The sequence below is a fragment of the Triticum urartu genome, chromosome 5, assembly GCF_003073215.2.
Source record: "Triticum urartu cultivar G1812 chromosome 5, Tu2.1, whole genome shotgun sequence".
Classification (NCBI taxonomy): domain Eukaryota; kingdom Viridiplantae; phylum Streptophyta; class Magnoliopsida; order Poales; family Poaceae; genus Triticum; species Triticum urartu.
Window position 1 is genome coordinate 540,860,198 of NC_053026.1, and position 119,834 is coordinate 540,980,031.

General features: G+C 45.7%; 10 protein-coding genes across 19 annotated transcripts; 6 read left to right on the forward strand and 4 right to left on the reverse strand.

The window, feature by feature from the left end:
* The first annotated feature begins 24,901 nt into the window (after positions 1 to 24,901).
* On the forward strand, positions 24,902 to 26,469 carry LOC125510530 (CBL-interacting protein kinase 7-like). Its single transcript, XM_048675744.1, has one exon. The coding sequence runs from the start codon at positions 25,008 to 25,010 to the stop codon at positions 26,301 to 26,303; it is 1,296 nt and encodes a 431-aa protein (XP_048531701.1). The 5' UTR covers positions 24,902 to 25,007; the 3' UTR covers positions 26,304 to 26,469.
* Positions 26,470 to 31,571: 5,102 nt separating this feature from the next.
* LOC125510532 (sec-independent protein translocase protein TATA, chloroplastic) lies at positions 31,572 to 33,562 on the forward strand. Its single transcript, XM_048675746.1, has 2 exons — positions 31,572 to 31,992; positions 33,208 to 33,562. The coding sequence occupies exons 1-2, from the start codon at positions 31,654 to 31,656 to the stop codon at positions 33,352 to 33,354; spliced, it is 486 nt and encodes a 161-aa protein (XP_048531703.1). The 5' UTR covers positions 31,572 to 31,653; the 3' UTR covers positions 33,355 to 33,562.
* A 271-nt stretch (positions 33,563 to 33,833) lies between these two features.
* LOC125510531 (protein OSB1, mitochondrial-like) lies at positions 33,834 to 40,063 on the forward strand. The gene is made up of 5 exons (XM_048675745.1): positions 33,834 to 34,228; positions 34,943 to 35,081; positions 35,189 to 35,261; positions 35,918 to 36,075; positions 39,627 to 40,063. Exons 1-5 carry the CDS (start codon positions 33,879 to 33,881, stop codon positions 39,822 to 39,824), a joined length of 918 nt encoding a protein of 305 aa, XP_048531702.1. The 5' UTR covers positions 33,834 to 33,878; the 3' UTR covers positions 39,825 to 40,063.
* A 2,325-nt stretch (positions 40,064 to 42,388) lies between these two features.
* LOC125505944 (auxin-responsive protein IAA12-like) lies at positions 42,389 to 43,661 on the reverse strand. Its single transcript, XM_048670844.1, has 3 exons — positions 43,303 to 43,661; positions 42,844 to 43,191; positions 42,389 to 42,729 (listed from the first exon to the last, which is right to left on the reverse strand). The coding sequence occupies exons 1-3, from the start codon at positions 43,506 to 43,508 to the stop codon at positions 42,657 to 42,659; spliced, it is 627 nt and encodes a 208-aa protein (XP_048526801.1). The 5' UTR covers positions 43,509 to 43,661; the 3' UTR covers positions 42,389 to 42,656.
* Positions 43,662 to 74,768: 31,107 nt separating this feature from the next.
* Positions 74,769 to 76,787, forward strand: LOC125510535 (auxin-responsive protein IAA30-like). Its single transcript, XM_048675751.1, has 4 exons — positions 74,769 to 75,260; positions 75,939 to 76,250; positions 76,347 to 76,408; positions 76,491 to 76,787. Exons 1-4 carry the CDS (start codon positions 74,938 to 74,940, stop codon positions 76,526 to 76,528), a joined length of 735 nt encoding a protein of 244 aa, XP_048531708.1. The 5' UTR covers positions 74,769 to 74,937; the 3' UTR covers positions 76,529 to 76,787.
* A 1,251-nt stretch (positions 76,788 to 78,038) lies between these two features.
* LOC125510534 (F-box/LRR-repeat protein 17-like) lies at positions 78,039 to 84,989 on the reverse strand. Of its 10 annotated transcripts, none has more exons than XR_007284654.1 (12): positions 84,278 to 84,989; positions 82,687 to 82,788; positions 82,062 to 82,206; positions 81,796 to 81,980; positions 81,404 to 81,508; positions 81,175 to 81,272; positions 80,829 to 81,064; positions 80,681 to 80,747; positions 80,518 to 80,603; positions 79,264 to 79,328; positions 78,479 to 78,555; positions 78,039 to 78,376 (listed from the first exon to the last, which is right to left on the reverse strand). XR_007284654.1 is itself a non-coding variant. In XM_048675750.1 (11 exons), the coding sequence occupies exons 1-10, from the start codon at positions 84,787 to 84,789 to the stop codon at positions 78,526 to 78,528; spliced, it is 1,566 nt and encodes a 521-aa protein (XP_048531707.1). In that variant the 5' UTR covers positions 84,790 to 84,988; the 3' UTR covers positions 78,039 to 78,376; positions 78,479 to 78,525. The 10 variants fall into 10 exon arrangements, 3 of the variants coding, with proteins under 3 accessions (XP_048531707.1, XP_048531704.1, XP_048531705.1); XR_007284652.1 differs by having other exon boundaries at positions 78,479 to 78,577; XR_007284653.1 differs by having other exon boundaries at positions 78,479 to 78,577; positions 79,217 to 79,328.
* Positions 84,990 to 90,615: 5,626 nt separating this feature from the next.
* On the reverse strand, positions 90,616 to 91,071 carry LOC125507339 (elongation factor 1-beta-like). The gene is made up of 2 exons (XM_048671952.1): positions 90,925 to 91,071; positions 90,616 to 90,812 (listed from the first exon to the last, which is right to left on the reverse strand). The coding sequence occupies exons 1-2, from the start codon at positions 91,043 to 91,045 to the stop codon at positions 90,616 to 90,618; spliced, it is 318 nt and encodes a 105-aa protein (XP_048527909.1). The 5' UTR covers positions 91,046 to 91,071.
* Positions 91,072 to 96,720: 5,649 nt separating this feature from the next.
* On the forward strand, positions 96,721 to 101,930 carry LOC125510536 (E3 ubiquitin protein ligase DRIP2-like). Its single transcript, XM_048675752.1, has 7 exons — positions 96,721 to 97,202; positions 98,082 to 98,181; positions 99,186 to 99,513; positions 99,679 to 100,106; positions 100,219 to 100,269; positions 100,536 to 100,608; positions 101,275 to 101,930. The coding sequence occupies exons 1-7, from the start codon at positions 96,818 to 96,820 to the stop codon at positions 101,458 to 101,460; spliced, it is 1,551 nt and encodes a 516-aa protein (XP_048531709.1). The 5' UTR covers positions 96,721 to 96,817; the 3' UTR covers positions 101,461 to 101,930.
* Positions 101,931 to 106,562: 4,632 nt separating this feature from the next.
* LOC125510537 (probable prefoldin subunit 4) lies at positions 106,563 to 109,320 on the forward strand. The gene is made up of 3 exons (XM_048675753.1): positions 106,563 to 106,794; positions 106,947 to 107,057; positions 108,716 to 109,320. The coding sequence occupies exons 1-3, from the start codon at positions 106,786 to 106,788 to the stop codon at positions 108,974 to 108,976; spliced, it is 381 nt and encodes a 126-aa protein (XP_048531710.1). The 5' UTR covers positions 106,563 to 106,785; the 3' UTR covers positions 108,977 to 109,320.
* Positions 109,321 to 114,818: 5,498 nt separating this feature from the next.
* Positions 114,819 to 118,403, reverse strand: LOC125510538 (putative linoleate 9S-lipoxygenase 3). Its single transcript, XM_048675754.1, has 6 exons — positions 118,131 to 118,403; positions 117,512 to 117,810; positions 117,193 to 117,415; positions 116,685 to 117,109; positions 115,902 to 116,581; positions 114,819 to 115,813 (listed from the first exon to the last, which is right to left on the reverse strand). Exons 1-6 carry the CDS (start codon positions 118,324 to 118,326, stop codon positions 115,042 to 115,044), a joined length of 2,595 nt encoding a protein of 864 aa, XP_048531711.1. The 5' UTR covers positions 118,327 to 118,403; the 3' UTR covers positions 114,819 to 115,041.
* Between the last annotated feature and the right edge of the window lie 1,431 nt (positions 118,404 to 119,834).

The following is a 119,834-nucleotide window of genomic DNA, read 5'->3' on the forward strand; positions in this document are numbered from 1 at the left end:
CAAACCCTAACAAAACTAACTCGACTACATGATAAATCTCATCCAACCCATCACTGTCCAGCAAGCCTATGATGGAATTACTCACGCACGGCGGTGAGCATCATGAAATTGGTGATGGAGGATGGTTGATGATGACAATGGCGACGGATTCCCTTCTCCGGAGCCCCGAACGGACTCCAGATCAGCCCTCCTGAGAGAGTTTAGGGCTTGGCGGCGGCTCCGTATCGTAAAACGCGATGAATCCTTCTCTCCCGGTTTTTTCTCCCCGAAAGTGAATATATGGAGTCTAGGTTGAGGTTGGTGGAGCGTCAAGGGGCCCACGATGCAGGGGGCGCGCCCAGGGGGTAGGCGCACCCCCCACCCTCGTGGACAGGTGGGGCATCCCCTGACATGGATCTTCCTTCCAATATTCATTATATATTCCAAAATAATTCTCCGTTGATTTTCAGGTCATTCCGAAAACTTTTATTTCTGCACAAAAATAACACCATGGCAATTCTGCTGAAAACAACGTCAGTCCGGGTTAGTTCCATTCAAATCATGCAAGTTAGAGTCCAAAACAAGGGCAAAAGTGTTTGGAAAAGTAGATACGACGGAGACATATCACCCTGCTGCACCCCTGGCCAGCGTCACCAATGCGCGGGTGGTTGGACGACACGGGGGCATCCTCGTCGTCGCTGTCGAGGACGACCACGCCGCCCTCCTCACATCCCCGGTGCCGAGTAGCGATCTCTTCGACGGCCCGTCGCTGGTGCTCCATCTGCTCGCAGACATAGTCCGCCTTCGCCCAATTGAGGGCGGTCTCGTCGGCGGCGGCCATGGCCTCGTGCTCCTTCTTCATGGGGACCAAACCCGGCTCGGTCTTCGACCGTACGAGGCGGTAGGAAGAAGGGGACGGCTGGCCGCCCTCATTGATGACAAGGGCGCCGCCACGGGCGCAGCGCCCTAGTTGCGTCTCCTGCGGCTCCGGCTTGACGGGGCGAAGCGCTGGCAAGCCGGAGGACAGAGAGCTAGAGCCTAACGACGACGATGTCCCCGTCTCCATTCGCCGCGGTGTCCAGGAGTTGTCGCGATGGCGAGAGAAGGAGGGGGTGCCGGGTACTCCAGGCGCAGTGTGTTGCCGGTCTCGATGTGCTTGAGGACGGCCTCGAGTGTGCGGCCTGGGATGCCCACCATCGGTGCGTCCCCTCAGAGTTGTGGCGGCCACGGGGCTCGAAGCCATTGGTGGAGGCGATCTGCTCCTCATGGCGCCGCTCGAAGTACGCCGCCCACGGCGTGTTGCTGTCGGGGACGTACCTCGTCTAGTTTCTGTTGTGGCTCCGATAGCGAAGACCGAATGCGCGCGATCTCAGCTCACCGGGCCACTCCGGTTAGCGCAGGCGGCATCAGGACGCCACCAGCGCTGAGCCTCTAGGTGCCCGGCACCCGCATGTCCGGGGGCGCCGGGTAGTCCTCCTCGTAGAGGAGGCGTGCCTCATCCTCATGCAGATGGCGGCGACCGAAGCCGTTCGCCGCTGCGTCGTCGCCCGGGAAGCACTCGTCCATTGAGACATCGGCGTGGGAAGAGGGCGAGAGGGAGAGGCGTCGGCGGTGAGAGGTAGAGGGGAAGGGCGTCGGTGTCGAGAACTTGTGCGTTCACCGGCGAGGGAAGACGGCTTTTATAGCCGTAGATGGGCGGTAGGAGAGCTGCCGCCGTGTGCCGCATGGAGGGAGCGGACGGGACACGCGTCGCCGCGCCTTCACTGTGTCGCCCGTGAGGCATCAATGGAAGGCTGACCGGCGCGGCAGCATGGCAGCATTGGCATTGATTCCCGCGGGAAACAGGGCGATGAGGACGACGAAGGCGGTGATTCGATGGCGCAGCGTGCCCGCCATTCTTTCGCGCCAAAACTGATTCCCCGGTGCCCCGGGTGCCCCCAGCGCGCCGGGTTCGGCCTGGGTCCACCGGCGCCAGTTTTGGGCCTAACCGGTGAAAAATGGGCTCCTGGAGACGCGACTGGGCCGTTTTTTTCATCGCCAGCGCTAAAAACGGGCCTTGGGGGGCTGTTGGGGGCGCGGCTGGAGATGCTCTTAGAACTAGAGAGAGAGGGAGGGTGGCAAGACAACGAGAGAAACTTGTGTCTCTAGGGGGGCGCCCCCTTCATGTATATATAGGTGGAGGGAGAGGGGGCTACCAACTTAGGGAGGAATCCTCCCTTAGTGCGCCCCAAGGGGAGAGAGAGTCCCTCACCCATTAGTATTCGACCTCCAAACTTTTCCAACAAGCTAAGGGGGCGCTGTCGGTGTCAAAACCGGCGGATCTCGGATAGGGGGTCCCGAACTGTGCGTCTAAGGCAGATGGTAACAGGAGGCGAGGGACACAATGTTTACCCAGGTTCGGGCCCTCTCGATGGAGGTAATACCCTACTTCCTGCTTGATTGATCTTGATGATATGAGTATTACAAGAGTTGATCTACCACGAGATCGTAGAGGCTAAACCCTAGAAGCTAGCCTATGATTATGATTGTTGTTGTCCTACGGACTAAACCCTTCGGTTTATATAGACACCGGAGGGGGCTAGGATTACGCAGAGTCGGTTACAAGGGAGGAGATCTAAATATCCGAATTTCCAAGCTTGCCTTCCATGCAAAGGAGAGTCCCACCCAGACACGGGACGAAATCTTCAATCTTGTATCTTCATAGTCCAACAGTCCGGCCAAAGGATATAGTCTGGCTGTCCGGGGACCCCCTAATCCAGGACTCCCTCACTAGCCCCTGAACCAGGCTTCAATGACGATGAGTCTGGTGCGCAGATCATCTTCGGCATTGCAAGGCGGGTTCTTCTCCAAATTCCGAATACCTGTCGAGTACTGTTCGGCTTCCCATGAATGTTGCACTTCTTGGCTTCTGCGCCTAATAATGGCTATCCTCCACGTGTCGAGCGAATGGGAGAAGTCGGGGAATTTTTACACTTGCCACCCTAACCATGTGAGTAAATCATCTATTTAAAGAGATGGGGATCCTTAGATCCAGATCACACCATCCTCCCACGGCGAGTATCCATGGGAGCGCGCCCGGAAAAAATCCATCCCATCATGGCCGGCCATCGCAGCTCCTCCTCTCGCTCCCGTAGCCCTAAGTCAAGTGATTGGAAGAAGTGTTCCGTCCCGCACAGCCAATTAGTAGAGTTAGAGACTGATACGTCTCCAACATATCTATAATTTTTGATTGCTCCATGCTATATTATCTACTGTTTTGGGCAATATTGGGCTTTATTATCCACTTTTATATTATTTTTGGGACTAACCTATTAACCGGAGGCCCAGCCCAGATTTGTTGTTTTATGCCTATTTCAGTGTTTCGAAGAAAAGGAATATCAAACGGAGTCGAAACGGAACGAAATCAACTGGAGAAGTTATTTTTGGAAGGAAACCTACCGGATAGACTTGGACCCTACGTCAGAAGATGAAGGAGGAGCTCACGAGGGTAGGGGGCGCGCCCACCCCCCTGGGGCGCGTCCCCTGCCTCATGGGGCCCCCGTGGCTCCTCCGACGTACCTCCTGCACCCATATATACCTACGTAACCTAAAACTTCCAGAACAAAGATTAGATCGGGAGTTCCGCCACCAGAAGCCTCTGTAGCCACCGAAAGCCAATCTAGACCCGTTCCGGCACACTGCCGGAGGGGGGAATCCCTCTCCAGTGGCCATCTTCATCATCCTGGTGCTCTCCATGACGAGGAGGGAGTAGTTCTCCCTCGGGGCTGAGGGTATGTACCAGTAGCTATGTGTTTGATCTCTCTCTCTCTCTCTCGTGTTCTTGAGATGATACGATCTTGATGTATCGCGAGCTTTGCTATTATAGTTGGATCTTATGTTTCTCCTCCCCCTCTTCTCTCTTGTAATGAATTGAGTTTCCCCTTTGAAGTTATCTTATCGGATTGAGTCTTTATAGATTTGAGAACACTTGATGTATGTCTTGTCGTGGATATCTGTGGTGACAATGGGATATCACGTGATTAACTTGATGTATGTTTTGGTGATCAACTTGCGGGTTCCGCCCATGAACCTATGCATAGGGGTTGGCACACGTTTTCGTCGTGATTCTCCGGTAGAACTTTGGGGCACTCTTTGAGGTCCTTTGTGTTGATTGAATAGATGAATCTGAGATTGTGTGATGCATATCGTATAATCATACCCACGGATACTTGAGGTGACATTGGAGTATCTAGGTGACATTAGGGTTTTGGTTGATTTGTGTCTTAAGGTGTTATTCTAGTACGAACTCTAGGGCTGTTTGTGACACTTATAGGAATAGCCCAACGGATTGATTGGAAAGAATAACTTTGAGGTGGTTTCGTACCCTACCATAATCTCTTCGTTTGTTCTCCGCTATTAGTGACTTTGGAGTGACTCTTTGTTGCATGTTGAGGGATAGTTTTATGATCCAATTATGCTAGTATTGTTGAGGGAACTTACACTAGCGAAAGTATGAACCCTAGGCCTTGTTTTAACACATTGCAATACCGTTTACGCTCACTTTTATCACTTGTTACCTTGCTGTTTTTATAATTTCAGATTACAAATACCTTTATCTACTATCCATATACCACTTGTGTCACCATCTCTTCGCCGAACTAGTGCACCTATACAATTTACCATTGTATTGGGTGTGTTGGGGACACAAGAGACTCTTTGTTATTTGGTTGCAGGGTTGCTTGAGAGAGACCATCTTCATCCTACGCCTCCCACGGATTGATAAACCTCAGGTCACCCACTTGAGGGAAATTTGCTACTGTCCTACAAACCTCTGCACTTGGAGGCCCAACAACGTCTACAAGAAGAAGGTTGTGTAGTAGACATCAAGCTCTTTTCTGGCGCCGTTGCCGGGGAGGTAAGTGCTTGAAGGTATATCTTTAGATCTTGCAATCGAGTCTTTTAGTTTCTTGTTTGATCACTAGTTTAGTTTATAAAAGAAAACTACAAAAAAAATGGAATTGAGTTTGTCTCATACACTTCATCTTTTTAATATCTTTCGTGAGTATGATGGAAAGGATAATTGTGCTCAAGTGCTAGAAGAAGAAATCTATAAAATGTCTGGCACTAAATATTTGAATGATGAGCATGATTGCAATGTTTTTAGTATGAATTCCTTGAATATCCATGATGCTAATGATATGCAAAGCCACAAGCTTGGGGAAGCTATGTTTGATGAAGATGATATTTTTTGTCCCCCAAGTTTTGATGAGCAAATTTATTATGATGAAAGCATGCCTACTATCTATGCTGATTATTGTGATGAGATGTATGCTTTAAAGAATAATTATAACCATGAAACTTGTCATCTTGATCTTAATTTTCAATCACATGATAGTTATTTTGTTGAGTTTGCTCCCACTATTATTCATGAGAAGAATTTTGCTTATGTGGAGAGTAGTAATTTTTCTATGCTTGTAGATCATGAAAAGAATGTTTTAGGTGCTGGTTATATTGTTGAATTCATTCATGATGCTACTAAAAATTATTATGAAGGAGGAATATATACTTGTAGGAATTGCAATAATATCAAGTTTCCTCTCTATGTGCTTAAAATTTTGAAGTTATGCTTGTTTTACCATCCTATGCAAGTTGATTATTGTTCCCACAAGTTGTTTGCTCACAAAATACCTATTCATAGGAAGCATGTTAGACTTAAATGTGCTAGTAATATTCTTCATGATGCTCTGTTTATGTTTCAATTCTTATCCTTTATGTGAGCATCCTTGAAATCATCATGCCTAGCTAGCGGCGTTAAACGATAGCGCTTGTTGGGAGGCAACCCAATTTTATTTTAGTTCCTTGCTTTTTGTTCCTGTTTAGTAATAAATAATTCATATAGCCTCTACTTAGATGTGGTTTTATGCTTTTAATTAGTGTTTGTGCCAAGTAGAACCTTTGGGAAGACTTGGGGAAAGTCTTGTTGATCATGCTGTAAAAAACAGAAACTTTAGCGCTCACGAGAACTGATGCCATTTTTATTTGGATAGTGATATTTAGTTAATTATTTTTGCATATGATTAATACATAAATTCCTCAGGTCCAGAAATTTATTTTAGAATTTTATGAGTTCCAGAAGTATATGTTTGATCCAGATTACTACAGACTGTTCTGTTTTTGACAGATTCTGTTTTTCATGTGTTGTTTACTTATTTTGATGAATCTATGGCTAGTAAAATAGTTTATAAACCATAGAGATGTTGGAATACAGTAGGTTTAACACCAATATAAATAAATAATGAGTTCATTACAGTACCTTGAAGTGGAGATTTATTTTCTTATACTAACGGAGCTTACGAGTTTTCTGTTAAGTTTTGTGTTGTGAAGTTTTCAAGCTTTGGGTAAGGATTCGATGGACTATGGAATAAGGAGTGGCAAGATCCTAATCTTGGGGAAGCCCAACGCACCCCAAGGTAATATTCAAGTATAGCCAAGAGCCTAAGCTTGGGGATGCCCCGGAAGGCATCCCCTCTTTCGTCTTCGTTCATCGGTAACTTTACTTGGAGCTATATTTTTATTCACCACATGATATGTGTTTTGCTTGGAGCGTAAATTTATTTTGTTAGGATTTGATTTCTGTTATTTAGAACAATGTTTTGCATATTTTATTTCAATAAAAGTGGCATTGATAGCCTTTACTATGCCTATGTTACAAGTATACATGTTGCTGTTTGAAAACAGAAAGTTTACCGCTGTTGCAATAATTCCCTAGAAAAGTAAGAATGTGATAAAATGTTGAAACCTTTTGAATATTAAGCTCTGATAAATTTACTACAGTGGAATTTTCTTTCATAATTTTTGGAGCTAGGGAAGTATGGATGTTGCAGCATTCTTTACAGACTATCCTGTTTAGGCAGATTGCTGTTATGTTTGCATTGTTTGCATATGTTTGCTTCTTTAATGATTCTATTTGAGGATAGGACTATTAAATATGCAGAGGCATTTAGTATGAAATGTTGAATAATAATTTTAGTGATTTGCTACAGTACAGTATGATAAGGTTTTGGCAATGGTTTATACTAACTTATCTCACGAGCCCTTGTTGAGTTTTGTGTGGATGAAGCTTTTGAGATTTAGGGAGACCGTGATATGAGAGGAATTAAGGAGACACAAAAGCTCAAGCTTGGGGATGTCCAAGGCACCACAAGATAATATTTCGAGAAGTCTCAAGCATCTAAGCTTGGGGATGCCCCGGTTGGCATCCCACCTTTCTTCTTCAACAACTATCGGTTAGTATCGGTTGATCCTAAGTTTTTGCTTCTTCACATGATGTTTGCTATTATTATATGTCATTTTATTTTGCTTTGCTTGCTGTTTGAATAAATTACCAATATCGGAAATTATTAAATGTTAGAGAGTCTTCACATGGTTGCATAATTATTCAACTACTCATTGATCTTCACTTATATCTTTCGGAGTAGTTTGTCATTTGCTCTAGTGCTTCACTTATATCTTTTAGAGCATGGTGGTAGTTTTATTTTGAATAAATAGATGAACTCTCATGCTTCACTTAGATTATTTTGAGAGTCTTAATAGCATGGTAATTTTCTTAAAATCCTAATATGCTAGGTATTCAAGAATAATAAAATTCTCTTATGAGTGTGTTGAATACTAAGAGAAGTTTGATACTTGATGATTGTTTTGAGATATGAGGATGGTAATATTAGAGTCATGCTAGTTGAGTAGTTGTGAATTTGAGAATACTTGTGTTGAAGTTTGTGATTCCCGTAGCATGCACGTATGGTGAACCGTTATGTGATGAAGTCGGAGCATGATTTATTTATTGATTGTCTTCCTTATGAGTGGCGGTCGGGGACGAGCGATGGTCTTTTCCTACCAATCTATCCCCCTAGGAGCATGCGCGTAATACTTTTCTTTGATAACTTGTAGATTTTTGCAATAAGTATATGAGTTCTTTATGACTAATGTTGAGTCCATGGATTATACACACTCTCACCCTTCCATCATTGCTAGCCTCTCTAGTACCACGCAACTTTCGCCGGTACCATAAACCCACCATATACCTTCCTCAAAACAGCCACCATACCTACCTATCATGGCATTTCCATAGCCATTCCGAGATATATTGCCATGCAACTTTCCACGGTTCCGTTATTATGACACGCTTCATCATTGTCATATTGCTTTGCATGATCATGTAGTTGACATCGTATTTGTGGCAAAGCCACCGTTCATAATTCTTCCATAGATGTCACTCATGAGTCATTGCACATCCCGGTACACCGCCGGAGGCATTCATATAGAGTCCTATCTTGTCCTAAGTATCGAGTTGTAATTCTTGAGTTGTAAGAAAAATAAAAGTGTGATGATCATCATTATTAGAGCATTGTCCTAGTGAGGAAAGGATGATGGAGACTATGATTCCCCCACAAGTTGGGATGAGACTCCAGACGAAAAAAAGAGGCCAAAGAAGCCCATATAAAAAAAGAGGCCATAAAAAGGAGAAGGCCCAAATAAAAAAATAAAAAAATAAAAAAAAATGAGAGAAAAAGAGAGAAGGGGCAATGCTACTATCCTTTTACCACACTTGTGCTTCAAAGTAGCACCTTGATCTTCATGATAGAGAGTCTCCTATGTTGTCACTTTCATATACTAGTGGGAATCTTTCATTATAGAACTTGGCTTGTATATTCCAATGATGGGCTTCCTCAAAATGCCCTAGGTCTTCGTGAGCAAGCGATTTGGATGCACACCCACTAGTTTCTTTTGTTGAGCTTTCATACACTTATAGCTCTAGTGCATCCGTTGCATGGCAATCCCTACTCACTCACATTGATATCTATTGATGGGCATCTCCATAGCCCGTTGATACGCCTAGTCGATGTGAGACTATCTTCTCCCTTTTTGTCTTCTCCACAACCACCATTCTATTCCACCTATAGTGCTATATCCATGGCTCACGCTCATGTATTGCGTGAAGATTGAAAAAGTTTGAGAACATCAAAAGTATGAAACAATTTCTTGGCTTGTCATCGGGGTTGTGCATGATTTAAATATTTTGTGTGGTGAAGATAGAGCATAGCCAGACTATATGATTTTGTAGGGATAGCTTTCTTTGGCCATGTTATTTTGAGAAAACATAATTGCTTAGTTAGTATGCTTGAAGTATTATTATTTTTATGTCAATATGAACTTTTGTCTTGAATCTTTTGGATCTGAATATTCATATCACAAGTAAGAAGAATTACATTGAAATTATGCCAACTAGCATTCCACATCAAAAATTATCTTTTTTATCATTTACCTACTCGAGGACGAGCAGGAATTAAGCTTGGGGATGCTTGATACGTCTCCAACGTATCTATAATTTTTGATTGCTCCATGCTATATTATCTACTGTTTTGGGCAATATTGGGCTTTATTATCCACTTTTGTATTATTTTTGGGACTAACCTATTAACCGGAGGCCCAGCCCAGATTTGCTGTTTTATGCCTATTTCAGTGTTTCGAAGAAAAGGAATATCAAACGAAGTCGAAACAGAACGAAATCAACTGGAGAAGTTATTTTTGGAAGGAAACCTACCGGATAGACTTGGACCCTACGTCACAAGATGAAGGAGGAGCTCACGAGGGCAGGGGCGCGCCCACCCCCCTGGGGCGCGCCCACCTGCCTCGTGGGGCCCCCGTGGCTCCTCCGACGTACCTCCTGCACCCATATATACCTACGTAACCTAAAACTTCCAGAACAAAGATTAGATCGGGAGTTCCGCCGCCAGAAGCCTCTGTAGCCACCGAAAGCCAATCTAGACCCGTTCCGGCACCCTGCCGGAGGGGGGAATCCCTCTCCGGTAGCCATCTTCATCATCTCGGTGCTCTCCATGACGAGGAGGGAGTAGTTCTCCCTCGGGGCTGAGGGTATCTACCAGTAGCTATGTGTTTGATCTCTCTCTCGTGTTCTTGAGATGATACGATCTTGATGTATCGCGAGCTTTGCTATTATAGTTGGATCTTATGTTTCTCCTCTCCCTCTTCTCTCTTGTAATGAATTGAGTTTCCCCTTTGAAGTTATCTTATCGGATTGAGTCTTTATAGATTTGAGAACACTTGATGTATGTCTTGCCGTGGATATCTGTGGTGACAATGGGATATCACGTGATTAACTTGATGTATGTTTTGGTGATCAACTTGCGGCTTCCGCCCATGAACCTATGCATAGGGGTTGGCACACGTTTTTGTCGTGATTCTCCGGGAGATCTTTGGGGCACTCTTTGAGGTCCTTTATGTTGATTGAATAGATGAATCTGAGATTGTGTGATGCATATCGTATAATCATACCCACGGATACTTGAGGTGACATTGGAGTATCTAGGTGACATTAGGGTTTTGGTTGATTTGTGTCTTAAGGTGTTATTCTAGTACGAACTCTAGGGCTGTTTGTGACACTTATAGGAATAGCCCAACGGATTGATTGGAAAGAATAACTTTGAGGTGGTTTCGTACCCTACCATAATCTCTTCGTTTGTTCTCCGCTATTAGTGACTTTGGAGTGACTCTTTGTTGCATGTTGAGGGATAGTTTTATGATCCAATTATGTTAGTATTGTTGAGGGAACTTACACTAGCGAAAGTATGAACCCTAGGCCTTGTTTCAACACATTGCAATACCGTTTACGCTCACTTTTATCACTTGTTACCTTGCTGTTTTTATAATGTCTGATTACAAATACCTTTATCTACTATCCATATACCACTTGTGTCACCATCTCTTCGCCGAACTAGTGCACCTATACAATTTACCATTGTATTGGGTGTGTTGGGGACACAAGAGACTCTTTGTTATTTGGTTGCAGGGTTGCTTGAGAGAGACCATCTTCATCCTACGCCTCCCATGGATTGATAAACCTTAGGTCATCCACTTGAGGGGAATTTGCTACTGTCCTACAAACCTCTGCACTTGGAGGCGCAACAACGTCTACAAGAAGAAGGTTGTGTAGTAGACATCAGAGACCCAGGGGTTTCTCCCTTCAACGTATATGGTCCCCGTTCGCGCCGGACTTGCCACTTACAACGGCGGGGAGCAAGCGGAGAGCTTTCCCAACCCATCCATGGGGGAGCGGGTATGCCTTGTCCCTTACTTATTAAGGGGGCTTGGATTTCCAATCCATCCGTTCCTCTGCGGGCTCTTGGAGTTCTACGGCCTCCAGCTGCATAACTTTACTCCCGCCTCCATATTACACATCGCTGGCTACGTCGCCTTTTGCAAGCTGTTTTTGGGATGTGAAGCTCATTTCGAGCTATGGAAGAGGCTATTTTGCCTCGTACCCCGTACACAAGAGGGGTCAATATATCAAGTGGACGGAGCCGAGATATGGCGCATCACCGGGACCGGATACCTGTCAGGTACTCCGAAGAAGACATTCGAAGACTGGCCTTCGGAGTGGTTTTATATGGAGGACGTCCCCCTTCCGGACCCTATTCGGATGGGCCTTCTTGAGTTCAATAACGCCCCTTTGAAGAAACGCCGCAGCTGGCGCCCTCGGAGCCCCCAGGAGGAAGATAACAGAGAGGTCCTTTACCTGATGGGCCGGATAAAAACGCTGGCCAAATCAGGATTGACAATAATCGAGGTTATGTCAATATGTATAATGCGGGGGGTGCATCCACTTCAATATCGGGGACAACCCATGTGGCACTTTAATGGAGAAGACGATGCCACCCACTGCGGTCGTAAGGGATCGGAATCCATCGCTGCTCTAGCGAAAATATTGTCCGATTTATATAAAGGAGAGGAAGAGGAGTTCATCCGCATTAAGCCACGGGGTGGATTCTCCATGTACAGCCCCCCAAACTGGGTGAGCTGCTACTTTCCCCTCCAGATCTTCCCACATTCTTCATCATAAGTATTTACCTTGCTATTTCATAGCAGGAACTGCGAAAAGCCGTGAGGGAGGTCCACAGCCCGTCTCCACAACCAGAGGACCCTGACCGGGCCCTCGACCCCAGACTCGAAGAAGATCCGGACACATTTGTGGAGCTCATCGACATGACATTCTATCAGTTAAGCTGCAACGGTGCCTTGGTGGCCATCATAGCCGATTATCCTGGACTGCTCCCTGCATCGCATGTAAGTAAAATCGGAGTCCCAACTTCCGAGAAGGATCCCTTTTTTCGCACTTCACCTACCGCACACATATGGTGTCTTACAGGGAAGGCCCTCGGGACGCCATGCCGAACCCGCAGTGACTCACCAACAAGGGGCACCAAAGCCGGGTAGGCTTAAAAGGAAGGCGGTCAGGACTGAGACGCCGTCGCAGAGGTATGAAAAAGAACCCTGCTCCGTGGTTGTCGTCTTTTAAAATATAATAACGTCCATGGTTCTTGCCAGGAAAAATGCTCGCCGGACCATATCCGGAGAGCCTGCTGGCCGAGCCTCCACCAGCCGGGCTCCAGAGCCGGACTTAGAGGCAGATGCTAACGTGGGGCCAACACCGGATGTTCCTCCTACAGAGGATGCAGATAGGTTGTCCGCTATGAATTCCTAAGTGGAGAGTGCCATGAATCACAGGCGTCACCGGGCCGTACTCCGCGACGCTTGTTTCTCTCAAGAGGCATTCGATGCCTTGAACTCAGGAGACGCGTACATCCGAGCTGCTCAAAATGGTATTGCCCGAGCCACGGACCAGTATGTAAAGGATATACGGGTAAGAAAATCTAATAATTATGTATATCAGTAGCCCCTGAGACTCGAAACAGTTGGCACAACTGATTTAAGGATCATTGTTTGCATAGGTTCTTATGGAGAAGAATACCCAGTTGTCTCAAGAGCTGGAGGAGTGCAAAGCCCAACTACGGGTCGCAGTTGCCGCAATGAAGGAGTCCGAAAAGGCCCCATCTGGTAACACTTGTTTCTATCTAAAAGAATGACATGTACCAGTTAGTATTCGGCATGCATGCAAATCTAACAATAGATTCTGCAGATGATCCCAGAGTGAATCTGGAGGTCGTGCGAGGGGATGAGCAACATGCTCAACGACAGGTAAAGGCTGGCGAGCGCGTGCTTACGCAGGTTAGGCGGGAGAAAAAGGATCTCCAGGATGCCAATACCCGGCTGGGCGTTGAACTGAAAGATGTTCGGGCCCAGCTTGCTGACTCCGTAAAGGAGAATAAGAGGCTTCAACGTGGCATTTTTAGTAAGTGCTTGAACGAACTTTTATAGAGTTCGGCGAAGAAACCGGCTAACAGAGTTATATATGTAGGTATGCTGACGGGTCGTCCCGCATAGGAGATGCCCGGGTCTGTGGGTGATCTTCTGCCAGAGCTCTCACAATTGCACGAACAAGTTCGACAGGTGATGCAGGGCATAGCCCAAGCCTTGTGGCCATCCGCCTCCCTGCCAGGAGGCATGGGGGAGCTTGTGGAGATGCTCAAGGGAACGCGACGGCGCTTCCGATTATGGAAGGTATCAGCCTGCCGACAAGGTGCAAGGGAAGCCTGGGCCATGGTGAAGACGCGATATACCAAGGCTGACCCGAACCACATGGCCAAGGTCGGACCTGTGGGGTATGATGGGAAAGAGATCCCCATCAGTCTGGTGTATGACCAGGTGAAATTAGCCGCAAAGTATTCCCAACAGGATTGTAGGCTAGACAGCCTATTGGATGGTATAGAAGAAGAATTTAGTCAGTCTAAGTGACTGTGTACTTCAAGTGACATATTATTGTCCCTAGCCGGATTGTAAATCATTTGTCATGGCGGACCTTTTCGTTTCGACCTCCAGACCCGACAGTCCGAAGTGTATCCGAATACCTGCTCAGTTATGTAAAAATCGGGGTACGCGTGGAAACCAGGCGTAGGGATCATAAGTGCTTGAACAGACAAGTACCCAACTAGCTATGTTATATTACATGGATAGTAAGAAACATCTTCCAGGGAGAATAGTTCCATTAAGGGTTCCTTTCCTTGGGTATGCATGCATTAATGTGCATGTCCGAACTGCGAAAAGAGAGCATGATATAAACATTTGGGGGCATGTATTACAATAAATAAAAGTCATCTTTTGTCCACCGGCCGAATATTCCCTTAAGAACACTAGCTTTCGGCTTCACCCAGTCTGAGGTACACATCCGGCTGACCCGGCAGTAACAATCACAGAGGTGCTTCCCTTATGCCCTAGCCGAATTAACGGAAACGTAGGGCATAAACACAAGAGCCAGGCAACCCAGCTTGGCCAAAACTTAAGTCATATCGATGCATATAATGGCGAATAAAAGGTACATGTGGAAAAGTAACACATGTGTGGGGGGCATAGAGCCTGGAACATAGTTATATTAAGCTTTTGTATAAGAAGCCCCCAGGTATCGTGCTCCCGACTAGGGATGATTCCTATGAAGGTCGTGCTGCTTTCCTCAATGCGGCTCTTGTCTATTTCCATTTTGCTAAGAGTTTTCTCGTAGATGAGGTTTAATCCGCTGCCACCGTCCATGAGCACTTTAGTAAGCCGGAAGTCGTCCACAATTGGACTAAGGACCAAAGCGGCTGGTGCGCGGGCTGTTCGGAATTGAGCTTCGTCACTGGCATTGAAGGTTATGGCCGTGTCGTTCCATGGATTTATTGCTGCAACGTGGCAGACTTCGGCAAGGCTGCGGAGTGTTCGCTTGCGCCTATTATTTGAGGCGAAGGTCTCGAAGATTGTCAGTACTGTATTGTTATTTTCCACGGGATGGTGCTCTGTTGTATTGTTGATGAGGATATCATTGCCGCTCTTGGCCACCCGCCGGAGTATCCAACATGCTCTAAGGCTGTGTGTTGGCATGGTATCCGTTGTACTGTGAATTTTGCATGACCCATTGAGCTATCCCTCCAATACAGTTCTACGCCCTGTAGTGCGCTTTTGTTTCTTTATAATTGGATCGGTGACTTACGAGAGTACACCCTTTTAGTTCGGACGGGGGGTTTAGTGAGAGCCGGAGGGTCCCAGAATTTTGTTTGGGTTTTCCAGGCACTTTCCATCACACAGTACTTCCGTACTATGGCCGTCAAGTCAGCAAAGTGTGCTATGTCACGGCGACTTATGGCGTTGAGGATTCCCTTGTCCGTGCAATTTTTGCAAAAGAATGAAATTGCGTCTTCCTCGCGATAGTCCTTGACCTTGCTCATTGCAAGGAGAAATCTGGCCCAATAGTGATGTACTGTCTCTTGGAGCTCTTGTCTAATGTGGGAAAGATCACTTGAGTCTGGGTGGGTGGGCAGATTTAGGTCCGAACCCTGACCCGATCTGAGACCCAGGGGCGGAGGAGTTTTCGAGCTTGGCAGTTCGGACTCCGGGATGTTGCTCAATAGTTCTGGCCCACTGTCTGATTCTAGGTCCAAAGCTTGGGCCATGTCCTCCTGCTCGGAGAGTTCGGGAATCCGGATATAGTTTGTCCTAAAAATAGAGGAAGAATTGCTACATTGCTCCTCCACCACCGCTATCTGATGGGTGACCGGCAGAGAGTTAATCTCCCTTTGGTCGGGTTTAAGCCCGGTCCGATCATAGTCCGTTGAGACTCCCAGGGCGGCGATGCAATCCAAGAGCTCGTTCAAGGAAGAGAGCTCTATTGGATCCATCTACTCGGCGAATCCCAAGCCGACGTGAAGGCTGTTTTTGATGACCCGAGAAGTCATCGTTAGCGCGATGGCCGAACGGGCGGTCATGACGAAGCCGCCTAGTCGGAGAGTTTGGCCTACAGGCAGGGCCCCCCCCGAGGTCATGTTGTCCTAGACAACAAGACGAGCCATCAAGCCTTATCGTGGCGGCACAGTGGAACTCTCAATGAAAGCACCAATGTCGGTGTCAAAACCGGCGGATCTTGGGTAGGGGGTCCCGAACTGTGTGTCTAAGGCGGATGGTAACAGGAGGCGGGGGACACAATGTTTACCCAGGTTCGGGCCCTCTCGATAGAGGTAATACCCTACTTCCTGCTTGATTGATCTTGATGATATGAGTATTACAAGAGTTGATCTACCACGATATCGTAGAGGCTAAACCCTAGAAGCTAGCCTATGGTTATGATTGTTGTTGTCTTACGGACTAAATCCTCCGGTTTATATAGACACCGGAGGGGCTAGGGTTGCACAGAGTCGGTTACAAGGGAGGAGATCTACATATTCGAATTGCCAAGCTTGCCTTCCACGCAAAGGAGAGTCCCACCCAGACACGGGACGAAGTCTTCAATCTTGTATCTTCATAGTCCAACAGTCCGGCCAAAGGATATAGTCCGGCTGTCCGGGGACCCCCTAATCCAGGACTCCCTCAGGCGCCATATCCTTATTGGGCCCAATAGGCCCATTAACTCTCCCCTATGAGGCTAGCATACCAGAGTAGCAACCGCCCCCGATGCAAAGAAGCGTAGATTGGAATGATCCAACATGTAAACACACAAATATAGACGAATGAAGATCGTACTCATCGAAGACAAACGCCGACCGAATCCCGTGGGATTCGCCGGAAACAAATCTCCACATGCCTTCTGATGATGCTAGAAGCACACCGGTGCGGAGGCTAGGCGGGGAGGACCTTGTTCCATCTTCAGGAAGCCGTCGTCGCCTCGCCTTCCTGAGCAGTACACAAACCCTACCAAAACTCAAGAAACGCCTAAAACGGAGTCGTCCCGCCGGCAAAGACCTAGATCCACCACATCTTCATGGCCCTAAAGCCACATGAGATGAGGAAGACCTGCCGTAGGACGCAGTAGAAACCCTAGAGATGGCTAAAAAGACATTTTATTGTCCTAGAGAATTTAATGCTAGTCAGTGATTTATCAAGGGCAAACATGTCCATATAAATATGGTAAGTATGGTAGAATTGACTAGAAATATTGTTGACATATTTGTTGTTCACTCCTTTCGATTTCCATATATTTCACACATGTTGAGGAACAAAAGTCATTATAGAATATACCAAAGGATATGCCTTTTTTTGAAAAACTCCTCCCTATATTGATCAAATAACAAGAGTCTTACAATTGTTCAGTACATAATTAGCCACGCAGGGTGAAACAGAATTACAAAGTATACCATCAGACCTGCTATCAAAACTAAATTTAGCTATCTCATGTGTCATCTTGTTAGCATGCCTATCAATCTTAACAATCTTGAGATCAACAATAAACTTGGAGGTGCTGATCGCTTCCATTTCTAGACCCACATAAGGCGGTCTGTCAACATTTTCTTTCGCTAGGAAAGAAGCAGCAAAGAAGCAGTCAGTTTCCAAGATAATTAGTTTGTGAAGAGTAATACCAATGTACAACCCGGCGAGGCACGCACGAATTTCCGCTTCCTCCGCTCCGGAGCACACTCGAATAAAATCCCAAGAAGGCACCGGGACTGCTCCTAGATGATTCCTAGCGACAACCCCAACGCCAGCAGATCTCAAGCTCTCCACAAAACTAGCATCAACATTTATATTAATATACTCCGGCTCCGGAGCCTTCCAAACAGCATGACCATTTATCTTAATATGCCCATTTTTGAACGTGAAAGATTGTACAGACTATATCTATGTAACACGATATCAGAAATGGAGAATGAGCTTCACATCCTATCATGTTCGCATTAAATAAAATTAATTAGTTCACGCATAAACTTACACAAAATAAATAGAAACATTGGATTTGTTAATTTTACCCACCTTTACACAAAAAATATCAGGTTAAATTTCTCTGACCCCCTTTACTACCGGCGCAGGTGACAGTGGATGCCTCCAAATCCCTGATCTCCCCAGTGTCTTCCCAGACTCTAGGAGCTTGTCATTGTGGAGGGAGTAGTTGCGGGACACGGGAAAAGCAGTGGCGGCCTCCGATCCCGCTCAATGCTTGAGGTAGCAGGTATTGTACGGATCACCGACGTTGTTGTCCTTGTGTCTTCGTCCGTCCACCACTTCTCCCTCCGGATGTGAGTCTAGGGATAGGTTTTCTTCTTGAGTTCATGTTCATCACATGGCTCCTTTGCAAAATTTGATTATTTCATGATTTCTTTTTAAGATCTTTTGTTGGTTGCACCAGTTCTGAAATTTGAGATTTCCGTTCCATGTATGTAACATCTGTAAGTTTTATATGTTGAGATTTCTAGATCATGATTCAAACCTAATAAAAAAACTAAATTTTAGGATCATTTATGCTCTTCAAAGTTTCTTGACATGTATGTTGTACAGTGGGGGTGAAAGTTCTTAATAACCATTATCGAGTGGAACCAAACAACATAAGGAAACAAACTGTTAACTCCAATTCCTTTACAACTTGATTTTCTTTTAGCATTCCTGTTAACATTAGGGGAAACACCCTCAAGCCCACCCCCCCCCCCCCCGCCCCCACCCCACTCTCACCCTGAGAAACCTGAAATACATATGTCCTTCACATATTTATATGTTAAACCTATTGTCCACATCAACGCCATGTTGAAGCAGTTTTCTTGGACGTGGTGATGAAGGTGAAGTATGATGGAAAGGTCTAGGCCTATATGATGAGTAATCCAGTTTGAGCATTGGTCCGGAAAGCGCCCATACGATATATGAAGCTTAAGTGTTTTGTACATGAAAATGCTCTAGCACTGAAGGTTCGCTGTGTTTTTAAGCTTGGCAGGTTGAACGTCGTCCTGATCTGTGTTCCGCTCTATGTGACATATGGGAGGCTCGTGTCTTTGCTTAGAAGATTGTAGAAGATAATTATGTCTCGAGAAGGCAATGACCCGGAATGATAAGAATATATGTGCCCAATGTCACGGTGTAGTGTTGTTGTGATTAATAATTTAGGACAAACATACAACTTTCTCGTATATTTGGCATTGCTTTGTTTTGTTTTTGCCCGCAAAATATATGGTTAAACCACAATCCTAAATTTGCAGTTACTTCATAAAAAAACTCAAACCTATTTTCACAACCCACTCCCATTTTCCCCATAAGAGAGCTTCCAGGTTCAACACCCTCAAGCCCACCGTTACAAGTCTACTAATTTTTAGCAAAGTCACAAAATGGAAAGCTACATCTACAATTAAGTAGCACACTATAAGCATTGCTCGTGAAATGATATTACCGGGTGCATGCCCGTGCTGGAACTCGGTATCCTAAAGTGTTTTGTTGTGTAATGGCGTTAATTCTCTGTGATATGCCTAGTGGGGTTAGATGGACATTAGGTGAACACATGCATATCAGTTGATTAGCTAGTCCTGTGCGTGATCTTTTGGTAGTGTAGTGACTAATGTAATGTGATAAAGATACACGTATGCTACTTTGCTAGCCTTGTTTATGCCTCGGTTCCTCTTTTCCGTAGTGCAATTGCTTGCTCTGCATATTTAATTCTCCCCTTGTAATAGTAAGACAAAGATGTAATATATGTTTTCTCGAAAGAAGGTTGATACGGCAGAAAAGTAGCGGATTTCAGCATATTTTATAAGCACATTGTGTGCGTTGCATCTTTCTAGAGTTTGTACAACTTACAGATCACTACTGTCCTGGAAAGTTCTCCGTGGAAATATTCGTGAAGGCGAAAACTCCTTCAGAGGAACTCTCGGAAGTGTTCTATTGAAATCACACGTTGTTGTCCTCATGCTCCGATATTTTGGGCGGTCGAGCTAGTTTAGCAAACATATAGTATAATAAAGAAGTGCATTATTTTCTCTCAAAAAGAAAAACAAGTACATTATTTTGGTGGCTAGCTGCTGGGAATATTCTAATCTTTTTTCTACGTGGAGCAGTTCAGTATATATGCATAACATAATGCATGAAAAAAAAACCACGTTGCTCCCTGTACTGTTTACAGAAGATCCACAAGGAAAATGTTCTTCTGCTCACGAGATCAAATGCATTCGTGATGAACAGTAAGTAAATAAATCAATCAATCAAAAATTGAAATTTTTGGGCAACAAGTATTGACAAATTGTCTACACATATGTGTAATTTTTTTGTGAAGAAAAACATTGCTAATATTCTGGGCAACAAAAAGCAAAATCAGCGCTCCAAAATGCTTTTAGAAAGTCCTTTTGGAGCATGGCTTTTTTTCTCTTAGCATTTAAGAATTATTTTTTCTACACGGAAATTTGTACCTATGTAGACAATTCGTCAATGCTTGTTGCCAAAGCGCTAGGGTTTCTCGTGCCTCCCGTCGGCGTTGTCATCGCTTTATCTCGTCTTTTATGGTCTTAGGACCATGGAAGCGCGGTGGATCCCGGCACTTACCGACAAGAGGGCTTCGTTTTCAGATGGGTTTTTAAGTTTTGCTAGGGTTTGTGTTATGCTCAGAGAAGCAAGGCGTTGGCGGCTCTCTGAAGATGGAATAAGGTCCTCCCGCCTAGCCCCCTTCCCAGTGGTGTTTCTAGTTTGGATGGCGTGTGCATGGAGATTTGTCTCAGGCGGATCTCGTGGGAATCAGCCGGCGTTTGTCTTCGATGGATCCACGTGGGTCCGATCTTCATCCATGTGTGTCCATGTGTCTACAGGTTGAATCCTTGTAATCTACGCATCTTTTCATCAGCGGCGGTTGATGTCCTGATGCACCGGTCCTATGAGACCTTAGCACGACGACGTTCTAAATGTCTACTACAACGAGGTTTGCCCAGCTCCGATGAGGGAGGGACGATGACGGCGGCGTGCCTTCGGCTTTCTCCAGTGCTTGTAATCGTCGCAAGGTGGTCTACGGATCTGGATGTATTTTTTTACTTATAGTATTCTTTGTACTACCTTGACAGTTGACAGTTGATGAAAATTTTCCTCGCATTAAATTTTGTTTGTTATCAAAAATCAGAAGCATTTGAGCTCGCAAACAAAAAAACTCCATGTCCCCCGCTCTCCTCCTTCAAGAGTCACCGTTTCCAGTTGTACACACACGTGCAGTTCGATCAACCACATGTAAATTTCCCTAGAAAACACATGTGAATTAATCTTTGGACCAATATTATATTGGAAAAAGTGTATTTATGTGTTATTATCCGGAGTATTACGTTTTTCTTTTCCGAAGTAGTAGTAACCTACTGTACCTGACATGGCACTAGAGAGCACACGGTGTGACTGTGACACGCATGGTAGCTACGAAAGAAAGTTAGACGAGTAGCCAGTAGGCATCACCCTGCACGTCAGGCCAAGCCAACGCACAAGGGGGTACTAGCCGCTTCTGCTCGATGGCAATGGCGGCCTCTCCATTCGCTGCACCTGCTTTCGAAACAGACGGTGACACCGATGAAGCTACCAGCTGCCTGCCTGATCAAACAACTAAAGCAATTTCATTCACGCACTGACTTAGTCCATATGCGTGTGCCGGATCTCCCATGTGCCGAATTGCCAGTATGATAAGTGAATGATAGTACGGTATAGTACTCATCTTCTATAGCTCATCTTACTGTCCTAGCCAATCAACATGGCATGTTTGAGCAAAGCAAATGGACGTGGGAACCTAAATTGTGCACGAGGAGAGATGGAAAGCAGCCATACTCCAAACCGTCGTTACCAAGCGACCAAGCAGCACAACCTACCAATTATCTTCGAACTGTCCAGCTTTGGGTTGCTTCAATGTAGGAGTCCTCCTTCTTCTTTCTTCTTCCGCCGATATGTGACATGTAGACAAGTAGTACTATATCACTGATATATGTCTTCTGTCTTCTTCTTTTAGCGAGGTAGTTGGTCACGTGCATATTTTTGAAGTGTATATCATCAGGCGATCAAACCTATGTGTGCGAGCACGGAATTGTCATAGAATGCAGAGAGCCCAATGTCGTCAGGGTCCATCTCAGGCGCACGTGCTCCAGAAACTTCATGGTAGATGCCGCCGCCGACAACTCTCTGGCCGCCATTAGCCATAGCCGCGCCACCCCCGACCCGCCAATACGTATCTTTGCATCACCGTAGTTGCTATCGCTATCACCGACGATCAGCCCCTGAGCCACCATTGTCAAATATGGGCATCGGAAACCCATCACCAGACGTGGCCACCCGTGTCGACCGCCTTAACGCACGCAACACAGAGGCACAACCACCACCTAGAGCACCCCGGGTCGAAGGCCCGACATCCAAACTCCATCAACTACGTATGACATGCCATTCAATGTCGCCATATTGCATGATCGGATGGCTCCCCGCATGAGAAGGCATCCCCATCGCCACCGTCGATCAAGCAAGCTTTGTTCGCTGGCATCCTCTAGTGGCAACGGAGGAATTAAGGAGAGGGGGTGAAGAGACGGTGGCAGCTAGGGTTTTGTTCGAGTCGCCTCCCCATAGCGACCCGTGCGTTGAATTGGTATTTGTTTTCCTAATACCGTTAGGAGCTGATATGTCTATTTGGACATTCTCTTATTGATGATCTATGTAGACTGAGATCAAAATGAATTTCTAGACTTGTAGTCAACTTATATATGTGCAGGATGCCACCTAATTTAGACTTTTACAAGAGAGGAAATTGATTTTTATTCCCCTATTCAATAGGATAAGCCCTAAACGCAATCAGAATGTTTTGCATGTCAATTTATCACCATTCTAAATAATATTTTATATTTTTGTTCTAACCTACTGATGAATAACTACTAAAAGTGCATGGAAGGTTGTATCAGTAGCAGATAGAGCTGGGGAGAATATGAAGCATATATATTTGCTGCTTTGAGGCTCAGAATTCATTACTTTCACATCCATATTGGTTTTTGTTTTAGCAAAACATCCATATTGGTAAGAACTACAATTCTCACTACACTTGAGGGTAACCATGCTCTTTCTTACTAACGTTGATGGTAGCATAGCATTAAGTTAAATATTCTTGTTTGCATTTGTTTGCTTTGCTATTAACAAATGTGTATCCATCCTCTTTTCTTAACAAAAATACCGCAAAATAATCAGTCTCTTTCTTATAGGTTGTTGATGGGTTATTTAATAAGGAGAATGGGGTAGCTACTCATGCCTACATTTCAGTGATGGTGATGACTCTCTAACTCAAAATGATGCTCTCATTTTTTTTATGTTGCTACAATGATGAAATTCAAAATAAACCATTTGAGAGTTTAAATAAAGATGAGACAGAAATAAATGATGATCATATTATGCTTGGTATTATTACCCTCCATTTAACACAACTTTACTAGCTTATGAGATTTCCTTTGTGAGAGTGTAGATAAAGATGAAATAAAAATAAACGATTCATGTAGAACAATTATTACCAACCTAGAGTATGGAAGAATGAAACTAGTCCTGGCCATGGGCCGTCCGGCCCGACGCTGCTCTCGGGTCGGGCCTGGGCCTAGGTTTTGAGCCCGAAGACTAGGTCGGGCCGGGCCTCGGCCCGCTGTTTATGCCATTTACTGAAGAGGCCCGGCGTGTTTTTTGCTGTGATGGGCCGGGCTCGGGACTGAAAACTAGGCCCAACGGTCGGGTCGGGCCGGGCTTGGGCCTGAGTTTTCTACCTCGGGCTTGGTCAGGCCCGGCCCGAAGGATGGCCAGGTCTAAATGAAACCGATCTTAATGAAATACAAGATCCATTTAATGCTGGTGCCCGTAGGGTGAATCCCTATCGCTTGCCACGGAGGACTCTTGTCTGAACCTCTAATTTATCTAGTGAGAAATGTTCTTGTACTCGAAAAACAGCCAAGGACACAAATCAAAATGGTAGAATTTCGTGATATTTTTTTGAGTCAGAGGCACATCATTTTTTGAATTTATCCCGGCCGTGCTTCTCATTTTCCGAATATCATCTTGAGTCCGATGGCAATATTTTTCAACCAAAGAATATCACGAAACCATGGGTTTTGACGGTGGGATTTCCATGCGTCCAAATCGTGCAGTTAATGCCAACTGAATAAATAAGAGTAAAAAGGAAACGCGAAATTCGTATGGTCGGAAACGATGTGCTGCGCCCATCTCAGGTGGCTGGATAGAGCGAGGCCAGAGATGTTCCAATCGTGAAGGTTCCGGCTGCCGCAGGCGACGGGAACACGGCCGCTGTTGACCTCTGGTGTACGCCAGACGGCTCGCCAGTGCACCGCGCTGGAGCGCGACTGGAGCCAGCCGCGCGGCCACACGGCGGTCGATGCCCCCCTGCAGTCCCCTTTCGCGGAAAAAGTTTGCGCCACCTCGATCAGTGGATCTGCTGATATTTCTGCGCCCCTTCCTCCCCGCGTCCACTAGGCGGTAGAGGCAGCAAATACAGCAAAGCCCAGCTTCGCGGTGCGTGCATGGGGATGGATGATTCCCTCCTACGCTCTGGGACCCAGCCCCACCAGCTATAGCAGCTGCTGCCTTTCAGTTGGCCCGCGGCAACAGCAAGGGCCGGGGGTCGACATGCCGATATACGTGCAAAATTAAACGACACCACCACCTCCCCACAAGCCAACAGATCGCCTTTACAGTTAGATCTTTTTTACGGGTTGTCACTACACGGACGGGAACACTCCGTTTCCAAAAGGAAAAAAAAACGAGTTTCAGTTACTTGGTTTTTTCCTCCTAAAGCTGTACTGTACCAATGGTTCGCGCATTTAATTCGAGAGCAGCATGTTTACAAAACCGAAATGGAAACGGTACAAAAACGAAATCTACTACGTACACATGATGAGGTAAAGGACAACTTGGTGGAGATTTTTTTCAAAAGGATTTTTATTACACGTAGATGTAATATCCATGTGAAAGCACAGTGACAGCTCAGCCCTCGCCGTGACCTGTGAAGTTCAGCTTCAGCCGGACCATATCTTGCCGCCAATGGAGAAGATCTAGTTTCATCGTGCTCATTAATTTAATATTACTAAAACGAATATTACGCAATTTCTACGCTCCAATTACCATTTGTTTCTCCAAAGCGAATAGCACAAGAGAAGTGCCAACCATCAGCAGCACTGTTCCTGTGCCACTAATACAAGAGCTTAGAGACAAAAACAGAGAGGCCGATAGGGCATAAACAACGTGCCAAACCCAACCACAGTCGCCCCATATATACCCACGCCCCCTGTAAACCACAGCACCACCGCCCTGCCCTGCCCTGCCCTGCCGACCAGAGCATCCCCGGGCCTCCTCCCGCCTCGGTGCCGCCGCCGCCCATGGCCGTCGCCAAGAGCAAGGCGGGCAAGCACGCCGCCCCGCTGCTCGGCAAGTACGAGCTCGGCCGCCTCCTCGGCCGCGGCACCTTCGCCAAGGTCTACCACGCGCGCTCCCTCGTCGGCGGCGAGGCCGTGGCCATCAAGGTGCTCGACAAGCCCGAGCTGGCCGCCACGGCCGGCATGGACGCGCGCGTGCTCGGCGAGGTCTCCGCCATGCGCCGCCTCCGCCACCCCAACGTGCTGCGCCTCCACGAGGTGCTCGCCACGCGCTCCAAGGTCTACCTCGTCATGGAGCTCGCCCCCGGCGGCGACCTGCTCTCCAGGCTCGCCGCGCTCCCCAAGCGCCGCCTCCCCGAGCACGCCGCGCGCCGGGTCTTCCTCCAGCTCGTCTCCGCGCTCATCTACTGCCACGCGCGCGGCGTCTCCCACCGCGACGTCAAGCCGCAGAACGTCCTCATCGACGCCGACGGCAACCTCAAGGTCTGCGACTTCGGCCTCGCCGCGCTCCCGGAGTCCCACCGCGACGACGGACGCCTGCACACCGCCTGCGGCACGCCCGCCTTCGCCGCGCCCGAGGTGCTCCGCCGCAAGGCCTACGACGGCGTCAAGGCCGACGCATGGTCCTGCGGCGTCATCCTCTACGTCCTCCTCGCCGGCCGCCTGCCGTTCGACGACTCCAACATCGCCGAGATGTGCATGAAGGCGCACCGCCGCGAGTACACGCTCCCGGAGTGGGTGTCCCAGCCGGCGCGTCGCCTCGTGAGCCGCCTGCTCGACCCCAACCCAGCCACCCGCCTCACGGTCGCCGAGCTCTCCAGCCACCCGTGGTTCAAACGGTCGCTCAGCCTCGACTCGCAGCTCGGCAGCCTCCTCGGCGGCGCGCCGGAGCGCGACCTCCTGTTCCAGGCCCCGCCAACACTCAACGCGTTCGACATCATAAGCATGTCGCCGGGGCTCGACCTGTCGGGACTCTTCGGGGAGAACCGGCGGAGCCGGGAGAAGCGGTTCATGACGACGGCGTCGCCGGAGCAGATGGTCGAGCAGCTCGGGCACTCGGGCGCAAAGCTCGGTTACTTCATGGTGGGCAAGAAAGGAGTAGAGCGCCTTCCACTAGGCGGCCTGTCAGGGCTCGTGGCCATGTCCATGGAGATGTCGGAGGTGGCACCACCCCTGATGCTCGTCGAGCTTCGGCTGGAGGCAGGCGACGACGAGGAGGTCCAGGCGTTCGGATGGGACGAGCTTAGGACGGAGCTTGGGGAGGTGGTCATGGCGTGGCATGGATGCGAGGAATTGTGAGGAGGGGTTGGGGGATGTACATGTATGATCTGATGCCAGAAAGAGCTAACTAGGACTTTGTGGCAGATTGAAGGGGGTAGATTTGTTATTAGTTCATTCACTCTGATTTGATGCTTGTGATTAGAAATTTTGTGGGAATGAATCTAGCTGTGTCTTTGTGGTGCTAGCCTGAAGGTCTGAATCTGATGATAATAACCAGGCCTTATAATTGGGTTGATCTTTTGACTATATGAACACAACCATACACTGGTACACTGCATGCACCAAATTAAGGAACAACCTAAATTAACACAATGGCATAATTTTTTGTCCTTGGTTGTTAGTCCATTCAATCAAAGTGATGCTTGCCTTTGCAAGGAGATGCTAGGTTGTTAGTCGAGCCATGATTTGTGATGCTTACTTCAACTTGGAGGCTTGAATCTAATGGTACTATATGGTAGCCTTAGGCCTTAGGCGACATGATTCAGGTTGGAACATTGTCTGAACTCTCTGGAAGGTAGCCTGCTTCTTTTCCATTAAAAACTCCACATGCATAATGCAAACCTGAGGGCTTTCCAAAGACAATTAGTGCTGATAAATTAGTGCCATGACAGCTACTCCAAGGTGTTTCCTGCCAGCACAATAAGGGCCACTAACTCTTCATAAATTTTTGGCGGAGATTATAACAGTCTAATGCACCACGCGGCTGGTATGCTACTGAACGTCTGAACCAGAAGAAAACTGCAGCTCAGCTGCCTGCAACTGTCCCTACGATTATGCATATGTAGGTGCTGCTTACCCATTAATGACTACTGTAATTACTGTCAGGATTTGGAAACTGAAAAGGACCAAGGAACGAATTCCCTGTCTTAACTCGCAACAATATCTCAGCGCGTTCTTGTTTGTTGTGCTGGTCGTTTTCCATGTCAGTTCCTTCATGTCTGTCCTTCAGTGGTGGCCTGATGATTGCCCATATATGGAAGAGTCATCTGCGTCCATCCGTTTGAAGCGCCAATGAATTTGCCTTGCTCAAGAATATGCCGTAATCGCTTTTCACGACGCACAAAGGTTGGCAGGATGATTGGAACTGTCGACGAGTAAGCATCTCGGTAAAAGTAGTGGGGGTAGTGGTCAAACAGAAGCAATCGGTTCCAATCACTGGCTCGTATACGCTATGGAAATGTCTGAATATCAGAACTGGAAATGGACACTAAAGGTTTTTATGCAATACAGATGACTAGTACTGCACCAAGGTTTGCATGATCCTGTTCACAAGTGTAATTGGTGATTCATGTTAAGTGATTAGCACGCACATTCTGTTTCCCAAACTCCTAATTTCTGTTAAGTGATTAGCACGCACATCCTAGTTTCAGGAACTCCTAATTTGTGTCTAGTGATTAGCATCAATGGTAAACCTATTGCCGGTGTCAGTGGGCAGTAGTGAATGAGAAGTCAAAGTAGGTTCAGAAAGCCTAGGAGTTGATCGATGTCGACGAAAGCGAGTGGGTAGTGGGTCAGATAGATACCAGCGGGCGAAAAAGGAGCGACCTTGACATGGGCACCATGGAATTAAGGTACCTGACAGTAGCTTAGGGACAAAACTATAAGTAACTTGCAATGCCAGCTTATCTCCTACAGTAGTCTATTCTCTGAAGCTACTGTAGTCCGCAAGTTCTCCGGTCTAAACTGGTGAAAAGGGAGAACGAGGTATTGCATTTGAGTATGTGTGCTGGCCGGCCGACAAGGCCATTACAAGAAAATGGGGGCAATGGAGCAGCTGCAGCATGAGCAAATGAAGAGGCGCATACTGATGTTGGCGTTTGACTGTCTCTGTCTGTTGCCAATTCTGAATCGACAGACATTGCAAAGAGAAGCCAAAATAATCTTCTGCTCTTTTCATCTTTCTCTTGGTAGGTCTATCGTCATGAGTACCTCCGTCAGCGGAGGGGAAAATGGAGAGGATTGGTGGCGATGATAAGCACGTACGACGGCATATATTCCACAACAGTTTGGCACGTCTGCACGTGATAAATTACTCTCTCCATTGACAAATATAAGATTTTTAGATATTTCAACAAGACTGCATTCGGACCAAACTAAGTGAACAAACACACTAAAACATGCATATATCCATTCGATTCACACAAAATTAGAACATCTTATATTTATGAATAGATGAAGTATATCTTTTAAATGAAGGCTCGAGATGAACCCGACTTTATGTTAATCTAAACTATAAAGCCGACAACCAATCAGGAATTGCAGCGACTAACATCATATCGACATGTTTATAATAAAAAAAATCATATAGACATAAAAAGAACAGCTACGATAGTGTTGAGGAAACAACTACTCATAGTCATAGACAACGAACAAGGAAGCAAAATAGCTACAATGTCAAGGCCTTGTTCTATTGCTCACCCTGCTGACTACACCAGAGCGGAAAGGCGGTATCCTGAAGGGAGGGAGGCCATCAGAGAAAGATCTTACCCTTATTTGCTCCGCCGGCGAGACATTGTCAAAGTGGCATATGTCTACACCACGGAAGAAGGCCTCTGCCCTCTCGACCGGGATCGAAGGGCGTTGCACTGCCGGCAAGGCAGAACCACTCAGCCGAGAGCCCACATGAACACTGGATAGGTTGTTAGGTTTCCAAAACGTCGTGCACGCACCAAGAAAACAAACCGCGGACACCGCCGCCTCCCACAACAGAAGACATAAGCATTAGAATGAGGTCGCAGAGAGCTGAAAAGATAGTTCAACAATGCCACCAGGACTGGTTGGAGCTCTTCAAGACCGTTGGATCATCACCACCATTGAAAATCTCATTTGAAGTTTCAAAAAAGAATCTAAAAATTCACATGAGTTCATATGGATGTATAGTACATGTGTGTAAAATTGGAAGATGAAAAACATAATGCTACACAAAAAGGAGAAAATCATGATTTTGAAATGGTGAACAGTACACACACTATTCACTATAAAAATGCACAAATTTGTCTTTTGTGTAGCTCTCACCATAATGTACACTTTACACACATGTAGAACACATCAATACAAATGCGTGTGATTTTTCAGAATTTTTTGAATCTTAAAAATATGATTTTCAATTTTCTCAAAAAAACAAGTGCCATGGAGCTCGTCCTCCAAAATGCCCTACTCCGCACGAGCAACTTTTTTTTGCGGGCACCTTACTTAAAAAGAAAAAACTGCAAGACGACATAGTCATCACTATCGCAGAAGAACAATTGAAGCATTGGTTTTAGGGCAAAGAACAATTGCACCAATGTTGGGCACTGATCAGAGATAGACATTGAACAGTTCGGCAACGACTAGAATGATTATGCGTAGGCATGATGGGTCGATTATTTTTGCAGCCTATCATTTTATTTTCCACTGTAACGACGCTCTCGAAGCAGAGGTTTATGCTTTAATGCATGGTATGACACTGACCATCCAACACACTGTTCTCCTGGTCATTATTCAGTCGAATTCTTCAGAGGCTTTGAGGACCTTGTCTATGACTGGTGTGGATCGCTCAGCATATAGCATATGGACTGTTTGTCTCGTAGATCAGATTGTTGATGAATGGTAAGGAGTTTATTCCGCAGAAGATACGAAGGGAACAAAACAGAGTGGCAAATCGTCTGACAAACTACAGCCGCACGGAGTATACTACGGCAATGTGGCTTAACCATAGCCCCCCTTGTATTGAGGAACGTGTGTCTCTCGATTGTAACTCTATAAACATTGAATAAAATCATTTTTCCTCGCAAAAAAAAAGATAGACATTGGACTGAAACTCGGAAGATCAGTGATGTTCTTCTTTTTGCAGAAAATCAGTGATGTTGGGGAGCCATTAGTTAATGAGCGCTCCTTCGGGAGCATCGCAACGATAGCGCCATTTGGCGCGCTCTCAGCCATTTGTGACGTGTCGTGCTCTGGGTGCTCCCTCCGAATTTTGTTTTTTTTACGCACGTGTTTTCGGCTATTTAAACGGGTTTTTTTTGACATTTTGTTTTTCCATCGGTTTTCCTTAACTTTTCAATAAAAAAATTCGGGATTTTTTTTGCGTGAAAGAACGCGTCTTTTTTCTTTCGCGAGAGTCACGGTTTTGCTTCCGCGAGAGGCACGGTTTTGCTTTCACGAGAGTCACGGCCGTGCCTCTCGGAAACAAAAAAAACGTGTTTTCTGTTTTTTCCCTTTCGTGAGAGTCACGGTTTTGCTTCAGCGAGAGACACGGTTGTGCTTTCGCGGCCTCTCGGAAACAAAAAAAACGTGTTTTTTGTTTTTTTTCCTTTTGCGAGAGTCACGGTTTTGCTTCCATGAAAGGCACGGATGTGCTTTCGTGAGTCACGGCCGTGCCTCTCGAAAACGAAAAAAATGCATTTTCTGTCTTTTTTTCTTTCGCGAGGGACACGGTTTTGCTTCGCGCGAGAGGCACAAGTGTGCTTTCGCGAAAGTCACGGCCGTGCCTCGTCGAAAATGAAAAAAAATGTGTTTTTTCTTTTTTTTCATTCCGCGAAAGGCACGGTTTTGCTTCCGCGAGAGGCACGGTTGTGATTTCGTGAGAGACACGGATGTGCTTTCGCGAGAGTCACGGCCGTGCCTCTCGGAAACGAAAAAAAACATGTTTTCTGTTTTTTTTTCTTCTTTCGCGAGAGTCACGATTTTGTTTCCGCGAGAGGTATGGATGTGCTTTCGCGAGAGTCACGGCCGTGCCTCCTTGGAAACAGAAAAAATTGTGTTTTCTCTTTTTTTTTTTTCATTCCGCGAGAGGCATGATTGTGATTTCGTGAGAGGCTCGGGTGTGCCTCTTTCGGAAGGGAAAAAACCCGTGCTCCCGGTTCAATATTTTTGTCCGGTTTTTTCACGAATAAAAAGTTTGTCAAAACCTACCAACATGGGATCTAGTTTGGAAGATCTAAACGCGAGGAATCCAACGATGAAAGCGGTTCGAGATTTGGACGCACGGTTTGAGAGATAAAATGTTTTTAATAAACATATTTATGAAAAAAGGAAAAACTTCCAGGTTGCGAAAGTGACACTGCATGTGCGTCACTTGTCGCAACCTAGGGAGTTGGAGTGATCTTTGCAACGAGTACTCTTCAACTAGTGATTTCGATGTTTATTTCTCGCCTTTTTTTTTGAGACAATGTTTATTTCTCGCCTGCTCGCACAAAACAATTATAGCCTCTTGTCAGTGGCCCAATCATATGGGCCGGACCATATAAACGGCCCATGTGCATCGAACAATCGTCGAGGCACGAGACAAGCACGTGCTAACGCAGAAACCACAGAACTCTATCCCATCAGAAAAATCTCCGCGACTCCTCCCATTTCCTATCACTCCGGCGTGCGAGCGGCAGCCATGGTGATTGCTCCAGTCGCGACCTACTCCTCGTCCCTAGCGCCACCGCCGGCGAGGAGTACGGCGTACCGAGCGCGCCTCGCCGCCGCGGGGCTCTCCTCGAGGGCGTCCTCCTTCGCCGCGGGCAGCGGGCTCGCCGTCGCGGCGGCTTCCGTGGCGGTGGCCGCGCGGCCCAGGCGGACGGGCGCGGGGGGCGGCGCGCTCGGGTGCAAGTGCCTGTTCGGGCTCGGCGTTCCGGAGATGGTCGTCATCGCCGGCGTCGCGGCGCTGCTGTTCGGCCCCAAGCAGCTCCCCGAGATCGGCCGCAGCGTCGGCAAGACCGTCAAGAGCTTCCAGCAGGTACGGAATTGGAGCCTAAATTAGTAAAGATAGCGTGTATCAAAATAGGGAAATTTATCTTCCTTATAAAATCCTGGCAGTAGAGTATAACAAAGTCACAAAGAGGGGCAACTTAAAATCAGTATTCGATTTCTAGATGCCCAATTCAGGTAGTCAAATCGCTGAAACATTTGAGCTTTAACACTATGGGTATATGGGACATGCTTTGTGCCTATTGGCTGAAGCAGATGATTTGGGTACTTTTCATGTGCTGCTATCTGATATTCATATACCACTTTATTTATTGTAAACTGTAAATAGGTATTCGTGGTAGCTACCGTGCTATATTACTTTCAAATGTAACCGTGAGTAGGTTTCCTGCTACTGAATGCAGGTGTTCTGTCCTTCCAATCATTTTAACATGAACTGGACTGGCTCTAGCATCTTCATTGGGCATAAGCAGTCAATCAGGGAATATGGGTTGATGTGAGAAACTTATCGATTAAGACGGGATAGTTTGGGAGCGTTTGAAGCTTCAAGCTTGATCACCATGTCCATTTTGATTTTGCCAACAGGCAAGCTTGAGCTTGTCTGCACCGTTTGCAGTTATTAGATTAAGTTATCAAGGAATTCATTCAGTGGATACATATGCATATATGCCTTAGTACTTCCTCTGTTCCTAAATATAAGTCTTTTTAGAGATTTCACTATGGCCTACATACGGAGCAAAATGAGTGAATCTACGCTCTAAAATATGCCTATATACATCCGTATGTAGATTGTGTGGAATCTCTTAAAAGATTTGTATTTAGGAACAGAGGGAGTAGATGATATTGGTCTCTGCTCATGCTGTCGTTTGCTTTACAATGTTGTGTTATGTTATCTAGTCCAAATGTGTGTGGTTGTCCCATACCTTTTAGTTTGTGCAGCCATGCTGAATTGTGCTTGCACTTGCTGATGCATGGGCCAACATGAGTGTGAGTCTCGGATCTGGGGTCGATGTGCTCTAGAGTGCTTTTGATTTGCCCATGAAGCAATGGGGATATGTGACATGTATTGGAGTGAAATAGGGAGTTATGCTAAATACATGGCTAGGCAGAAGGTCTGCACTGCACAAACTTGATTTCCTTGCCTATCAAATCATATAACTATTGCACACTTCTCTGTAGGCAGACCATTCAATTCCAGTTTATGACTTGTTTCCTTACCCGTCTGCCTATCTAAATCCATTCTCAGGCAGCCAAGGAATTTGAAACAGAACTGAAGAAAGAACCCGGGGAAGGCGACGACCAGCCTCCACCTGCAACCCCCACGGCGGTCAGCAGCAGCGACGATGAAGAGAAAAAGGAGCTAGAGGCATCGAGTAGGAAAGAGAGCGCATGAGGACCGGGCCAACGATCGCGAACTAGAAGAGTAAAGTTGTGTATGTAAAAACATCGTGATGTTCTAGCACATTGCTCCCTGTTTTTGTTGTTCTTCAGGCCATGCAGCAATATTATTTGTAACCGGCGAAAATGTGTTCCCTCTGAAATACCATGTTGCTAATGTATGAGGTTGCTTGTGTACATCAATGTATGAAGTTACCTGTGTACGTCTGTTGTTTTTCCTGTCGAAAATTATAGTATTGTACTAGTATATCAGTTTGGAATAGAGCAGTGAAGAATTGTGCCTGACATTGCTAACTCAGTTGGATTTGTAGTAGTGAGGATGTGCCAGGATTTTTTTTTTTTTAGTTGAAGATGTGCCAGGATTATAGTCGAGACACTAGCGGGTGGGCCCGCATTGTCAGCCACTATAGCCGAACGTTTTGGGCCCCAGCAGCAGCGGGACATCTTCCCCCCGGGCAATAAACTCAGGAGGCCACACTCTCGGGAGTGGAAAGGGAAGCAAAATCCGAAATTATCGCCATGGTTCTCCTCGCCGTCGCGTCCTCGCTCAAAACCCTAAACCCTACCTTGAGCCCGAGCCCCAGCCGACGCCGTCTCCTCCTCAGCTCCTCCCATCTCCGCCTGCCGCCGCTGCTCTCGCGGAGCGGCCGCCTCCGCTGCTCGGCCGGCTACGGCGATGCCGCCGCGCCGCAGCAGGCGGCTCCGACGACGCAGCGGCCGGACGAGATCCCGTGGAGCAGGGAGCTCTGCAACTCGGTGCGGCTCATAGGGACGGTGGGCACGGACATCGAGCTGCGCCAGCTCCCCAGCGGCGCCTCCGTCGCGCGGGGGCGCATTGCCGTCTGGAAGTCGGCCACCGAGACCACCTGGTAAGTAATTTCGGCATTCGCTGAGCCTGAGCTGTGCTAGCTCGTGATTACAGCTCGAGTGGATGCCGTTAACGTGTTTGGCCGTGTTTATTAGTGTAACTAGCATGGTAGTTCATGGATGCCGCCAAATGTTCGGCACTATGCAGAGGGGAGCAATTTAGTGCTGATGTAGATATGGAGATGTTACAAATTACTAATAGAACAAACATGCGCTATGTACGGTTCCTTGCCATAGATTGATGCCTCAGTTTAAAGGGACTTTAGTTGGGGCAGGAAAATTTTAAGTATGCTTCTTCCTTGGGGTTATTAGTTAGCTATAAGAGTTACGCACCAAGATTCAGAAATATGTTATCAACTAATGTGCTGTGGACATCTTCTGCAAGAATCATTCACAGATTAAGCATGAAGCTGAGAGCAAGGTCCAGATTAAGCATGAAGTCAAGAGTATGATTAACATGTTAATTAAGCCTGAAACTCCACTTTGCATTATGCAATAATTGTTTCCCTTTGTCTAATGAGTTTGCTAACCCAAAACTGAAGTTTGTTGCATGCCTCAAGCAAAATTAGGAACCGTACCTCTTTGTTGCTATGTAAGTCATGCAGTCATGCTATATCGTCTTCTCGTCACATGTTAAATAATGCATTAGATGATTGTCCATTACATTCTTAATATGAATTAGTATTCATAAGTGTTTAATGGGGCGGTGCTTGTAGGGTAACTCTTGCATTTTGGGACGACTTGGCTGTTATGGCCTCTGAGCATGTAAAACAAGGAGACCGAATATTTGTTTCTGGACGGCTTGTATCAGATACTGTTGAGGAGGGGCCTGAGAAGCGGCAGGTTTACTACAAGGTACATCTCTGCAAATAATTTGTAATTGACTTAACATGTTTTCTTTTCATGCTGTTGTCATCACTGCTCTTTCTCGTGGTTATGAACAGTATCATATATTTTTGCAGGTTGTCGTTCAACAGTTCAACTTCATTGAGTCCTTCCAACCTGTGCGGTTATATTCAGAGTCAAGCCAGGATGGTATGGATTTAACTCGAGCTGGCTTACTTATATCTTCATTTCGTATTGAAAAACTACTGCTTCTCTTCTCACTTGTTTATACTTCTGTCTTATGGTTATTTATTTGTCTGTTTGCGATATTTACTTTCAGTAGACAGCAGTACTGTAATTGTTTGCATTTTGTATTGCTCACATTTCCTTCAAACTGGCTATGTTCAATGTCTAATCATTCTGGGGCTTGGATATTGTTCTGTAGTCTTCAAAGTCATGTGTAATAGGCCCCTCTATTTAAGGTCTGTATTTAAAGTGTTACCCTGTGCACCTTTTAGAAGATAGCAAGTTACATTTGAAAGACCGCAGGTAAGGTTGTGAGAAGTTATCTCATGTAGCCAAATTTATCATGGGTTTTAGTGCCAAAATTTGCAACACAAGATAAGTACTCTTTCTTGCTTGATTGTCAGACATTTGCGCACCAAATTGCATCAAGTTTCATGGATTTTTTCAACTGGGCATTTTTGGTTCAAAACAACATCTTTCCTGTATATATATAGCCCAGTATTAATTCTTAAGAGGCTCTAGTCCAGTGATACACATAACTGGATGCTAGATAGCTGTATATTGATGTAAGAAAATATATTGAAAAATAGTAAAGGTTGACACTTGGTTGTGAATTAAAGGTGGAAAGCATGGAGATTATGTTGGTAATGATTCTACCTCTGGTTCAACTGAGAATAAAAAGGGAGATTACATGAGTTCCTCCTCTCGTTCAACTGAAGCACTGTGGCAAGCATTCTTCGCTAATCCTCTTGACTGGTGGGATAACAGGAAAGATAAGGTGACATCTCCTTTTATTCCTTTTGGGGCATTTAGAATTTTAGATGCATTGACGTATATTGTTTTCTATGTGTTAATGTCTGTCTTTGTATGTAAACCACCTACACATTTTATGAGTGTTTATCCAGTAGCAAATGACTGAGCGCAAAACATGGAGTACACTGTTAAGGCCCTATTTTGATTGAAGGAATTTCATAGGAATTTTGGAGGATTCCAATCCATATGAATTTTTCCAAGCCCTTTGGATCTCATAGGAATGGGTTTACCAAATTACTATGGAATCCATTCCTATACCCTCCCAAAAAGCACCAACACGGGGATGGCAACACAGTGATACGCATACGGGGATGCGGGATACAACATATTCCAAAAACAGCCATTTGGGGATACGGCGAGTATATATAAAATAAAACAAAAAATATGCCATGTAATATAGAGTTAAGACACAAAAATTAATGAGAAATTGAGATAAGATCAGAATACTACCCCATTAAGGCCTCGTTTGATGGAAGAGGTTTGAAGAGGATTACAGGGGAATATCCCCGCAGGGCCCAAAATCCCCAGAAAACCCCATCAGCCCATTTGATTCACAGGGATTAAACTGGCCAAACCACTCCAATCCTCGCCAACCCCTCCTGACCCACGCGGCTCAACAACCATATCGGGGATACGGCGGGTATTTCCTTTTTTTTTAATACTGGAATCATGGGATACTGCGGATACACGTATCCTAGTGTATCTTGGCATGTCGCCGTATCCTGCCTGGGACGGCTAGTTGGCAGTTTCTGCTGTATCAGTGCTTGCTAGATACCCTCCATTCCATAGGAATCTAAACATAAGCTCAAACCTCATTTTATTTTTCCCTTGAGAAGTCCAATGCACTTACACCCTATCTCTCTCCACTCTCCTAAATCCTGTAAAATTCATGTGTTCATTTCCTGTACATCATTCAAAGACGCATAAAATTCATGTGTTTTGAAATCCTGTAGGAGTTCATAGTACATGACATCTCATTCCTACCTTTATTTCCTATTCCTACATTTCTAAATTCCTACGATCCAAAGAAGCCTGCAAACTTTAGTGGCATAGTAACATTCTAACTATACATTGCATGTGATTTGACGTCAATTTTACTATTTTTATTAGGTGTTTATGTTTTTCCAATTCCCATGAAGTGTGAACCGAACACTCAAGTTGACATAATTTCTGTTTACCAGTCCTCTGTTTTGCACATGCATTCCTATCCTATTCCTGTGCTTTTAGAATCCTGCGAACCAAAGGGGCCCTAAACATCTTAAACCACCAAAGAAATGCTGAAATAGTTGAGAGCCAGAGAGGAGTATTGGAGTGTAGCCAACATGGAAAATAAAAACGGCAAGATGCCGAATGTAGCCGAGAAACTTAAAATAAAATAATAACTCTCTTTAATGTTATTTTTTCATTTGTACCAAGAATCAGGGCTTGTCTTTCCCTTTGGACAAGAAGACTGGGCATGGCTTCCGAAATTTGAGAAGAGTGCCCACCCCCCTCTTCAGTGTTCTGCACGCCTTATATATTTTGTGCCAACTTAATTAACATAAGTACTGTGGTAATATTCTGTGCAATCGAATTTTAATGGGTTATGACTTATCACTTGTGTCAGTCATGATTGTAAGGCACAGCCTAACTGTTGCTTCAGTGCTGAGGTGCCCTAGGGTGGTAAGGTGTTGCCTCTGCCTTAGACATCTAGCGTATGGCTGCCTCATTGAAGTGTCTGCCGCCTCCAGGGGTCTCTCCCGCTTCATGTTCCTCGATGTGGCTGCCCCTGGGGCTTGGAAATGACGATCCTGCCACCTCCTGCACTCCGGCGAGTGTCCTGTCGTTGTGTGTGCTTCCAGTCACCTTCCCCTCCTCGATCAAATCTGCTGTTCTTGTGAGGATGAATAGAGGTTGCAGCGAGGGAGAAGGGTCAAGGGTGGGGTTGTGAGGAGAATGGATGAGTGTGAGGGTTATGTGCTTGTATGAGGAGGAAAGGGAGCAAAAGATGTGTGGTGGTTGTGCTGAGGGAGAACGGAGGGACAGCGGAATTAGGCCATAGGAGGAGTATAGTGCTACTACTTGGGCTTTTGGGCCATGGGGAAGTGCATAACTAAAGGGCCATTGTTCAATCTTTCTATTTTTCATTGTAATATACTCCCTCCGTCCCAAAGTAAGTGTCGCTGATTTAGTACAAAAGTTATACTTCAACGACACTTATGTTGGGACGGAGGGAGCGTGTACCCACTGTTCTGTTCCTGTAATATCTAAGGCACCGCCTTGCCACGCCTTGCCTCCTCGCCCTAACTGTTTAGAAGTTAAGGCAGGGCTTAAGGGCCTCACCTTGCCTTACCGCCTTAAAAACTATGGTTCAGTGTTATACGCTCACAGAGAATTGTCAAAGTCATTCATCTTGAATTTGGAAAAAGATCAATAACAAATGGAAGTAAAATGTGATTCATCACCATCCATGTTTTTAAGGTGTCCATAAGGCGACACTTAGACACCGCTTAGGCTGTAAGGTGCCCTGGCAGCGTCCTAGCATTTCTTCCACCTTAGGAGCTTAAGCGGCAAGCGGTGGTTGATCACCTTATGGCTGCTGCCTTAAAAATGTTGGTTGCCATGATATGTATAGTACACCATAGTTTTCAAATGTGTGGTCAAACTGTGATATAGTTTTGTTCGATGTGCTTTAGGGTTCGCCAGTGATATAATTTGCTGGGGAACAAGACCCATAAATCCAGGGGGCATGGGCCAGAGGGGAGGACTGTGAGCTGCCACCATTGCTTTTCGTCTTAGCTATCGCCACTGCTGTTGCACCTCTTCATTGCTGAAGCTATTGCTGTTGGTGCACTGCTGTGGTTGCTGCCACGTCAATAGCTCTGTTCACTGATCGCTGGACATGAGAGAGGGAAAGGATGAGATCCGGTCGTGTACGCTAGCATTGAGCTAGCCAAGCGAGCTATTGGACTGAGAGAGGAGAAAGATTATGATCACTGATGAGATAAACAAAATGATGTGACCCGGTGAATGGGTTGTCTTCCTCCTGTTCTTATCTCCACTCACTTGGATCCCCTCCGTATATTCTCTCTCCTCTACTGGCATTAGGAGTAACAAAGTAGAAATTTCATGTGGATTGTTTTCTTATCCTTTTCTCCCTATTTACATGTAGTTCATAGTTTATTAGTTTCCCCTCTCCATGCTACAAGATATTGTATTGCATTGGACAGCGACTAGTTTTAGTTTGGTCTAATTATATAATTAGAATCTCCAAATAGCTCTGACTTTTCTTTTCCTCATAATAACTTGCAAAAATGATTCATCATGTTAGGTTCAGCCACATCGTGTTAGGTTGTGAAATTCGGTGCCATCTTCCTTTCCTAGCCCCCCACAAGCTTTATCATAGCAGTCGGTTGCATTTTTATTCATGTATATTCATTTGTTTGCAGCAATGATTTGTCCATCATACGTTAAGTATATGCCCCCTCCCCCTAATCCATACAATGATGACTAATGATTTTACGTATGTGTCAGCAGAAGAACCCAAGGTATCCAGACTTCAAGCACAAGAGCACCGGCGAAGCGCTGTGGGTTGAGGGGAGGAACAACCCCAACTGGGTCGTCTCCCAGCTGGCGATCTTGGACTCGAGGATGGGTTCCCTGCAGGACAAGCAGAGGAAACCAGTCTCCTACATGTATGCCGACGACTTCATGACATCTGACGCCAGCGACTAGGCCCTGCTATAGGTGGGAGGAAGCTTCTGATCCCCCAAGCATCCAGCTCCAGTATCCTAAGGTGCGTTAGTTGCGCCAAGTCATCTGCGCGTCTCGGTTTTCGTTGTACATAGGTAGGCTCCGGAGGCTTTATTATTAGTCCATCTGTTCCACGTCGGTGGTAGTGACAAATTTGTGAACATGTCTATGTACGAGAAGCTCTATCATCCGCACATCAGTTGACGCGTTCCATCGGTCGAGTCCCGCTCCCGTCTAATCAGATGACTAACAAGAGTTTGCAGTTTATACGTGGGAGGTTTCTGCACTGTCGAATCTGTCCCCGAATATCGCAACTTGTGTTAGGAATATATATCTCACTGTTGAGGGGCGCACGTCGAACCAGCAGGATACACGTCGATACTCTGATGCTCCTGGCCAGACAACGATGATTTGCACCGAAAAAATATGTCGACCAGACAATGATGATTTGCATCGAAATTTGTGTCGACCTGACGGCTATTTTCCCCCAATAATGCTAAACATACAAAGAGTTACACGCTGACTACGATTTTTTCCATCCACTAACCAATCATAAACTTGCCACCCCTCCCCCCTCCCCTGATTTTCAGAGGGGTGGGCCGCCTTGCCATCTATTGACCAATCAAATTAACTCTCTTTGTAACTCGTTTGTACGTGTAGCATTACTCATTCCCCTCTCTCTCTTTTTTGATGAAGGGCACATGTGCCTACTGTTTCTCCAGGCACCATCCACTCCAGCAACCAAGCCATCGCACCATCCCAGAAGGTTCAAGGGGTATAGTACTACACTTCGTTTTCTCTTGTATCTTAAATTCTTAGTAAACTTAGGAGATACAAGAAAATCCTTCTTGAAGAATATGATAAACTAGATATAAAATCTGAGACCATGGTTCTGTCTGATGCTGAGTTTTCTAGGCTCAAATTTACCCATAGTGAGCTTTAGAAAATCTGGCTTCAGGAAGAAATTAAGGCAAAACAGAGATCTAGAGATAGGGACATCAAAGATGACTAATTAGGCTCAATAATAATTTTAACAAAGATGGCTAATTTGGTCTTGGGATATGGATGAAGGCCTCACTCTTCCCGGTAAAAAATAAGGGGGGGAAAAGCCATAAAGACCATCCCACAAGGCACAAAGGGTGGCTTTGATTTCTGTTGTGCTTCTATTAGGCTAGCCACAGTGGAAATAACATCACTAGTAACATCATACTTTTCAAGATAATTTTGTTTATGTAGCACATATTTAATGATGAGAGAGGTGATGGTGGTAACTTAGCTAGTTACTATGACATGACACATATCAAGACAATATGAGTCTATATGCTAATAAATGAACTATAACATGATAACACATATATGTTACTATCCACTGTGGAGGTAGTAACATAGCCTAGTAAAATGTGATGTTACTAGTCTAAGTTACTTCGCATTGTGACTAGTCTAAAAGATTCTTGCAGTCAGTTTATGTAATTTTCTCTTGAGAAGTGGGATAAAGAGCTTACTCTTTCCTCTGGCAAAAAAAAGAACGAAAAGAAGATTGAAGACCTCACTCGATTTATTGATGGATGCCGGTGGCGTGGACGCTTGGATCCAGCGCTCATGTGCACCACATGCGCGCTGTCCGCCCACGGATCGACCGGCGCATGTGTTGACAGCAAAATGCAGGCCGATTTGCATGGGCTGTGTGTGTTACTCGCTTGACCAGTCTTGTGTCTCTCTCTCCCTCTCTCGTTTGACTGAGCTTGCTATCTAGATTTGACATTTTGGATCGATTAATCGGCCGTGAATGAGCCCGTGCTCCAATTTTAATCTCATCAGCGGCACATGGTTCCGTTTCAAGTCAACGTCTCTGGGAACATGGGCTAAAGATTCGAATGGAACTAGTAGTCCTTCCTTTTGTAGTGTCATTAGGTCTAAGATCCAAAGAGAGCCTCCGCAGATCGCAAGATTCTACTAAAAGGCAGGAATGTGATATTAGGCTTTCTTCAATCTCATAGGATTGAAAACCATACATGAATTGGCACACCATGGTGTTTTTTTTCTTCCACATAGCATATGAAATCTCCAATGGGAATTTAGATTTGGTATCGGATGGGAAGTGACTCATAAGTAGCATCTGTCGGGTTTCTAATCCTACATATCAGTTTGTAGGTAACATCCAAAAGGCTTTCTCATCATATCATGTCTATCAATTTCTGTAAGCAGATTGAAATCGTGCATAATATCTTTGAAATTTGTTTAATTCAAAGATGCCCTAAAATGTTGCGGTGATACAAAAGGAACCACATTTGTTTGTGCTTGCAGTCTTAGCTAAACAAGTGGAAGATCCATCCAATTTTGGTTGTGCGGTATACTCAGAAATCACATCCGGACGTCGTTAAAATGCTCGATCGTCATAGATATCACTATCCACCGCACATAAACAAGTGGTGCTCACAAACAACATAATAGTGTTGATGATAAAGTGACTTGACAACTTGAATACAAAAGCACAGCCAAGCCAAGGGGAAACCGGAAGGAAAGCCCCCCAGCAAAAACATGCATGATGATAAGTAATCAACAATCAATATAACTGTTTCGTTTGTACAAACACATGGAGAGTTTAACCCAAATCTCCACATCTCCTTTGTGCTTCTAAGAAGGCCTACTTCAAGGACCCAAACAAAGGGCACACATCCATGTGTGCTCTCTGATGCACCAAGCTCATCCCTTTTGGCTTGGTGATCGAACCCAGATCGAAGAACAAAAAGTATAAACCGTAAAAAGAAAAAAAAAGAGAGAGCCCATGATATCATCTTGCTTCTCAAGTCTTCATTATTTGGATCCCAGGCCTGTGGCTTCGGATCTCTTGATGATCCTCAACTTCTTGCATGTGCCGCTGAACATACTGCAAAACGTAGGAATAAAGATCATAAGTCACTGCTTCACAAAATGATCTTCAGTTCACAGTCACCTAATATATGTCGAAGATGAAGAAGTGATGAAATGAATCAAGACTTACTCGAAGGGCACGTCTCCGACAAGCATGAGGTCGCCGTCCTTGTCCTCGTAGGTGATGGCGTACTCGGCCGGGTTTGCGCCGCCGCCGTTGGAGGCGCCTCCGTCTGCCCCGGAGAAGCAGACGAACATGGCCTCCAGGGCCTCCCTGAGCTCCCGGTAGCCCTTGTACATCCTCATGTCGACCTTCCTGAGGTAGGGCGCTCCGTCCATGCTCACTTTGACGAAGGAGCCGTTGGTGCTCGCAGACGGCGTGTTGTTGCTGCTGGCCTCGTCCGCTTTCTTCGCCTTGCTCTTGCTCGCCGCCGCCTGGAAGCAGCGCCTCACCGGCGGCCACCCGACAACTTGTGCCCTGCGAGAGTTGAGAGAAGCATGCATGTAAGAACCAACACTGGCCTTGGACTTGGAGGAAGAAGAACAAGGTAGTGAGCCGGGAGGCTGAAGGGGTTGGGCTGGTACTCACTTGGCCACGGGGGGTGCGGTCGCGGTGTCGTCGGACCTGTCGGCCTCATCGGAGGCGGTGGCCTCGAAGGCGTCCAGGGTGCGCTTCTTGCCCCTGGGAGTCGCCGGCGGCGACATCGCCGAGGTGATCTTGTGTGGCTTGTCGTCGGTGCCGGGGAGGCCCAGCCTGAGCTCGGTGGCCATGAGGAGGCTGTCGGTAGCTTCCATTTCCAGTGGACGTGGGGAGATGCCGCCTAGTGCTTGCGCTAGGGAAGAACTTTGCAAGTACGTTTGGATGCGATGTGAATGACGAGATCTGATAGCTCTGTCTCGCTGAGAGGAGAAGACGATGTGTGTTTGCTTGTGTTGGCTTGGCAATGGTAGGGTTGGCGCCCATGTTTTATAGGCGGGGACTCCCGCGAAGGAAGGGCGTCGCGAGTAAGTTGGCACACAGCCAGCGCATGGGCTGACAATGACATACGCGGGGCGGACGCACACGTAGGTGCAACGATCGAGCGCAGCACGCGGCGGGGGCTGGGTGTGGTGTGGTGTGGCTAGGCTGGGGTGTCGGGGTGGCCGGGGCGCAGCGTGCCGGGTCGGCCGGCGACAGCGCGGGCCCGGGCGCGGGCGGCGCACGACCGTCCGGGATCCCTCGGTCCACGGGCTACACGGCGCGGCAGGCCATGTGCCGATGTGCGTCGCCGCCGGCTGGCTGTGCCGATCGGCCTGGCTGTACACTAGCTTGATAGATGCTGATGGAGTATTGTATCTCCCAGTTGTTTAGCTACATACCTAAACAAAACAAAACAATCGGGAGCTGGACTGACTGATTGGTTGATTATCCTAGCTAGCTAATTCGGATGGGTGGATGCGTACGCGGTTTTCCGGGTCTCGGGGCAGATATTGTATTCCGTGGGGCACATGGCATGTCTAACGGGTTGTCTGCCGTCCCCGTCCCGTCCATCACACCACGCAACGGGTTTCAGTTCGATCCGCTACGTGCGTACGTGTGGCTAGGTGAGCAGTGGACGTGTCAGGCCGGAAGCTTCTGAGCGGCGATCGGGAATCGGGACTTGAACGGCATGGGCGGCGGGGGCGGCGATCGTAACCCGGCACCCCTGTAACCCGGCCGGAGGATGGGCCGACGGACGAATCATGCACGTATGGTATGGAGCGATGATATGATGATATCATGGACTTGCATCCGGAATGGAGCGGAATAGTAGAATAGAAAACGGGTGGGGTGGGGTGGGCTGCGAGTTGAATGATTATACTCCTAGCTAGCAAGGCGCCATGATCGGGGATACTACTGGGGAGCATCCCTCGCGCATTCGCCGCTGCTTCCTTTCGGCCATATCCATCATGTTATGTTACGTACGTTATTGGATGGAGAGCGATGCGTCCCGGGATATATGGGCGCCCTGTCCCTCCCTCCCGCCCTTTGCTTTACGATCAGATCCTTGCACAGTTGCACTCCATGCAATCAATCGCTTTCTCTTCTTTTCATCTCCATTCCAGTACTAGTTGTGTAGATCGTCCAGTTACATGTAGCTACGTGTGCCGAATCGACAAAGTTCGTTCTGTGGCATGACAAAGTACTGATCGAGTGAAGAACCGTGGTAAAAGTGAGTGAATGAGCACTAGACTAGTCATCGTGTACCCAACACTCGGCCACCTTACCAAGAGATGATTTGGTAATGTGTACTCCCTTTGTATCAAAATATAAGACTTTTTTTGCACTACGATAGTGTAGAAAAACGTCTTATATTCTGATACGGAGGGAGTACTAGCGGACGGCATGAGGTGCATGCATGAGTTCTTCTTTCTCTTTCTCTACCACGCACGCATCCATGCATTTTCACTTCCTCACTTTGGGAGAATATCTTACCGTTCAGAGAGCTGTCTAGTAAAATGGGCCAATGGGGTAAGTGGTAGTAGTGCTTAACCAACTTTTCTCTATATATGGATCGATCGTATCTCTTCCCACTCCTACCGGCCCCTCTCCCGCATCCGGCGCCCTATTACAAAACGAGATACTGCTCTTGAGCGAATCCCTTTTGGTTGTTCTTGCTTCTTTTTGGTTGGGTCAGTGCCCAACAGCGCCTAGTGGGAGCTGTTTGTTTCGAAATCTTCACACAAAGTATATGTATCCTGTTGCGGTACTATGCTTGCCTCCTAACCTGAGTGGGGTGCTTAGTTTTTGTGTGTGGCACGTACCAGATGGTCCCCCTCTGGAAAGAGATTTGCCGAGCTGAAATGAGGTATCATGGGAGGTGGGGCTTGTAGGGTTTGCGCTTGGACTTGGAGCAGGCGACCTTTTGCAAGTCTAGTTTACTTGATACTAGGTAGTGCTATTGTATTTTGAGCATTCTAGAAAGGTAGTAAAGTGCATGGGTGCATGCTTTCAGGAACAAGCAACCTGGCTTTGTCTAGTGGGTCAAATCTCCATGTAAAATATTTCTCGAGTTCTTCGTCGAATTTATCTTTTTTTTTCTTGGATGAACTCTGTGTGATTTCTATATTTTTTTGGTTAAGTACTTCATTCATCATTAACTGTTCACAGTCTACATTGCAATAGAAAACACTTGAATCACTTGACAACTTAATTATTAAAGCTGTTTATTATAGTATGCTTCTTTGCTAAAAGCGATGGAGTGGATACATATTTGTTGCCATGAACGATCAAAGAAGGATACGTGAGATGCATCGAAATGAAGGTCATTGATTATCTGAGCACTATAGAAAGCTAAAGTTCATGGGGGCTTAGCTTTGAGGATCAAGCAAACTTTGTCCTGTAGGTCAAATCTCCATTTATAACATTTTGTCTAGTCTTTTTACCTTTTCAAGATTTGTCTTCTAGGTCAAATCTCCCCTATAATATTTTCTATAGTTATTTCCTTTAATATTTGTTCATGTTGAACTTTGAAGTTAATTGATTGCCTTGCATACTTATGGACTTTATATTATAGTCATAATTAACAACAATATACCCATTCTAGTGTTTTAATATATGTACTATTCATGGAAATACTACCAAGCACCAAAACTTATTGACACTTCCTCATCTCTGCCAAAGTGCACTAATGCTGGGACCTCCGGGTCCCTAGGGTCTAGGGACTAGGTCCCTGAAGTCCAGGCTTTCTCTCTGGATACTCTGGGTCCCCAGGTCATCTGACTCCCGGGCCCCAGGGTCCCCCACCTCATCATGACTACCTCTCTGGATGGGTCGGCTCCCTAGGGTCTCAAATCCTTGGGTCCCCAACACTGCCTCTCTGGGTATCCGGGTCCCCGGAGTGGTGGCTCGGCTCGTGGGTGACCCCGGGTCCACATGTTGGCAACGATCACTTGGTGTTGGGGGTATTTATACCGACCCTTCTTCCATCTACAACCCAAATCCTTTACTTGAGCTTCTCCACCATTGCCAAACCCTCAAAAGCTTGATTGTTCTCCGCCCCCCCCCCCCCCCCCACACACACTAAAACTCCACAAAACTTTGAGGATTTACAGAGAATCCCCCGATATACACTTCCACCAAACCAATTCGCTGCCTTCACATATGTTATACACCAAATTTGTTACTCTTGGAGATTTGAGACACCTAGGTCATAGAAGTCAAGGCCCGAAAGCTTCCTATTATGTGGTTGATATGTCTCCAACGTATCTATAATTTATGAAGTATTCATGCTATATTTACATGAGTTCTACATGGTTTTGGTGCACTTTTATATTATTTTTATGGACTAAAATATTAATCTACTTCTTTGTTTCGCGGGAAAACCATACCAAACGAAATCCAAACGCGAAATTATTTTACAGTTATTTTTTACGGAAGGAAAGTGACCCACGAAGCTTAGAGAGGGAGCCAGAAGGTGCCAGGGGGCACAAGATCAAGGGGCGACACCCCTAGGGGCGCGCCATGTGAGCTCGTAGGGCCCTTGGGACTACCCCTGGCATGATTCCAGCGCTGCAGAATCCTATATATTCACAAACCCCTGAAAGTTAACCTGGATGAGTTTTTCCGCCACCGCAAGCCTCTGTTTCGAAGCAATCTCATCCGAAGCCCTGTTCCGGCACCCTGTCGGAGGGGGGCCGTCACTAGAGGCCATCTTCATCATCCCTGCTACCTCCCTGACAAGGAGGGAGTAGTTCACCCTTGGGGCTTAAGGTATGTACCAGTAGCTATGTGCTTTATCTCTGTCTCTCATGATCTTGATAGGATACGATCTTGATGTACAATGAGCTTTGTTAATATAGCTGGATCATATGGTGTTCTTCCCCTCTATCTCTTTTGTGGTGAATCGAATCTTGCTCTTTGAGATTTCTTTGTCAATGGATTTAATATTTTGGATTTGAGATCACTTGATGCATATCTCACTCACGGATACTCGTGGTGACATTGGGAATCTAGGTGACATTAGAGTTGGTTTATGCATATCAAATGGTGTTGCCGTAGTACGATCTCTACAACTATTCATGACACTTTGGGGTGGTACATAAGATCAATTGGAAACACAACTTCGAGGTGGTTTACTACCTATGTGATTCCATCCTACTTTCTCCGATAGGAATAGAGACTTTGGAGCGATTATTCACCACACTTTGAAGGATTGTTATGTGAGTCAATTCTGCTAATGATGTTGAGAGATTGCACTAGTGAAAGTATGAACCCCAGGTCTTGTTTCCAAGCATTGCAATACCGTTTGTGCTCACTTTTATCACTTGCTCCCTTGCTGTTTTTATTATTACAGATTACAAAAACCTATATTACTATCCATACTACACTTGTATCATCATCTCTTCGCCGAACTAGTTCACCTATACAATTTACCATTGTACTGCGTATGTTGGGGACACAAAAGATTTCTTGTATTTGATTGCAGGGTTGTTTGAGAGAGACCCTCTTCATCCTACACCTCTCATGGATTGATAAACCTCAGGTCATTGATAACCCGCAAGTATAGGGGATCGCAACAGCTTTCGAGGGTAGAGTATTCAATCCAAATTTATTGATTCGACACAAGGGGAGCCAAAGAATATTCTCAAGTATTAGCAGCTGAGTTGTCAATTCAACCACACCTGGAAACTTAGTATTTGCAGTAAAGTGTTTAGTAGCAAAGTAATATGATAGTGGTGGTAGCAGCAACAAAAGTAAAGACAGCAAAAGTAATGTTTTTGATATTTTGCAGTGATTGTAACAGTAGCAGGAAAGTAAATAAGCGTAAACCAGTATATGGAAAACTCGTAGGCACCGGATCAGTGATGGATAATTATGCCAGATGCGGTTCATCATGTAACATTCATAACATAGGGTGACACAGAACTAGCTCCAATTCATTAATGTAATGTAGGCATGTATTCCGTATATAGTCATACGTGCTTATGGAAAAGAACTTGCATGACATCTTTTGTCCTACCCTCCCGTGGCAGTGGGGTCCTATTGGAAACTAAAGGATATTAAGGCCTCCTTTTAATAGAGAACCGGAACAAAGCATTAGCACATAGTGAATACATGAACTCCTCAAACTATGGTCATCACCGGGAGTGGTCCCGATTATTGTCACTTCGGGGTTGCCGGATCATAACACATAGTAGGTGACTATAGACTTGCAAGATAGGATCAAGAACTCACATATATTCATGAAAACATAATAGGTTCAGATCTGAAATCATGGCACTCGGGCCCTAGTGACAAGCATTAAGCATAGCAAAGTCATAGCAACATCAATCTCAGAACATAGTGGATACTAGGGATCAAACCCTAACAAAACTAACTCGATTACATGATAAATCTCATCCAACCCATCACCGTCCAGCAAGCCTACGATGGAATTACTCACGCACGGCGGTGAGCATCATGAAATTGGTGATGGAGGATGGTTGATGATGACGACGGCGACGAATCCCCCTCTCCGGAGCCCCGAACGGACTCCAGATCAGCCCTCCCGAGAGGTTTTAGGACTTGGCGGCGGCTCCGTATCGTAAAACGCGATGATTTCTTCTCTCTGATTTTTCTCTCTCCCAAAGCAAATATATAGAGTTGGAGTTGGCGTTGGAGGGCATCCAGGGGGCCCACGAGGTAGGGGGGCGCGTCCTAGGGGGGGCGCGCCCCCCACCCTCGTGAGCAGGGTGTGGGCCTCCTGGTCTTCATCTTTGGCGAGGATTTTTTATTATTTTTTCTAAGATGTTCCGTGGAGTTTCAGGTCATTCCGAGAATATTTGTTTTCTGCACATAAAACAACACCATGGCAATTCTGCTGAAAACAACGTCAGTCCGGGTTAGTTCCATTCAAATCATACAAGTTATAGTCCAAAACAAGGGCAAAAGTGTTTGGAAAAGTAGATACGACGGAGACGTATCAACTCCCCCAAGCTTAAACCCTTGCTTGTCCTCAAGCAATTCAGTTGACAAAGTGAAATAAAGAAAGAAAAACTTTTACAAACTCTGTTTGCTCTTGTTGTTGTAACTATGTCAAGCCAGCATTCAAGTTTTCAGCATAGATCATAACTAACCACAGTTGCAATAACTCTCAGGTCTCATAATTACTCATATCAATAGCATAATCAACTAGCAAGTCATAATAATAAATCTCGGATGACAACACTTTCTCAAAACAATCATAATATGATATAACAAGAAGGTAGCTCGCTGGCCCTTTCTGAGACCGCAAAACAAAAATGCAGAGCACCTTTAAAGATCAAGGACTGACTAGACATTGTAATTCATGGTAAAAGAGATCCAATCATAGTCACACCCAATATAAATTAATAGTGATGAATGCAAATGACGGTTGTGCTCTCCAGCTAGTGCTTTTTAATAAGAGGGTGATGACTCAACATAAAAGTAAATGGATAGGCCCTTCGCAGAGGGAAGCAGGGATTTGTAGAGGTGCCAGAGCTCGGTTTTGAAATAGAGATAAATTGTATTTTGAGCGGTATACTTTCATTGTCAACGTAACAACTAAGAGATGGCGATATCTTCGATGCTAAGCACATTATAGGCGGTTCCCAAACAGAATGGTAAAGTTTATACTCCCCTTCCACCAAAAAACATCAATCCATGGCTTGCTCGAAACAACGAGTGCCTCCAACATACATCAGGTCCCAGGGAGAGTTTTGTTTGCAATTAATTTTGATTTAGTTTGCATAAAGCATGGGACTGGGCATCCCGGTGACCAGCCATTTTCCGTGAGTAAGGAGCGGAGTCCACCCCTCTTGAGAATAACCCGCCTAACACGGAAGATAAGGACAACCTTGGTTGATACATGATCTATTCGAGCATACAAAACAGAATGTTTATTTGAAGGTTTAGAGTTTGGCACATACAAATTTACTTGGAACGGCAGGTAGATACCGCATATAGGTAGGTATAGTGGACTCATCCGGAATAACTTTGGGGTTTAAGGGGTTGGATGCACAAACAGTATTCCCGCTTAGTACAAGTGAAGGCTAGCAAAAGACTGGGAAGCGACCAACTAGAGAGCGACAACAGCCATGTACATGCATTAAAATTAATAAACATTGGATGCAAGCATGAGTACGATATAATCCACCATGAACATAAATATCGTGAAGGCTATGTTGATTTTGTTTCAACTACATGCGTGAACATGTGCCAAGTCAAGTCACTTAAATCATTCAAAGGAGGATACCACCCCATCATACCACATCATAACCACCTCAATAGCATGTTGGCACACAAGGTAAATCATTATAACTCATAGCTAATCAAGCATGTCACAAGCAACGACGATCTCTAATTGTCATTGCAAACATGTTTATTCATAATAAGCTGAATCAAGAATGAGGGACTCATCATATTTACAAAAACAAAAGAGGTCGAGTTCATACCAGCTTTTCTCATCTCAGTCAGTCCATCACATATCATCATAATTGCCTTTCACTTGCACGACCGAACGGTGTGAATAATAATAAGAGTGTACGTGCATTGGACTAAGCTGGAATCTACGAGCATTCAATAAATAGGAGAAGACATGGCAATATGGGCTCTGGGTTAAGTCAACAATGATGCATATAAGAGCCACTTCAACAATTTAATTATGGTCTTCTCCTACTGACCCCCAAAGAAAAGAAAAGAAATAAAACTATTTACACGGAAAAGCTCCCAACAAGCAAAAGAAGAACGGAAAATATTTTTGGGTTTTCTTTTTAATTATTACTACTACAGCAGAAAAATAAACTACTACTAATTTTTTGGTTTTTCTTAAGGTTTAACAAATACACAAGAAGAAAGCAGGAAAAAGAAAATAAACTAGCATGGATATTACAGTGAAAAAGTATGAGCACCGACATCTAGTAATGAGTGTGTGTGAACATAAATGTAATGTCGATGAGAAATATGTACTCCCCCAAGCTTAGGCTTTTGGCCTAATTTGGTCTATGGCCACGGCTGGCCTGGCGGATATCCATAATAATAGTTGTTGGGGTCGTACTGTGATGAGGAAGAATAGTTGGGATCATACTGATGTGCAGCGGTTATCGCCTGCTGAGCTGCAGCGTGGAGTCGAGTTGCCTCCGCTCTCCTCTCATACTCTTCTGCCTCCTCTCTGGTAATAACATATCTTATTTTTATCTGTGAATCAAAGAAGGCAGGAGCAGGGAGAGTAATACGGAAAACACGTCGTTTATCAAAAATTAAACGATATAAGAGAGGTGATTCAGGCCTCTCAACAAACTAGTGCGAAGCCATAGAGTCATAATCAAAATATGTAGGAGGCAACTCCGTATCATCCTCACGAATGTCTATCTCAAGAAAATGAGCTAAGCGGGTTGCATAAATTCCTCCAAAGAAATCTCCATTACGTCTATTATGATGCAACCTACGAGCTACAATGGCTCCCATATGATAAGATTGGTCTCCTGACACAGCACTCCTAAGAATGCTAAGATCGGGGACACACATGTGACATGCTTCATCCTTAGAATTTATGCATCTACCGATTAAGAGAGCAAAATAATGTATAGCAGGAAAGTGAATGCTCCCTATGGTAGCCTGCGTTATATCTCTAGATTCCCCTACAGTTATACTAGCAAGAAAGTTTCTAAATTTAGATTTAGGGGGATCCCTAATACTGCCCCATGATGGAAGTTTACATGTAAGAGTGAAATCCTCTAGGTCCATGGTATAAGATTTGTCATAGAGATCAAACATGACTCAAGGAGAATTACGCGAAGATGAATACTCAAACCTCCTCACAAAGGAACTTGTGAGATCATGATACTGGGGGCATTTGTTAGCCTCAAAATCCTCAAGACCGGCATTGCGCAAATATGCTTTGAATTCTTCTTTAATTCCCGCACGGTCCATAAAATTTTCCGACGGCCATTCGCAAGGCCGTACAGGAGCGTCTCTTGGTGGATCCTCGTCAGCATCGCGCATAGCAATCCGGGGTCCTTGCTTCTTAGAGGAACCACCTTGGAACATCTTCCTAAGCATATTGTTTTTCTCTGAAAGATTCTGAAATTTTTAGTAACTTCAAACAAAAGTGAACCAACTTCAATAAAACTGATAGCAACTACTCCTACAAGTGCCTAGAGCCTATATCAAGCATTAGAACTACTTAGAACCATATAAATTTGACATGCAAGCTCAAGAACATGGTCACCTATGCAGCACAAATTTGCAAAGAATAAAGCACTAGAACAAAAATTAATTGGACCAATGGAGGAGTCACATACCACTGGAACAAAAATTAATTGGACCAATGGAGGAGTCACATACCAAGGAACAATCTCCCAAAGCAGTTTTGCGAGAGGTGCTTTGAGCAAGGAGATCGAAAATCACAGCAAAAGTGGCTGGAACTCGTGCTTGAGTTGGTTTTTCGGGTTTGTGTGAGACAGAGGAAGAAGATGGGTGCTGGGATAGGTGGAGGAGGGCCACCGTGGGCCCATGAGGCAGGGGGGCGCGCCCTAGAGGGGGGGGGCTCCCACCACCCTCGTGGCCAGGTGGCAGCTCCTCCCGCGGTAATTTTTGCACAGTAAATCCTCAAATATTCCCGAAAAATTCATATTAAATTGGCATGTCATTCCGAGGACTTTTGTTTTCGGAATATTTTTATATTGCACGGATAAGTCAAGAAACAGACAGAAAAAAAAACTATTTTTACTTTATTTCTACTAATTAACAGAAAATATAGAGAGGGTACAGAAGTTTGTGCTTCTAGTTTCATCCATCTCATGCTCATCAAAAAGAATCCACTAACAAGGTTGATCAAGTCTTGTTAACAAACTCATTCCGATAAACATGAAACCGGAGAAATTTCGAATAACACTAGGTTACCTCGACGGGGATATGCACATCCCCAATAATAAGTATATCATATTTCTTTTTGACAGTAGGAAGAGGAAATTCAAAACCTCCAATTATAATCGATGGAATTTTTCCAATGGAGTTGATACTATGAACTTGAGGTTGTTTCCTTGGAAAGTGTACCGTATGCTCATTACCATTAACATGAAAAGTGACATTGCCTTTGTTGCAATCAATAACAGCCCCTGCAGTATTAAGAAAAGGTCTTCCAAGAATAATAGACATACTATCATCCTCGGGAATATCAAGTATAACAAAGTCCGTTAAAATAGTAACATTTGCAACCACAACAGGCACATCCTCACAAATACCGACAGGTATAGCAGTTCGTTTATCAGCCATTTGCAAAGATATTTCAGTAGGTGTCAACTTATTCAAGTCAAGTCTACGATATAAAGAGAGAGGCATAACACTAACACCGGCTCCAAGATCACATAAAGCAGTTTTAATATAATTTCTTTTAATGGAGCAAGGTATAGTAGGTACTCCGGGATATCCAAGTTTCTTTGGTATTCCACCCTTAAAAGTATAATTAGCAAGCATGGTGGAAATCTCAGCTTCCGGTATCTTTCTTTTATTAGTAATGATATCCTTCAAATATTTAGCATAAGGATTTGTTTTGAGCACATCAGTTAATCGCATACGCAAAATGATAGGCCTAATCATTTCAGCAAAGCGCTCAAAATCCTCATCATCCTTTTTCTTGGATGGTTTTGGAGGAAAAGGCATGGGTTTCTGAACCCAAGGTTCCCTTTCTTTACCATGTTTCCTTGCAACAAAGTCTCTTTTATCATAACGTTGATTCTTTGATTGTGGGTTATCAAGATCAACAGCAGGTTCAATTTCTACATCATTATCATTACTAGGTTGAGCATCATCATGAACATCATCATCAATATTTTCATTAGGTTCATGTTCATTACCAGATTGTGTTTCAGCATCAGACATAGAAATATCATTTGGATTATCAGGTGGTTCAGCAATAGGTTCACTAGAAGTTTGCACAGTTCTATCATTTTTCTTCTTCTTCTTTTTAGAAGAACTAGGAACATCAATATTATTTCTTTGAGAATCTTGCTCGATTCTCTTAGGGTGGCCTTTAGGATACAAAGGTTCCTGAGTCATTCTACCAGTTCTAGTAGCCACTCTAACAGCATAATCATTTTTCTTACTATTCATTTCATCAAGCACTTCTTTTTGAGCCTTAAGTACTTGTTCTACTTGAGTGGTAACCATAGAAGCATGTTTGCTAACAAGTTTAAGTTCACCTTTAATATTAGCCATATAATCACCCAAGCATCTAATCATATAAGCATTTTCTTTTAATTCTCTAGCAAAATAAGCGTTGAAGTCGTCTTGCTTAAACATAAAGTTATCAAACTCATCCAAGCACTGACTAGCAATTTTAGTAGGAGGAACTTCAGCTTCATCATATCTATAGAGAGAATTTACCTTTACTACTTGTGTAGGGATATTGCGATCAGGAGGTTCTTCAATAAATAAAGAATTGAGATCATATGTTTCTTCAACAGGCGGTATATTAAGACAATGTATTTCTTCAATAGGAGGTAAATTCTTAACATCTTCAGCTTTAATATCTTTCTCTTTCATAGATTTCTTTGCCTCTTGCATATCTTCGGGACTGAGGAATAGAACACCTCTCTTCTTCGGAGTTGGTTTAGGAATAGACTCAGTAATTGGAGTAGGAGCTGGCTCAGGAGGTGCCCAATTATTTTCATTTGTCAACATATTATTCAATACAATTTCAGCTTCATCCGGTGTTCTTTCCCTGAAAAGAGAACTAGCACAACTATCCAGGTAATCTCTGGAAGCATCGGTTAGTCCATTATAAAAAATATCAAGTATTTCAGGTTTCTTAAGAGGATGATCAGGCAAAGCATTAAGTAACTTGAGAAGCCTCCCCCAAGCTTGTGGGAGACTCTCTTCTTTAATGTGCACGAAGTTGTATATTTCCCTCAAAGCAGCTTGTTTCTTATGAGCAGGGAAATATTTAGCAGAGAAGTAATAAATCATATCCTAGGGACTACGCACACAACCAAGATCAAGAGAATTAAACCATATCTTAGCATCACCCTTTAATGAGAACGGAAATATTTTGAGTATATAGAAGTAACGCGATCTCTCATCATTAGTGAACAGGGCAGCTATATCATTTAACTTAGTAAGAAGTGCCACAACAGTTTCAGATTCATAGCCATAAAACGGATTAGATTCCACCAAAGTAATTATATCAGGATCAACAGAGAATTCATAATCCTTATCAGGAACACAGATAGGTGAAGTAGCAAAAGCAGGGTCGGGTTTCATTTTATCTCTAAGTGATACTTTGTTCCATTTAACTAATAACCTCTTAAGCTCATATCTATCTTTGCAAGCTAAAATAGCAGCAGAAGATTCCATATCAAAAAGATAACCCTCAGGAATAACAGGCATATTTTCATCATCACTATCATCATCGTATTCAGATTCAATAATTTCTTTTTCTCTAGCCCTAGCAATTTGTTCATCAAGAAATTCACCAAGGGGCACAGTAGTATTAGGCATAGAAGCAGTTTCATCATAAGTATCATGCATAGCAGCAGTGGCATCATCAATAACATGCGACATATCAGAACGAATAGCAGAAGCAGGTGTAGGTGTCACAAACTTACTCATAACAGAAGGTGAATCAAGTGCAGAGCTAGATGGAAGTTCCTTACCTCCCCTCGTAGTTGAGGGATAGATCTTAGTTTTTGGATCTCTCAAGTTCTTCATAGTGTCCAGCAGATATAAATCCCAAGTGACTCAAAGAATAGAGCTATGCTCCCCGGCAACGGCGCCAGAAATTAGTCTTGATAACCCATAAGTATAGGGGATCGCAACAGCTTTCGAGGGTAGAGTATTCAACCCAAATTTATTGATTCGACACAAGGGGAGCCAAAGAATATTCTCAAGTATTAGCAGCTGAGTTGTCAATTCAACCACACCTGGAAACTTAGTATCTGCAGCAAAGTGTTTAGTAGCAAAGTAATATGATAGTGGTGGTAGCAGCAACAAAAGTAAAGACAGCAAAAGTAATGTTTTTGGTATTTTGTAGTGATTGTAACAGTAGCAGCGGGAAAGTAAATAAGCGTAAACCAGTATATGGAAAACTCGTAGGCACCGGATCAGTGATGGATAATTATGCCGGATGCGGTTCATCATGTAACAGTCATAACATAGGGTGACACAGAACTAGCTCCAATTCATTAATGTAATGTAGGCATGTATTCCATATATAGTCATACGTGCTTATGGAAAAGAACTTGCATGACATCTTTTATCCTACCCTCCCGTGGCAACGTGATCCTATTGTAAACTAAGGGATATTAAGGCCTCCTTTTAATAGAGAACCAGAACAAAGCATTAGCACATAGTGAATACATGAACTCCTCAAACTATGGTCATCACCGGGAGTGGTCCCGATTATTGTCACTTCGGGGTTGCCGGATCATAACACATAGTAGGTGACTATAGACTTGCAAGATAGGATCAAGAACTCACATATATTCATGAAAACATAATAGGTTCAGATCTGAAATCATGGCACTCGGGCCCTAGTGACAAGCATTAAGCATAGCAAAGTCATAGCAACATCAATCTCAGAACATAGTGGATACTAGGGATCAAACCCTAACAAAACTAACTCGATTACATGATAAATGTCAACCAACCCATCACCGTCCAGCAAGCCTACGATGGAATTACTCATGCACGGCGGTGAGCATCATGAAATTGGTGATGGAGGATGGTTGATGATGACGACGGCGACGAATCCCCCTCTCCGGAGCCCCGAACGGACTCTAGATCAGCCCTCCTGAGAGGTTTTAGGGCTTGGCGGCGGCTCCGTATCGTAAAACACGATGATTTCTTCTCTCTGATTTTTTCTCTCCAAAAGCAAATATATAGAGTTGGAGTTGGCGTCGGAGGGCATCCAGGGGGCCCTAGGGGGCGCCCCCCACCCTCATGAGCAGGGTGTGGGCCCCCTGGTATTCATCTTTGGCGAGGATTTTTTATTATTTTTTCTAAGATGTTCCGTGGAGTTTCAGGTCATTCCAAGAATATTTGGTTTCTGCACATAAAACAATACCATGGCAATTCTGCTGAAAACAGGGTCAGTCCGGGTTAGTTCCATTCAAATCATACAAGTTAGAGTCCAAAACAAGGGCAAAAGTGTTTGGAAAAGTAGATACGACGGAGACGTATCAGTCATCCACTTGCTGCTGTAATACGAAATTTGTTGATGTCCTACGAAACTCCGTGCTTGGAGGGGCTCAACAAAGTCTACAAGTGAAGGAAATATGCCCTAGAGGCAATAATAAAGTTGTTATTTATATTTCCTTATATCATGATAAATGTTTATTATCCATGCTAGAATTGTATTAACCGGAAACTTAGCACAAGAGTTAATACATAGATAAAACAGAGTGTCCCTAGTATGCCTCTACTTGACTAGCTCGTTAATCAAAGATGGTTAAGTTTCCTAACCATAGACATGTGTTATCATTTGATGAACGAGATCACATCATTAGAGAATGATGTGATGGACAAGACCCATCTGTTAGCTTAGCATAATGATCCTTAAGTTTTATTGCTATTGCTTTCTTCATGACTTATACATATTCCACTAACTATGCTATCATGCAACTCCTGAATACCAGAGGAACACCTTGTGTGCTATAAAATGTCACAACGTAACTGGGTGATTATAAAGATGCTTCATAGGTGTCTCCGAAGGTGTTTGTTGGGTTGGCATAGATCAAGATTAGGATTTGTCACTCCGAGTATCGGAGAGGTATCTCTGGGCCCTCTCGGTAATGCACATCACTATAAGCCTTGCAAGCAATGTGACTAATGAGTTAGTTACGGGATGATGCATTACGAAACGAGTAAAGAGACTTGCCGATAACGAGATTGAACTAGGTATGGTGATACCGATGATCTAATCTCAAGAAAGTAACATACCGATGACAAAGGGAATAACGTATGTTGTTATTGTGGTTTGACCGATAAAGAACTTTGTAGAATATGTAGGAACCATTATGAGCATCCAGGTTCTGCAATTGGTTATTGACTGGAGATGTGTCTCGGTCATGTCTACATAGTTCTCGAACCTGTAGGGTTGATACGTCTCCAACGTATCTATTATTTTTGATTGTTCCATGCTATTATATTATCAACCTTGGATGTTTTATATGCACTTATATGCTATTTTATATGATTTTTGGGACTAACCTATTAACCTAGAGCCCAGTGCCAATTTCTGTTTTTTCCTTGTTTTAGAGTATCGCGGAAAAGGTAAATCAAACGGAGTCCAATTGACCTGAAACTTCACGGAACTTATTTTCGGACCAGAAGAAGCCCACGGAGTATCGGAGTTGGACCAGGAGAGTTCTGGGCTGCCCACGAGGATGGGGGCGCGCCCCCTGCCTGGTGGACAACTCGGAGGTCCACCGACGTACTTCTTCCTCCCATATATACCCATATACCCTAAAAACTTCGGGGAGCACAATAGATCGGGAGTTCCGCCGCCGGAAGCCTCCGTAGCCATCGAAAACCAATCTAGACCCGTTCCGGCACCCTGCCGGAGGGGGAAATCCCTCTCCGGTGGCCATCTTCATCATCCTGGTGCTCTCCATGACAAGGAGGGAGTAGTTCTCCCTCGGGGCTGAGGATATGCACCAGTAGCTATGTGTTTGATCTCTCTCTCTCATGTTCTTGAGGTGTACGATCTTGATGTATCGCGAGCTTTGCTATTATAGTTGGATCTTATGATGTTTCTCTCCCTCTACTCTCTTGTAATGGATTGAGTTTTCCCTTTGAATTTATCTTATCGGATTGAGTCTTTAAGTATTTGAGAACACTTGATGTATGTCTTGCGTGGGATACCCGTGGTGACAATGGGGTATTCTATTGATCCACTTGATGTATGTTTTGGTGATCAACTTGCCGGTTCCGCCCATGAACCTATGCATAGGGGTTGGCACACGTTTTCGTCTTGACTCTCCGGTAGAAACTTTGGGGTACTCTTTGAAGTTCTTTATGTTGGTTGAATAGATGAATCTGAGATTGTGTGATGCATATCGTATAATCATACCCACGGATACTTGAGGTGACATAGGAGTATCTAGGTGACATTAGGGTTTTGGTTGATTTGTGTCTTAAGGTGTTATTCTAGTACGAACTCTAGGGCTGTTTGTGACACTTATAGGAATAGCCCAACAGATTGATTGGAAAGAATAACTTTGAGGTGGTTTCATACCCTACCATAATCTCTTCGTTTGTTCTCCGCTATTAGTGACTTTGGAGTGACTCTTTGTTGCATGTTGAGGGATAGTTATGTGATCCAATTATGTTCTTATTGTTGAGGGAACTTGCACTAGCGAAAGTATGAACCCTAGGGCTTGTTTAAACGCATTGCAATACCGTTTACGCTCACTTTTACCATTAGTTACCTTGATGTTTTTATATTTTCAGATTACAAAAACCATTATCTACCATCCATATACCACTTGTATCACCATCTCTTCGCCGAACTAGTGCACCTATACAATTTACCATTGTATTGGGTGTGTTGGGGACACAAGAGACTCTTTGTTATTTGGTTGCAGGGTTGCTTCAGAGAGACCATCTTCATCCTACGCCTCCTACGGATTGATAAACCTTAGGTCATCCACTTGAGGGAAATTTGCTACTGTCCTACAAACCTCTGCACTTGGAGGCCCAACAACGTCTACCAGAAGAAAGTTGTGTAGTAGACATCAAGGGTCCGCACGCTTAACGTTTGATGACGATTTGTATTATGAGTCATGTGTTTTGGTGACCGAAGTTTGTTCGGAGTTCCGGATGAGATCACGGACATGACGAGGAGTCTCAAAATGGTTGAGAGGTAAAGATTCATATATTGGAAGGTAGTATTCGGCCATCGGAATGGTTTCGAGTGGTTCGGGTATTTTACCGAAGTATCGAGGGGTTATCGGAACCCCCCGGGGGAAGTGATGGGCCTCATGGGCCATGGGAGAGAGAGAGGACAACCCACAAGGGGTGGCTGTGCCCCCCCATGGGAGTCCGAATTGGACTAGGGGAGGGGGCGGCGCCCCCCTTTCCCCCTTTCCATCTCCCTCTCCCTCTCCTTCCTTTTCCCCCTCCGGTGAGAAAGAAAAAAGGGGGGTGAATCCTACTAGGAGTGGAGTCCTAGTAGGACTCCCCCCATGGCGTGCCCCTCCTGGCCGGCCACCTCCTCCTCTCCCCATTTATATACGGGGGCAGGGGGCACCCCATAACACATCAATTGTTCTCTTAGCCGTGTGCGATGCCCACCTCCACAGTTTAATCCTTCAGTCATAGCATCGTAGTGCTTAGGCGAAGCCCTGCGCGGATCACATCACTATCACCGTCACCATGCTGTCGTGTTGACGGAACTCTCCCTCGACCCTTTGCTGCATCAAGAGTTCGAGGGACGTCATCGAGCTGAACGTGTGCCAAACTCAGAGGTGCCGTACGTTCGGTACTTGATTGGTTGGATCACGAAGACGTTCGACTACATCAACCGCGTTAACCTAACGCTTTCGCTTCCAGTCTACTAGGGTATGTGGACACACTCTCCCCCTCTCGTTGTTATGCATCTCCTAGGTAGATCTTGTGTGATCGTAGGAATTTTTTTGAAATTGCATGCTATGTTCCCCTACAATGGCATTCGAGCCAGGTCTATGCGTAGCTGATATGCACGAGTAGAACACAAAGAGTTGTGGGCGATAATAGTCATGTTGCTTACCACCAACGTCTTATTTTGATTCGGCGGTATTGTTGGATGAAGCGTCCCGGACTAACCTTACATGACCACGTTCATGAGACCGGTTCCACCGACAGACATGCAACTTGTTTTGCATAAAGGTGGCTAGCGGGTGTTTTTTTCCCCAACTTTAGTTGAATCGAATTTGACTGTGGCCGGTCCTTGTTGAAGGTTAAAATAGCACACTTGAAAAAAATCGTTGTGGTTTTGATGCGTAGGTAAGAACGGTTCTTGCTAGAAGCCCGTAGCAGCCACGTAAAACTTGCAACAACAAAGTAGATGACGTCTAACTTGTTTTTGCAGGGCATGTTGTGATGTGATATGGTCAAGACATGATGTGATATAAGTTATTGTATGAGATGATCATGTTTTATAAAATTTATCAGGTATGAGATGATCATGTTGCTATAGTTCGTCATGCCGAGACACCACGTGATGATCGGGTGTGATAAGCTCTACGTTCACATACAACGGGTGTAAGATAGTTTTGCACGTGCAGGATATTCGGGTTAAACTTGACGAGCCTAGCATATGCAAATATGGCCTCGGAACACTGAGACCGAAAGGTCGAACTTGAATCATATAGTAGATATGATCAACATAGAGATGTTCACCATTGAAAACTAATGCATCTCATGTGATGATCGGACATGGTTTAGTTGATATGGATCACGTGATCATTTAGATGACTAGAGGGATGTCTATCTAAGTGGGAGTTCTTAAGTAATATGATTAATTGAACTTAAATTAATCATGAACTTAGTCCTGATAGTTTTTGCATATCTATGTTGTTGTAGATCAATGGCCCATGCTGCCGTTCCCTTGAATTTTAATGCGTTCCTAGAGAAAGATAAGTTGAAAGATGATGGTAGCAACTACACGGACTGGGTCCATAACTTAAGGATTATCCTCATTGCTGCACAGAAGAATTACGTCCTAGAAGCACCGCTAGGTGCAAGACCCGCTGCAGGAGCAACTCCGTACGTTATGAACGTCTGGCAGACTAAAGATGATGACTACTCGATAGTTCAGTGTGCCATGCTTTACAGCTTAGAATCGGGACTTCAAAGACATTTTGAACATCATGGAGCATATGAGATGTTCCAAGAGTTGAAGTTAATATTTCAAGCAAATGCCCGAGTTGAGCGATATGAAGTCTCCAACAAGTTCTATAGCTGCAAGATGGAGGAGAACAGTTCTGTCAGTGAACACATACTCAGAATGTCTGGGTACCATAACCACTTGACTCAGCTGGGAGTTAATCTTCCTGATGATAGTGTCATTGACAGAGTTCTTCAATCACTGACACCTAAAGGCTACATGATGAACTATAATATGCAAGGGATGAACAAGACGATTCCCGAGCTCTTCGCAATGCTAAAGGTTGCGGAGGTAGAAATCAAGAAGGAGCATCAAGTGTTGATGGTTAACAAGACCACTACTTTCAAGAAAAAGGGCAAAGGGAAGAAGGGAAACTTCAAGAAGAATAGCAAGCACGTTGCTGCTCCCGGGAAGAAGCCCAAGTCTGGACCTAAGCCTGAAACTGAGTGCTTCTACTGCAAAGGGACTGGTCACTGGAAGCAGAACTGCCCCAAGTATTTGGCGGATAAGAAGGATGGCAAAGTGAAAGCTATATTTGATATACATGTTATTGATGTGTACCTTACTAATGCTCGTAGTAGCGCCTGTGTATTTGATACTGGTTCGGTTGCTCATATTTGCAACTCGAAACAGGAGCTACGGATTAAACAAAGATTGGCTAAGGACGAGGTGACGATGCGCGTCGGAAATGGTTCCAAGGTCGATGTGATCGCCGTCGGCACGCTACCTCTACATCTACCTTCCGGATTAGTTTTATACCTGAATAATTGTTATTTGGTGTCAGCGTTGAGCATGAACATTATATCCGGATCTTGTTTGATGCGAGATGGTTATTCATTTAAATCACAGAATAATGGTTGTTCTATTTATGTGAGTAATATATTTTATGGTCATGCACCCTTGATGAGTGGTCTATTCTTGTTGAATCTCGATCGTGGTGATACACATATTCATAATATTGATGCCAAAAGATGCAAAGTTAATAATGATAGTGCAACTTATTTGTGGCACTGCCATTTAGGTCATATTGGTGTAAAGCGCATGAAGAAACTCCATGCAAATGGGCTTTTGGAATCATTTGATTATGAATCACTTGATGCTTGCGAACCATGCCTCATAGGCAAGATGACTTAGACTCTGTTCTCCGGAACAATGGAGCGAGCCACTGACTTATTGGAAATAATACATACCGATGTATGCGGTTCGATGAGTGTTGGGGCTCGCGGCGAGTATCATTATTTTCTAACCTTCGCAGATGATTTGAGCAGATATGGGTATATCTACTTAATGAAACACAAGTCTGAAACATTTGAAAAGTTCAAAGAATTTCATAATGAAGTGGAGAATCATCGTAACAAGAAAATAAAGTTTCTACGATCTGATCGCGGAGGCGAATATTTGAGTTACGAGTTTGGCCTTCATTTAAAACAATTTGGAATAGTTTCACAACTCACGCCACCTGGAACACCATAGCGAAATGGTGTGTCTGAACGTCGTAACCGTACTTTATTGGATATGGTGCGATCTATGGTGTTTCTTACCGATTTACCACTATCATTTTGGGGTTATGCATTAGAGACAGCTGCATTCACTTTAAATAGGGCACCATCGAAATTCGTTGACACGACACCGTATGAAATATGGTTTGGCAAGAAGCCTAAGCTGTCATTTCTTATGTGAAAAATCTTCAACCTGATAAGCTCGAACCCAAATCGGATAAATGCGTCTTCATAGGATACCCAAAGGAAACTGTTGGGTACACCTTCTATCACAGATCCGAAGGCAAGATATCCGTTTCTAAGAATGGATCCTTTCTAGAGAACAAGTTTCTCTCGAAAGAAGTGAGTGAAAGGAAAGTAGAACTTGATGAGGCAATTGTACCTTCTCCCGAATTGGAAAGTAGTTCATCACAGAAATCAGTTCCAGATCAAGTTAGTGAGGAAGTTAATAATGATGATCATGAAACTTCATATCAAGTTACTACCGAACCTCGTAGGTCAACCAGAGTACGTTCCACACCAGAGTGGTACGGTAACCCTGTTCTAGAAGTCATGTTACTAGACCATGACGAACCTACGAACTATGAGGAAGCGATGATGAGCCGAAATTCCGCAAAATGGCTTGAGGCCATGAAATCTGAGATAGGATTCATGTATGAGAACAAAGTGTGGACTTTGGTTGACTTGCCTGATGATCGGCAAGCCATAGAGAATAAATGGTCTTCAAGAAGAAGACTGACGCTGACGGTAATGTTATTGTCTACAAAGCTCGACTTGTTGCGAAAGACTTTCGACAAGTTCAAGGAGTTGACTACGATAAGACTTTCTCACCCGTAGCGATGCTTAAGTCTGTCCGAATCATGTTAGCGATTGCCGCATATTATGATTATGAAATTTGGCAAATGGATGTCAAAACCGCATTCCTTAATGGATTTCTTAAAGAAGAGTTGTATATGATGCAAACAGAAGGTTTTGTCGATACTAAAGGTTCTAACAAAGTGTGCAAGCTCCAACGATCCATTTATGGACTGGTGCAAGCATCTCGAGTTGGAATATACGTTTTGATAGTGTGATCAAAGCATATGGTTTTATACATAATTTTGGAGAAGCATGTATTTACAAGAAAGTGAGTGGGAGCTCTGTAGCATTTCTAATATTATATGTGGATGACATATTGTTGATTGGAAATAATACAGAATTTCTAGATAGCATAAAAGGATACTTGAATAAGAATTTTTCAATGAAAGACATCGGTGAAGCTGCTTATATATTGGGCATCAAGATCTATAGAGATAGATCAATACACTTAATTGGACTTTCACAAAGCACATACCTTGATAAAGTTTTGAAGAAGTTCAAAATGGATCAGTCAAAGAAAGGTTTCTTGCCTGTGTTAAAAGGTGTGAAGTTGAATCAGACTCAATGCCCGACCACTGCAGAAGATAGAGAGAAAATGAAAGTCATTCCCTGTGCTTCAGCCATAGGTTCTATCATGTATGCAATGTTGTGTACCAAACCTGATGTGTGCCTTGCTATAAGTTTAGCAGGGAGGTACCAAAGTAATCCAGGAGTGGATCACTCGACAACGGTCAAGAACATCCTGAAATACCTGAAAAGGACTAAGGATATGTTTCTCGTTTATGGAGGTGACAAAGAGCTTGTCGTAAATGGTTACGTCGATGCAATCTTTGACACTGATCCAGATGACTCAAAGTTGCAAACCGGATACATATTTATATTGAATGGTGGAGCTGTAAGTTGCAGTTCCAAGCAGAGCGTCGTGGCAGGATCTACGTGTGAAGAGGAGTACATAGCTACTTCGGAACCAGCAAATGAAGGAGTATGGATGAAGGAGTTCATATCTGATCTAGGTGTAATACCTAGTGCATTGGGTCCAATGAAAATCTTTTGTGACAATACTGGAGCAATTGCCTTAGCGATGGAATCCAAATTTCACAAGAGAACCAAACACATAAAGAGACGCTTCAATTCTATCCGTGATCAAGTCAAGGAGGGAGACATAGAGATTTGCAAAATACATACGAATATGAATGTTGCAGACCCGTTGACTAAGCATCTTCCACGAGCAAAATATGATCAGCACCAAGACTCCATGGGTGTTAGAATCATTACTATGTAATCTAGATTATTGACTCTAGTGCAAGTGGGAAACTGAAGGAAATATGCCCTAGAGGCAATAATAAAGTTCTTATTTATATTTTCTTATATCGTGATAAATGTTTATTATTCATGCTAGAATTGTATTAACCGGAAACTTAGTACATGTGTGAATACATAGAAAAAACAGAGTGTCTCTAGTATGCCGCTACTTGACTAGCTCGTTAATCAAAGATGGTTAAGTTTCCTGATCATAGACATGTATTGTCATTTGATGAACGAGATCACATCATTAGAGAATGATGTGATGGACAAGACCCACACGTTAGCTTCGCATAATGATCGTTAAGTTTTATTGATATTGCTTTCTTCATGACTTATACATATTCCTCTGACTATGAGATTATGCAACTCCCAAATACCGGAGGAACACCTTGTGTGCTATCAAACGTCACAACGTAACTGGGTGGTTATAAAGATGCTCTACAGGTGTCTCTGAAGGTGTTTGTTGGGTTGGCATAGATCAAGATTAGGATTTGTCACTCCGAGTATCGGAGAGGTATCTCTGGGCCCTCTCGGTAATGCACATCACTATAAGCCTTGCAAGCAATGTGACTAATGAGTTAGTTACGGGATGATGCATTATGGAACGAGTAAAAATACTTGTCGGTAACTAGATTGAACTAGGTATGATGATACCAACGATCGAATCTCGGGCAAGTAACATACCGATGACAAAGGGAATAATGTATGTTGTTATTGCGGTTTGACCGATAAAGATCTTCGTAGAATATGTAGGAACCAATATGAGCATCCAGTTTCCGCTATTGGTTATTGACCGGAGATGTGTCTTGGTCATGTCTACATAGTTCTCGAACCCGTAGGGTCCGGACGCTTAATGTTTGATGACGATTTGTATTATGAGTTATGTGTTTTGGAGACCGAAGTTTGTTCGGAGTCCCGGATGAGATCACGGACACGACAAGGAGTCTCAAAATGGTCAGATTCATATATTGGAAGGTAGTATTCGGACATCGGAATGGTTTCGAGTGGTTCGGGTATTTTATCGAAGTACCGAGGGGTAACCGGAACCCCCCGGGGGAAGTAATGGGCCTCATGGGCCATGGGAGAGAGATGGGACAGCCCACAAGGGGTGGCCTCCCCCCATGGGAGTCCGAATTGGACTAGGGGAGCCCCCCCACCCTTTCCCCCTTCCCTTTCCCTCTCCTTCCTTTCCCCCTCCGGTGAGAAAGGAAAAGGGGGGGCGAATCCTACTAGGAGTGGAGTCCTAGTAGGACTCCCCCCATGGCGCACCCCTCCTGGCCGGCCTCCTCCTCCTCTCCTCTTTTATATACGGGGGCAGGGGGCACCCCATAGCACATCAATTGTTCTCTTAGCTGTGGGTGGTGCCCCCCTCCACAGTTTACTCATCCGGTCATAGCGTCGTAGTGCTTAGGCGAAGCCCTGCGCGGATCACATCACCGTCACCGTCACCACACCGTCATTTTGATGAAACTCTCCCTCAACCATCTGCTGGATCAAGAGTTCGAGGGACGTCATCGAGTTGAATGTGTGCTGAACTCGGAGGTGCCATACGTTCGGTACTTGATCGGTTGGATCACAAAGACGTTCGACTACATCAACCGCGTTAACCTAATGCTTCCGCTTTCAGTCTACGAGGGTACGTGGACACACTCTCCCCCTCTCGTTGTTATGCATCTTCTAGATAGATCTTGTGTGATCGTCGGAATTTTTTTGAAATTGCATGCTACGTTCCCCTACAACAAGAATAAAGTTGCATAGTAGACTGTAGTGGTGCACTACGGGAAGTTTGTAATGGTTTAGTGTCGCCTTCAGGACCAACCATGAGTGAGGATGATTCGTTGGGGGTGACTTAGAGGGACACTAGTGTGAGATAGTTGTTGGCGTTCGGGAGCTTTGGCTTTCACACTTCTCAAATGGAGATTAGCATTCCCCAAAAGTGTGAACTTCGGGATACATCTGCGTCTCCGACTTCTATGGTTGTTCTGTGCTTACGCCTTTGCTTGTGCTTTCTTGCTAGCTAACTTGTTTCTCTTGCTTCCTGGTGAGTTAGCTTGCTTTCCATATAGGTTGTTCTCACCGTAGAGTGCATATATGGTGAACTTACTTTATTCGCACCTACCATAAAATTGACAAGTGAAGCTAAAATTTTGTAGTCTCCTATTCACCCCCCCCCCCCCTCCGGTCGACCTATTTGATCCTTTCAAGGTGTACATCAACCCTGGCTCCACAACTTCGCCAAGGGAAAGGACAACACTGTCACTTGGACTATGTATGTATAATATGAATATTTCATCGGATATTCCGAGAGAGTATATATGTGAATTGAAAGAAATTTCATATGGCCAAAAGCACTGGATGCCATAGAATGCAACACATGTCGGTTAACCAGGATAGGTAAAAATAGCAGCATAACTATCTTGTTTCTTGCTAGCTTTACCAGGATAAAACAACACTCTTGTTGAAATTCACTTCCAATCCCGAGAGAAGTTCAAATAAAATAATAATTAACTTTACATTCTTAGCACTTTTCAAATCATCATCATTCATTAAACATAAAAGCAGGGTCATTTGGATATTCCAACATGTTAACACCATGGGAATTAATCTTGACCTAAATTCCAAATTAAACCATGTTTGTGTGCCTTTTACATAAGTAGGTGTAATGTATCTATTGCAATATTAAACATAATAGGAGAAAGGGAGCCCACCCCATCTCAAACCTTTTTTTGTTTCTAACAAAGGTTTAGTCTAGTCATTTACCATCACATCTACTTTACCTCTCTGCAGTTTGCATGACCTAATTAATGTGCTTAGTAGAAATATATTTTTCTCCATACCAAGTTTTAGAAATTTCTAGTTAATTTTGTGATATGCCTTATCAAAATATATTATAAAGAAAATTGCATCATCTATTTTCTATGAATTTCATGCAACACTTCATTTAAATCAGTGACACGACCAAGTATATGTCCACCTTTTATGGATGCAGCGTGTACTAGAGCAACTATTTATTAGCTCCCATGATAGCTCTGTTATTAATGACCTATTAAAAACCTTGAAAATAACATTGAGCAGGCAAATGGGTCTATATTGCTGCAAAGTACTAGTTCCAGATTTAGGCAGTCATATAAGCAAGCCATAATTAAATCTATTCAAATCTATTTTTCATTATATAAATCTCTAAACAAAGCAAGAAAATCACTTCGCACGATATGCCAACATTTATGCTAAAACTCTATTGTCAAACCATGAAGGCCAAAGACCATCTTATGTTTCATATAAAAAAACTACAATCCTAATCTGTTCTAAAGTAACTTCTCTATCTAAAAGTGTACTATCTAGATCATCCAATAAAACAGGCACATATCTATCTCTATATCTATATTACTTTAAAAGAATGTATGGTTTCATCTTTCACTTTCTTCCCACCATCCCTTCGTCCAACATCCGACCCACCACCGATTTTCCTGGTTTTCCATCCCTAATCTTTGGTAACTCAATAAACAGCAAAAAAATCCGATATGTAAACAAACAAATATTAATCAATATCTTACCTTTGGTAATCCAATAAAGCAGATCAATCACAGGCACATACCTATTTTGACAGTTTAAGACAAGATTGAAAATTTACACTTTATATAACCAAAACATTATTTTATTTTGTCTACTTGTTGTGCATCAAAATTTACCCCATACGATCATCTTATTTTGTTAAAAAATATTTGGTCCCCGTGGCAACGCACGGGCACATACCTAGTCAACATCAAGTGAAGTATTCAGCATATCAGCAGGTCCAAATACATCCTTATAAAATGTAGTGGCAAATAAGAATAGATCTCTATCTCCATGCATCACCTCATTACAAGATGTCCTAGATTGGTTTCCGGAGCAGTGGCCCATTTACGGTGGCCTGAGCAGGACTCGGCCATAGCGCAACCAAAATTCCCATTGACGCTCTGGGATAATCAAGGAGATTGGGGTCGTCAAATAGCATGATCCAATGGCAGTGAGCATCAAATCATTATGGTTGCTCATAGGTAGTTCCATTTTTTTTGTTTTTTTTGTTAAGATACATAATTTTTTTCCCTACTACGAGCTTTAGACATGAAATAAGAAGTTAGAGCATTTCTCCTTAGACCTTTGCAATCATTTAATTTCCCCTGTTTATGAATTTTCTATAAATCTTCTTCTATTTTTTCTTAGCTAGATAGTTATCTCTACTCAGCCTGCTAATTCACTTTCTTTATCTACATCATCAATAGCCTGCACAAAGAAAAATGTCTGCTTTTTTTCTAAAACCACACATAAATCAGGTTCCAACCCTTAAGTTTCTTTTCCTAAGAATTCTAGCTCTATTTTGCCACTGATCCTATCCTGTACACTCCTACCACAGTAAACATCACACGAAAACATAAGTAACCACTATATCTAGATCGTCTCTAAAAAACCAGCATAACTCAAATTTAAAATGTTTCATTATCAGATATAATAAAATCAATTATAACTACTCCCTCCATTCACAAGTATTTTCTTGGAAAATGGTGGATTTTATGGACTCAAAATAAAGCATCAAGTGGACACAATAAGCATACACCCGGTCACTGGACAGTTAAGATACACACAACCAGTCAACACACACAAATAAACACGCCGGTAAAGAGCAAAGTCATATAATATCAAAATTATGCCTAAGTGAAGAAGAAGAAAAACCAAGCGATTAAAACAGCAATCGACGAATATAAAAAGATGCTCTAACTTTCTTGTGAATTGATGGAAATAGAAATGTTTTAGTATGTTTATTCATTCATTTCAGTATGCATGTAGTTCATATTGAAATATTCAAAGCACCTTATATTTGTGAGCGGTGGGAGTATCAGATATCCTGCCCCTACGCAAACAATTTCGCCAAGATCGCAAGCCATACAGTAACAAAAGAACCAAACATCTAGGGAGATTCGGTAGAATCACTAATCAGAGGACAAGACCCCCTGGCAACGCATGGCACTAATCAAAGTTATAGGTCGTCGCCTAGCAGTCTCTCTACTCTCTACACACCCACCCAAACTTCCTCCGTTTCTTTATGTCCTGAGTACTCGGGATGCCCCTGCATATGTCGACACATCGTACTGCATCATGAGAGGATTTGCTTTAAGTAATTGTTTTCGCAGCCGGAGCCAGTTGTATGTGCTCAGTACCTTCCTGTTGTCACTTTGTCAGCATCAATCCAATCCAATCTAACCCAAACCAATGAATCTAAGCTGCTCGTTTAATTCTCGCGATCGGTGGTAGCCAACAACCAACCGATCTAGCTGCCTGATGAACTTGCTCGTCCACCCAATTAACGCGCTACCAACAGATTCCCTGTCTGTCAGTCTGTCTGTCACATTGGTCTAGTAGTACTAGCACATTACATGCATGCATGATTGGCTGCATCAATGCAGGAGCAATTTGACTATTCCAGAACGAGATACCATCTGTTCCTGCAACCTCCTGCACACACAGGCTGACATATGCTTCCTGTTTAGATTCTTCGGTTTGTGGGTGGTAAACTAATGGCATACGCTTGCTGTTTAGATTCTCCGGTTTGCGAGTAAACTAGGCTATTTGTGCGTGTTTCAACGGTCCTTGATTGGAATATTGTTGTTGAGCGTTACTGTTGATGTCGCCCACAGAGAGCGTACCCCTTGGATTCTGGTATGGGCCGGGGTGCACGCACATATCACATGTGAGACGATCCACCTGACAAGTGCACCGACTAGCTGCTGGTACGTACGTGTTGATGCGAGACGGTGCGATGGTGATAAATTATGTCACCTCTCGGCTGGGTTTCCCACGATCGGTGCACATATTCCTGTTCGGCTTGTCTGAAAAGATGCCATGTGTTGCAATGCCCTCGTACATGATGGCCATTAATAACTGTAGTTGCTTTTGGAACTACTGTGTAGTTTTCTCCCTAATCATCACTTGGTTTAGCTTATCAGGCCTGATATGTAGCCACAGCTACCATGACTAGCGTGGGTCTGTAGGGTCAGCAAATATACACGCACTGTGCGTTTGATTGTTTTGCGAATCATATACGCTGTATGTTGACGTCCACTAGTATACAAACCCAACCGGAGACTGTCCGGAAACCTTTCGGACGGTTTTCCTTGCCATTTTTTATGTGAAAACAAGAGTACGCACAAGAGTTTAGACAGGTTTAAGCCCTCACTGAAGAAGGCACGATGGACTCAGTTACCTCCAGTTGCTCACATGACAGAGGCGGCCTCCATATGCTCCATGGAGAGAGGCGAAACAGGTCCCACACATTGTCATTGAGGCTCGAGTATGATCTGCAGCACAGGAGCAACGACCACGGCGATGCCCTTGCCTACGGAGGTAGACGACATAGGAGGCAAGGCAGACAATGACGATGATCTGACCTTGGCACGAGCGGAGAAACAGCCGTAGAGCTATGTCCCCTTGTCTTCTACGAAACCAACACCAGGCACACGAGAAGGACACGACGTCGGAGCAGTCGGCAGCATAGTCAACACAAGGAAGAGCATGCTCAAGGTAACCTCCGGCTGCTCCAGAAAGCTCCCAACCTGCACCAACAAGCCTCGCGGCTTCTTAGACTGATCTGCCAGAGCGAACTGGGACTCCACTTCAGACGGGGTTGCGGAGCAAGCGATACCAAAGACGACAGATGCCCAAGACCCACGACAAAGCGCCACGGAGGGAAGTGCGGACTTCATCAGACCTTCACAGGAAGTTGAAGCTTGACGATGCTCGATGCCAAGGCGGGGCACGGACGGCATAACAAGGCGTGCCAACGAACTGAGTGGACACCAAGAGTTGCGGCACTCGGGCGCACAGTGACTGTTCCCCAAACAGCGGAAAGTTTGGTCCTGTTTTGGGCATGTACAATGATTCTATCTTAAGAGTGGCACGTAGGATAAATGATGAGGTAGAGGAAAGAGAAATCATAAGAGAAGGTTGTCTTATCTTATTTAAGAGAAGACAAGAGATGATCTCTTAGCACAATTTGTCTCATCATGTTTTTAGGAACAACTAATTATTGAAGATAAGACACAAAAATGACCCATTATAGACATGTTTTTTTGTCATCTCTAATTTAAATGCCAAACTTGAAATAAAACTATCTTATCAACCATTGTACATACCCTATATAGAATCAATTTCCATCTTGTATGTACAGCCACCGCATAACCAACCGAATAACGGTTGTATACAAGAACGAATGACCGATCATAGTTGTCTCGTAAGTACTCCCTCCGTACTCAAATATTTGTCTTTCTAGACATTTCAAATGACTACCATATACTAATGTATGTAGACATATTTTAGAGTGTAGATTCACTCATCTTGCTTTGTATGTAGTCACTTGTTAAAATCGCTAGAAAGACAAATATTTGGGAACGGAGGGAGTAGATTCGAAAAAAAATTACACACCTACAGACAGGAGAGATGAGAATGCCAAGCAGGCTGCGGATGGCCCCCACGTGATCGGATATCCATGCACGTGAAAATGCTCTGCAAAGGGAAACAAACTGTGTGCAAGCGTGCGTGCCAGTCCCACAGGAATACGCAAGGCGCGCACACGTGAAGCAACAACGGCACACTGGAATGGAACGACGGCACAGTCGCGCACGCGTGCGTCGTCGGCCGGGGCCGTACACGATGTGCAGCAAAAAGTCACGAGCTCGTAGCCCCATTCATCCGCTACTGCTCGCTACCTGTACGTCGGGGTCGGGCTAGGGACCAAAAACAGCGGCACGTGCATGCAGGGAGCCGCAAGTGTACGTGAAACGTACGCGTGCCGTGTGGGCACTCCGATCCGTACGGTACGATCGGGTCAGGGACCCAAAGAACAGTCGGCTGAGAGCTCCCGTGCACGCACCGGGTCGAGTGAACCAGCTCTATCGGGGAATTTTAAATATGTACTCCCATATCTATATACTCCCTCTTCTAAATATAAGTCTTTATAGAGATTCCACTATAAACAACATATCGTTGTAGTATATAGATGTATTTTACAGTATAGATTCAGTAATTTTGCTTCATATGTAGTCTATGGTCCCCCGCAAATTTTTTTAGAAAAATATGTAGTCTGCGGTGGAATCTCTACAAAGATTTATATTTAGGAACGAGGAGAGTATTTATGATAAGTCTAATGAAGCTAGTTTGATGTATAGTAGATGTTGACATGTTTTTTGACCAGGAACAAATGAAAGCTTCCATTAATAAGAACGGAAGGGGGTAGTATAGATATTGGCTACTACTAACAAGTATACTATGGAATCTATATATGGCAAGTCCAAAAAAGAATGTTGAGATGGTTCGCTGCCAGCATGTACCACATAATACTACTGCCATACTTGCGTTAGCGTGTACGGGTTGACGGTACGATACGTTGGACGTTGCACTGACACCACCATCGGTAGCACTCCATTGGAAGGAATGGAGCGTGTACGTACCATTTAACCTGCTTTGGCATGGACATGGCCAAATTGCATACGTATCCTGTTCATTCCGATATCATATAGGGATCTCAATTATATACCACGCCACTTCCGGCAAGAGGGAGCCATACTCTTTTGTAGCCATCCTCCCGTCTATTTGTGCTCTGCTCACAAGCCAAGCCCAAGCAGCAGCAGACACGCGAAAGCAAACTCACAAGGAGCGAAGAAGAAACCCAGCTAGGAGCGTCTGGTGCATTGGAGCAGGAGACCAATGGCGGGCCTCGGGTTCGAGGAGACGGAGCTCCGGCTCGGCCTGCCAGGCGGCGGCAACGAGGCCGAGGAGGCGGCCGCCGCGGTGAGGAGCTCCGGCAAGAGGGGCTACGCCGAGACCATCGACCTCGTGCTGAAGCTGGAGCCTGCGTCGGCGGCCGCGCCGCCGTCTGGGGACGACGAGGAAGTGGCCGACGGTGTCGCGGAGGCGCAGCCGCCGTCTCCGGCTGCTGTCGACGGGCAGTTGAAGCGGTCGCCGAGCCAGAGCAGCGTGGTCACCACCGCGCAGCCGGACGCGGACCCCGAGAAGCCGCGCGCGCCCAAGTACGTCCTCCTCCTCCTCGTCCCTCGTTACTTTTTTTGCATGCAAATGTGATTCCCTGTTACGTACTAGCTCGCTCCAGAAAAATCTCAAGGCCCTCCCGTGCCCTCAAAGAAGAGGATCATTCATAGTTCTTAGGATGAATGTGCTTTAATTTTCGGAAGAAAAATGTATTCCCTCCGTCCCATAATATAACGTTTTTGATACGACTATTGTCAAACACGTTCTTATATTATGAAACGGAAAGAGTAGTACAGTATGTTTTAGAACTAGCCTAGGAAAAGGAAACTAAGCTTTTGTAATTACAACATCATGCGTGCATGCTTCACTCTAGCACACAAATTTTAGTGGCATGCACGCTTGTGTGAGGGGGGAAAAGAGGAAAAAGCACTTTTGCACCGGCGTTTCCGGGGGAACGAGGGTACGTACAGTGATGAATGCAGCGACGCATGTGGTGGGGTGGGCGCAACAATGGCACGGGGAGAAGCGCAGCTAGTGCCGGCCCTGCCGACACGATAAAAAGGAAAAGGAACCTACTATTTCCCCCTGCAAACTGTGTCTGCACTAGCACTGCATGTCCTCGCTCGTCGCCATCATCATCATCACCGCCACCCACAACTTCTCTAAGTAAACAGTTAGTATTGATTAATTGATTGATTCATGTTTGGCACGTGGAGCAGGGCGCAGGCGGTGGGGTGGCCGCCGGTGCGGTCGTTCCGGAGGAACATGCTGGCGGCGGCGCTGGTGAAGGTGAGCATGGACGGCGCGCCCTACCTGCGCAAGGTGGACATGGGCACCTACAAGAGCTACCAGGAGCTGTCCAAGGCCCTGGAGAAGATGTTCAGCTCCTTCACCATCGGCAACACTCCGACTCAGGGGATGACGGGCATGAACGAGAGCAAGCTGGTGGACCTGCTCAGCGGCTCCGACTACGTGCCCACCTACCAGGACAAGGACGGCGACTGGATGCTCGTCGGCGACGTCCCCTGGGAGTAAGTAATTAGTTAAAGCCCATGCATGCATGTTTTCTCTTCTCATGTTGGTGCTACTCACTTACTAATAATCTCTTCTTCTTCTCGCTCTGGCAGGATGTTCGTCGCGTCGTGCAAGCGCCTCCGGATAATGAAAGGATCAGAAGCCATCGGCCTCGGTCGGTGCCCTCTTAATTTTCAGATTTACATTTGCATGCTCGATGGCCGTTTGCTAACTCCCTTTGTCTTACGGTTTTTCAGCGCCAAGGGCAATGGAGAAATGCAAGAGCAGGAGCTGATCGACGTAGTGTCCATTCCAAGATTACGACTCTGCTTGCCCCCACTCTGTACCATAATATACTACTGCTACTTCGCTACGATCCGGTCAAAGTTCCGTTATCGCCTCGATTAGTTCACTACTATCTGCATAAGTACGTATGTTCCAACTTGTTGTCATTTATACAATGTAGTATAGTATGTATACGTGAGAAAGATGTCATCGGCATGTCACTGTTTACGCACTACAGTAGTCAATATATGCCTTGTCATTTCCGTTTAGCGCACAGAAAAGGCAGAAGATGCCCTTCCATTATTTTTTATCCAGAAGAAAAGAAGTCAGATGGTGGGTACCCTACCACCACCAGTTTCCACTGCAGGGATCTTGCAGTTTGTCCAACAGCAGCGCTCAATTATCACGCTGCCGTTGGACAAATAATCGCCCGGCAGCCTTGTTTAATTATGATTATGAAGCTGCTCCGTGGCGTCCAGGTTCATTCCTCTGTGTTAATTAGACGTGTGTGTACACAAGAAACATTGCCAATGTTTCATGCGCTGGCGGTGTGATGCACACTCAAAACGCCCATCTCCATATACTCCCTCCTTTCTGGTTTATAAGGCTCAATTCAAAAATCTCATCAACCAAGGTAGATGATGAGTGGTGAAATATTTTTTGTAGTTTGCAAAAGCACCCAATTAATGCTCTTGTTTTTCTCAAAAAATTATGTTTATGGATGCATTAATTGCAATGCATGCATGCATAAAGTGCATGCATTGGTCAGTTCTCTCTTAATACTTGCATGCAATGATTTAATGCATCTTATAGTCTGAACATGTGATGAGGAACAACCAAATTAAGCCTTATAAAATGGAAAACTAAAATTTTGAGATAAGCACTATAAACTGGAAAGGAGGGAGTACTACATCTCTGAGCCACCTAAAGCAGGGGACAAGGCCATGTGCGTAGGGCCGGATAGGGGGATCATGTTCTTATACAAATTTATTTTCTTCTTGTTTTGAGTCGAGTTCTCATACAAATTTCAGTGGCGTCATACACTGCCGCACAGCTGTATTCTATGGCAAGGGTACGATTTATTGCTCCCTGGTTAAGCAATTAAAAGGGTGCAGCAACTTTTGTTGGCTCCTTTCATGCTACAAGTCCATCCGTCCCATAATATAAGATGTTATCACATCAAAAAGTAGTATCCAATAGGCGTTTGGAGTTGAAGGTACTACTTTATATTACGCATGACATGTTTCCTTGGAGGATCTTGTGTCCCCTAGCGATGATGACAAGCTTCAAGAAATGTGGTGATTTTCTATTGCTCCAACTAGAGCAAGCAAAAGAATCTTACATTATTTTCCTCCGTCTCGCAAGTCCAATCAAGTGGCATGACAGCAAAGATTGCCGGCATAAAGACTTTCTCCCTCACAACTGAAGGAATGGCATTTCAACAAGCATCTGGTCTAACAGGAAAAATTGACTTTATATGTGTCTGTACTAAGCAATGCAGCTGAACATGCCTGGCGGAATAGTTTAAATGATTCACAACTTTATTGCACCAAAAAATAATATGGTTACATATTAATTTGGCCAAGCGGAGCACACCAGTGGGAACCCAAAAACCAGTTGATGCAAGTTTCACTTCCATGTAGCAGCTTATACAACAGGCACATTACATATATTATGGGTTTGGAGATGCACAAAACAAATAAATAAATACTCGCCAATTGTCTAATTTCACAAATCAGAGTGCGCACAATGAGCGGTTCTCTAGCTATGGTTATGTGATTGTTATTATTAATCAAGAATCAAGATGAACAATGCACTCCGACCGCTTGAATCCAATCCATATTTTGTCCTCCGGTAGCTGAAACAAACAAGAGAGTCAGCGCATGCATCGGTAGGATGCTTAGGAGATATAACGTAGGATGCTTAGGAGATATCACGCGATGCGTGAAATGATGCTTGCCTGCTCTTGTGGGAACTGTGACAGCTGAACCCGTTTTGAACCGTCTGCTAGCCGCTTGCATGGAAGATGTGGTTCAGCTGCAGCGAACTCATTCAGAACCTGGCAAAATTTGTGGCAATACATTGGAAAACGAAGACAGGGGCAATGCTCTTTCACCTTTGTTGACTCAAAACTGTAAAGGTAAGTTGGCGGGTTTTCTTTCTTGTACCGGTTAATTTGTTGGGTGCCACTATATTTTTGTAAGTGTGCTGCTGTGCTTGAATTAATAAATTATTACAACTCAATTTAGCTCTTTCAGTTTGTTTCCGTTTCAAAAGTCCAAACTAAATTTTATTCTGGTTCATGTTTGTGTTAACTATGCAGTAACCATGTGTGAGGCTTGAACCAATTGCCAACTACCGGTAAATTATGATATATGGCGAAAAACGTTGGCTAACAGCATTATATTATGGCTTCATTTCATAGTTTACCACCAGAATGTTTCTCCACTACACTCTGAAATGCCAAGAGTATCAAAAGCAACTAACTTCGTCATTTTTAACTTAAACAAATTATATGGTAACCTGATACACCATCAAATGTTGCCTGACACATGGATAGAATGCGGAGTCACGGCCATCACTACTACCGTGATATATCTAACATCCACATATAGCCAGATTGGTGCCAGTAATGCCTAGTATTATGACAAAAATGATACAAGGTGACAATACTATGGATGGTAGATCAAGTGCCAACCTGATAGGAGCAAGAAATCAAAACCATCAGGAGATTGACGGGAGTACCTAGGTTTTCGTATACAGGTGGGCTTTAGTAGTATCCTTCATGTGTGCTGTTTGGGCCTGTAGACCTACAAAGTTGGAGGGCCCAGGATGTCACCTAAGCCTGCTATATCCTTTTTAAAGGAAAACAGAACATCTCAAATGATTCAGGTCCATATGAGCCCAGGCCAAAAACTCACTTCTAAGTGTTGGAAACAATCAGACAAAAATCATGTTCATAATTTTGGAGACACTTTGGGAGAAAAATCATGGTCCATATAAGCCCAGGCCAAAAATTCAGTTCTATTTTGGTTGATATCTGAAACTGCCAATTTTAGGCAAAAATTTATGATCATGTATGTGCTCTGTAACAAATACTCTGTAGATTTACAATTAGTATACACTCCTAACTTGTTTTATTTGCATACCATACAAATGGTCAGATTTTTTATCCGAAATTTTCAGGCTCATAATTCATCGTACAATGTGTATATACAATTGTTTTTATGACTGATACAACTTTGAAGTGATGTTTTTGAATTGTTAACTGGCAGCAGAAAATCCGCAGTTGGTTAGTATGCTACTATATACTTTTTTAGGTAGGCTGCAACAACTGCTTTGCGGTGCATAAGAGATAAGGGGTTTGTTACAGCACCTTAGGCTACAACATAGTTACACGCTACATAGGGCAGACTGTAATAAAGTAGGTGCACTGCTTCCAATAGTATGATTCCTAAGCTAAAGAAGCTTACAGCCTGATACACCTTCAGCTTCACAGCTTACTCCTTGCTAGACTCCAGTTGATACACATTGCTTCATTAGATTCTTTCTGTTTATCAGTTTCTGAAGGGAAAAAGGCAAGCCAAAAACCAAGAGCCAAATTAAATTATTTTTTCCACCAAATAGGAAAACGTCGCTATTTTCTCTAACTGAAATGCAGTTCAGACAGGAGTAAACTTTTTAGTTCAGTTCTGGTTTGTTTGGTTCAGTCTAATTATGCACACGCTTGCACATATTGGGTGGACCAAAAACACTGGTGAGCAAAATTCTTAAACAATATAAAGCTAATACTGAGATAGCATATTTCTCACTTCTTTTTTGAGATTATAGTTCCCACTTTCTGATTGCAAACGGTTACTGCTTAGCACTTCAAACATGTTAATCCAATAACCTTGAAACTACTGGCCAGCGCACATAAAGAAAGGGGTTTTGGAAGAAAGCTCAAGCTGAAATGAAAGTTCACTTCGGGGGTGAGGAAATGTTTTAACAAAGTAATACCTGGTTTTTTATTGCACCAATCAACATATCTTGGCATCCAAATGCATGTACATTCTTCAGATTTGGGCACTGAAGTAGCAGCCGCTCTGCAAAATATTTAAATTGTTTATAATAATAAAAGCGGCTACCAACTTTACAGCCTCATGAAAAAGTGACACAATACCTGGGTGTAGATTTGTACAAGTGTTGAGGTTCAGATCAATCAACTCTGGGCATTTCACATACAAAGCCTGCCATATGTGAAATTAGTAACAAGACTATATCCATAAAGGACATGAGTGAATCTCTGCTGGCAAAATTTGAAGGCTTACATCTATTGCTGAACAGCCCCATAGACTGAGCTTCTTCAAATTATCATGCTTTATGATTAGCTTTTGGCGCATAGGTTGCTTTTTTAAGGTGGGTAATTTTGGGCACAATCTAATCCTTCCATTGATCTCACCAAAATAAGCCCCCTGTTTTTCATTCTGCAAGTTAGAACGTAAGCTCATTCCACAGTCCATGAGCTGAAGTAGTGGCAATTGTGCTGTTGCGGCCTGGATCCCACCTAGAAAACACATAGAGAGATTCTTAACACTGGAACATGTAATGGTTGACTGGCGAATTCATTTTCGGTGGAGCAGAAATAAAAAACCATGAAATTCATATAAAGCTTACATGTAGTAATATTTGGGCAGAGAGCAAGGAGCAGCCTCGATAAAGTATGAGGGAACGCCTTGCAGATCATACCAACACCACTATCACTGATGCTAGATCTGAGGTATAATAAAAAAACAAGTAACTGCATAAGCTAATTTGAAGTATCACGCCATATGAAAATAATCATCACCTTTATGTTAATTCCATAACTTTAGTTTTATATCCAAAAGGATATATTGGAGCTTACCCACTTAAATCAAGCAATTCCAAGCTTGCACAAGATCTGACGATAGATGCAACAGCTGCATCTGTCATTTTTGAACCGAGAATCAAGGATAGCATGCACAAGCCCCTGATGAAGCAATAATGAGATTTGAGATTTAGAGGTTGAAATATTATGAAGCTGGAATTATAGTGAGAAGAGAACTATAATGCTATAGCTCAGATACAACAAGATTCTGGCTCGGCTACTTTGGGTCAGCCTGAGGGCTGGGAACAGTTTGTTTTCTGTTTTGTCTCGTTTCTAATAAAAATGGGGCAGGGGGAACCCCTTTTCTTCAAATAAAATAAAAAGAACTATAACGCTAGAGTTCAAATACAACAAAATTGTGCTAAGAGCATGGTGGGGTAGAAATATACCTGAGGTTGGCACCCTCTAGAGCGGACACGGCTTCATTAGATAGTTGAATTGATGATATGTGCAAATTTCTTAAGTTAGGGCACGATCGGCCCAGGCCATCCATCAAACTAACCAGGTCAGTACATTCAGTACTTTGTTGTGTGAAACACAGGGAGAGCTCGCTCATATTAGGGCAGCTTATGACCTACAACAAATTTGTGTCCAATGAATTCATGCCCACAATAAAGTTGATATAACTGTAAATACTAATAGCACACAATATTACCGATTCTGAAAGGGAGCAAAGATCTGATAGCCAAAGGACACTAAGACTTGACGAGCTTAGATTAAGAAAACCAAGATTAGAGCAACCACCGATTTTGAGAACTGAGAGAGAACGCTTCTCTGAAACAAGTCGACTTAGCTCCTCTCTGTTAGAATAGACCAACTTAAGTTAATATAGGAGCTGAACACGGAGATTGTGTGAACCTTCTATCCATTTGCATGACATTGCTATTTCAAAATCAACGCATATTCAACACAACTTGAATGGCAAGAAAATGGAACATAGACTAGTTTCATGCAAGCATAACATAACACGGTGTGACAAATCAACCAACAAAAGATCCAAAAATAATCAACCTGCAATTGCATTACATATGAAAAAAAAAAGTACAAATCCTCATTTACAAGGTAAAACTAAAATCACACCTTAACTGTATCTGACCTTGCAAGGTAGGCAACTATTAGTTGAGAAGAGAAGACACCTTTAAAACTAGTGATTCAAATTATAACAAAGCAAGTGTATTTGATATAAAATAGTGTAAACTAAATAACTTAATTTCAAAAAAGATGTATAGATGCCAACATTGCGTTTAGGATGTACGAGTAATGTTAGAGTTACAACATACCCAGTCATATTGTTGATTGCCTTGTCGGCCATGGTGATCTCCAGAGTTTCCAAACTTGAACAGGAAAATGCAAGACATGACAGCATGGTGGCATCAACAGCACTGAATCAAACATATACAAATAAGATACATGTCCCCAGTGAACACCTTTTATCGGCATAGGAAACAAACACGGGAGGACTGGAACTATATTAATTGTCGCTTTTGCTAGATCCAAAACAATGCATGGCTTTTACTAATCCACTCGCATCAACTTGGGTGCATACAGTAATTTCATTGTAAATAAGCAGGACAGAGAAACATATACTGAAGCACCAAAGCTAGATTTTAACGATGTTGCTTTGACCATATTTGGAATATCACAAAGCATTTACTTCACTTTAGGTTCAACTTACGTGCATATCATTATTTCACCATACATAACCAACAGCTGGATGTGAAAAGCTTTAAGAGACACAGAAGACAAGCAGTCTTGTCTTGTCATTAACAAGGCCCTAACTGCACACAACAATTGCGCACACAGATTCTAAAACTAGAAGTGGCATGTATAATCTTATACCAGAATATTATGGATGATAATCGATGATCAACCTGGGATGATCTATTGATCATGTATATAGAATAATGGGTCTAGCAACTACAGCATGTCACTATGTCAGTATAAGCCAACTTGTCAAATATAAATTTGATCAGTCACAACAAAGAAGACCTGAAAAGGCTCCTTTTGTTTGCACTACAAATATATGGATATTCCTTCTATGCAGACAAATGCAACAAGAAACATTATCAAATAACTGATTGCACTAACCAGTTTCTAGTGCTTTAATTATTAGTTTGTGGTTGTATCCTCACAGGCTCACAAGGGATAAGCAACAATAATTTTTATGTTCGGAAATAGCATACTGTTCTTGCAGTAATTGAGCATTTTGCATCACTGTAGACCAACTCCATTCATTATGCGCTTTCTACAATTCAACCAAGGCCTGGTAGAGGCTTTAAAACTAAAGTACGGGTAAAAAATCTGCAAATCAATCTTGCAGCACCAACAGAATATTGTCCAAAACACTGAAATCTCCAAACTCATTACCCTACATGAGTTTCAGCTGGCCACCAACTCATCCAAGAGCATGTCAAATTCAATATCCACAAAGACATGCATGATCTTCCATAAGCGAAGTTAAAAAGGCACAGACTGTCAGCATTTTCCATGATACCCTCTACTTTGACAAGTTTCTGTGCACAAACATAAATATAACCTACCACTTAGCATAGCAATCCAGAAATAAACATTCTGGAGCGAGTATCAGATCCGACGTCCGTTCACCTTGGAAGTCGTTCAGAAATCCCAGGTTCTCGATATACTACTTGTTATTATTGAATTTGTTTATATTAAGATTTTATTAGGAACATATATACTACTACTCCAGTGGTCATCTGTGTCGTAGCCTTATTAGCCATAAAAAAAAGCTGTGCATAACAGCTCGTGTCCGGAGCAGGCGCCGATCGAAGATCCAGCATCGATCTGGCCAGATCGCGTCAAATTCGCATCGCATGGGACAAGATTTGTTCAGATTCGTCCGGGTCCCCTCACCTTTCCATGTGGAGGACTAGGCGCGAGAGCGCGGCGCACCGGGGGAGCAGCGCGCCGAGGAGGCCGGCGGCGGCCGGGCGGAGGCGGAGCTCCTCGGCGACGCGCCAGACCCGGTCGGCGCAGTCGCGCCAGGCGCGGCTGACGGCGGCGGCGTCCAGTACCCCCCTGGGGCCGAGCCGGCGCAGGACCTCGACGACGAGGTCGACCGGCACGGCCCGGCCGCCCAGCTCCATGGTGCGGCCGGCAAAGTCATGGTCGGGCCTGGGCTTCTTCTCGGGGGAGGAGGGCGCGGGGGCGTCGTCGAAGGAGAGGGCGCGGCGGAGGCGGGTGTCCCCGGCGGAGGAGGAGGGCGACGGGGAGGGGGGCGCGGCGCCGTCGGCGGCGGCCGGGGAGGGGAGGTTGCAGACGTGGCCCTTCTTGGGCTGGCCGCATCGGCCGCAGTTGTAGCTGCCCCGCGTCTTGGGGCGCGGCGGCGGGGGCGGCTTGGCGGGCAGCGAGGAGGAGGAGGACATGGGGTTAGGGTTTGCCCCGCCGGGGGGGGGGGGGGGGGGGGGGGGGGGAAAGGGGGGGGGGGGGGGGGGGGGGGAGATTGGGGAGGGATTGGCGCCATTTTTTGGGGCACCGCAGGAGGAGACCCGGATGGGAGGGTGTGGCGGAGATGAGCCCAGCCCCGCCGCGAGCGCCCGCCCACGTCGACGTGCGGTGCAACCCACGGCTGGCTGGCTCGCTCGAGATTGATTTTCTTTTTCTTTTCTTTTGTTTTGTTAGTTGAACGAACGACCGAGGATGATGCAAGGAACTGGTGCGGCTTTCCGGCTTGCGTTGCAGGCAGCTCCTGCCCTTTTTTCTTCCCTCTTTTGGTTTGGTTGAGAGACAAGTTCGGGTTCGGTGCGGTTGCGCCTGTTTCGGCCCTACTTCCTTGGAACGTCCGCGAATCGGTTGACCGGGCAAAATCGGCGTTTTCGAAATTTGGAAATGTATTGCATGTAGCAACACTCGAGCTAGCAAGCAAAAGGAACATGCCTCGCGCATTTTCTCTCTTCATTTTCTCGTTGCGGCCTCTTTTTTCTTATATAATCTACTGTAGGTTGCACCTTTGTTGACCACCGCCTTTGTCTTCTTATCCTTCGCCTTTCCATATCGAGGATCAAGATTTTATTGGGAGGGGGAAGCATAATCTACCGTAAGCAATGGAACCAATCCGTTTTAAAATCTTACAGATGGTGTCAATTGGTGGTATAATAAACAAGTTGTTTGGTGTTTGTGCAGAGATAGGATCATGACAAGTATTTTTTGGTCCATCAAGCCATTTGGTCATGTGAAAGAAAAAATGTCTTGGAACCATGTTCGTTCATCATCGGTTGGTTTTAGAAAACAGGGAGCATATGCTTGGTATGACCATCCTCATCCAAAATTGAAAGGGTTTGCTTGGAAACTTGCTACTAGGAGTATGTCGATGTGGAAAAATAAATGCCAGGGAACTTCGAAAACTAACATTGAAATATCCAGAGTTGTATAGCATTTGTGTTTTGTAGCATTGGTGGTGAATGGCTTTGTGCCATGGTTCAATGCACGCAAGCTTTGCCTTTATGTGAATAAATGCACCGTGCTTGGATATCAAGCTTTGGTTATGTGGGTTTGGCATCTTCTAAAAATGAAATTATTCAAAAAAATAAAATCATACATCCAAGTTGCAATGTCCCTTCAACCGTTTCAAAGGAAAACATTGATATCCACCAAGAGTCTAGATGAGAAGAGTATTTAACCAAAACTATCACATTTCACGGAAAACGTGACAGAAAACTACCACTTTACGATTTTGTGCGGAAAACTACCACTTTTATCCTAATCAGTGGCAAAAAACTACCAAGTCTCGAAACTGGACGCTTCACCCGCGCTAAACACCAAACTAACCAGCCGGTCTTACGTTTCAGGCACCACGGTGGCCAACCGATGCCCGCCGCACGTTAACGGCGCGTCCGCAGTCGGAAACGACGTCGTCAGAGGATCAACATCAAATGGCCGGTCCCACGTTTTGGTGCATTGAACGCAAACAGACAACCGCCGTTTCCGACCGCGGACGCGCCGTTAACACGCGGCGGGCGGCGGTTGGCCACCGTGGCACCTGAAAAGTGGGACCGGTTGGTCAGTTTGGTGCTTAGCGCGGGCGAAGCGACCGGTTTCGAGACTTGATAGTTTTTTGCCACGAATTAGGACAAAAATGGTAGTTTTCCGCACAAAATCATAAAAGTGGTAGTTTTTTATCACGTTTTCCGTGAAATGTGATAGTTTTTGGTTAAATACTCAGATGACAATGATAAAAAGGAAATTAACTAAGTCTCAATCGACATAACTAAAAACATTATATACAGACTGATATGTATGTCTCGATGCAGTGTAGCCATTGTCAATGGTCCAAGTAAAAATGGGGGTGGGTACATGGTTGGCGCGAGCCACGGTGGTCATCGACACACCAATGTGATGGAGGAGACAAGGGAGATCGCACTAGAGTAGTCAGGGTCCCAAGACAGAACCACTACAAGCAGCAACGAAGGTAGAGCCCACTGAGGAGACCTCAGTTGGAATCGAGGGTTAACATCGAGGATGTTCACCGCGGTTTGAAAAAGGCACAAGTTGATCCTCGACTAGTGAATGTCAATAGGCCAGGGATTAGATCACACGGTTGCGACACTGTCATATTTTTTTATAAAGGACACTGCCACAATTTATAAAGGACACTGCCACAATTTTTATAAAGGACACTGTCATATTTTTTATAAAGGACACTGCCACAATTTTTTGGGTTGAGAGATAGCAAAGACATAAGTGGATGTGATCATGTTGCACACAGGGGCACAACTTAACAAAAGGTGATAGTTCTCTTTTATGTTGGCAATGTCACCTTGGTGGAGATAGAATACTCAAATTGAAACTACTAGTAGAAAGGATTTTCAAAAGCAAAACTTGAGTTATGATTTTTTCAAAAGCAAGACTTGAGCTTTTTTGGCACAAAATAGTTATGTCGTTAGGGCATCTCTAATGCGAACTCTCAAACAGCCCGCAGACGTCCATGGAATCATCCGACTGTCCGAAATCTCGCAAACCGGAAGCAAAGTTGTGGGAACTTTGCGGGCATCCGACCCTCCCCCATGCAGGACTCTGACACCCCCGGACCATCCAAAACCCCACCCAGAGCCTGCGTCTTCGTCTCTTCCCTCACTTGCTATTTTTTTGAGTGTTGTGGACCTAAGAAAAAACAATCAGAGGGCAGGGTTGAATGGCCGGCTTCCGTATTTGATTTCGTGGGCTGGTACGGACCAGTCTACAGTGTGACTGTTTTGAGAGCCGGCGTTAAAAACGCCCTTACAAGCGCGGGTGCTACACCAAGCAATGACACTATGTAAGTGAATCGTCATTGGTTAGTGGTGGAGATGCTAGGTATCATCTAGCATATTTAGACGGCATGAAGCCTTTGGCCTGAGTCGGGGATTCTCTTTGGCTGAGCTGCTGGTTGTTTGTGAATTTTCAATCTTTTGCTCAGTTCTCTTATAATACTCTCATGTCGTTAAGAAAAGGGATTGTTTAGAGACCTTTAATCTTTGGTCGTCGCGATTAATCTCGTTCAATTGTCACGCCTAATCTTAAGAAAAAGGGAAGAGAGCCAGCAGTTTCATCTGACTCAACATGTGAGTGGGATGGTATTCCAATAATTTCAGCATGTGAGTGGGACGGTATTTCAATAATTTTATGATTGTAAGAGCATCTATAGCCGGGCGCCTCAAACCGGTGTTCAAACACCCGGACGAGCGGACCGGTCACTGACGCGTCAAAAAAAAGATCCGGCCTCAAAAGTCCGGGTTGTCCCCTTCATATCCAGCCCAAATGTAGGCCGGATACGGGGCGGCCGGACGCGCCCGCCACGTTAGCACAACCAACTGTCGACCAAAAAAAGTCCCCATCAAAAAACCCAATCCGGAAAACCTACACTCACTTCAGTCTGCTCCGCTCCGTCACGTCTTCTTCCCTTATCCGATTTGATCACCCAAGCCCATCTCCAGCAAGCCGGCGAACATGTTGAACCCTGGCAGCCACTCGGACGGCTCCGTCGATGACGCGGATGAGCCGGCCCTCTGCACTACCATGGAGCAGTCGCGAGTGCACACAGGGGGGCTGTTCCGGATCTGCTTCGTCACAGCTCGCCTGCCGGAGCTGGCCCATCCCGGGTCGCGCAACTCCGCGCCACCTCTCTGTCGGCCCCACCCCCGCCAGTTGTTGCTCCGCAAGGGCAGCAGTGCGTTCTTGTGCCCGCTCCGCCGACGCCGCGAGCGCGCATGTTGGAATCGAAGGTGTGCGCCACCCGCCGCGAGAGGCAATGGGTAAGGGAGAGGGAGGCGGTCGAGCAACCTATTCACTGCCGCTGCGGGTTGCCGGCGGTGCCCGATAAGAAGAAGCGGCTTCTCGCGCGAGTCTACTGCCGGTCACTTACGACCGCGGAGACGGAACCTCGCCGGCTCCAAAGGAAGAACGCCAAGGCACCCCGGCTAGCCATTGAGCAGTCCGAGCGGGAGCGGCGGAGGCAGAGGTGGCGAGGATGGCCAAGCTCAAGCACAAGTAGGAGCAGGTTGTCCGACATTTGAAGGGTTGCATCATCATCTCCTCTTCTTCCGACGACGACATCAACTCCGATGACCCGCCTCTTGTCGCGGACGCCTACAACAGCAACGGCGGCCGGAAGGGCAAAGGGCTGGTGAGGAAGTGGTGAAGCTCCTCACGTCTTCGTCTTTACTTTAAAATTTGTATTAATCTAGTTTATACTTGCCCGTCGTTTAAATGGATTGTGTGAACTTTGGCGATGTTTTGGAGATCCTGGTGATCCTTTGGTGATCAAAATGTGCATTTCCATGTCCAATTTTATGTCCATTTGATGATCTACGTTGCATGATTTAGTATGGGTATAGGGTAACGAATATGAGATACACGAATGTGGACGACAAGAATTGAAGTGCCCGTGGACGCGCCCTCCTATGTCCGCGAGCGTTTGAGGGGCCGAATTTAGTGACCGCACTTGTAGATGCTCTAATGTCTTCTAGTTTTAATAAAGCTCCCCGAATTTCAATGGAAACAATGATGGAGTTATACAAAAGACCATAGATGCTCCATGGCTCGGGCTCCACAGGTGCTCCAGGTGCCGGATGTCCGGACCGAAGTCCAGATGCCCAGGCTAGATCCGAAAAAGCAGGTCTAGAAAGCTATGCAGGGAGCCCTTTTGTCAGGCCTTAGCCCGAATATCCGGATTTGGTCCAAATGTCCACCCTCGGTGAATGGACAACCTTATCTTCTTCACGTTTCTTTCGTTTCCGCTTCAACTTCCCTGGTGGGTTGTGTAGCCGTACTCTTGTGTTTGGACTCCTCCTTGACAAGTGTGAAACTTCATGACCGAGTTGCAGATGGCATATCATTGATGCGATATCGACTTCACATTGCGTTGATGGATGCCGTATAAACTCCGCATCTATGACCAACCACGCTTCGCACATCAACTCATCCTCGATCATCAAGTACCCCGCCATGTACTCCAGAAAACAACGATAAGTTAAAGAAAAAGCTCAATGTCAATTGATTGAGTGTGGTGTCGGCCATGACGTCGTTGGCAGGAGGAGGGGGGGGGGGTACCTGCCTGCGGAGGGATGGTTGTGACGGCGTTATAGTCCAAGGAGCGGAGGCGCGTTTGCGGGCCGCAAACATCCTACGATGTCGAGGACATTGGACGAGGAGGGTATGAATGAAAAGCAAGAAAGGACACAAAGATGAAATGAAAGAAAAGTGGGGATTTGAGTGGACAGCCGCAAAGCATCCCCCCTCCGCGGGTGTCGTAGACAAACTTTGTTTTCCCTTTGGCGAGAAAAACAAACTGATGAACGCGCAAATGTAAGCTGGTGACCTTTTGGCACTTCGATGCTGATTATTTGACTCTCGTCAAGCCATCTCGCAGCCGCGGATTCGTATGTTTGACAATGGCATGCCGTATATTCTCATCGTGCTCAGGAACGAGTTGACCATCCACATTAAATACCTTTCATAGAAGCAAAAAAAAAAAACAGAGTCTTGCACAGAGGAAAGAGGGCTTCCTCGAAACAACGAATACAAGGAAGCACATGACGACTGACGAAACAATAACAAAGTATTACTCTAACTAAGAATAACTCGGTAACCAGAAAATCAACTAGCTAGTAAATCTTGTGCTGCGAAATCACATTCTGCTTCTTCGCATCCGACGAGTAATTTCCTGCGACAATAAGACAGGTTTAGTCGAAGGGAAAGCAGAAAGATGCAGCTAGCTAAAATATTCTGAACGACCGGATTAGGCACGCACATATTTTGTTGAAGCTGGCAATGTCGCAGCTCTGCACGAACTCGTCGACTGGCTCGGCGCAGAGACGGTCCTCGATGAGGTCGTCGACGGACACGAGATCGTCGACGATCGTCAGCATGATCTGCATCTTGCTCATCCCGTACCCAACCGGAACAAGCTTGGCTGCGAGAACAAGGTGGCATAGTTCAGATACTTAACCAAAATCAAGTTCTTGATTAAGAGGTAGCAAGGAAGTCAAACATAGCTTCGAAAGAAAGAAGGAAGTCAAACATACATGCACCCCATGTCAGTCCTTCCATGGCGACGCTCCGTGCGGCTTCCTCGAGCTTGGCCATGTCGGTCTCGTCGTCCCACGGCTTCACGTCGAGCAGAACCGACGACTTCGCGCCCGCCATCGATTCTCTGTAGATAGTGAGTAGGGTTACACAAGTGTCAGAAAATAAAGCAAACTACAACGGCGACATTGTTTATCTCCAAAAATACGTGGGCAGGCGATGGCGGCGGTCTGATGGTGGACTTGGGTGTCGACGAGGTAAAGGCGACGTGACGCAAAGCAAACGCTAGTACGCTACGGATGGAGACTTCTTGGAAGACTACTCCAGGGGAGGAGACTCACCGGTGGAGCCGCCGCGAATCGACCGACTACGACGAAGGCGACGGAGCTCGGTTCCGGAGACGGAGAGGGGGCGGCTAGGGTTTGGAGCGTTTGGCGTACGTGACGTGATGACCGCCATCAAATTAAATAGGCATGCAACCGATCGAGAAGGCCGACGGCGTCACGGCTCGGGAGGGCTCCGTGCGTGCGTCGATCGGGCGTGTCTAACTCGAATCCGGACAGGTCCCGCCTCGTGGACGATCGATCCACGGTGCGTGCACTGCACTGCACGGCCGGGTTGGACGGAAAGGCGTACGGCCGCGTCGAGGTTGATGCAAGGCAACTTCCACGTTCGGCACGCAATCCTCCAAACTAAAAAACAATGAAAATTGCTCTCGGGAGTCAAAACGTTCTGTGAAAATACCAAACCAACTTTCGACGATTCAAACGTTCCGTATATTTCCATCCTAGCGTGGTCTTTGCTGACGATGTCCGGAAAGTAGCGGTGTTTTGGTTGCTCCCATTTGATCACATCGTCATCACGGTCTATCTTTTTTTGTGTGCGTGTGGATGTCATCACGGTCTTCTGCTTGGTACAGCCCGGTGAAGATGGAACGAGTCAACGGCTTGCCTTGCCAGCGGCGTGTCCTCGCTTTTCAAACCTCAGAGACTAGTTCCTTTCAAAACAAAACAAAAACCTTTGAGCTTAGTTCAGAGTTTTTTTTGGAGGACTGAGATTAGTGTCAAAATGCTCTTATATTACGGGACGGAGGAGTATTACTCTAAAAGTTCACGGAAAGTACAAATCATCTCAGACATAATGAAAATCACGTCCAGATTCCAAGACCACCGGACGACCACTGTTGCCGCCAGAACGAGCCGCCAACGCGATGTTGTCGCCGTTCCCCTACCGAAGCCGGTTTGACCTAGTCGATGACAACTGAGAAGTCTTTGTGCAGGTGTCCCTAAGGACAAGCGCCCTGGAGCTGTAGTCGTCGTTGTTGAACCCTTGCATAGATCTGAAACACCTGGCACAAAATTTCACCACATGACGAGAAATCCTTACCTCACCGCCCGAAGGAGACAACAAAAATCTGCGCTGGAGCTCCGTCGACTACGTCTAGACGGACGAACTCGAGAAGAACCGGAGCCCAGAAGACAAAATTGAAGAAGAAACACTGTCATCTGTCCGAGTACTGCACCTCCAAGGTCTAAAAAAAAATCCTAACTTAAACTACTCACCGGAGCGGACGCATCAGATTTATCCTCCTTGCCGCCGGCCGTCAAAGCGGCAGGCAAAAGGGCGGCGAATCCACGAACCTGTCAATGAAGTCTGTAGGGGAGAGTTTGTCGTAGCGGCCAAGGATCATGGGAGGAAAACTAGAGGGATTCACACGTACGCCTAAGATTAGTTAAGATTGTGTCAAGAAGAATGTAAAGTCGGGGAGGACCCGTATCTCTTTACTCCTCAGCAAGAAAAGCTCCTTCTACTCTCGTCGGTGCCATCGCCAGTCCGCCTCATCTTTGGTGTCCTCCGGGCCATGGAGGTGTGGAGGATCTCACCCCCTCCCCCCCCCCTCCGGCCGCAGATGGGAGGGACCCCGTTCTTGTTTTTGTTAGGTGCAGTGTCTTGGTTGACGCTGTGTGACGACGATAATGTCCCTTAGTAGGAATAATGTCTCCCACGTTCTCTCGTCTCAACGGTACATCTAGCATCGTCAAACACGTGGAGGTGTGTCTTTGTCGGATCTCGCGGGATTCGTTCGGTCTTCGGTGGATCTGTTTGGATCCGGTTTTCGTCCGTCTTTGTTTGAGTGTTTACAAGTTTGATCTTTCTGGTCTACGACTTTCTTCATTTGTGATGGTTGCTGCTCTGGTGCATTGGTCCTATGGGGCTTAGCATGATAAATTCCTGACCATCTACCATAACAAGTTTTGTCTGGCTCCGATAAGAGAGGGACGATGACAGCGGCGCATCTTCGGCTCGCTTCAGTGCTTGTAGTCGTCGCTAGGTGCTCCACGGACACGGTTGTAAATTTTATTACCTTTGTTGTTTTTTTACTATCATGGTTGAAAATGAATACATTGAAAATTTCTTGGAATTCTTTACCGACTGTTTCCCCATAGAGAACAATTGCTGCCAGACACATGAAGAAACGATAAGATTGCAATTGGTAAGTGTAAAGTACTTTGATGTAAAATTAAGGTTTATCGATATTCTTGCATTTTCTCTCTCTTTATTTTCATCATTGCTCTGCTTCGTAAAATTTTGTGTTTTGATCCTTTTATGAAACCTATTCGAGATATGACCCTAGATTGAAAAAAAAATCGAGATCTGACCTTTTTGCTACCGCCAGAGTCCATGTCGGTAGGGTCTAACAGCCTACCGCCAGAGACTTTGGCGGTTGGAAACATCGCTACCGCCAAACGGGCTGGCGGTAGCCTGCACAATCCTACTGCCAAAGTGCTTGACGGTAGGCACGAGCACGCACTGTGTTCAATACTTAGAAGGTTTTTGGCGGTAGGGCATACAACCCTACCGCCAGGGTCCTTGGCGGTAGCCTGTTATACCATACCGCCATGGTCCCCGACGGTAGTAAAAGGGTCAAATCTCGAAAAAAAATTAAAACTAGAGTCAGATCTCAAATAAGTTTGAGAAAATGATCAAAACACAAAATTTTAGCCTCTCCGCGCGAGAATGCGCAAGAATGCAGGTCACATCGCGAATCGTCGTCCCATCCCACACGACCATCCAAACACCCGCCCGCAGGCGCGACCTCCCAGGAAACAAACACCGGCATGTCAATCTACGCGCGCGACGCGGGCTTCCTCCTCCGCTACTCTGCTCTGCTAATCGTCCCTCACTCACCACAAAGACAAGGAGCAGAAGCACGAGTGTGCTACTAGGTAGGTATATGGCCGGCAGCATACGACACGCGTGTTCCGTTCCACCCGGGGTGGGGCAGCAGGTTGCGCTTTCCCTTCGTGATAAGATTGCACCATTTCCTGCTCCTCCCTCCCCGTCGCCCTCTCCCTCTCCTCTCTCTCGGATCAAGCAGTGTGTTCTCAGAATAGCAGGGCATAATGCGGCCGGCAGGCTGGCACGGGCATGCACTTTCTGCAACGGAACTGCGCCAGCGCCAGGGATGCGACCCATTCTTATCTCGAGGCAAAAAAAAAAAAACACAACAAAACACGAAGAGCCCAGGTCACTGTAGTAGGTTGTATTTAAGGCTCATGGCTAGTTAAGATCCGGGTTAAAGTGAGCAGCAAGGCAGCAACATGCATTGCAGCCCCAACATGCGGGGCACGTACTCTACTGCTAGTGGGCCAGGCCAGGCTAGGCTATGCGTGATTAATTGCAAAAAATCAACCAAACCATCTCAATTCTCTTGTCTGACAAAAAGAGCACTGATTATCTAGAGACAGAGAACACTCGTCACGTGTGGAAAACATGTTGTTCTTTATCCTTTCCGGAAAAGAAAACACGTTGCTGCCCATTGTTTTTTGCACATACGTAAAGAGGCCAACCGAGATCGCATCCGCATCCGCATCCGCCGCACAAAAGCATAGATCACCAATCTTCAGAAGCAAGACAGACAAGGAGAAACAATCCGAATCCTTCTTAACTATGCCAGGACTTTGAGGCTTCCAAAGTCCTTCCTTGCGAAATTGGTGGGCCATAAGCTCGGCCGATGGACTGCAGGCCAACATAGTTTGGGACCCCCTAGTCCTAGACATCGTCACCGGGCCATCCGTCGGATGAAGGGGCTCATCTTCATCTTTGGTTCCTCCACAGACGACAATGACGACGAACACGGCTCTGACTCCGACGACTCGAACGATCCACCTGCCGCAAACACCTACAACTACGGCGGCGACTAGAAGGGCAAAGAACTTGGGGAGGAAGTGGTGAATTGCTGCCGTGCATGTCATTAATTTCTAGTTTTTTAGCACTATAGTTAGATCCCGCCCGTCGTGAATGTAGATTATGTGAACTTTGTTTCGAGATTCCTTGGTGATCGGGATGTGCGTATCTATGTCCCGTCTCATAGTCGGCGTCGGCATGATCTATGTACTTTTTATTCACTTTGCATGCTTGGTATGAACATGGTGTATCAGATATGAGATAAACAAATACGAAGGACATAAATCGAGGATTGTCCGCTTCGGTCAGTAACGTGTCCGTGGACGTTTGAGGGCCGAATTTGATAGACGCTCTTATGCGCCAGCTCACGTAGCTCATATTTTCGAGGAAGGCATCCATTTTTTCTACTTTATTTTCAATCATTTCTCCCCTGGTTTGGTTGCACAAGAATGCAGGTCACGTCGCGAATCGCCGTCCCGTCTCATCCCACGCATCCAAACCGTACGGGTGCAACGCCCGTGCGGCCTCCCAGGAAACCAGCACCAGCCTGTGCCAGTGCCCGTCTCCATCTGTGCGCGCGACGCGACCCAAACCCATGGGCCCGCCACCGCGTCTCTCAACACATACACAGACACTCACTCTCACAAAGCAGAAGCACGACCGAGTGTACATGGCCGGCAGCATACGTACGGCACGCGTGTTCCGTTCCACCCGGGTGGCAGGTTCGCCTCACGCTTTCGTGATAAGATTGCAGTGCACGACTTCTCGTCCCTCCCCGTCGCCCTCTCTCTCGGCGACCAGCATTCAGCAGCAGCAGGTTCTCAGGAATAGCAGAGCACAATGCGCCTGGCACCGCCAGACCATACGATCTTCTACAGGCGGGTACGTACGTTTTGCAACGGAACTGCGCCAGCCACAACCACTCAACCAGGGATGTATAGATACTACTAGTAGAGCCAGGGTTCTTTGCCCGATCTGGCACGGGCACTGAACGGCCGCATGTAATTCTCGGGGCTAGTTAAGAGCCGGCTTAAAGCAAAGCAGCGAACAAAGTACTACTCTAAACATGCAGCCCGAACCCTCAAAATAAAAAAATAAAATAAAATAAACATGCAGCCCGAACATGCGGGGCGCTACCAGTGCCCAGTGATTAGCACCAAACCCAGCCAACAAACCCATCTCAAATCTCTGACCAAAAAGAGCTTTGATTATCTGTCGATAGAGAACAGAGAGCACTTGTCAGGTGTGGAAAACATGTCGTTCTTCATCCTTCCCGGAACAGAAACCACGCTGCTGCCCACTGTTTTTTGCACGCACGTACGTAAAGAGACCAACCATGAACCGAGATCGCATCCGCATCCACATCGGCCGCACAAAAAGCGCATACTATCACCAATCTTCAGCAGCAAGACGGAACAATCGGAGGCGAGGAGAGCAGCCCCAACGATAGACGACGCGCCAGCCCAGCTGGGACGACACGTTAACGAACCGCCAGCTCGCGCTCGCGTCGCGGCTCGCCCGCTTTCTTTTTTCCCTTTTTCTCCCTCCCTTTTGCCTGTCTTGGTCGCTCTCGGCCTCGCACCGCACCACGCATCCTTTCTCCGCCTCCCTCACCCCCCCCCCCCCCCCCCCCCTCGATCTCTCCTCCCCTCCCTTCCACCATCCCGCAACGACCATCGACGACCCATGCGCCGCTAGCCAGCCATGCAGCCACACCCGGACCCCGCCTCGCCCCCGCCCCCGCGCCCGCGCCAGGACGACGAGGACGACACCCCGCCGCCCCCGCCGGACCCCATGCCCACGGAGGAGGCGGCGCCCGAGCCCAACCCGGATGCGGAGGAGGCCAAGGACGCGCCCGCGGAGGTGGAGGAGGCGGTGGACCGGGAGGAGGAGGAGGAGGAGGCCAAGGACGGGCACGAGCAGGAGGAGGGGGAGAGGAGGGGCAGGGGGCGGAAGCGAGGGAGGCGGCCCTGCGCGCCCAGGGGCCTCGTCATGGTGAAGCGGGAGCTGCTCGCCCGCTGCATGACGTGCCCGCTCTGCAACCGCCTCCTCCGCGACGCCACCACCGTCTCCGAGTGCCTCCACACATGTGAGCCACCAAATTCTCCTCCCCTTCCGCCTCCCTCCCTCCTCCTCTGCCTCCGCCGCGCCACGATTCTCCCCGACGTCCCTGATCTGGCCAGCACGTACGGCGCATCCGGGACGTGGGATTCGGCCCCCGCCGTCGCCCCTGGACGTGGGCGCTCGTCCGCTCCGGCGCGTTGACGCCTCGCGCGCGCTGGGATTTCGCTTAATTTACTACAGCTTGCAGGGCCTGGCTCCCACCCCACGTCGCATGAGTCGTCGTCGCCGCCCGCTCTGTTTTACGTGGCCTCTGCTTCTGTTCGTCGGTCATCGATCTGCATGGATGCTATGCCAATCCTAAACCTGCCGCGCCCTGGATCGCTGCCACTCCTTCACCCAGTTCGAGTGCTTGCCATGACGCCTCATTCATGACCAAGACTTGATTAGCCATTATTTATTGTCCACACTCCTGAAATGCTTCTGCTATTCGTCCATGTAGACTCTCTGTTTCATTACCTTACGTCTCTGCCTATTCTGGGGCTAACTAGAAATAACTGACGCCTACTCAGCATGGAAGTTATCACACTGTCACCCCATACGATCTCGATCTCGATCTCGGAGTTGCTTCTGCAGCATTTCTGTTGTTCCTTCTTTCCTGGGTAACCGTGATGCTTCTTTTCATTGTTTATTCCACGGTACTTCCTCCGTAAAGAAATATAAACGCTCTTATATTTCTTTACAGAGGGAGTATGTTCTACAGATAGGTGTCTGACCCTATCATTAACTGTTGAGCTGAGTGTACAACAGTAGTGGGAAGCTATGTTTCCTCTATTTACTTCACTTGTTACTGAATTTATCTTACTCTGTTCATTATTTCAGAGCTCTAATTTTGTATTTGATGCAGTTTGTAGAAAGTGTATATACAAGAAGTTTAATGACGAGGAGGTAGAGTCCTGCCCAGTATGTGACATTGATCTTGGCTGCACTCCAGTCGAGAAGCTCAGGTATGCTTATGCTTACGACTATGTACTCCATTGTTTCCACTTTGTGCGCGGTACTGTCAGTTTTCACCTTATTGTTAGCTTTTCTGGATATTTTTGTTATCGTAAAATAACTTTGCAGTAGTTAGTACTACATGTAGAACTTATTAGCTCAGTTCAATTTTTTGCTACCAAAGTTTGAACACAATAGGAGGTAACACACTGGAATAAAGTGTACAAATGTTGCAACCTGCCCTGGAACTTAGTAACGATCTGCGTAAATGCGGTGAACACATAGATTTTTAAGGCCCCTCGCATCTTAGAATTGTCGGCAACACAGCCACAACTTTATATGAATGCTGTAATACACCAATACTGTTTGCTTCAGTTGTATGCTATCTAGTTTCTACGCTGATGATACTGCAATTTGAAATCATAAGGGCCTATTTCAGCGGTAGGCTGTTGTGTTTCTGATTGGCTACACTTGTTGCCTTTTATACAGACTAGGGTTTTGTGCCTAAACTCTTCCAACCTGAATAAAGATTGGGTCTTGGGCCCTTCGGGATAAGTAATTTGAAACAGAGATTCCCACTTGTCATAATACTCTAAAAGAAAGCTTGCTCTGTTTCTTGTTTTGCTGCGGTGTCTTTTTCAGTGCTTTGATGCCGATTTTCTCCCTCTCACTTGACTATATTGGACTATTGGTAGCCTGTGAAAGTGTTGGTTGATGTCAAGTTCATTCATGGCCTGCGAAAACAGTCCGTTTGTCATACTCATAGTTTTCCTGTTAAAACAAGCTGTTATATTTACCATAATATACACCTAAATAGTTTTGCAAAGACCCTAATAGTATGCCAATCTTGATGTTCCGTGATTCCAGTCTGCAGTACCCGCTGTGGGAGTGTGTGGTGGTGTGCGTGTGGGTGCTTACATTGTACTTAGTGTTTCTAAAAAAGACCCTAACAGTATTTTTCTTCTTCTAATATATGTATTCCTTATACCTGTATTTGCACATTTCCTGTATTCAGAGCTGACCACAGTCTGCAAGATGTAAGATCCAAAATCTTCCCCTTCAAAAGAAAGAAGATTAAGGCTGAAGATGTTGCATCTCCTGATTCACCTCCTAATAAAAGGAAAGAGAGATCCATCTCTTCATTAGTGGTCCATACACCTAGATTAACACCAACAGGATCGACTGGACGGCGGACAAAGGTAGTTACCAGGAAAGCTGCTGCTGCCTTGCACAGCCTTGGTCCTACCGTTGACAATCCTGTGAAAAAGGAAAACAGTGACAAGAGTGCTCATAGCTCAAGCTTGCCTGCTAATTTGGGCAAAGTGCCAAAAACAAAGAGACAGGTAAACAAACGACACATTAGCATCTTCATGCTAGTTGCGTTAGTTTTTTTAGAAAATAGTTGCATTGGAGTTAGCTGTGGAATGTGCACCGTGTTCTCAAAACAACAATTGGTATTAGCTAGAAGACTGTACACCTCTGCAGTAACTTGAACCTTTTTTGTCCAGATATTGTCAAATGCGGAGGAGGCATCTAACTATTCCAGCAATAAAGATACTGAAGATGATAGTAAGGACATGGCAGATAATGCTGAGCTCTGGAGACCTTTAAATTGTTTGGTCGAAGCTGCAAACAGGACAAAATCCTTTAGGTCGAGTTTACAAGGTTCAGGTGTTAAAAGAGAGCAGCTTAATGGTTCTCCCAGTAGCACAAATGGTATAAAAAGCCCAAAAGAGCATCCGAAGAGACCCAAAACTGAGGATGATAAGAAAGATGCTCCAGTTCCACCAGTGACGCTAAAAAGGAAATTTAAAGGGGCTGGGCGGAGAAGGAGCGGACTTCGAGCTGCAGCCGATGGGGACCCTGATGGGGCACTTATGCAGAACGAAAAGAGATTCAACTGCATATGGTTTTCGTTGGTTGCCTCACTCGAACAGTAAGCATAATCAGTTTATCACACTGTCATAGCATCACTTTGTTTAAATTCAGAAGAAGCAACAACTCGTACATGTTTGTATCTTATCTTCCTGTGCCACTATATTTGTCAGGAAAGGAGACTCGCCTCTACCACAGATACCTTCACACTATTTGCGAATAAAGTAAGCTTGTATTTCTACCCTGTTTTTTGTAAATCTGACGTTAACAAGTCTTGTTTAAATTTACAAGCTGGGTTATCAGTAGATAAATGATAAATAAGCACAAACCTCAGTAACCTTTTTTCGCCATGTCTTGAAATGTTGATCGCTTCACATTGAAATCAGACGTTAACCTTTTAAACAGCACCATAAGCATGCGTTTGTGTTATTTCTCAACTATATCCCTGTGAGAGTTCCCTGTGGCTAATGCACTAACTGTTTTACATCAGAGATGCAAATATACCTGCTTCATCTATCCAAAAGTACCTTGTGCAGAAACTCAGTCTCCCAAGTGAGTCCGAGGTAAGAGCAACATCTGTGCCATATATGATGCATAAATTACTGTTTTATGCACAGCTGGATATTTTTTGTATAAATGACTGGGATTTGAAATATAAGTTTCTTTTCTTGTCTGGATGTAGGAGAGTGATCTCATTTCTGCTATCTGTTCTCCAATATGGTTCGCTTCTTGCCATTTGAACAGTAAAGCACACTTATCAAAATTCATGTTATATTGATAACGGGGAGTAAAATTCGTACAGCTTGAGTCTGCCGTCTAGGTGTTTTGATGAAATATGCCGAGCAATAATAAAACTTGAAACTTTGCTTGAACTTTTTTTGAAACTGTCGGCTTTCATATGCTCATCACACATTACCATGCAATAGTTTCACTGCATATTATATTTTTCACTCTCATAATAGTAAACCAAGCCTAGCTCAGTTAGTGGATGTAGAGTCCCACCACCTAATAGTTTGAATTCGCGGCATGTGCTTACTTACTAAAAGAACATGTAGTTCCTCCTACATGCTGCTTATATCTTTTTCATAAGAAATATATGTAACATCTGGCTCTCAAGAACATTTTGCACAAGGATATATCAGGCCAGTTTTTTTGAACAAGCCATGCCCCTGTAAGCACAACTGGTCATGTTCGCTCATATGAATAGTACTTAATCTTCATATTTACAGGTGGAAATAAATTGCTGCGGGCAGCCAGTGAACCCTACACAACCTCTGCGCAATTTAGTAGAGTTGTGGCTGAGGGGGCGATCAGCACAGGCAACACAGGCCATTGTAGGCTCCCCCGCGGAAGAGTTTGTGATGGTGCTAAATTATGGACGGCCAAAGCCCATGGAACCTTTGAGTGCACAGTAATGATTCAACCCATTTCCTTTTGAAAGGTGGGGTCTTTTCTGCCATAGCCAGCCATTTGCTGGGCCGATGGAAGAGGTTGTCGAAAGATGAAGTCCCCGTTGGTACACAACGTCGCGATGTGGCTGGCTCCCTCGACAGCCAACCCTCGTCGACATATTCATGTATTCATTCATGTTGGTAGGTGTTGTTGTTCTTCGATTCCATTATGACATATTTTTTTCTTATTTATTATACACCAAAGATAGATGAAAAATGATCTTTAGATTGGATATAAAGAGAGGGAACGGTCTCAACCATTGATGCTTCTGATTGTAAGAGGTGACTATGACTATGAGTGGATTGAAAATTGCCATTTGGTTGTGTCATGACTTGTTGTAGCACGACATGTATTTAATGGGTACTCCTAAAGAAGACCTGCATGGAATTAAATGCTGTTATAAAGATGTAAGGTCGAATTGGTACTGGTGTTATGTTGGATTGTACAATGTTTGTCTTCCTAGCTTTACAGTATCTCGAGAGGCCAGACAAGTCAACTCTTATCCTGAACCATGTTTGTTTTCGAGGGCAGTATCCTGAATCATATAGATGTGCTACTTTTATTTCTTTCTGAGAAAGCAAGAATTAATTTGTCAATGTTTCATGCATGGCAATGAAGTACTCCGTACTCATGGATGGAGGTTTCAGGAAACAACAGACAGGGGCTCAAAGTTGTAATTCATGTGGTAAAAACAGAATATATGGTTGAAATCTATAGCATAGTTTATGCATTGTTCAAGGGAAACCAATAGCATGGAAGCGGAGTGCAGGAAAAAGCTAAACTAATGCAACAAAATAAAGTACATATATGTCAATTACACAAAAATTTATGCAACAGTTTTACTAGTTGTGTGGAACATAAACTAACCTTTAATGTGACAGAAACAAAACACTTGCAATAAACTCAAAAAGAGACTCACACAAATAATCCATTCTCACTGCAAGTAAAATACTAATAATAAAAATGCACCACATCAAATACAATACTCGTCCTAGAAACAACCATTGCTTGTTACTCACAAGCATGTTGAAGACCGGGAGCACCAGAGCCACGTAGGAGGCCTCTAGAGGCAATATCGACATGGCTCCATTGCGAGCTAGACCACTGGAGCTCCAAGGTTGGTGGCTCAGCAATCCAGCACATCGCTGACAGCCTTGCCCTCTTCTCACTCTCTCTAAAGAGAGGAAGAGCAACAAGCACAATATGAACACTGCAACCATGATTCAAAGTTCGCATATTTAGATGGTCAAGGCATAGTGACATGTTCTCACGTTGTTTACCAACCTTTTGCTTGGCGTTAAGGACGATGAAAAGAAACGAGAGCGACTCACGACAATGTTTTTCTAAGTGATGCATCTGCAAAAGAGACAATTGAGAGAAACGATTTCATCTCATTATGATATATTAGTAGACTTGTTACATTTGTAATATATGCAACAATGAATATATATGTTTCCTCTGTAAAAAAATAGTCCATGCTTTTGTACATTATTGTTCACTAGCTCGGTAGATATTGTATGGCAACAACAGAAATCACACATTCTTTTCTTCGATAATCGAGCGTGCACATAAGTGTGATTATAATTAGAGTACCAATCACCAGAAATGCATAGGCGTTGGATCCCTAGTAATTGCACTATAAAACAAGTTATCTAGCTAACTCTTTTCGTTCAAAATAGTTTATACGAAACTGCTATAGAGACGACAAAAGATGGACGATGTGAGGACGACTACCAATCCAGCCGCCGTTGCTACGCTGTACACATGCATGCACGGCTGGATTCTCATGTCGTGCATGAATCGTCCGAGTTTTGTCGTCCGTGTAGCGTTGCTCTAGTTGATAACTAGGGAGTACAAATGTTTCTCCTTCCTCTTCCATACATTGAGAAAAGTCTAAGGCATGAGCAACAAAACGGCTGAATATTTTTTTTTCTCCGCATTCCTAACTCAATGCCGTCATAAAAGTGAGCACTACCCTGTTTTTTTTAACATAGTACAGACACAAGCGCTCATATACACTTTATGAACGCACGCACGCACACCCTACCCTTATGAGCACCTCCGAAAGACTGAGCCGACATATCATCTTGAAATTTACAAAGTCACTGTAGGCACCTCGTCGTCAACAGGAACGTCTCCTCCCACTGAATGTGCATCGCCGGAAATCCTGAAATAAATCAAGAAATAAATGCGAGCACCAGGATTTGAACCCTGATGGGCTGGGATACCACAGTCCCTCTAACCATCCAACCACATGTTGGTTCACCACTACCCTGTTTGATATGTGAGATGTGCATAGTTTTGCCTCTGACCACAAAGAAGCATATAGCCCTGATTGTTGGGGAACGTAGCAATTTCAAAAATTTCCTACGCACACGCAAGATCATGGTGATGCATAGCAACGAGAGGGGAGAGTGTTGTCTACGTACCCTCGTAGACCGAAAGCGGAAGCGTTAGCACAACGCGATTGATGTAGTCGTACGTCTTCACGGCCCGACCGATCAAGCACCGAAACTACGGCACCTCCGAGTTCTAGCACACGTTCAGCTCGATGACGATCTCCGGACTCCGATCCAGCAGAATGTCGGGGAAGAGTTCCGTCAGCACGACGGTGTGGTGACGATCTTGATGTTCTACTGTCGCAGGGCTTCGCCTAAGCACCACTATAATATTATCGAGGACTATGGTGGAGGGGGGCACCGCACACGGCTAAGAGATCAATGATCAACTGTTGTGTCTCTGGAGTAGGAGAGAAGGAAAGAGGGGGAGAGGAACAAGGAAAAGTGGGCTGCACCCCTTGTCCAATTCGGACCAGAGGAGGGGCGCGCGCCTCCTTCCTTTTGGCCTCTCTCCTCTATTCCCGTATGGCCCAATAAGGCCCATATACTCCGGTACTCCGAAAAGTACCCGAATCACTCGGAACCTTTCCGATGTCCGAATATAGTCGTCCAATATATCGATCTTTACGTCTCGACCATTTCGAGACTCCTCGTCATGTCCCCGATCTCATCCGGGACTCCGAACTCCTTCGGTACATCAAAACTCATAAACTCATAATATAACTGTCATCGAAACCTTAAGCGTGCGGACCCTACGGGTTCGAGAACAATGTAGACATGACCGAGACACGTCTCCGGTCAATAACCAATAGCGGAACCTGGATGCTCATATTGGCTCCCACATATTCTACGAAGATCTTTATCGGTCAAACGGCATAACAACATACGTTGTTCCCTTTGTCATCGGTATGTTACTTGCCCGATATTCGATCGTCGGTATCTCAATACCTAGTTCAATCTCGTTACCGGCAAGTCTCTTTACTCGTTCCGTAACACATTATCCCGCAACTAACTCATTAGTTGCAATGCTTGCAAGGCTTTAAGTGATGTGCATTACCGAGAGGGCCCAGAGATACCTCTCCGACAATCGGAGTGACAAATCCTAATATCGAAATACGCCAACCCAACAAGTACCTTCGGAGACACTTGTAGAGCACCTTTATAATCACCCAGTTACGTTGTGACGTTTGGTAGCACACAAAGTGTTCCTCCGGTAAACGGGAGTTGCATAATCTCATAGTCATAGGAACATGTATAAGTCATGAAGAAAGCAATAGCAACAAACTAAACGATCAAGTGCTAAGCTAACAGAATGGGTCAAGTCAATCACATCATTCTCCTAATGATGTGATCCCGTTAATCAAATGACAACTCATGTCTATGGCTAGGAAACATAACCATCTTCGATCAACGAGCTAGTCAAGTAGAGGCATACTAGTGACACTCTATTTGTCTATGTATTCACACATGTATTATGTTTCCGGTTAATACAATTATAGCATGAATAATAAACATTTATCATGAAATAAGGAAATAAATAATAACTTTATTATTGCCTCTAGGGCATATTTCCTTCACTGATATCATTTCCACCTCTTAAGTCACATCAACGAATTTTCATAAGGTCCATGTTGCCACCACCACAAAAATCTCCATATACTATGACCACATTTTCGCGCGTGAACTATATTTTCGTCCAATTTGACTGTAGAATATAAATATTTGTTTTCTCCTAGAAATTATGGGATTTGAGACTTCAAATAGCCCAATTCTAGAAGCCACATCCCCACTTGTTATAGCGTAGTTTGGTCTTAGGTTTTGCTTTATCCACAAACAAAGAATTTCGGAAGGATTTGAATCCTCATAATCCTCATCGGAGATGTCCGCTATCTCTGTGTCTAGCTTCGGGTACATGGGCGTCAACCACAACTCCGACTCTTGTCATCTGGCAGTTCTGCATCGGCCTCCGCCTCCGCATCAAGTTCGGCAAAAAGTGCGTCGGTCGCTGCCCGTTCCTACCGGATGAACCACCGGTTAGCCTTGACATACGCCTTACCTTGGATGGGCTCCAGGATGGCCTGCTGCTCCGCCATCTCCGCCGCTTGGGCGACCGCGAAGTCCACCATGGCGTCCTCCATGCAGAAGCCCGCAACCAGCACCAACTCTTCCGCCTCGTCCTCCTCCGGATCCTCCATCAGAACCGACAATTGCTCCTCTCCCTCCTCCGGCTCCGGCTAGTCTGGAGGCAGGCTGACTGCGATGCAGGCAACACGCCTGGCCCGTATCTCCTCCTTGATCTAGAAGCGGCGCTCCGGCGTTAGCAGCATAGGTGGTCTTCTTTTGTCGGGCCATGTCGGACGGCAAGGGAAGAGGGAGGTGGAGACGGAGAGAAATGTGCTCGGGCTGGCGACACATAGGGGGAGGAAGAGGTTGTGGCTAGGGTTGAGGACGCTAGCCAACTTAAATAGCCGGACTTTGGCCTTGGGCAGCTAGCCGGAGCGGCGCCATGCGACATTCACACCCCCACCGGAGGAGACGCCTGTCGGACTGTTGGATTTTTGGGCGATTGCGTGTGGGACCCGACCATCATTCCGATGTGATGGGTGCGCTCGAGCCTCCCCATATCCGCCCTACATTTAGGCTGGATATGAGGGGTGCCCGTTAGTCTGAATATTTAAGATCCGTTTGAGGCATCCGTCTAAGTCGGGTTTTTTCTGAGCGGGAGTGCGCTCGAGACGTACGAGGGGGGTTTGGATGCTCTAACCTAGCTGCAGTCCATTTGTGTTTCTGTACCATCACAAGCAAATCCAACGGCCCATATTTCTCCATCTCTCTCTTTCATCGCTTTTCTCCAGTCCTCTCTCAGCCCCCTACTGCCCGAAATCCAGCAGCGACCGCCGGCGCATCTCACCCCGGGCCGAGACCGACGAATCCCCAAGGAAGCCGGAGATGCAGCAGGTGGGTAGGCCGACCAGATCTACCCATGGTCAGGGGCTGTTTCTGTTCATCGCAAATAAAGAGAGCGCTGTTTCTGTCGATGATCCATCTGTTCTTGTGCGTGCTTCCGATCTGATGCGATTCTTGCGGTGTTGGGCGGATTAATCCTGCAGGGCGATGGCACGGAGGCGCAGGTGACGTGGGACGACCAGCAGAACATCAACCGGTTCGGCCGCCTCAACAACCGCCTCCACGAGCTCGCGGACGAGATCAGGCTCGCCAAGGTTTCTTTCCCCTTCGCCGCCCCCTTTTGTTCCTCGGATGCTCTTGTTCTTATGAATTGTTCAATTCCATTGGGAGAAAATACTTACGAGATTAGGGCTTTTGCCCTTTGCAAGAGGCACTAGGGTCCAGGGCTATGGTATAGGGGGCTCTCATGGTTCTTGGGGTTATGGGGACAGAGTTAATAACATGATTCCAGGGACTTGCAAATGCATGCTTTGCGGTCTGTTGTTTGTAACTTTGATTCGCTGCATCTGAATTGCTCCTCCTTTATATGTCTTCTAGATTATTTCCTTCGTTGCAGTGTGGCATCACAATCTGGTTTAGTCATTTGATGGGCTTTCATGGCTACGATAGTTCAGGTGATGAAATTTGCTAAGGTTAGATTTATATGTTTGTAGATTATCAACTATGCAACCACGAACAGTAACATTAAAAACCAAGGATAGTACCTAATTATTTGCAAAGTGTTGACCAAAGAACTAAACCTTATTGGGAAGCTAGGGCGATTCAGTGTACTACAAAAAGAAGTCCTACCTATGTCTTCTTATTTTTTTACCATTGCCAGCTCCCCTGGTTTAGCTTCATATGTTTATTTATTTTTATAATATGAATGAACTCTAATACATCCACGAAACTGAACATTGTGGATTTGGAGCCTAAATATTTTGTTTCTGTCTCATACACCTGTGATCAACAGTTGGTTGAACAGAGTCCCAAATCAAGGGTTCGTTTTTTTAATACAGCTGTGGAAGCTTCACATAGTTTTGAGCAATGACCCAATAGGTCTCGAGAGATCCTCTAATCCATCAGAAAATTTTATTTTGTCATTCCTTTTAGGTCTGTGAACTTTCCAGCGACATCATGGCCTGACATGTGTTACTATGCTCCTCATGATTTTGCTAACTCATCCTCTAGATAAATAGGAATAACTGTTAGAAAATTGTTTTGATCAATGCCTTGGGTCTATCTAATGTTCCTTCGGAGGTGCCATGTAAATAATGGCACGAGTGGTAGACTTCGAAATGCCACCGAAAGGCCATTCTATTCGTTAGATATCTAGCCATCAAGGCATTTGAATATCCAGTATGCCTTATGAAATTATTATTATGTACTCCTTCCGTTCCATAATTCTTGTCGTGGTTTTAGTTCAATTTGAAGTAAAACCACATCAAGAATTATATGGAACAGAGGGAGTATGACTTATGCTTTTACCTTGCTCTCAAATTGACCTGCAGTCCAGTGTTTTGCATGTGCAAATGTGCAATGAAAGATTGCCTAATAAGGATATTTACTCATTTGGAAAATAAAAACAATGTGACTGCAAAGTTGACATTTATGAGAAGTTCCATTGGCTGTGAGCCAATTTGTTTTTTTTGAGAAGTTCCATTGGCTGTGAGCCTGTGACAATGGCATGTTTGTTTATAGATCTGACATGGCATTGAGACATCCAGTGGCATTTTTCAGAACTTAAATCTTTGCAATGCCATCTTCCCAGTTTTTTGATCTTCTGCTACCAGAGTTGGCTGCCAATATTTTTGTACTGTACAGTGGGCTCATTTCTGATAGAATCTTAGATGCTGCATTTGCACCTGAAACCAAACCGTTGCTTAAAGCACCACACGCTAAATGCCATTTGCCATTTCCCTCTATGTACCAGGAAGCAAACGAAAACCTTGAAGATGCTGGGAATGAACTCATCTTGTCTGATGAAGATGTGGTGCGTTTCCAAATTGGGGAAGTGTTTGCCCACATGCCAGTGGATGATGTGGAAGCTAAGCTAGAGCAGATGAAAGAGGATGCAGCCAAGAAGCTGGAGAGGCTGGAGGAAGAGAAGGAATCCATCCTCACACATATGGCCGAGCTGAAGAAGATCCTCTACGGGAAATTTGGAGAGGCCATCAACCTGGAGGAAGATTGACGTCGAGAACCGGAGCTGCCTTTTTAAGTGTCGCATCGTATCCTGTTCTTGTTCAGGTGCTTTGTTAGCCTCGTTACATTGTTTCTCATGATTCTGGCTAGTGTAAAATGGGAGTTTTAAGTTCTAGAGGATTGTTCCCCGTTATGCATTGGCATGGTTGATCTCAGTTGGACTCAAATAGGTTCAGGCTGATTGTCCAGCAGAAGCCATGGGGTGTTTATGCAAATGGTCACTTCAGATACCAATGAGGGGACCTTTTACAATGTTTTAAGCTAGTGAGAATGGTTTGAACCTGCATGATTGTATGAGATGTAGTCATTAGGCTTTACATGGAATTTTCTTCAGATTCCTGCAGTGTTACACTAGTATCTTGTTTCCCGGCAAACAAGTGACCAGCTTGTCCTAAGTCAAACTTGTTTTAAGTTTAACCAACTCTATCTATAGAGTAATGTGGTAAGATCTACAACAACAAATACACAGAGTACGAAACTATATTTTATAAACAATCTCGTGAAACTAATTTGGTGTTCTAGTTGTTAATATACTTTCTATAGATTTGGTCAAATTTAAAAGAAGTTTGACTTAGGACAAACCTGGAAATTCAGTTATTTTGGAACAGAGGGAGTAGATAATAATAGTATGAACAACGGCTGAATGTGGTTTTAACCATTTGGATATTCCTGATAATGTGCATGACACGCTTCATGTATGGATACCTAAGTTTAGAAAAAAAAAGAGAAACACCTGCTGATGGTTGGTGTCTCGGCTGTTTTCTCGACAATTTGGAAGTTTAAAGGAATAGTACGTGTTTTGGAACAAGCAAGTGGATGGTCCTTGTGTGGTCATTAACATGATAAATCATTGGTTTACATCCTGGTTTATCAGACAAAGTAGATAAACCGAGATGTTCTGAGGCGGGGAACAAAAATGTTCAAATTAATAGCAAATGAATTACTTCATCTTGTGTATGGCTGACACTTTGGGACTAGGTAAATTGCAGCCGACTGATGGCAACCCTGAAGATGAAAGATGAAGATGCCCTTACTGAACTATGTTGCTTGAAATAGTGTCCTTTTGATGTGATATGATAGCAGTCTTGAGGTCAGGTGGAAGGTCTTTCATTGTTTTTTTTTTGTGCTGCTCTCAGCATAGGGGCTCGTTTAGACTTCATGGTACAAAAATGTTTGATGTCGTATATAGTATCACCCGCTTATGTTTTTTTTCTGTCTATGTACACTGTTTCAGTTAAATGAAATTAGAGAGGGAGCTCTTCTTTTTGGAAACAAGTCGGATACTATTTGGGCAACTTGAACTTGGGGATGATTATTGGCGCCAAAGAGCGCATGTTTACTGGTTGCAGAAGGGAGATCGGAATACGAAATTTTTCCAAACCTATGCATCAAAAAGGAGGAGAATAAATAAAATCAAGAAGTTGAAAGTGGAAGGAGGAAGAGTGGTGGAGAGTGAGGAGGAGATGGCGGCGGTGGTGACTCAGTATTTCATCAATTTGTTTTCTTCATGTGCAGGTCACCGAATGAATTGATCTTCTAGAGCGTGTCGTTCCTCAGGTCACACCGGCAATGAACGAACAGCTCACACGCCCTTTCACCGAAGCCGAAGTGAAGGATGCACTTGATAGTATTGGTAACATCAAAGCCCCCGGACCAGATGGGATGCCAGCGATTTTCTACAAGAAATATTGGTCGTTGGTTGGTCCAAAAGTGACAGCAGAAGTCTTGCAAGTCCTTGATGGTGCTCCTATGCCAGAAAAAGGGAATGACACATGTGTAGTGCTGATACCAAAAGTAAAAAATCCGGAAAGTATGAAGGAATTGCGTCCAATAAGCTTGTGCAATGTGCTCTATAAGTTGATCTCGAAAGTGCTTGCCAATAGGTTGAAGGTGATTCTTCCAGAGATTATTGCACCAAATCAGAGTGCATTTGTGCCAGGTCGCTTAATTACCGATAATATTCTTTTAGCCTATGAGGTAACAGATTACATGCATAAGAAGAAGAATGGTAAGGAAGGCATTGCGGCATTGAAGCTTGATATGAGTAAAGCCTATGATAGAGTCGAATGGCCCTTTCTGGAAGCTATGATGAGAAGAATGGGTTTTGTGGAAGCATGGATCCAATTGATTATGAAATGTTGTCAGGCAGTGAAGTATAAATCCCGGTTTAATGGAAAGCTTACTGATGAAGTCATCCCGGAGAGAGGATTAAGGCAGGGGGATCCCATCTCTCCCTATCTCTTTTTATTCTGTATGGAAGCTTTCTCAAGCCTGTTGAATCATGCGGAGAGCACTGGAAGTTTGGAAGGTGTTCAGATATGCAGTCAAGCCCCGAGTTTCAATCACCTACTGTTCGCAGATGACTCGTTGATTCTACTGAAAGTAACCCCTGAGAGTCCACATCATATGCAGAATATTTTAAACCTTTATGAGGATTGTTCTGGGCAAACCATCAATACAGATAAATCATCCATTACCTTCAGTAGGAATACAAGAGAACCAGCAAGGAGAGCTATGATGGCAACACTAGGAGTTAATAAGGAAGGAAGAGCTTACCGCTACTTGGGACTGCCTGTGCATGTGGGTAAGTCAAAAAACGCACATTTGCGTACATTAAGGACAGAATTTGGAAGAAGCTTCAAGGATGGAAAGAAAAGTTTTTGTGAAAGGCCGGGAAAGAAATTCTGGTGAAAGCTTGTGCACAGGCGATTCCCACTTTTGCCATGATGTGTTTTGATCTAACAAAAAGTTTTTGTGAAGAGTTAAACAGTATGATTTGTAGATTCTGGTGGTCCCAACAGGATAATGAAGCAAAAACCCACTGGTTGAGTTGGGAAACTGACAAAATCCAAGGATAAGGGTGGGTTGGGGTACAAGGAATTGCATACTTTCAATATGGCCATGCTAGCCAAGCAGGGATGGCACCTGCTAACGGCCCCGGAGTCCTTGTGTGCGCGCGTCCTAAAGGCGCGTTACTACCCACAATGTGACATCTTACAAGCTCAACAGAAGGCGGGTATTTCTTATGCATGGCGAAGCATTTTACGGGGAGTGGAGGTAATGAAAGAGGGGCTGGTCAAACGAATTGGTAACGGCAAGAACACTGATCTCTGGACGGGTTACCCCAAAGAGGTCATACGATCCTGCAGCATGTGGCTGAACTGATCAACCCGGTAACGGGTTCATGGGACAGCGAACTGGTGAATGAAATCTTCTGGCAGCAAGATGCACGTACTATCCTTGCCATCCCACTGTTGGAGGATTTCGAGGATATTTGGGCCTGGCATTTTGATGACAAGGGACGTTTCTCAGTAAAATCTGCGTACCACATGCTCCGTGAGAAGCAAGAGCAGCAAGCTAAAAGACAGGTAGGAGAGGCGAGTGATCAAATTGAAAAGTTCAAATGGAGTGAAATCTGGAAGTGTTGCTGCCCGCCAAAAATGAAACATTTTCTATGGCGGCTAGCTCACAACAGTTTGCCTCATCTACTGAATATTGCCAGGAAAGGGATGGAACCTGATACGAGATGCCCAGTTTGTTTGCGGCTTGATGAGGATGGTGCTCATACATTTCTGAGATGCAAGAATGTGAAACAGGTGTGGAGAGAAATGAATCTAGAAAGGACACGCCAAGAACTGCTACTGTGTTGTGACTCAAAAGAGGTGGTGACTAAGATATTGGCCCTCCCGGACAAACAGAAAAGTGATTGCATCGCAATGATCTGGGTGTGGTGGGACACACGAAATAAGAGAAATGCAGGAGAGCCAATGCGAAATACGATCTCAGTTATGAAGAGAATTAGCGCACAGTCGCGAGACTGCACTTTTCTGAAGGAAAAGAATCTGAACCGAACGGTGATGGAGAACACATGGGCTGCCCCTGGGCATGAAGCTATCAAAATTAATGTTGACGGCAGCATGCAATCAGCCACAGCGACTGGATGGCGGGGCTTTAGAGCATCTACAACGGTCCCTCAGACCCGTCTCAAACATCCTGGCAAGCCATCCGGTCATGATTGTTTGACCCAGACGGGCCTCTCAAACGGCTCTCAAACGCTCGGGTTGACCGACACCCTCCATATCCAGCCCAAATATGGAGCGAATATGGGGTGCCCGGGCGTGCCTGGGCATGTCCGCCACGTCAGATCCGGCCGATGCTGGTCCACCTGACCCCACATAAAATCCTCCCCATCCACTCGCCGGACCAAACTCTAGCCACTTCACTCCCCTCCACTCCACCATCCAAAGCTCGTCTTTGGCTCCTTCCGGTCCTCTCCGGCATGGCGGGCAGCGGATCCGAGTCCTTCACCTCTAGATCCGTCGACCCTGAGCTCATCCCGCGCGGCCCTGAGGAGGAGATGGCCGTCTGGCTTGCGCTCCGCCGCGCCCGGGAGGAGGGCCGTGGACGGCTGCGCTCGGACTTCATTCGTCAGGAATCCATTGCTTCTGCCCAAATGGGGCATTGATCCTGCGCTAGGCCGGCCATAGCTGCCTCGCCAGAGGCCGTGCAGTCCGTCTGGCATCCGAATACGCTGGCGGACGCGCAACCCCTTTGGTGACGCGCCGAGCATCGGGACGCACCATGGGTCTTGTTTGACGAGGCCATGGCATGGCATGCTCGCCGTGCAAGGCATCGGGCGCGGGAGGCGGCGGCAGCCCTCGCGGCGGCGGATGTCGGCGAGGCAGAGTCACATTCTCCGGCGCCCCGTATGGCGCATGAGTTCGGGCGCCGCAACCACGTCATGGTGGACGTCTGCGGCTCGTCCCCGGATGGATCCATCATCAATCTGACGTCTACCGGCACCGTTCGGGTTCTGGTCTTCGACGAGGAAGAGTAGGGCATGGGAGACGACGGGGCCTTGTGTCCTGTGAGCCAGCTCGTATCCCATGCCCTACCCTACCTTGCCGGCGACCAGTCCAACACTCTGAGGAGCGCAGCCGGCCGCCGGACATGGCCAGGGCGGAGCCGGGCGAGCGGGGAGCGGAACTGGACGAGCTCCACGTAGTTTAGTTTTCACGTTGCATGTAATAATATGGATTTGAGGTTTCTAATTTGAGGTCTGGACGCGTTTGCGGACGTTTGAAAGGTCAAATTTGCCAAGTCTGACTTTAGATGCTCTTATTATGAGAGACGAGCAAGGCCAAGCAAGAGGAGCAGGAGCAGAGGCTTTATGAGTCACGTTCAAGATCCCCTACATGCAGAGGCAATGATGGCCTGTCTTCAGAGTCTACAAGCATGGGGTCTCACCAAAGTACACGTCAAAACAGACGCTATCAAACTGGTTCAAGCGATCACCTATGATGATGATTATATGGCGCTGAATGGTATCCTTTTCAAGAAGATAAAGTGTTTTGCCCATTTAAACTTTTAGTTCTTCCCAGATTTCCTATTGCCCAAGGGCGTGTAATAAAGTACACTTGTGCCTTTTGGTGCAGTTTCACGGCTCACATCCCCAGCCGTGTGGCCGGATGGTGCCCCTGAATTTGTACTACTTCCTCCGTTTCTAAATATAATTTTTTTAGACATTTTATAAATGGATTACAACATATGAATATGTGTAGACACATTTTAGAATGTAGATTTACTCATTTTGCTTTGTACGTAGTCATCTGTTGGAATCTCTAGAAAGACTTATATCTTGGAGGAGTACAAAACTTGGTGGCCAGCGATGTTGCTGAGCTCTTTGGCTAACGGAGGAGTAGATAAGATTCCGTCTCAAAAATAAAAAAAAACTTGAACTTGACCCAAAAACAGAGCAAACAGAGGAGTTACCGGAGGTTTGCCAAGAAAAAAACAACGGAGGGTTGGATACTATTTTTGGCGAACAGAGGGAGCATCGCAACATCGACTTCATTATTGGACAAAAAAGAAGGGAATTTTTCTGTACACGACGATGCATTAACCGGTAGGCAGTAGCCAGCTGAGCTTCCGCATGCCGATCGGACCCGTCGTGCACACACGCATTATTGCCTTATTACTGAGATCATGGCAAGAACACTCACACTAGCTAGTAGCTAGTATCCGGTGCAAGCAAGCAAGCAGAGATAGAGGTCCTCAGATGGAGATGCTGTTGGGGATGCCCCTGGCCGTGAGCCCCTCGGCCTGGCCGGTGTGGTCGGAGGTGTTGGGGTAGAGCAGCATGTAGGGGAACTTGGCCGGCCCGGTGCGGTTCTTGAGCCGCGGGTCGCCGTTCATGGCCACCACCTGCTTCTCGATGCCCTCCAGCCTCGCCCCGAACCGCCTGAACGCCTCCTGCGCCTTGGCGTCCGACGTCCACGCCGGCGTCTCGTGCTGCCCCAGGTACACCTCGTCCGAGGAGTGCTTGGACAGGATCTCCATCAGCGAGATGCCCACCAGCGCCTGGAACTGGTTGGTGATGGTGAGGATGAAGGCCTTCTCCGGATCGCGCTCCAGCAGGGCGTACTCCTCGCTGCCCGGCACCGGCATCGGCCTCCGGCTCGCCGACGGCTTGTTGGGGTGGTAGCCTGAGTACGGGTACTGCCCGAAGTTGACGGCCGCGTGCAGCGCCGACCCGGTCCAGATGATGGTGGCGCAGGCCTTGATCAGCTCCGCCACGGTGTGCATCTTGGGCCACCACGCCGCGTCCTTGAGGTCGCCGTGCCCGACCTCCCGCACCTCCTTCCACCACGCCTGCAGCTCCACGTCGCCCTGCAGCACGCCGTCGTCCGGGTAGTAGATGGTCAGGTACTCTGTCACCCACTGCTCGATCGCGTGCCAGACCTCCAGCCCGTCCGCCGCGTACGGGTAGTCCTCGATCAGCAGCCGCACCTTGTGCGGGCTCGATGGGTCCTCCACCGCCATGCCCCTGCACCATCAAGATCGATTAATCATTAGCACCACGTAAGGTCCACGTCATTTCTCATTATCTATTTTGTCAGTATTAGTTTACCCACCTCTTGATCAGATCGTCGGGCAGAGCTTGCTCGGTGAAGTTCCAGTTCTTGTAGACCATGGAGGACATGGGCATGGCGTGCTTGCGCGGGAACACGGTCATCTCGATGACGCCGCCGGCGTTGATGAGCAGCCCCCGCGCCCGCGCGTTGATGTTCATGGTGTCGCGGTAGTGCGGGTGCAGGAGCTTGTACACCGGGTGGGTCACGCTGAGCTGCCGGTTGGTGGCGATGACGAAGGGCTCCATCACGGCGTGCGTGTTGAGCCAGTGGCTGATCAGCTGGTGCCAGCCGTAGTCGTTCACGGAGGCGTACGCCTTGGCGAGCTGCCATATCCAGCCCTCCACGCCGGCGTGATGCGGCGTGTACACGGTGCTCTTCGCCGTGGTCAGGTCGCCCTGGATCAGCGGCGAGCTCAGCTCGATGGCGACCGGCGCCAGCGTGCCGTCCCCTCGCCGGAAGAGCAGGGTCCTGGTCGCGTACACGAAGCTGCCGTCGAGGTTGTTGATGTCGACCAGGAACGGCATCAGGTTGTCGTGCTGGTCCACGATGTAGAGCCTGTTGTCGGCGAGCGCCTGCTCCACGGTGAGGCCCTCCAGGCTCTTGCCGATGTGCGCCTCCGTGATGGTGCTGGTGTGGTCGCCGTACTTGCTCGGGTCAAGTGTACTTTTGGGAGGGAACTCCTGCACGCAGTCAAATAATGGTACGAACGACCAGTGAGCAAGGTGTACTTTTGAATAGTACTTGAAGTTGCTCAATGGTGGGTAGATGGAGTGGGTGACTGACCGTGAGGCGTTTGATCATCATGGGGTTGACGCCGGCGAGCATCTCCCTGGCGAACTCCTCGTCGGTCATCCATGCCTTCTCGTCGGCTTTGATGATCTGCGGCTTGGGGAGCTTGAGGAGGAAGTCGCCGCCCATGGGGATGAGGTCCTTGACGAGCTGGAGCGGGAAGCGCTTGCGCACCTCCTCCAGGGCGGGGATGTTGGGCAGCTTGATGCCGCCCTCGTAGAGCTTGAGGATGTCGGCGAAGGAGTCGAACTCGCCGGGGGAGAGGTCGACGTAGGTGCGTATGGCCGGTATGATGCCGTCCACCAGCGCCTTGAGCGTGTAGCCCAGGAAGTCGGACTGCTTGAGGTGGCCGAAGAGCTCGTCGCGCGGCACGTAGACGTTGCCCACCAGCGGCAGCAGCCGGCTCTCGTGGTCGGGCTCTGCGCCAGCCATACATGCGGATCGTCAGATCAAGTGCACACTGCACAGACGTTAATTACCGGGGGAAAGGAAGGGGACGCACTGGTGGCGGAGGGCTTCCGGCCGGTGCGGCAGCGGCGCGGGTAGGGGAGGTCCTTGGAGCCGCCGAGGACGTCGCGGGTGTCGCCGAGGTCGTTGTAGACGTCGTAGCGGTAGACGCGGTCGTGGTCCTCGTAGGGCCCCTGCTGGTCGTCGCCCCTCAGGTTCCGGAGCTCGTCGTCGCGGTACGGCTTCAGCGCCGCCGGCATCTGGTGCGGCAGGTACGTCTGCGCTCCCCAACGGACACGGCCGGCCAGTTAGAGAATGAGCAAGGAAAATCCATGGGATCATGGATACTACTCAGAGTGAGATGGGATACTCACGTCGTTGGCGAAGAAGACGCGGTTGTAGCGGTACTTGGCCTGCGGGTAGACCCAGGAGTTGGCGACGAAGACGATGGTGCCGCGGCCGGGCACGTTGTCGAGGGTGATGGTCTTGAGGAAGAACTCGGCGGCGTGGTTGTTCTTGACGATGATGGCGCCCGGCACCCCCAGCTTGTCCACCGACCAGTCGAAGGTCACCGCGAACTTGTTCTCGCCGGTGGTGATGAAGGGCAGGTTCGTCGGCAGCAGCCACTGCTCCAGGTTCGCCTCCGCGCCCACCTTCCCGCGGCCCCCGTTGTCTGCATTACACGTCTCTTATCAGTTAAAATTTTACTAAATGCGTGCGTCATGTCACATTACGACATAAAGTACTCTTGAGCAGCAGTATATCTATATCGTTCTGCTTCATCTCAAGAAGAGTGTGGAGTCCGTTTTTGCCCGCGTCTCTCTCAAGGTCAAGCATACATACATGGTGATGCTGCATGTCATTTTTCTCTTCTGATGTTCAATTACCCTCTGCTTTTCACTCATTTCGTTCGTGTGATCTGCCGTTTTTATGTAGGAACGAGCTATGAATTGCAACGTGGGAAGATCAATGGATCGAGTGGCGAGTGCTCACTGTGGTCGACGTGGGTGGAGCTGATGAGCTGGCAGGTGACGCCGCGGCCGAGGAGCTCGGTGACGCCGTCCATGACGGTGGCGCCGAAGTCGTTGAAGTCGAGCGCGTTCTTGCGCATGAGGACGACGGAGCCCTTGAGGTGAGGGCCGCGGAGGCCCCCCGTCAGGTCGCTCACGATGCCGCCGACGCCGAACATCTTCGGTCGATCTACGGGGGCACTCTGGGGCTGACTGTGGCACGCTTGTGGTCAGTGGTGCTGGTGTGTGAGAGCTCCGAGAGCACCACGGAGGCTATTTATAGACGCTGCGCGAGAGGGAGGGTGTGACTGAGCACTGTGGGCGTTGGATTCCGGCCGGGGTCTACAGTGGCCGTTCGATTTGATAATTCAGGGGATCAAGATAAGATCTCAGTGTGTATGTGCTGCGTGCATCGCGATGGGCGTGGGCTGATTATTGTGCCATCAAGACAAATGCATCGGTTACGATTGTGTACATACTACAGAGGATGATGGATTGGTGACAGGCGGGCAGCTGGGAGATGCATGGAGTGGCCTTCCTCCCATTTTTCTTGGCATTAGTTTTGCGACGTCCATCCCATCCGTTTTACTCTGTGCACTGGGTTTGTGTATGTGAAGCTACATCTAGCAGCGGCTTTTCGAGTCTGGAGAAGATCAATTTCTAGTTTGAATTTGTTGTCACCAACCGATCCCCTGAAATTTTGAGGAAACGGCCGAGTACCCTTTAAAGGAGTACTTTTGCTCCTCTATAACATATTCTTCTTTTTTGCGGGTGTATAACATGGTCTTTTTCAACGGCTGAGCAACTCCAACTCACCGACCCAAACAGACGAATACTGTATTAGATGTGTGTGGGGTGAATGGATGATTCATCTATAGAGATTGTTGATGCTCTTGTAAAAGATACTATGATGATCACCTTGAAATAAAGAGTATTTTGATGTAAAAAAAGGTCTTATATACTATTTAAATTATCAGATTTAATAAGAACTAATAAAGTCTCATCTAACTTCTACACTAGTTTATTTTACACAAAGATCCATGCGATTTTTTGGATTGATTTATTATTTCCATTTCTAACTTAGATCTTATGTTTGTCGACTTTTACATCGGGCACAACTACAGTTCCACATTCATCGATTGTTTCTTTTCCATTATTGTCTTTTTTCACGCCGCCTAGCAGCACCCAATTGTGTAGCGAGGTGCAACTGTCACGCGCAACCTCACGTCCATTGGTTACGTACAACTGCAATTGCTCTTCCGTAATTTGTAAGCAACTGCATGTTCACCGATCATATGCAACTATAGTTAAGGGATTCATTCCGACAAAGGGGGTCTTATGCAGCAGGCATATCAAACCAATCAGTTTCTGTGATGCATGCGGACAGGAGGAATCCATAAGGCACGCATTGTTCGATTGCACTTGGGCAAGGCTTTTCTGGCAAGAGATCAAACATGCCACATCCGTCAAGCTGCCTGCACTACATCCGGAGACCTGGGCGATGGATATAGTTGAAGGTTTCAAGGTGAAACAATCGGATGCTTGCATCATTTTATGCGGATCATGGGCAGTATGGACTGAGAGAAACGCACGGACGCACAGCGAGAGTACTCGTTCAGTGTTGCAGGCTGTTAAATGGGCTATGGACTCTGCTGTAGATCTTGTTGAAACGGGCAAGCAACAAGCA

Excerpts from the sequence above, each read along its gene's own strand:
- LOC125510535 (XM_048675751.1), top strand. The coding sequence starts at position 74,938 with ATGGCGGGCCTCGGGTTCGAGGAGACGGAGCTCCGGCTCGGCCTGCCA. Across the intron at positions 75,261-75,938 it reads GAGAAGCCGCGCGCGCCCAA|GGCGCAGGCGGTGGGGTGGC; the intron begins GTACGTCCTCCT and ends CACGTGGAGCAG. Across the intron at positions 76,251-76,346 it reads GTCGGCGACGTCCCCTGGGA|GATGTTCGTCGCGTCGTGCA; the intron begins GTAAGTAATTAG and ends TCGCTCTGGCAG.
- LOC125507339 (XM_048671952.1), bottom strand. The coding sequence starts at position 91,045 with ATGGCGGGCGCGAAGTCGTCGGTTCTGCTCGACGTGAAGCCGTGGGAC. Across the intron at positions 90,813-90,924 it reads AGGACTGACATGGGGTGCAT|CCAAGCTTGTTCCGGTTGGG; the intron begins GTATGTTTGACT and ends TTGTTCTCGCAG.
- LOC125510532 (XM_048675746.1), top strand. The coding sequence starts at position 31,654 with ATGGTGATTGCTCCAGTCGCGACCTACTCCTCGTCCCTAGCGCCACCG. Across the intron at positions 31,993-33,207 it reads CCGTCAAGAGCTTCCAGCAG|GCAGCCAAGGAATTTGAAAC; the intron begins GTACGGAATTGG and ends ATCCATTCTCAG.
- LOC125510530 (XM_048675744.1), top strand. The coding sequence starts at position 25,008 with ATGGCCGTCGCCAAGAGCAAGGCGGGCAAGCACGCCGCCCCGCTGCTC.
- LOC125510538 (XM_048675754.1), bottom strand. The coding sequence starts at position 118,326 with ATGTTCGGCGTCGGCGGCATCGTGAGCGACCTGACGGGGGGCCTCCGC. Across the intron at positions 117,416-117,511 it reads GCGTCTTCTTCGCCAACGAC|ACGTACCTGCCGCACCAGAT; the intron begins GTGAGTATCCCA and ends TGGGGAGCGCAG. Across the intron at positions 116,582-116,684 it reads TGATGATCAAACGCCTCACG|GAGTTCCCTCCCAAAAGTAC; the intron begins GTCAGTCACCCA and ends GACTGCGTGCAG.
- LOC125510537 (XM_048675753.1), top strand. Across the intron at positions 107,058-108,715 it reads ACGAGATCAGGCTCGCCAAG|GAAGCAAACGAAAACCTTGA; the intron begins GTTTCTTTCCCC and ends TCTATGTACCAG.
- LOC125510536 (XM_048675752.1), top strand. The coding sequence starts at position 96,818 with ATGCAGCCACACCCGGACCCCGCCTCGCCCCCGCCCCCGCGCCCGCGC. Across the intron at positions 98,182-99,185 it reads ACTCCAGTCGAGAAGCTCAG|AGCTGACCACAGTCTGCAAG; the intron begins GTATGCTTATGC and ends TCCTGTATTCAG. Across the intron at positions 100,270-100,535 it reads TCACACTATTTGCGAATAAA|AGATGCAAATATACCTGCTT; the intron begins GTAAGCTTGTAT and ends GTTTTACATCAG.
- LOC125505944 (XM_048670844.1), bottom strand. The coding sequence starts at position 43,508 with ATGGAAGCTACCGACAGCCTCCTCATGGCCACCGAGCTCAGGCTGGGC. Across the intron at positions 43,192-43,302 it reads ACCGCACCCCCCGTGGCCAA|GGCACAAGTTGTCGGGTGGC; the intron begins GTGAGTACCAGC and ends CAACTCTCGCAG. Across the intron at positions 42,730-42,843 it reads GTCGGAGACGTGCCCTTCGA|TATGTTCAGCGGCACATGCA; the intron begins GTAAGTCTTGAT and ends TACGTTTTGCAG.
- LOC125510534 (XM_048675747.1), bottom strand. The coding sequence starts at position 84,789 with ATGTCCTCCTCCTCCTCGCTGCCCGCCAAGCCGCCCCCGCCGCCGCGC. Across the intron at positions 81,065-81,174 it reads CTGCCCAAATATTACTACAT|GTGGGATCCAGGCCGCAACA; the intron begins GTAAGCTTTATA and ends TGTGTTTTCTAG. Across the intron at positions 80,604-80,680 it reads TTGTACAAATCTACACCCAG|AGCGGCTGCTACTTCAGTGC; the intron begins GTATTGTGTCAC and ends AATATTTTGCAG.
- LOC125510531 (XM_048675745.1), top strand. The coding sequence starts at position 33,879 with ATGGTTCTCCTCGCCGTCGCGTCCTCGCTCAAAACCCTAAACCCTACC. Across the intron at positions 35,082-35,188 it reads AGCGGCAGGTTTACTACAAG|GTTGTCGTTCAACAGTTCAA; the intron begins GTACATCTCTGC and ends ATATTTTTGCAG. Across the intron at positions 35,262-35,917 it reads TTCAGAGTCAAGCCAGGATG|GTGGAAAGCATGGAGATTAT; the intron begins GTATGGATTTAA and ends TGTGAATTAAAG.